This window comes from Platichthys flesus, chromosome 23, assembly GCF_949316205.1.
Source record: "Platichthys flesus chromosome 23, fPlaFle2.1, whole genome shotgun sequence".
Classification (NCBI taxonomy): Eukaryota; Metazoa; Chordata; class Actinopteri; order Pleuronectiformes; family Pleuronectidae; genus Platichthys; species Platichthys flesus.
This window is the reverse complement of record NC_084967.1, coordinates 2,969,071-3,090,056: the sequence shown is the minus strand read 5'-3', so window position 1 is coordinate 3,090,056 and position 120,986 is coordinate 2,969,071. Positions and strand designations below refer to the sequence as shown.

The 120,986-nt window shown below is 42.4% G+C and overlaps 4 protein-coding genes across 4 annotated transcripts; all 4 read left to right on the top strand.

Moving 5' to 3' along the window:
• The first annotated feature begins 2,809 nt into the window (after nt 1-2,809).
• Nucleotides 2,810-36,183, top strand: hmga2 (high mobility group AT-hook 2). The gene is made up of 5 exons (XM_062383179.1): nt 2,810-3,351; nt 4,380-4,466; nt 11,471-11,521; nt 27,062-27,094; nt 30,971-36,183. The coding sequence occupies exons 1-5, from the start codon at nt 3,244-3,246 to the stop codon at nt 31,031-31,033; spliced, it is 342 nt and encodes a 113-aa protein (XP_062239163.1). The 5' UTR covers nt 2,810-3,243; the 3' UTR covers nt 31,034-36,183.
• A 5,129-nt stretch (nt 36,184-41,312) lies between these two features.
• Nucleotides 41,313-54,433, top strand: dera (deoxyribose-phosphate aldolase (putative)). Its single transcript, XM_062382789.1, has 9 exons — nt 41,313-41,463; nt 42,570-42,667; nt 45,117-45,264; nt 45,559-45,654; nt 45,774-45,908; nt 48,825-48,953; nt 51,020-51,132; nt 53,581-53,730; nt 53,867-54,433. Exons 1-9 carry the CDS (start codon nt 41,433-41,435, stop codon nt 53,921-53,923), a joined length of 957 nt encoding a protein of 318 aa, XP_062238773.1. The 5' UTR covers nt 41,313-41,432; the 3' UTR covers nt 53,924-54,433.
• A 21,450-nt stretch (nt 54,434-75,883) lies between these two features.
• Nucleotides 75,884-78,052, top strand: LOC133948583 (microsomal glutathione S-transferase 1-like). The gene is made up of 4 exons (XM_062382419.1): nt 75,884-75,957; nt 76,241-76,370; nt 76,773-76,864; nt 77,636-78,052. Exons 2-4 carry the CDS (start codon nt 76,254-76,256, stop codon nt 77,880-77,882), a joined length of 456 nt encoding a protein of 151 aa, XP_062238403.1. The 5' UTR covers nt 75,884-75,957; nt 76,241-76,253; the 3' UTR covers nt 77,883-78,052.
• A 347-nt stretch (nt 78,053-78,399) lies between these two features.
• Nucleotides 78,400-87,665, top strand: LOC133948582 (microsomal glutathione S-transferase 1-like). Its single transcript, XM_062382418.1, has 4 exons — nt 78,400-78,492; nt 85,913-86,043; nt 86,154-86,245; nt 86,986-87,665. Exons 2-4 carry the CDS (start codon nt 85,918-85,920, stop codon nt 87,236-87,238), a joined length of 471 nt encoding a protein of 156 aa, XP_062238402.1. The 5' UTR covers nt 78,400-78,492; nt 85,913-85,917; the 3' UTR covers nt 87,239-87,665.
• Nucleotides 87,666-120,986: the final 33,321 nt, after the last annotated feature.

Here is a 120,986-nt window from a genome sequence, read left to right as displayed (position 1 = left end):
TCTCCCTCCAGCTTCTATATTTGATCTGTTCATTTCCTCTCTGGGAGTGGGGATGAGAGGCAGAGACAGCTCCTATGTAGCCTCACACATGCAGGACCTGAGCAGGTTGCAGGAGCTGAGCGGCGTCCGGGTGGAGAGAAGAGCCGTGTGTGTGTCTGCTGTGTTTAGTCGGCACCGTCGTGGTGCGATGGCCCCCCGAAAATATTTTGGAAAAAAATAAAGTAATCCGAGAGCAGATAGAAATAGACATCTCTGAACAGTCTTTAAAAGTGTTTGGCAGATGGCCTCTCGGCACCATAAATGCATCACACATGTGCCGGCGCTGCTTTGACGGAGACCAGGAGGAACATGTGTGGAGGTGATTCTAAAATTAAAGGATAAGTCTGACGTTGCCCTGATTTTAACAGACAACACACTCCGGACTTTAGCTGTCTGTGACCCTCAGCTCCACAGGTTCCTGCAGGAGACGTACATCTTCACAAAATGCTCACAAATAGGTTAGCTCTGAATATTTCAAATGAAAATTAGCAACGATGGGCGTTTTCATGAGAAGAGTTAAGAATAAAACCACATATATCATTGTATATGATGAGACGTGTGCATTCATTTCTCTTTTGGAGGATGACTGTAAGACTGAAGCCTGTGATTGCACATATATTATATCAGAAGTTGCTTTAGATTATCGTTTAACATTGAGCGGCTTTGAAAATTTTTTAGGAAATACAATGAATATGAAAGTGATATGTGACCGCATGAAGCCAAACATCTGTCTCTTCTGTGGGACACATTCTTCCTAATGTTATAATTAACCTCCTTGTTTACATTGTATAATTAGCACACAAGCTATTAATAAATGATTTACAGCAGGAATGTTAACAGTTCATTAGTGTAGTAGTATATCACATTATTGTAATCATCTAACATATGAATCTGTATTTTCTTTCTTACTTCCTACATGTTAGAGAAGCTCAGGGATAAATCAAATAGACTGGACGTCCAACAAAAATTTGTATTTAGTTTCTTACTTTTTTTACAAATTCTAATTATCATTATCTTGACCAAGAATGAACCATGAAGAATGTATGTTTACCAACAGGTACAAACCAAGTTAATAAACGCTACACTGTCCTGAAGGAAACAGAAGGAACTGTTCAAGGAGGAAAGAAAAATAGTTCCTCTCATCTCAGTCTCTAAAAGGATGAATGGCGGCACTGAGAATGCCCCCCCCCCCCCCCCCCAGCCCAGGATAAAGATTAGTTTCGATCATTATTATTCTAAATATTGGCAACAACAGCTATAAAAAAACGTTACTTGTGTGTATCTGACGTGCCTGTCGGTCCCAGAGTGGAGCTGCAGCCAAATGAGGTGAAAGGTCACAGGCTCGAGCAATAAAACCAGAAGAACCACAGTCTGTGTGTCTGTGCTGCTGAAATGAATATTCACACACACACACTCTCACAGGCAGACACACACACACAAAGCGTTCCATTTCAGTGCAATAACACATTTATTTCCTGTTTCTTTGTGCCTCCGCGGGCTCGAACAGAGCTGCGTGCCCGGCAGAGACGTGCGCACGGAACCACCCTGAGGTAATGGATCTGTGCAGCCATTGATTGTATTGGTTTGATGCTGACGCCGCTCTGTCTGAAAGGGAGGGGTCTGCACAGAAACCCCTTCTTTGGGGGTCTCGGGCCTGTGAATGGGGGCTTATGAATGAGGTGAATACCGGCGACAAATTAACCACACACCGAGTAAATTGACTGCCTCTGTGGGAGGAAGTTATGCAGGCATGAAAATAAATGTTTTGTGTCGACAATGTGCGCTATATGACGACTTTAGGCTCCACAAAGCTCAGATGTTCAGCGAGCAGTAAGCCGCCCGGCTCACCGTGTGGCAGGGGAGAGGAGCAGGCTGCAGGATCGTGGGAAAGGTCCTCCACGTAACATGCACTTTATTCTTTGTGTTTGTTGTTCTTGTGTAATTGATCTCGCTCCACGGCCACGGCGGAGATCTTCAAAGGCCTTTATTCGACAAGTCTTGTGCGTCACTTTACCAAAAGTTCAGCCTGACATGTTTTTGGGTGTATGTACATCTTTGGGCAACGCACAATAATTCCTAATAAAGCTGTGATTTGTGTTTTTTTGTGTTCCGCTGTGTGTGTTCTGCGATGAGAGGGGGGGAGCACATGTGTAGGTACTCAGCAAATAAGTTTGTGAAGGTCAAAGAAACATTAACAGACAGGAGGCAAACAGGGGAGTGGACGTTCTGCTGTTTTCAGATGTTAGCATGTTAGCAAGCCTCAATTCTATATAAATACTATATAAATAAAGTTTATGATTATTAAAGTCTGTAAACAGTTCTCAGTACTTTACCCTGAGGTCATGTCTGAAAACAGCTAAGGTCAGTGCACGTCTTGGGAGCAGCTCCACTCTTTGTTGCAGAGGTGACACCGTCTGGTGTTTGAACACATTCACTGTTTTCATTCACAACCTCCCCTCCCACCTCCACCTCCACCCCCCCTGTGAAACCCATTGGAAATGGGAGTTTAATTCATAAATCCGTGCTGCCCCGTCTGACCTGCAGCTCCAGCTCCTCTCTGTTGTTTCTGGCCCGCAGCCCCCCCCCCCCGCATTATACACCCACGGGAGGAGAGGTGATTCCTCTCTTTTTTTTTTCTTCCTCCTCCTCTTCTTTTTCTTCTTCTCCTTCTTTTCTTTTTTTTCAGACCCCCCCGCCCCCCCCTCCTCCTCCTCCTCCTCCCTGAGTGGAGTCCGGTTCTCGGGGAGTGTGGATGTGGTTGTTGTGCCCGCGCTCCTCACACGGTCTGCAGCCCCCTGAGCTGTCACGCTTCGCCGCCGCCTCCTCCTCCTTCTCCTCCGCCGCCTCCTCCTCCGCCGCCGCCGCCGCCGCTGCCGCCGCATGGTCCTGCCCGGTGCCGCGGTGCTGCTGCTGCGCTGTAGCCGAGTTCCGGCCGCTGCTGCTCGGCGTCTCCAGAGTCCGATGTCCCGGCGGTGTCCTCCTGTCTCCTGCTCGCCGAGCCAAACCCTCCAGCTGCTGCCTGCGGGCTCACTCCTCCTCCAGCGCCACAGGTCGCCAAGCCCGCGGGACTCCTCCAAGTGGACTACACACGCGTAAAAGTCCCGCTGAAATTACTGGCCCCTCGTTTCTTTTTAATTTTTTTTACTGGTGCTTAACATTTTTACAAGAAGTGTGTTCCGTTCACCTGGAGGACGGTAAGGAACCATGAGCGGTCGCGGGGACGAGGCCGGGGAGAGCTCCGGCTCCCAGGAGCCCGCTGGGGCCGCGGAGCCCCAGAAGAGGAGGCCGGGGAGACCGAGGAAGCCCCCGAAAGTAAGTGTGGAGGGTGTGTGGTGAATTAGAAAGACTTTAATCCACCCGGGGAGAGTTAGAGAGCAGAGAGCTGCACGGTGGTCAGCGTGCGGAGCCGCGTCCCACTCAGGCTGCAGAGTTAACACAAGTCCTGCAGAAGTGTGGCTCTGATTTTGGATCAGTTCGACAATATATAGTTGATATTGATTGACCTGATTTTGATATCGATCGCTGTGTTTTGACACTGTAGCAGCGATGCAGCTCTCCCCCCCCCCCAACCACCCACGACTCCTCCATGCAGGTCTCTTGTCTGCACAGGACCCGGGGAGCTCCAGTATTTCCTACAAATAAGGAGGAATGCGCCTGTCTGCAGGCCTGGCTCCGTGCCACTGGTTTTAAATGACAACATGAGTAAGAAGGAAAGTATGGGGATGAGTGGAACTCGGATTCAGAGACAACTAAGGGCTTTTTTAAAAATATATACAGGGTTGAAGTGAAGGATCACCAGAGGTTCACAGCAGAACCAGCACGTCAGGGCTGCAGTGTTAGTGAGGGTGTCTCCTCCTTAGATTGCTGATGTACAACATGTTGAAACAGTGTGAAGTTGCACCACCATGCGATAGAAATATTTGCATCAAAAAGTTGAAAGTCGGAAATGCAGAAGGGCAGAAGCGGGTTCAATAATAAATCCCCTGCATTCACAAGAAGTCCTTTATAAGTCCCTCAATGGAGAGTCAAAAAGACGTGTGACATGTTATACTAATAGATAGAATAGAAATATAGAAACCTATGAATGTAATTAAACTCTTAAACATTCCCTCTATCACGGCCACCTCCCTGGCTGGAACCCCCAACCTTCACCCAGACCATTTCCTAACCCTCAAACCAAGTCTTCCCTTAAAAAGGCGTGAGGATTGATGTTCCCCATGTTGTGGCTGTGTAAACAGATTTACAGTGCGTCCCCACAACATGCGGTGGCCCAAAGGGGGGAAGTTCAAGGCTTTGTTTCCCCTCCTTGACACCCATGTCATGTCCTCCCTCCCTTTCAGGAGCCAAGTGGAGAGCCTGTCCCCAAGAGACCAAGGGGCCGTCCAAAAGGAAGTAAGAACAAGGGCCCCTCCAAGGCAGCGCAGAAGGTGAGGAGCCTTCGGAAACGGGAAAGACACACACAGACACCACCACTCATGTCACTTTGGAGGACATTCATTACGTCCCCTACAGCCAACACATGGCGTTTAGAGTGGACACGTGTGGGGACTATTAACTGTTAAAGCAACTTTTAAAACTTTGATCGTTTGAGTAGATTCCCTGCTCTTTGGTCTTATTTTTCAGAAGAGTCTCTTCATATCTACAGTTCATTCACATTTATTCCTGCATCTGTTTTTTGAATGACAGTCATTAAAGGGCCAGTGTATAATATTTATGGGGATCTATTGGATGAATGTATATATTATTCATATTCATATTTTAAATTAAGAATTGCTGTGTTTTGTTATTAAAGAATGAGCCCCTCATATCAACATATTGAGTGGGTCCTTCTCAGCAGGGTCCGCCATGTTTCTAGCCCAGAACAGACAAAGAACCACTGGCTCTAGAAGGACCTTTTTTTTTTTTTCTTTACATTTTTGTGTTACCTGAAGTTGACCATACACACTTGGGCTATTTTTAATCTCTGGTAAAAGCAAAGGTCTGAGTTTCACCAGCCAGCCCACTAGTAAACACTTATGCGATGACGGTGTTGGTTGATTGCAGTCTGCAACCTCACCACCAGATGCCACTAAATCCCACACACTGAACCTTTAACTATTCATGCTATGACTTTCGTTTAGCGTTTCACATGAGCTGCAAACTTTACCTCTACTCCTGTCGCAGTGTCATTCCTGGAAAAGCAACATAGATAAGAGCCGTGATGCACAAAACAATCACTAAAGCATCTTTCACACTGGACGACCCCCCCCCCCCACACACACACACTAACAACCACCCACACACATCTGGCTTATGTCTTGGTTGGGAAACACTACAATCAGCATTCATTCCCAGGTCAAATGACTGTGCTGTAGTCACGGGTATTTATCGGCTCCAGCTCCGACTGGCATGGAATGTCTGGATATCTGTAGACATGTTTACTTATTCTTTGATCCGACAGTTTCGGAATTTGTTAGACCGTTTCATTTTCAGGTTTTTATAGCGCTGCTTGTGTTAAAATTTCACTTAGAATTTGGCTCGTTAGAAATAAGTCTATATCCTTAAAGGTATCTAAAAAGTTCTGGTTTATAGCAGTGCTGACAGTCGTGTATATTGTTGGCACCAATATGGAAAAAGCACAAACATTACCTGAGACCTGACCTATGTTAATGTTGATATCAATAATCTGTTCACGTTCATTACAAGTATAAAAGAAATGGCCTAGAGAATGTCTCTAATTGACCCACACAGTTTTGTGTGTGTGCAGCCAACAGAGGATCATAACTCACTCACTGTGGCTGTGAAAATGCAAAACCCATGAAAACAGGGACAGGCAGACGTATTTGTGTGCGTCTGTGGTGATACACACATGCAGCCATAACTCAGCTGCACATTCACACACTTGTGTACACATCTTCACAGCAAGAGGGAGACAGCGTGCATTAGAGATAAAGTTGATGGATGAAAAAAGGTTAAGGAAAACTGATCCAGAGAAAGCTTTGACGTTTTACAGCGATAGCCCGCCATGCAGTCGGCTTTCTGTTACCAGTACCCCCCCACCACCCAGTGTCTTCATTCACAAGACAGATAAAGCCGTGATAGGCTCACGTTGACAGCAGCCTTAGTGCTCCCTTGCCGCGGCGCACCACTGTAAACATTCTCAGCACTCCTTTGAAAAGTGAACCACTCTGCTCTCGCCATAATCCAGTCGAATCTCATCTGACACTGTTATAATAAACACTGACGATATCGGTCCGCTCGGATGAAAGGGGTCCAGGGTCAGCCCACACCTTTAACACATACTCTGTAAAGGTTCATTTCCCCTTCCCATATCAGTCACTTCGGCAATCTCTGACAGATATCGCAGCAGCTGGTAAGAAGAAAGGATCTTCCTGCGCACCTCGATGGGATATTACTGACCTTTTTACTATCAGTAAAAACAAACAAGGTGTCATTTAAAGAACAGTCTTACCCGAAGTTCTCCCTAAACTCTGCGGTTGTCCTCAGCAGACAGTCGCAGGATTGGTTGGTTGTTTAGAAATACCCCCCCCAACAAGGCAAGACAGTTGTGTCATTACTTCCATTAGTGCGGAGGTGGATGGCTTGATGAACTTCACTCGGCATAAAGCAAACAGAGTCCTACAAAGTGGGCTCTGACCGGTTCTGAATGGCCACACTCAGGAGGCAGAACAAAAAGCAAAGCAGTCCCTACCTGATGAATCGTACAAATGGAAATATAGGCTTACACTGTCCGACAGGCGGACTTTGCAGTCGTTCATGCTGTTGCACTTAATTATACATGTGAAAACCTGTTATTAACCAGCCAAGTCCAATTTTGTCCAATGAAATAAAATAAGGTTTCAATATTGAAGAAATAAAACATACAAAAGCCTAAATAATTTCAGGTGGCCGGGGTTCAGGGTTTGATTGACAGCTTTTGAAATAACCCAAATTAACGAACATTACAAATTAAGCAAAGGGATTTGAAATTCTTTTAACCATACTGGCTGGGAGGCTAAGTTATTGTAACCCTAAACCTAAAAAGGTTGGTCATTTATTTTTGAAACACACTTATTCTCTGGAGAAGTTTGGACGCCATTCATAAACATAGCTCAAAGTATTTTCAAATTTAGAAACTTATTTCCCTCACAGATTTTGACTCCTAACCTTGATGTAAGATTGTTTTTCTAACCTTAGCAAAGCTTTTTTTCTAAACTATAAACCCTCTCTTACCCTGGACAAGTTATTTTTCATCCTAAACTTGACCAAACCCGAACCACAGTGGCAGCACATCAGAAAACGGTCACAGCAGTCTTCTTGTAATAGTCACTTACAGAGTGGCTTTTAAAGGTGATCCTGCTGAGAGGGACAACTGACGAGAAAATGGTCACATGAGACATATTTACGAAAGCAGTTCCAAATGACCTTCTTGGCTTTAAAATAATCAAGCATTCAGTTGCTGTAGTTTGGTCCCTAATTAAGAAATTAGTTGAATTGGCTTTTAAAGAATATGACCTAAGAGTAGTTTGATAAAAAAAGAGAAATATTTCGTTTCAGCCGGTCAGGTTTAATGTGAAAATAGAAGGGAGTCATGGCAGGTTCCCTCTGATCCCTAAGAATCCTGGGCTCTTGCAGACAAGCGGTGTCTCCCTGCTCAGACGTATTAAACACAATGATGTTTAATTGATCAGGGTGTCGTCTTTCAGACCATTAAACCTCCACATTAAAAATGCAGGATCCCAAAAGGAGAACTGGGATTACAGTGCACTGATTGGCGAGCCAACAAGGTCATGTGTTGTGATGAAGCGCTGCTAATGGACCATCGTGACTAAACATCTTTTTGTTGTGTCCTAGGATCTTTAGCTTCTCTAAAATTGGAGGCACCTATTCATCACCTGTCCTGGCTTGACATAACTTGATGGTTTCTGTTATTTGATGACAAAAGTAGCAGGTATTTCAGATTAAAAGTTAATTTAACGTATCAGCAAGAAAAAATATGGGACATACACAATAACAACCAAGGTGCTTCGTTGACTTATACAAGGTGGGGGCTGTACTATAGAGCGAGTACAATATATCCATCTTTTAAATATCTGGCCGCACTGAACCAAACATTGGCCGCAGAGGATAACCATTTACTCTGAAGCTGGTTTTAAACTGGTTCAGTTTTCCTACTTTATGTGAAAGAGGCAGAATTGTTACCAGCAACACTGTCAACACCATGAAGACAGTACTTCAGAGATTATGAAGAGGAATGCTGGTCCTTGCTGGTAAATTATTGTTCAAAAGAAGCTTTGGACAATTTAAATAATATATAAATTGTGAAATATTATTTTACTGTGATAAATTGTCCCCCTGGTTATTAGAAGCTCTGTTTAAACCAGAGTGGACACATTGTCTGGAACAACAAGGTGATTTTACTCACTCTACAGTCTTTTGTGCTAGGAAGGATTTGCTGATCGATGACTCTGGTGGTCCAGCGGTTTGTATGGTCACCAGTTAACCATGAATTATGGCAGCCTATCCGAGTAAGAAGGGACTTACCTTCGTAAAACCCAGGATTAAAGCTGAAATCCCCTTGATATCCATAAATCCTGCTTCATAGTGGAAGCCTCAGGTCGACACCAATGCATTTCACGAGTCCTTCAATTTTAACAACCTTAAAGATTGCGTGCCCTTATAGCTTCAAATAAAACCAAGAGGATTGACCAGTGCCAGGTGCACTGGACCTTTGTCGTGAAAGTAACACTAGTAAACACGTGGACAGGGTCGATCAGTTTTGGTTAGGGGGCACACACGCTATATGGTTAGGTTTGGAGACAGCTTGTGGCATGTGGCTAATATAAGTACTTCCTTCAGGTAAGAGGACCTCTGTTGTCATGGTTCACATTGATAAATATGTGGTTATGGTGTAAATAAAAGAAATAACATTGACTATAACTAAACAAATTGTTGCTTTATACACATTGTAAGGTTGTTTAGCAATAAAATTTTACTATGGGCTGCTTACATGGCCATGGGAGGAAAGAATGTCAGAGATGCTGGGAGATGGCTCTGTGAATAAACCCATATCAGACAGTGCTGTTGAGGTATTGAGAGACTCCACCTGCGGCCATGTGACCAGGCTTTGTGCTTCAGTTTCAGTCTGACAAAGGAGCTGGTGTTGTTTACTGCAACAAAGCTACACTCGTTCCCAAACACCGACATATCACTGATACAGGCCTCCGGCTCGTCATCGTCTGCAAAATTCATTGCAGCTCATCAATTTGACTACGATTTCACCGGACTCCCAGCCAAGAACCGGGGAACCTGGAGAAATCCCATGAATTATTGACGCTCGTCTGGTCGTGTTAATGGTGGATGACTGCATGGCTTCACTTCTGGCTGTGGAGGACAGATTCAGGTCCAGCCTCTCTCGATTCCCTTAAATTGGTCCGTTATCTCAGTCAGAAAGGTAATTCAGTCGCTTCAGGCCAAACAAACAGGGACGTTCCCATTGGAGGATATCATTTTTGATCGTAAAGGAACGTGCACACTATCATTTCCATACATGCAGTTCAGAGTGAGTCCATACATAAGTACTTTGGTCACATTATATCATCCAGTGTCTCCTCAACGCTAGCACCTCAATGTCAAAGCTGATGGGACAGAATTTGTCAAGCAGATCTCATCTGAAAGCTTCATTGGTTTGGACGTTTATTACATTCTCTGGGGTTGACTTACCACGTAGGTCCACAGTCCTTTAACTAATAAACTATATTCTCTAAGAAAAGTGCCTTTTAAAATATTTTAACTTAAAAAGTCTGCAGTGCCTAGTCTGGCATGTTTACTCCTAGGGTAACTCTTGTCAGCCTCCGAATTACTAAAGCCTTTCTATAAAAAACACCCAGATTTCTATTCTATTATGTTTTAATATTCAATATGTAATGCATTTTGTCCCACACAGTATTTAGATTTTCGCCAACACATTATTATCTTTATCATTGCATGGGCTTTGTTAACATTTAAAAATACAGGATAACGTCTGATTACATTTGTAACAGAAGTCCATAGTATTGACACAATTGTATAACGGGACATAAAATCAAATAGCAAGCACAGGAAAATACAAATGCACCTTCAGCCCGAGACCAAACGTATTCCCACAAAGTCTTCATTAAATAAATCAAATAGAGAGGAGTGGTTGCCATTGTTGTAATGGTTTTGTTTGTGCTGCATTTCCATACAACCATTGTGCCACTTTGTCAAAATCGGTGGGTTTTCTAAGGAAAATACTTTTATTTACATTTTAACAAGTTTTGACAAAAGGCTCAGTGATTTTCCTGGAACAGTGGGTGCTGTACATTTAAGCAAACATAAGTCCAGCAGAAAGAACTGGCACACGTGGTACGGAACTAATTCAGCTGTAGATGAATCCAAATGAAATGCTGTTAATGCTCTATGGCTGAGAGGAATAAGGTGAACAGAATCAGGCTTACCAAACATGTAGGCACCTGCTGATGGGGTGAATATAAAAAGGTGAAACACGCATTAAAATTGTGTTGATTCTTGAGATAGAGCGGGTTGTCCATTAACCAGAGGGTCGGTGGTTTGATCCCAGTCTTCTGTATTGTGAAGCGCTTTGAGTTCATCAAGACTAGAAAAGCTCTATACAAATACAGAACCTTAACCCTTTGTTTAAAATGCTCAGTAGCTACAGGTCACTGTAATGGACAGATATATGGTCATTATAGAACACTTGGTGAAGTAAATCATATTATTTACTTAAATGTTTTATTCTCATACCCAAAGGATATAGGTCGGTCGGTCAAAATCTTGCTGGATCATGTTTTTGAGGTTTTGGACAATCTATCAGTTCAACACTGTGCCGAACCATGAGAACCCAGTGATATAATTAAAAGAGGAGTCAGACAAAGACGACACAGGAGTGCGACAATCACACTTGAAACAGAGTCCCAGGTTTGGCAGACGTATTTGCAGCAGAAGTCAAAGGTCCCCACACCTCAGTCATTAATTTGGCGAGCACACTGTTTTTCAAAGTGATGGAAACAACAGCCAAAGCCATGAAGAAAAGACCCAAGCTACTATATGTCAAGATTAACCCGAACCACAGAAAATGAAACCTTCAGAAAAAGTGCGGCCCCCGGGATATTTATAAAGTGGCCTGGGTATTTTTTTCATCCCATCATTTCACCAGAAATAGATAGTAAGCCTCAGAAAATTTAAATGTTAAAAAAGCTGTATCGTGAAATACTTTTTGTTCCATTCATGTTCTAATGTACCTAAAACAATACCTTGTTCATAAACACACATTCACTTGCATACTACTCATATGCCCCACGCATATGTGAAATGAGTACATGTGTTATTTTTCATTTATCTTGCCGAGGTGTTTCATATTAAATGTCGTGTATCTCATGGACTCATGTATCTATGATCTATGTCTTCACAGAAAGCCGAGGGAACCGGGGTGAAAAGACCCAGAGGACGACCCAGGAAATGGGTGAGTCTGAGTGTCTCTTCAGGTCCGAGCGCGTGTCTGCGTCTGGCTTGCCGGACAGTGGAGCACATGTTACACACAAAAACAAGGGTTTCTGCGTCAGTTGATCCAAATCAGTTTGTGGCGAGAGGTGAATGTGCATGTGAAGAGAAAAGAAACAAGTGATTTTATGAAGACACACTCTTTCCCTATCTTTTTTTTTTCTTTTTCACTGTCCTAACATTTCTTGGCCCGATTATGCTGCTGGTGTGTGTGTGTGCGTGTGCGTTCAAAATGTTTGCGTTATCAGTCAAAGAAAATGTTTACTCTCCACGCTGAGCGCAGGAATACTTAAACAATTCCTCTGACAGCTTGAAGGCCTCAGTGTTTATCTGCTCCAAACGTAACAGAGCTGATTGATAACGCGGGGGGAAAGCAGCTGGCATTTCAAAGTGCCACCAGGAAGGGCGAGGAGGGACGCAGGGAACACAAGCTCTCTCCTGCGTATATCATTTCTGGGTTTTTATGTGTCACAGGGGGTGGGAACAAAAATGCGAAAGCCTGCAAGAACAGAGGTGGAGGGTCATAAAGTGTATATCTAGTTTCCTGGAAGGAGTGGTGTATTCCAAGAATCAACTGTGCATATTAACTATCTCCACCATTGTTAACACTCTGCTGGTTTACTGGTACGAGCTCATGCTGAGGCTTGTTAGCTCCGTGCGGTGGCTTTAAAATCTAAAGCAAGTAAATTAGCTGCTGAGTTCACATGCAGGGCAAGTGAATCCTCCGCCTCCACGGCCTTCTTCAACAGAAGACCTACAGTTGCCAGGATGGAGGAACTTCAACTTTCATGCTTTTGGCTGACGGATGGAACCTGGTTTTCTGCTGTTGTAGCCATATGGTTTAACAAGTTGTATGTCAAACGCTTTTCTGAGTAAAAGCACTAGATTCAAGTGTTCCTAATAAAATGCTCAATATAGAACAACACCAAGTCAGTGGGTCAAATCAGCTGCAGGCCGCTGCTGAACCCTCAGACTCAAACTGAGAAAACAAGTTTAGTTTTACTGCAGCGTTTCCTTTTTAGTGCTGCCTGCACGTCCCAGGTTCCACTCACCTACACACTTAGCCACCATTGCTTTATGTCAGCCCCTCTGGAAGAACTACACACAGGCCATACTGCTAATGATTGAATGCATTGGCGTACACCCCTATGACCATCACAGGTGCTGCTTTACAGCTGCTCTCTGCTATATCTGAAGGAAATGTTTAACTAGCGCATTGATCCCTCATCAGGAGAATTAGTCTCTTTTGCTGCTTTTGCTAATGTGTAGTTTAAACACAACTATTCATTGAGGGACTGAGCAGCAATGTTACTGTAATATGAGTCTGAAATTCAATGTAAATGTCAAAGATCAATTATTTTAGTTGAGACTGACAAACTGACCTTTAACCCTCAGCTCATGACTAATTTCCCATCGACTTACTGTCTCCATAGAGGCGTTATACCTTCTGTTTGAACTAACCCTAACCAATAGGATGTTGGGAACCAGATTAAAAATTGAAGTTAACAAAGAAATTAAAACATTTACATTAGGGTTACATTTTTAAATTGTAAGTACAACTTTAACCAACCTTGACACCTGCTTTTTGACCTCACCTTGTTGTGTGCCCAGTCAAATGGATTCGAGAAATTTTAAGGGCAGGCAAACATTCTTCAATTTATGGTTACATTTAATGCTGGAATTAGATACAATAGACCTTATTAAAAGTCATGCACTGTGTCAACCCCACAACTACACTGGCAGGGACTGCTCAGACCTGGCTGATCCAGGGTCAGTGCCTCATTGGTATGGCCTCTGGCGCCTCCACTGTTTGGCTGCAGGTCCTGTCCTCTATATGTGCAGGTGCTGCGATGCCGACCAGCTGAGCAGCTTCCTCTGCTAGTAAAAGCTTGAAGGGGTAACTCTGCCCTCCAATAGATGGCATTCATCGGTTGTGCACAACAGTTCCGCTTCTCTGCTGCCAAATGGCTGCCGTCCATTGGATTTTATGTGTTGGTTCCTTAACAGGCAAGCTTGTCCCTCTTTGCCATGTAGGCAACAATGAAAACCTGTTGTTTCCACGACAAAAGAGGCTTTTATAGTGTCAAGTCTTGATGAATTAGTAGCAGGGGAAAACAACACTTGTGTTTTGTAATAATTGAGGTCAATTTGCTCTTTGACCCTTAACTGCACTGAGCCTGCTCCAATTAAAAGGTGCCCTGTTGAGTTTTCTTGTGCTTGTCTTGCGATGAACAGAGTAAAAATCTCCATTCATTTTTCTGTTGGTCAAAGTGTCACTGCCCCAATATCTGTGCCCCGTCAGTGATGGAATAACAAAGGGTGTATGTTATAGAGGTCTGTGCACAGTATAAACTCAATTAGGATTGACCGTGAATGCTAAACCTGGAACAAAATCAGGCCCAGCAAAGATCTCACTGCTGGAAATAGCGGCCTTGTCCTGCACAGGGGGACACTTCCACATTTGTGCAACCACGGGATAAGTGTTTCCTCCATTTCAATGAATCCAGCTCTCAACTTTTCCCTTCCAACTCCAGCAGTCAAAGCAATCTTTCTCTTGATCTGACAAACCTAAAAGCAAATGTTGAAAGGTCCGTTTCTCACAAATTCCTAGTGCCACCTTTGTTGTAGCTGACCGTGCCAGCTACGAGGACATAGATGTACTGGTATTGGGATACATGCACTATGTGATAAGCACATGTTGACCGGGTCGATTTATCGGTCAGGATCTAGTCCATCCTCATCACTAGGCCAAGTTTTTTTATCTATTATAATACTGTGCCATGTACATAAACTGTCAAATATGACCTAATATTTCCCCCTCTTGCTTAATATATATATTTAACATTCTTCTAAAAAGCAAAGTTCTTACTATGCAGAGAATTGGACATCACCTCCCAGACTGGAGAAAGTCCAAAGGATTAAAGTACAAAGTTCAGTAAGGATCCCAAGTAGGTGTTTTAAAATAGTGGCTGGGAGTAAATAGAACAGTAAAATGTGATATATGAAATGAAATATAGTTTTTTGTCTTTCATGGGAATTGCTATTGACATCTATGTCAATGTCCAAGAATTTATTTTTCCCAAGTTCATCCCAGTTCAGAAAGCAAATGCCAACACTACCATTTCAGGGCTTTAGGAGAAGCTAAGGACTTTCCCCTCATGGCTCAAACATTTGCATTAGTTGAAGCCCGTCTCGCAGGAAATATCATAAGAATATCACACCTTGGCCGAGTTTTCTGAGATATATTCCTCCCAGTTATTTAGGCGAATCCCTGTGCTTGATCCAGCGATGGCACATTACAATAACAGGAACTTTGGTACAAGGCGGAATCTCCACATTTGAGCTCCCTGTTTTCCAGGCATTGTTTAACAAGATCATGCCACTCATGGATGTCCCATAGCACAGTGTAAAGTTCCCTGATGCAGAACTTGAAAACCTCAACGAAGGCTTAACGCTGTTTTGAACAAGGCCATGATCAAAATTTCAAGGTGTGCAGCAGTTAGCTGTCTCTGTGGTGCTTTTTCATGAAGAACAACCTTCAGGCCACAACTACTGGGACGGACAGTCTTCTCAAGATTCCCATCGCCACACTAGGGACAAAGGCAGAATCGTGGGGAGGTGTTTCTCTACTTGAGAAGAGAGGATCAAGACTTTACCGAGGAACACCATGACACATGATCGCCTTAATGCTCTGGCTACGCTCTCCGTGGATCAGGGACTTATCAGGGACATTCCTCATTTCACTAATAGGGTTATTGAGAGCTTCGCCACCCAAAAGGGACAATTTCCTGTTCAAATAAGCAGACGGACACACACACACACACACACACACACACACACACACACACACACACACACACACGGCAGTATATTCCATAATGTCTTTTAGAAATGCATGTCTTGATACGGCATTTGCTAATATTATTGTATTCTGTAAGTTAACACAGACTCAACTGTCTAATGATTTACTTTTCATTATACATCTGTGGCAGTTGACCAGGCCACAGGGCTCTCACTACAGCAGCCAGAGTCAAACCACTCAGGATTTAACATTTTCACTGCATTTTCACTCGTATCAGCATTGCAGCTCAGCACTAAAGTGTCTCTCCTGTGCGTGTGACTCTGAGTCCTTAGTGTTCTCCTGAGGCTGCCTTTTAAACCTGAGGATCCATCAGCTGACAGCTCTCACCTGTGCTGATGGATCCTCTGTGGTGCAGGTGAAGGTGCTCTCCAATTCACCTCACCTCCACCACATGCTTTGCTCTGAATAGTACCTACTAGAAACATTAAATTGCCACAAATTATTTAACTTTATGTGTCGATAATTTCATAATTCAATCAAGATTTGTTAAGTAATAATAGTCTTTATAATAATTAACATACTTTGTGTCATAGTGCCTTTCTAGACACCCAAGTGCAACTTACAATATATCATAAATAAACACACACAACACAATAATTAAAATGTAACCAAGCATTTTAAATGCAATTAGTTAATATTAAAGCCACATTGTGATGTTATTGTCCATTGTAACTGACTGAATATGGCACATCTAGGAAAGCTCATAGGAAACAAGGATGATATATGTGCCAACAAATTCAAAACAGGAATTCCAGCGTAGAATGGGGGAGACAGGAAAGAGGAGAATATATTCTTCTCTGCATCACCCTCCTCTATTTGTGCCTTGCCCTTTCCACTGGACACTTCCTCTCCGCCAGGGTTTGGAAGCCAAACTGTTTCGCCGCCCTCGGGCCGTCCGCCCTGCCCTCCACACAGCTGCCTCTTTGTGTTGGATTCTCCGCAGTCACATCCGAGAGAAACTCACATCCAGGACACGCTATACCCATCTCCCCTTTCTGTGTCAGCGCAAACCCTGGTGTTAAATGGAGTCCACTGTGAGACTAATGCCCTCTGCATTAGACGTGCGGAAATGACTAAGTGAATGGGCATGGAAGCGCAAGTGCAGCGGCGTGAGCATGTGTTGGGGGAGTCGATGTAGTGTGAAGGGGAGAGGTTTGCTCCCATCTTCGTGTCAGAGTGAAGACAGGTGCCAAGCATTGGAATCAGAGCTCTGGGGAGAAGGCACCTTAATTCTGACTTTGTCCCGCAGCTTTAAAAGAGCAGTGAGGGGTCCTGGAAAGTCTTTTCAGAAACGGGTGGCAGGATAAATATGTGTGTGTGTAAGGCGGGCGTAATTGTGATATTGGGATCATCGTCACACATTAAAAAGCTTTTCATAGGCCTGGCATGCGTCACAAGGGAAAAAATGGAACTTCAAGCTCAAGGGTTTCTAGGTGAGTCAGGGGATGAATCAGGGCTGTGGTGCGCCACCGAGACAAGGCGGAAACTGTATTTGTTTGCACAGTCCTTATGAGTATGAAAGCTCAACCTCTAAATACGTTTGAAAAAAAATGAATCTTGTTCATGTAACAACTTTTAAAACCTGATCCATCTTGATCTTCATTGGTCATCCACTGACACCAGAGATCAATGATTTGTCCCGACACCTTGTTACGTGCAAGTTGTCCCACTAGGATATAGACCTGTGAGAAAAAGCTTGTATTCTAATACTGATAATTTAATATCCACATCATGATACATATTCAAACCTCTTCTCAACTGGGTTAATTTCTTTTCAGATGTTGTAACAGGACCTCTTACCTCCTTCCATCTACATGATTGCTTGGCATACCGCTTGAAAAGTATTCAGGATGTCCACTAGACAGGCATAGACCTTTTCTGAACACGCTCCTTATCTTGTCTCAGTCGGTGGGGCTTGTCTCACATTTTAGTGCTTCATGTTGCCTTTGGTCTGTCTGCTTGTCTGATTATTAGACGCATTACACAAAAACATCTTGATGGATTACCACAACATTTGGTGAAGGGTGCGATATGTGTCACACAAGAAACCAAAAATTGTTGGTGTAGATCCAGATCAGGAGATGGGTCCAGGAACATCTTTCTCAAGATTTAGATTTCTCTAATAATAATTTGTGGACCATGATTAAAAATAATTTGGCATGTTAATGGTACTGACATTTACGAGTGTGTGCAATTTGCTGCAGATCTAGTTAATTTAAATTGAAATCCTGGTGGAGGTATGCACTCTACCCACTGCCATTTATTGAGTTTGTTGTGTTATGGGTGTTGTGAGTCACTTTGTTACCTTGTTGTTGGTTTATAGAAGTAGAACAAGTGAAATATTATGATATTTTAAATGTATAAGTGTGTTGTTCACATAGTGGACAGACTAATGTCTCTTAGTGGCATGTTGGCATTCAAGTTGATCTGACAGTCTTTACTTCATATTTGTGCCATGTTTTACATCAAACAGACATTCATATGATCCTGAGTGAGGTAGATGATGAGTTTTTAGTATTAAGACCGTGGTTCAGTACATTGAAATGATTTGGTTTTTGTGTCTGTGTTCTACTGGACTGTTTTTACTTTTAGGCTGCTAATGCTGCTGCTGCTGCTGCTCTGTTCTCCTCCATTAAGGCTAGTTGTAAGAGAGACCACAAAGTTAGGGGCTTGCGGGGTGGGCAGCATCTTTGCCTCATTCCCTACATTCTCAACCCCCCACCTTCCTCCAGCCGAGACTGCTGCCAGGCAGGAGGGATGAATTCCTGCCACCAGAGGCCTCTGTTCAGACACGGCCTCAACAACGACAAATATCAGGAGTTCTCGGGGAAGTTAGCGGATGTCTACAGGTCACCTATGCTTCCCTCCCCCAGCCCCCACCCCCTTTTTTTCTACTGCAGCCTGTGTAATAATTTCTCTCTCAGTCCTCGTCTATAATTACATGGCAGGGAGCTGGTGGGGATGTAAAAAGTGGGAGATTCACTTGTCATATTCAGCAACACCAATTAGTAAAAAACACTTTAGCAGTTTTCTTTATAGTGATACAGTGTGAAGAAACTCCTCTAGAATCTCTAGTTTTAATTCCTAGGCAGACGATTTCCATGCACACATGGGGCTTTGTATGAGCGGCTGTGGTTCCGACACTAATCGGAAGGTTGGCGGTTTTGATCCTCCCCCAGACCACATGTCAAAGTGTCCTTGGGCAAGATAATGAAGACCAAGTGGCCCCTGATGGTTGTACTGTTGTGCGAGTGTGTATGGATGTTTGTGTGTGTAAATGGGTGAAAGGCAAGTAGTGGAACACTTTGAGTGGTCGACTAGAAAGCGCTGCGGTCGAGCGGTCCCTTCACTATTTGCATACAGTAGCCCTGGTGTTCTCAACGGAAACAAATACACAAGTACATTTGTACAAGATGTTCTTTAATTTAAACACAAAATGCGAATTAACCATGTGGAGAAAAAAAAGGAGGAACTGCAGGCCACCATCACTGTGGGTTTAACACTCATATGTAAGACACAATCATATGTGGGTGAAAAAATTATTTGTGGAACAGGAGGTGAACTGGTTTTTGGTCGAAAAATGTGTGAAGCCCAATAAAAGCAACTGACAAAACAAATTATAATATGAGTGACTGCAGGTACATTGTAGTGAAATGAGCAAACTTGCTCACAAACTCTAAAAATAAACATGACAGTGTAGTTAAAGCAGGAGAGCACTTACTTAAAGCACCCCTGGATTCACTGTTTGTTTTACACAGGAAGGTTCACGGCTGTCCTGGCAGCTTGTGTAGCTTCTGAGATTTTCCCCTCTTCCTTTCACAACGCAGTTCTTTAAAATTCCTGAAATAGATGTGGATATTTACGGCATTATAGTATTTCTGCTACCACTATTATGAGGCAGGAAGTGAGCTGTTCCAGACAGCACAGGTTAATTCATAACATCTGCGACGCTCTGTTAAAACAAGGCAGAGCTGAGTGCCATTGATAGAGTCCTTCCTGTTCCAAAGCAGCCACACATGCACACTGAGAACCAGCCACATGCATTTGGATTAAATGGTTCCAAGGCACTGAAGACTTCCGAGCTCATAACACACACTGAACGAAACAAAAGAATGTTTGGGTTTTTTGTGCTTTAACGCTGTAAATGCAAAGTTCAATAACCAAGATGCAAAGGAGGATTTGTAAAGTCTGAACAGACGTGGCCATTTTTCCCTTCAACTTTTCTTCCGCTTTTCTTTGAGATACTTGGGAACAGATTTCACATCAAACAGCAGAGACTCCCTAAATGGAGCCGATCCAATTTGTCTGCGCCTTTCTTTCTTTTCAGAGCACCCCCCCCTTCTCCCCAAAACCCTCCCAACAAAAGGCTGCTTGTCTGCTAGGAATTTTCCACATTCTTTGCAACGACAGACATTTTTCCCTTCGGCAAATTCCCCCTAATCACAGGATTTAGTTGGACCCTGATAGGTGCAATTCATAACTCCGGTGGGGCATTGGCTGGGGGTCGGAGGCGTTAGAGTCTGAGAATGGAGAGGGTTAGGGGTGTTGCACAGTGGACAACGTGGAAGAGGGGCAACTTCCATCGAGGAAAAATAGCAAAATCATTTCAGGAAGATAATGAGGCCAATGCTACTGTGGTTAGCTGCAGGGGCAAGCGACTGGGTGGCCCAGTTCTTCTTCACAGTCGTGGTGCTTAGGTGTAGTTTCCACTGCGCTGAATGTTTGCTCTTTCCTCTCGGATTGTTTCTCCCTGTGTGCTCTCTGGGGTTAAGCAGCGTGTGAGTCAACATTAATCCCCACAATTAACACATAACCTTTACATAACCTTTTGATATCACTACTAGAAACTTCAGAGGAAGACCTGAGTGCATGAACAAGTTGGGTGCCTGATCGCTAGGATCAGAGTGACCACTCACGTGCCAAAATCTCTCATGGTCGAAGTTGTTGTTGGACTCTCTGACAACATCTAAAACCCTGTCCCCTTTCAGATTCAATTCAGCTTTATCCGCATAGCGCCAAATCACTACCTCAACTTCACATAGTAAGGTTGCGAAAAATTTGCGACTGTGGCCTCTGGCTGGAACTGATGTGGTGTTCAGTGTGTAAAAGTAGGCAGATGTCGAACTTCTCTCTCAGCCTCTACATTTTCACAACCAGCTCCATCACCTTTTTGCACGTACCACCAAGCACCAACACGACCAATGCCTTTGTCTGAAGGTCTGTCCTGTTATCCCCCGTTTGTAGGAATGGATCAAGTACGTCAGCTACCGCCTCCTCCTCAGTGCTGTTTCAATCAGGCGGTAGATGAAGACCTGATGTGCCAATGAACCTCTTTGAAGAATAAGAAAGAGAAAGGGAGCAATAGAACGCATGCATATGTGAGCGAGCGAGAGAGATGGAAGGAGTGGGTGTATGTGTGAGAGAAGGAAGGAGACAACTTATGATACATATGATTGTGGTGCAAAAACTCCCATAGGTTTGGCTGGAGTCCAAGGTTCTTTCTGTGGGGAGGATACATTTGCTCAGCGAATGTCGTGGCCCTTTAGAATTTAGATATTATGTGTAAAAAAGCTGAAGTTAGAGTAGGTCTTATGGGGTCATCTGAATTCAACACACATTTCATGTGTTTAGTTTGTGTCAGTAGTGAATGTCACTCTCTAAAGTAATCTCTTTACTTTACTCATAACTTCGTTACTTTTATTCAGTTACTCTAAATTTATTAATCCTTAAAAAGTAATCACATTGTTTTTCTTTTTAGTCATTGCACAGATTTGAATTTTTTTTTCTTGTTATAATCAGTAACCAATTAATAATGATGCTATTGGCACAACGTAGCCGTCATAAAAAATTCAATCATCCTGGTTTCGCAGACTGACGGTTCACTGCAGCAGAAGCTGAATTCCCATGTGTTATTACAAACCTGCCAGATGAGTCGCGTGTTTACCCACCTAAGTGCTCTATAAGGCAAAGTTGTTACATTTTAACAATTTCAGTGTTAAAAGCATTCCAGGTTTTAACTGCCTCGTCCTCTACACAGCATTTCATCTGCAGCCAGGCGTCTCCTCCCTGCAGCCCAGTGTTTGTGGATGGGAGGTTGAACTTAGTGGGTCAAATGATCCGTTTGGCTTCAAAGGAGGTCCAAAGGTTAGCCGGCCCGCTAACGGTTAACCAGAGCAAACAGCAGCAGCGTCTATTTTATGGGCTAATTAATGCTCAGGCTGCAAGGACAGGAGAGCGGGAACACTTACATATGTTTGCTGCACATAGTCTACACAGTCGGGTACACGTGTGGATTGATCAAAAACTTTGTCTTTGTTAAACATGCAATAGAAGGTGTCGACACAGCAACGTGAGCATTTGAAAAATAGAACACAATCGAATTGAATACCCAATATGCACATTAACATTGTAATTTCTTGATCTTAGGGATATGAAGCTGCATCTCTTTAGCTGCTAATAGGATCTTCATTCAGTTGTCAGCCAAAATGTACGCTGATATCACATCACGTGTCCTGAGGCGGCTTAAATGAGCAGATAGTGCACAGATAAGCTGATGGCACAGAAAACAAGAATGGACCATAAAACCTCTATGTAGTTATGAGTGTGAAAGAGACTAAAAGTGAACTTGAAATACACCTTGTTTATGTGCTTTGAGTGTGAATTAAACATGAACCATTAGAAGGCCTCTGTAGACAGCAGGGTTGTTTAAAATAGGAATCTGTTCCTTCAAAAGAACTCAACACTTGAGACTTGGCTGAAACGCCTCCTGTGCAGACTGTCGTCCACAGCACTTAGTTCAATTGTTTGTTTGCCTTTGTTGCCTTTTAGTTTTGGTCTGGTTTTTGACTGACTTTTTACAAACAAACCACAAGAAGTCAACACAAAGTTAAACCTGTCAAGGTTATTTGACAGGTTTGGTGGAATCAACCTACATCTTGGAGAACCATCATCAGAACCCACGTGGGGAAATCAAATTCTAGTGCCAGACATCAGGTCCCTGAGACCCAAGCAGTCTTGGTCTGGCTCCTGGGTCGGCACTAGAAATTGAAGGCTTAGTCACTAGCCTTGACGAAACTAAAAGTCTTTTAGTTTTTCATTAGTAGCTGCACAGTCAAGTAGTTTCTATCACAACATATAAACCGTAGATGTGACTGATGGGATATCAGAATCATTTCATTATCTCAAGTATTATATTTGTTGCATTCAAAGTCATGATTTTAGCAGAATCTGAAGTCAAATGATGCCGTCATGATAAACCAGATGTGAATGGAGAAAAAGAAAGGAGCCAAATCAGCAGCTGCAGCAGAGGAGAAGCTTCTGGTGAGACTGCAGCTGCTGGAAGGTTAAATCTTTACTTTCCCTAACTGAAAAAGGCCAAGCAGTTGCACAACTGATTTGATGCACCACCAAATCCAACACATCCACAATATTGTGTGATCAACAGGTTCATGCATGGTCCGGCTAAATGCTAAATGCTCGTCGTTGGTTGTCATATGTTCATTCAGGAAGTTCTATCTTTGTGAATGACTGAACGACCTCTGTGTTGTTTTGGAAAACCCCACTTGTGACTGCAGAGCAGTCATTCACCTCAGGAACCTGAAACTTAAACTTTGGGGAGTGACGCGAGAGAGAGGCCGAATGGACTGGTTATATTTCACATTGAGAATGAACAAACAGATAAGTTGAACCTAGGAGCTTGAGGTGCATGAATTGAATTGAATTGTTTTAATCATTGCAATATAAGCTTGTGTTTGCAGAAAAGATGCAGGTTATTTGATTGTTTTGAGAATGCCACCATGTCAAATAATATGTTGACTTCTTTTATCTCAAAGGGGAAACCAACTCACAAAATGACTGGTTTGCCAGCATCGTGGAATACCGCCACACATTTGTGGAGGATATTAAACAGTGGTTGAGTGAACAAGAGGAATTGCTCAACAATCAGTTCAAGCTTGTGCTGCTGCAGTGAATGAAGATTTACATGCAGCAGTTAAATCTCAAGCACCGACGCAGACTGCTTCCATAGTCTTGACAGATGCCCTTGAAAGATGTTGAGAAATCAAACTAAATTTGTCAAGCGTGGAAAACATGGCAACCCATGGAAACTACTCGCTGTTGCTGATTGGTTTAGGATTTGCATTTAGGAGCAGAGGAAGTGAAGTGGTGAGGTACAGGGTCTTTTTTTTACCCGCCTGCCCATTCGAGCAGTGAAGTGGCACTTTCAGGAATCTTGGTAAAGTCCTGTGTCTTTGAATGTGCACTTGTATGAAGAGGGCCTTCACACAGTTCTTTGTGACGTGGAAGATATCAACAGCCATCCAATTACAAAAGCATCCATGGATCCTATTGACCAAGTTGTTTGCTCATCCAGTACTTTTGATCCATTACTTTTGAATTGTGGATTGTACTGGTCTATGGGAAGCTGTGATGACACCACTGCAGCATATGACCAGTTTGAGAACCCCTAAAGTAAGCCAGTCACCTGCAGCCACAGTGGAACGTGTTGTGGACAGCTACTGTGGTGATGGAGAGGGAGCAGGGCGAGGGGCCCACCTCACGTGATGGGTGGTGCTTTTGTGAATGGTGGTCTGTACAAGGTGCTCAGCAGAGCGGAGGCAATTTTCTCTCTTTAATCAGAGGAAGGCTTCTGGAAGGAGGCGGCTGTGTGGTAGCAGAGCCGAGAGCCTGCAGCGCTGCATTCTTGGAGCCACGGAGGGATTGGCTTTCAGCTGGCTTCTACCGTAGTGGTTGAAGCTGCCCACACTAGAACCAGCAACATCAAAGATCTGCCAGAAACTCTGAAAGACAACGCTTTTCCTTTTGTGTAGCAGAAGAAGAGGGGTCTGGGCTGGTGGAATGGGAGGTTTACTAGCAGGAGTGGCTTCTGTACGTAAAGAGTAGGTTTCACTTGGAAAATGATGCACTGCAACTGCAGCTGTAGATTTGATTACTTACAGACTGCGAACATTTATGACTCTTCACCCTTTGTCTTCATGGTCATTCAGTTGGACTCTTCAAAGCACATCGTACACCTATTGTTACTATGGAAGTATTGACTTAAACACTTACGTACTTACTTTGTAGCCGGCACTTACTGGGTCAGACTGCTGCCTCATTTTTGTTTTGTTATATTGCATAATGTGTCAAAAGGGGATTGCTCATTGGTGCTGGTACTTGGGTGACTTATAGTTTATTTAAATTTGGGGAGATACAACATCAGATACCAAAGATAACACAAAGGACTTCTTTTCATCGTGGGATTTGGTGTAGACAAACCTTATTCAGTGTAGGTTGAAGAGAGGGTCATCAATGTCCATTATCTTCTATTTGTATTGGTTCTAATCTCAAATTTTCGATCTGTACTATTTATTTCACAAATAGAATTCACGTACACTTTGTCCCAAATCCCACATTGCCATTATGCACTCAACAGAAACCATGATTTAAATATGCCATGCAGTATTGGCAACAAGTACGTCACTCTTGGCGCAGACGACATGTTCTCATTCCTTTGCCTCCATTTAAACAAATTTGGTGGTGACTCCCCTTCCACTATTTGGTAAGAAATGCAACTGTTATGGGGGAGAAGGGTCCATTGTTGTGCTCTGCATATTGCCACTCTTGTCAATGTGAACTCACTATTGCAATAGGGAAATATGCAAGGGATTCCACTAACTGCTTAAGCATAGTGAAGCTCATATTCATCCATAAAAATAATAGAAACGGATTTAAAGTTGGGACTGATTGAAATTAATGTTCTGTGTGTGACTGGGACATAACTGTGATCATTGATGATTGCTTTGATGTAAACTATATATGAATATGTGTATGTGTCTGTGTGTATATAGGAGTACTTAGGAATAAATACTTCAGGTATAAGTGCACAGGCATCAGATTTCCCAACATCAAATGAGGAGTGGTCACTGTGTTTTTTTCTGTGGGCGGTTTATAAGGCATGCTGTGACTGACAGTGCTCAGAGGGTCCCAATCGTCTTGTCTGTGTGCACGATTTTCCATGTCTTTCTGTCACTGCTGCTTGCATTCATAATGCATGGGCCATCCGGTGTTGACATGGACTCCATTACTGTGTTTGAGCCTTCTGACATTCCAGCCAGAGCTGGCAAAGAAAACACCAGCTGTTTGAACTGATCTGGTGGGCGTGGGGGATTAGGGACATGGAACTCTCTTCTTAAGGCCAGCAGCTGGTTGGGCTTACAAGCACCAGGGACTCCGAATTTTCCCTATTACATTCTCGGAGCTGCTGGAGTGCTCAGCTGTTCAGCTCCGGTCCAGAGCTACTTCCTGTGCGTGCTGTCAAAGGCCAAAAGGGAAATAGGACCTCAGTCAATTACAAATCCAGGTTGTATCTACATGTTGTTCTACATCGATGGCGGATCTAAGAGATTTGAACATAAAAGTATTCTGCAAATATTAGTTACATGACTTTTATAGGATTTATAAATAATATTTGTGCACCACTCAAATGAATGTACCTTTGTAGGTTTATTTGCATGGCAAGTATTGTGAGTACAAATCTTCTTTTTGCGCATTTGTGGATCTTGTGCATTTGCCTGTTAGGGTTGGGTGGGGGCAAAATCAAATGGTAACAGGACTGTTTCTATTTAGAGCTTTTCCGACCATTCTCACATGGGCTCATTTGGACATTCTGTGGAGTTTTTACCAGAGCGCTGCAGGACAAAGTCCGGAGAATGTCCGCAGCAATTGACTCAGACATTTGCGTTGTTATATACAGGCCCTCATATACAGGCAGCTTGAGTCCAACTCAATACTTTTGTGCACCAATGGGAGTCTATCACAAATTTACAGTATTTATTTTTAATGTGATATTGTAATCGTCCAGTGACCGTCACAAGATCAGGCAACATGTGACTTTATCAGTGTAACCTTATCAATTTGTCATAGCTAAATATTGAGCGTGACTTTGAAGCTTGATCGCTTAAAGTCTATGACCTACAGGAAAAGTGTTGTTTACTAAACTAAAATTCAACAAACACTACATGTACATGCCCAAATGTTTAACTCATGATAGGCGAACATGACTGACATGTGGTACCATGGACCTCACTGAAAGTACACAAAGTACACAGAGGACAAGACAATGCTATGCAGAGATGCTTTACTTTTGGCAAAATTGTGTTCTTATACCGTAATCACACACCTTTGCAAACACTTCTGCTGATGCCGCGGGTCAGTAGGTCACATGATGTCACTATATAAGCTTATTCCGTCTGAACCGGGCAAATATTCCATTGTTCACATATTACAATACATCTCATTTATTGATCACCATGAAAGATATGAAGCATTAGTACACACAAGGCCTGATAGTATTATAGTATTTTATTATTATTATTATTATACAAATAATTATACTTATTTTTTGATAGTAGACCTATAAACACTCTGCATTATTCATTGTGTGTATGAAGCTATTTTGGTGCTGGCTTTCTTTTCCACTTGAATCTTTACCTGCCAGGCCTAAATTCGAAGGATATTCTTTTTGATCCACTGTGTGACATTTTCTGTGAAATAAAACATTTGATGCTGGAACTGATTGTTGCCCATGATGACAGATATTGGAGAAACATCACTAACCTTGAGCCATCTTCTCTCTTGCAGCCACAGCAAGTCGTCCAGAAAAAGCCTGCTCAGGTAAGATACCCTATGGGTTGTGCATAGACAACTCCACACAAATGCAACACACACACACAGGATGCATTACATGTTGCTCTGTGTTATTCGTTATTTCAATATTTGGATATTTTTACTTTAAATATATGGTGTTTACTAAAGGCTATAGAGGCCATATACTGATAAAGATGTCTTAGCTTTTTGCTGTGGATGTGTTTTGTGTTACGCTGGGAACTTACGAAAAACCTCCTCCAAAATCTCACACAGGCTCTAACCCACACACACACTATAGAATCTTGTCATGTTTCACCACTAACGTCGGAATAACACTAGCATTGCCTGTCAGTGCGTTTTTCGATCCATAACAAAGGGCATTTGTAGCATTTGGACATTTGGTTCATGATCCACTACACAGATATGGTTAAGGCTTGGTTAGGTTTAGATGTGAAACCAACTTGATTTGTATTAAGGAAAATATGACGTTGGCAGACTGACAGTGGGAAACAGTAAAAAAAGACAGGCTCCTGTGTCAAAGTAAAGTTCCATGCCTTGTTGACCACCCAGCTAAGCTCTTCCCTTTTAAAAGAGGTTTCACAGCTTTGCTCCTGACACACGGGTCACAACTTACTCCATCACCACAGGTCCTTATAATACCTCTTCTTTTTTCCCTTTATAATTGGGTCTCACATTTTGGGTCTCTACTGTGTTTCTCAATTGGCCATGTTGTAGGTTTAGGCAATGCTTCTCGGAGACCTGGAACGTCCGTGTGCATGGCTGCTGAAGTAGCACCACACTTGTGCTGTCACTAGTACTCACGAAATCTTCAGGCCCCGATGAGAACTGTGGCAAAAGTCACGTCTTGTAAATACAGGGGGGGGGGTTGAAACATGATGTGAGTTATCTCCGGTGCTCTTGGTGAGAAATTCCGAGGCCGGCTCCAGTTCTTCCACTTCTGCGCGTTCACATGGAGCAGATAATTAGATGTCGTTTTGTGTCACTGGTGCCAGCGCGCACATCAGAGGAAAGCAGATTGGTAATAAGTGAGTGAAACATGACACAGGGACCTCCAACCCCTCCCCACCACCCAGCATTCTCTCACACTCAAGGAATCCGCCAGCCCCCCTCCTTTCACTGGTGCGGGCCACCTCTTGGTGTGAATGCATAACTCGCCGCTGATTTGTGGCCGAGTGGGAACGTTGCTGATGTAGTTGGGAGGTGCCGTGAGGCCCTGGGAGCTGCAAGCCATAAAAATGTAATTTAGCTCTCTCCGGCTTTGATAGGCTGCTTTATATCGGCCCAGGCAGCAGCAGCACCACCACCACTACGCACTAAACCTCAAACCCCTCTTATTCCAGTGCACAGTGTTGGGTGGGCTTAATGCATGACCCCGCTGGAAACTACAAACCTTGCACATGCACAGTCTCCTGATGAAGTTACAACTACTGCTGTAGCTACCAGGGCCTTGTTCTTTTCAGCTTCATAATACTGTTCTAATGAACAAAGTGATTGGCAGAAGGGGGCGTTAAGAACCTGGAATGTTCACCGCATTTAAAAAAAGCACAATGGGGTCCAAAAAGTCACCTTTCCACAAATGTTTGCCATGGCACCAAAATAAGAAGTCAATGCACTAAGAAGGCTGTACTGTCAGAACATCTTACCCCAGTCTTCAAGGAGTCAGCGCTCAGCACTCGCTCAAGCCGTTCAACACTTCAAGATGATGGGGCTGTAAGATAGGGTTCTGATTCTGATAGCTAAATGGCATGCGACAGCTGTGGGGAATACTATAGCTGTGTCTCAATTCAGGAGTTGCATTCTTTGGAGGCTGCATTTGAAGACAGTGGGACACTGCAACAAGGCTTCCCCATTACAATAGATCCCACAAATGTGGAGGACAAATGCTTCCTTCGATCCCAGAGAAACAAAGTCTATACAATGGACGGATCCTTCTTCGACCACCCTACCCCATGATTCATTGCGCCTGGTTTCAAAGATGTAATGGCCGGCAAGACGAGTTGTCCGATGCAGGCATCAACTCAACCGAACGGTACATATGTAAAAAAAAAACAAGGGGCAGCACAACGTTCTAGTCGTGTCCATACAGCTCTGTTGCTAAGCGATATTACTTAGGTAGGGACAAGCTGTTGACTCCAATCATGGAAATCCTCCATAGATCATTTCATTTCAGCCTTTGCGGTCTAAGCAGCCCACAAAGACCACTTCCTCCATGGACCATGTAGACCACGGCCCCGATTTGGGACACAGCTTATATCAGTCATCTGGAAAGGGGTCAAAGTCGTCGACCAGAAATCAGTGAATTGCTAGAGAATGACGAAGGAGGCCATTTGTATTCAACGCCTAAGTAAAGGTTACAGCCCTGAGTGGGTACAGAGGGAATGGAAAAATGCAAATAGAGGCAAAGTGATGCCAATTGGCTCCAGGCAACAGGGGTCGAGTCTATGTGAGTCTACTTAATGAGATCAGAGAGAAAGGAGAGTCAACAGAGAGATACAGGAGTCAAAACCTTGTTTGGAGGAGGTCGGCCTGGATTGGTCAAGAACGTGTGAATGTGTGATATACCAAGTGGTTTAAGACAGGCTGTTCCTATTCTTAGTAGTTGTGGTAGTCGTATAAGTTGTGTGCACCTCTTGCCTTTTAAACCTTCTCACCCTCTAGTGTCACCTGCAACAAGTATCAACACTTTGGTCTATGACCTTGTGTAAACTCTGACTCCGACTTTAAAGAAGAGCTCCAGAGAGGATTGAGTCGGAAACATCTCCATGAGGATTTGACGGATCCTTCTGGTAGTAGACACCCTCAATATAGGTTGAATAAATTAGTATTTTATCCACGGGCATCTCCCACCCCCAACCACCGCCACCTTTCCCCCCTCCCTGCTCTCATTTACCCTCGTCACACATGGTAGCTTTTAGCGGAGCACTCTGGGCTGCAGTGTGTGAGCACTAATGAACAGAGTCGGAGCTGCAGGATCGGACTTGCTTCGGCAGCCGGCGTCTGGGGTGGGTGCACCACTACTGTCTGGGAGAGGAAGTGGGTTGTAAATTGTATCAGTTAGCCTCCACATCATAAAATGAATCCATGTGGAAAATGAAATCCATTTCATCAGTGGAGGGAGGAGGAACATCCCTGCTTGTTGTCACAGTGGTCACCATGCACTTTAAAAAAAGATCAAGCAACGTTGTCTCTGGGGAAATTTAGGGATCCATTAACACTTGTGAGTTTATTCACAAACCCATTACCATAATGGTTCTTTAGAAGTAAAAAAAAAAAAGAATACGTCAGATTCATGACGCGTTCTTCACCTGCAGTATTGATTGCATCTGTGTTCATATAGTGATGAATGCATTTTCAGCATCAATTGACTGAAATGCAACTTTGCATTATGATCTGTGAATGGCTGCCCCGTCAGTCTGGTGGTTCTCCATCAGGGACGGCTCTGCCTTGTCATGCACACAACCGTTTCCTCTCAGGGGTTAACCATTGACTCGGTGACCATGGAGCAATTAGCTGCTCGATTAACCCTGTGAACAAGTCACTGAGCAGATGCGGTTATGGTCGTGCCTAGGGATGTCACGAGAACCGATACTTACGATAACTTTCGATACTAAAATAACAAAATAACAAAACACAGACTTTTTTTTTAAGCACCGTAAGAACGGTGAGCGCCGATGCCAGCTGTTTGCATCTGTGCTGCGCCTCTACTGGAGCTGCGGCGCTGATCTCTGAGAATCGTGTTATTTTACTGGTATTGGCACCGACTAATGAATTTTTGGTATCGTGACACCCCTAGTCGTGCCTCATCTTTAGGTGAGAGGTTGAGCAACTAAAAAAAAAAAGAAGAGTTTAAAGTGACATAGATCATTTTGTGTTCATCCACAGAAAGACGAAACAGAAGAAGAAACAGAAGAAGAAGAAGAGGAGGAGGCTGAAGAGAAGGACTAAGCTTCCACACCGTCAAACCTCTACCTCAAATCAGCTGTCAGGTCTTTCAAAGGAGAAAGACTGCCTTGACCACTTATTTTTGCCTTTTCCCAACATTATTCTACTTCAATTAGAGAATTTCCATTGTTAATCTTTCAGTTTTCAGCCTTTGCGTGCGTCCACACTGAACAGGCGGAGATGTTCAGTATCTGTCTGCGTCTCTAAAATCCCTTTGATGCGTTTCTTTCACACAGGTCATTCAGAGCTCAGCAGCATCAGAAGCTCGTCTCCAGACATTCCGCCTGTCCAAACAGTCAGGCAGGCAGAGACACACACATCATCAGCAGATACAACAAACCTACACTCCTCAGTCAGAATCATCAAAAAACAAACAGAAACCTCCATAATGAGTAAGTTTGGCCCACACCCCGACAGTGGGGGTTTGCGGTCCCTCAGACACATCATCATCTTCAAATGACAATGAGCATTAGCAGACCCCACCACATCCCCCATCATCGTTGACTGGTTCTCCAGACGTCAGCAGAAAAGTAACTGGGGCAGTCTGGTTTTGTCATACATGGGATGAAAGAACAAATGTCTGCTGTTCCCATATTTCAGTGTTGGCTCTAAAACAAAAGGAGCGACCTCGACCTTCCCTCTCAACACCCAAACCAAACTGGTGTTAAGCCACCGAGGACAGGGAGACACAGAGATAGGTCCTCAGGGCAGTGGCTTATCCCTCCGGTTGGGTTAAGGCCATTTTGACAAAAGTTTGCTCATGTTGTTAGCATTAACTCAGATTTAGCTTGACATCCCCATAGGATCCCCAAATATCATCTTTAAAGCTTAAAAATACACCATCTTCCTGTATGTTTCCTGCAGCACCCACTACAAAATTCATCATAGGACGAAATGCTCTGGTCTATTGAAAAACCCAACCATGCCCGCAATCAATTACTATCAGACTGGTTGTATCAATCTGTTACTGAAATTAAACCAGTTTTTATTACCGGATTGATTTAAGAAAAAAGAACAAATTCTTAATCCTGTCTAGGTGAATTCTACTAATGTATTTGCTCGAAAACACAATCAATGTGTCCACGCTGGAAAGTTTAAGATCTTAAACGTCAATTTAGCAGTGAAAATAGCTATTAATAATAACTATTGATATCATCATGAGGAAAGAGTCAGTTTTCAGTTGAGCCTGGTAGACCAGTACATCAGAGCACTACAAGAGCCCCTGCTTTGTTTTCCCTGTTCTTGGTGGACTTAACACATCTTTTGTTCGTCTAGAAAAAAACAGAATGACTCTTCACATCCTGTCAATACCTTGAACCAAGCTCAGACTACTGTTTTTTTTTTTTTTCCAGAGTTACATTAACACACATATGTACATAGCATCACTCAGTTTGTTGTTTGCGCAACTTAGCTTTAAAATCTTGATTCCATCGTTGATGTCACACTGCAAAGAAAAGCCCCAGGCTTGGAGAAAAAATAAAAAACCTCAAGAAAAACCACAAGAACAAACCACACATTACCTCTCGACACACTTGATACCTGGATTCAGCGGCAGTGTGACACTGAACGTCTCATCTCACACTGTAACCCCAGGGAGCCTCCGGTTTGAGGAAACCCGATGGCGTGCCAGCGCTCTCTGGTCACTGATATGCAATATCTTCTCATGACTTCCAACTACCTCTGACTCAGCACAACCAGCTCATGAACGCTGTTGCTCAGTACAAACAAAAACCGACGCCGGTGGGCGGCAGGGGGCGTTCCCGATATTTGATAACGTGTTGTGACATTATACTGTACATTGAAGCGAGGTCATGCCAGTGGTGCTTGTCACGAGGGGAAACGGCAATTTGTCCTCAACTGTTTTTGTTCGACTCAGTCAGGTAAACACTACATAATCCACAAAGAGGCAAACGTCATATACAACAGAGTCATGTGGGTCAACATTTAAAAGAACACTCTGTTTTTTCTTCGGCCTGACAAGTGTTTTCACACAAAGTGAGCAGAAAGTCAGAAAATTCTGATAATATGACGTAACAATATGACTGACATGTAACTTTCTGGCGTTATGGTCAAAAGTGTGACAATAATTTACGTTGAAAAAAATAATTTTCTTTTAATTGTTGACAGACTCAAAAGCCGGCTCTCCAACATTTGAAGTTTCAATCATGCTTCAAATGTGAGTCACACTTGTTATCATAGTTTTAGCTTCAGCTTTGGTTGTTTAATACAAACATTCTGAATGAATATGAAATCTATTGTTGAATTTATTATAAATGTAATGTTTACCTATGAGTTCAATTAACCTTCAACGGTGACTTCAAGATGCAGTCTTTAGAGTTTGTCTCATCCACACTCGTACCTGACGTTTCCTTCTGCCTATAGATAAAAATATATTTTTAAAAACTGAATACACAAACGCAGCTAACCGAATATATAAATACTGTTTTATTTTTCTCTCTCACCTCATTGTTAATTTGTGTCTAAACATTTTAATGAAACAAAACTTTGCAAACTGGGACCTCTGTTCATCAAAGTGTTAACTTGAATTTATTTTGTACCGATTTACACAGTGGTTTAATACGGAGTATGTATGACAATACATGATATAGCTTCAGATGTTTGTTTTTTTTCTTTGGTTTGAATAGTTGTCTCTCCTGAGATATGTGTACTACCTATATATGTACAGTACCTCAAATAGACCGATAAAAATGGACTCATCAGTTGACAAATACCTACCTCCAGTCTTGAAAAGGAACGATTTTGCCGGTTTACTTTCAGTGTGAGTTACCTTGACGTGTGATATGATCTATATCAGGATTACAGAAGCTCCTTACTTAACAAGTGGTGTATCGGATCTTTCAAGTTTCCAATCTCAGTACATGTGGATCCTCAACCTTAAAGTGACCTTCAGGTTTATAACAGATATGTTTGGATTCTGTATATTTCATTCATGAATATGTTTTTCTTGTTTTTAATTAGTAGATATCAATATACTTGATTAGCGGTTTTGTGTACTTCACACAAATGTGATTTTCTTGTCTTGTTATGTGGTTAAACCAGATGTATATGGAATTGCTTTTCACTTAGTGATAGATTATATTCTCACCTGTCGTCATGGCAACCTTTTTGAAACGTTAACATGGTATTTTTGAATGTGGCCAGAGGTAGAACCTCAGAGGAGCTGCGTCCTGTGGGGAACTCTCTCTAAACCAACCACCTGCACTGTGTTGTGGACTGTAAAGAAGCCCTCAGTCAAATTTCCTTTCACTCTGATCCCTGTGTGTACTTAATCAACACAAACAGTCAATATAGCAACCTTACTGACACTCTGTAAGTACAGTGTGTGTCTGTGATAGTGCGACAGTACAGCGTCTGGCCTCATTCCGCTTCTTTCATGTTTTGCCTCGAATAATTGTCATGGCCATGGTCGGAGGCTGATTGGCTGAGGCCCGGGCCACACCGCTTACCTCACTCATGCGTGTTGGCTGCGGGACCTCTTGATTTTCTTATTACCACCCATGTAAACAAGCTAGAGCGGCCACACAGCTGGTGTGTAACAGGCATGGTGTCCCCCCTATTTTTCATAGTGAAGAAGTGGACAGTAAGAAGCCGCCTCTTTGAGACCCGAGATAAAAATTACATTTATAATAAAATCATAATAAATGTATAATTGATGGCCATTATCCAAGAAGTACAAAGATAGAGCTGGCTAGTCTAAATAAGGCTTGAAAAAACTGAACTTGAGTAAATTAGGAGGGACTATACATGCATCAATAATGACAAAACCAAGAAAGATTTGTGTTGCCTTCAATAACTAACTTACAGAATCCAAACACTGTGCCGGTGACGCTGTTTCCAACGACGCAAACAGTCTAAATTGAGAGAATCCTGTTGAGGCAGGTTTATCAGTAGCTTTTAACAAAAGGCTTTGACACAGACAGGCTTCATCATATTAACATTTCATCATTAAATAGCATATGGTATCATTATGTGATCAGTAGGTATCTGGGTGAGTACAAAGCATTTCCAAGCTTTTTAAAGGGAAACAACAGAAAGTGATAAGAATTCTTGGATCCACTCGCGCAGAAATGTATCGTGTTCTTTCTTGGTCCATGTCTCATACAAGTTTTGTGGAAATCCATTGAGAGGACTTTGCAAAAAATCCTACTGACAAACATTCTGACCCTTTGAGAGCAAACCCGGGCTCTGGTGCCACCGTTTGTACTCTTGTTCCTCAGAGTCTTACATCACTAAGTCACGTCATGGTCAGGAAGCGGCCAGAGAATTCAGCTGAACTGAATTTTCATATTGAGCAACCTAATCTGACATCTTATGCCATCGAGGATTTGTGTGATAGTGTGTGCAGCTCAAAAAATTCAACTTAGGGTGTAGTTTCTCTTCTGCACTCACAATGCAGGGTATCCAGATACAGATCACGTGGTAATACCAGATGTAAATGGCATCTACGGAGCTCAACCAGCTCCAGGTTTTGAGCTCTTCATTTCCCCTCAGAGATGTGGACTTGATTTCAGTGGAGTATAAAACACCGGCTCATGTTCTCTGGCAGGATGACTGTAGAAGCCTCCGTTGTTGAGCCCTCAGCTCCGGGAGTCTTAATGAAGTCGATCTTTTTCGCTTCATGATATCATGTTCTAGTACAATCAAATACACATTACTACCTCCAGAAAGGCCTGTTTTTACCTCGTTTTCAACCTTAAATACTGTTTAAAAAATCCAGGTGTTTGAGAGCGTATGGAGAACATCTTAACATTTTATATCTATATATATATATATACATATATATAGTTTATTTTTTGTGGGGGATGCATTTTGTAAGACTGCTTTTTTCTCTGCCTCTCAGTCACCGTTAGGTAAGACTGGACATTTACACTTTGAAAAGGAATTTTCTTACTTTATACAATGTTATGTAGTTAGCCTGTGAGGTGGGCGGAGAGATGTCCCAGCTCCCCGTCTGCCACGCTCCTTTTGTATCGTTTCAAGCGTCTTCTTCAGTGTCTAACTTTTATCGCTTCCTCTATCCACCTAATATTACTGTCTTGACTTCACTACAGATTTTACTTGCTTCCTAAGCAAAGTCTTTATAGATATTCACTGTGTTTTATTCAGCACAATAAAATGTATGGCATCCATAACAGATGTGTTAGTGGTTTTTATTTCCATTACCATACAGATGAATCTTGAACTTTGTTGTTGTGTATAAGCTTAGCTATGGTTTAAGGTGTCAGGCTCCGTTCTGAGTATTTTTTCCACAATGAAACATCATCAAGGTCATGTAAGTTTCCTGAGCCCATTTCAGACATATATTGTAAACCAGCTAGGAGCAATGCGTCAGTGTATAAATCATATTTAGTAAACTTAACATATATGTTGTCAGTGACCTTCACTGTAGTAATGTGCGTATTCAACATGATATTTCTCCATTATGAGTCTAAATGCTACATCTCTCATGTGCTGCCACTGTACCCAGCAGGGAGAACTACACTCTAGGTAGAGGTAGGGTGATGGAGGTAGACAGCACTTTTACTGACAAACTAAAAAGAAGATTAAAATAATTGTTAATATAACAAGAAAAATATTATCAGTTATAAATGTCAATTATAAATCTTTGTGATTATAAAATGTTTTACAAAGAGATTCAAAAGACTCTATAAGGAAGTTACCTGTTTGATCTCTTTGGGTAAATTGTTCCACAGACCGGCCTCTATCCGCACAGTGAAGGTCAACCCTATGATGGGATGTGGTAATGACCAGCAGAGCTCCATTCACAGGTCTGAGTGAACACCAAGGCACATGAGGGTTAATAAGTCCTTAAAGTAGTTAGAAGTGAGGCCATTTATTAAGTGATGAGTGGCATTTCTAAATCAATGCGGAATGTTAAAGGCAACAGGTGCAAGTTTGCAAGTTCAGGATAATTCTGTTAGTATTGATGCCTGGCGGGGGACTGCAACTGAGAAAGAATTACACACAGACACACACACACACAAGTGAGTTACAATAATTATGATGAGAGAAAATCAATGTATACATGATATTCAGTGGGAGACATGAAAGATCTGATTTTAGAGGTTTATTGAGTTGAGAGAAGAAGTCTCACTTGAGCATCAACGCAACGATTTAAATCAATGATAACATTTCTTGCAGAGTGCAATAGATTTATCATGAAGTGGGCGATTACAAATGAAACTCCCAGATCAGCAGTTTTCAGAAACACTCAAATCAGTCACCTTCTAAAAGATCAGATACTTTTTCCTCAGTCTGTTTGATTTGAACATCAACTGAAGTTTCCGATGCGATAATGTCATACTGAATTATAGATTATTATTTATCATTAAAGATGAGTAGCTTCAACCTCTGTCCAACAGTAGCTTCTGTTACCCAGGAACTGTTTTACTTAGTATACGATTGTTCCTTGCATACAGGAGTGCAAGACTGGGCAGCCCCACTAAAAAATCTGTGTGTATGTGAAGTAGCAAAAGATATCTTCTGTAGCTTCTCTCAGATATGCAATGAAGTCCTGAGACACCGACGAAGATGTCAAGAGAGTTTGAGGTGATAAGAGCTTACACAGGTTTCAATGTGCTGTAAACAAAAACATGTGATCTGTGCAGTGGAATGCTATACATTACATCCTGGCTCTGCCGGCTGCACCACCTCAACACTTCCAAGATTTCTGTCTGAAATGAGAATATCTCGCTGTGTTGTCCGCGTGTGAAAGACAAACTCCAGAGAAAGTTCAGACCCAATCCCCTGCACATCCTATGAAGATCATGTCTGACAGTGGTTCTAGATTCTCTCCCTGCCCAGTAAAACCCTTCTGACATTATCGTTAAAGTGTGTGTTGTGTGTGTATGTGTGTGTGTGTGTGGTGGAAGCAGATCTCTGGTGTGGATGGGCATGAGACATGTTTCTCCTCATCCAGCCTCAGATCGTTTCCGTCTATGTGACCAGGAGCCCACTGACTCACTTCCACTCATCCCTCACTGACTCAGTCCTCTGTCACTCTCACCACAGCCCAAGAACGCCCCCCCCCCCCCCCCCCCCCCCCACACATCCTCCTCTACTCTCTCCCCAGTCCTGTGATTCATTTGGGCCTCACGTTGCCCCCTGCTTCACTTCTTACAGTCGGCCTCCTCCTCCTCCTCCCTTGCCCTCGCCTTTGAGCATGACCTCAGTTTAATGAAGCACAGACTCGGAAGGTCGACCGAACCACAACAGCGAAGAGACCCCCCCCCCCCCCCCCCCACACACACACACACTAACACACTCTGCCTCCCCTTCCTCTTGCCACTCAGAACCACTCCTAAGTGGCCCCGCCATTCACAATTCTCTGAGAATCAAAGCTATGCAGATTCGGCATCTGCAAATCCTCAGGCAGCTGCAGTTCAAATAAGACAAAAAGAAAAAAAACTCATTCTCTCTGGATTCTTAGAAAATGCGTTTGGTTTGCACCAAGATCTTCAGCGATGGTAGACAAAGATTTCTGTTGGCAAGAAAAAAAAAACTTCAGTGGTAACCTGAAGCTGCTTTCGGGGGAATTCCACCTCGGCAGTGTCACGACTAAACTCACTGGACACCAGGAAGTGTTCACTGTTTTTCACCGGGGAAGCTCTTTATCTACACCGCAAAACTGTTCCTCTGGAAGGCAGAACTCATAAATCAATCCCAGTCTTATGCTTATAGATCTTTTTTTTTTTTGTGGGGGGGGGATTTGTAATAAAAATGCATTTAAGTTTATTGAGATTTACCCACCTTATCAGTTAAAACAAGCATGTTTGTAAGGCTGGAAATGTTATTGTTCTTTATTTTGGGACAAATTTCCCCTAAATTCAACCTGACACACTGGATTTATTTCAAGGTGTTTAGAGCACAGTTTGGTTGCATGGTCAAATATCTGTCCACAAAACAGTTAATCAGGAAAAACGTCTGGTTCTTGAGTCTCATTTCTCAAATCATCCAGAACAACTAACACTAAAAACCTTAAACGTTGCAGTGCTATTTGACAAAATCCAGCTCTGCACTGACATCTAGTGGAGAGTCAGGAACCTCATCATTGGTACGACAGTAAACAATGCAAACACAATTACAAATCAGTTCTTTGGAATCAAGGGTCCTTTTATTGTGCAGAATACATGTGTTGATAAAACGTCACATGTGCCTCTGTGAATCATTTCTGTCAAGCAGGGAACTTATTTTTATCTTATACTTAAAAAACAGATAATGTAGCTAATTGTATAAATAAAACTGTTTTTAAATAAAATACATTTTTAATGTTTGACAAGTTTGGTTGAATTTATTATAAGACTGCACATGTGTGAATAACTACACTTACATTAAATGCTGTTTTCTTACAGCCTGTTAAATGTCGACTACACAGTTAAACATAAGCTTTCCTCTTTGATTGTTTCACCTCTTCTCCTCTTCACAGTCACCACCAGGCAAATCTGAAAATAAATACTGTGGCTGCTTGTTTTCAGTTTTTTTTCTACAAGGACTACACAACAATGCACGGCCTCCCTCACATATGTCTCCATAATATTATGCAGCAGCTCCATGGTAACGGGGCAGGATTCAGCTCTGGCCGGGCCTCTCCCTGCCGCAGATCCGATATGTGCCTGTGCATAAGTCTGGTATGTAACAATTACTCAAACATGTGAACGTACACTGTGGTCCAGTCCTGCAGGCAGGAAGCCTGTCAGTACATCATGGCCCTTTAACTTGAACATTAGACCTCTCCCTCTTCCCATTTTAGTCCCCTCCCATCTTCTTCTTCTATATCTAATTATTATTTTATTCTTATCATTAATATTATTATGACTATTATTATCATTACATCTTTATAACTTCTACACGTCACCATTGGCCAACACTGTACTTTTACATGCCTCCATCTACAAACCTGACGAGTGTTCGACACCAATCGCATGATCGGTCGTTGAAGGACAGACAGAGAACAGACGATGTCTGAGTTTTACATTAGTTTTACTCATTTGAGGACTTGACACTTGCCTGAGTTAGATGGTCTGCAAACACATATATCAACACTTATTGTAAGGGACATTAATGCTTAACAGAATACCATTTCCCCGCCACTTTGAATGCACAACTGCATTAGATCAAAATGATGCAACCTGGTCTTGGCTGAAAGCAGATGTGGGGTCTAGAGACGGGTTCGGATATCGTCTCTATTTTGGATCCTGCATTCAAAATATTTAGATTTGTTAAGCCGCGAAACCATTGAATCTTTTATCAAGCTTTTTATCTCTCTCCACTCTGTTTTAGGAACAGTGGAAAAACATGGGCCTCTGCTTCTCAGCCAGCAGTCGCTCTCACCAATTCAAATAGGCAGACATCAGCAGATTCGATCACATGTTGCTGGTTCACGTTGATTTCTGTACTTTTTTTATATTATCTGTTAAGTTATTTGTGCTCGGTTCAAAGGCACAAAACGGACTGCAATTTAACTGTTAAGCAAAGCTGAATATTATTGATTGAATAAAATCAGTCAATCATTTCTTACAATGCATAGTTCCCATCATTTCATGGTAAATGGTCTATTGAGCTTTTCTAGACTTCCTGACCACTCACTGCACTTAACAGTACAGATAATTGCTATTCACCCATTCACACACACAATTATTCAGAAATACATAGGTTAAGAAGAAAATACCAGAAGATACGTAACGTCACTATTATTTTCTCATTGTTAACAGTGTACCACTATGATAGTTATTAACAAGTTATCTTTGTCAGTATATTTGTAAAAATTAACAAATGAATATATCACTATAGCAATATATAACTTCTGCCACTCTCTCCACATTGGATAAAACAAACAAACCTTTTTTTGGATGATCCTTTTAACAGTTTCTACAGCTAACCCATGTGGAAATATTGGGTATGCGCCGCTGTATTTACAAGTCTCTTGTCAAAAGTAATCTTTCCTAACAAAAGCAGGAATATACAGATATTAATAAATTGGTGAATATTTGTTTTACTCCCAACACAATTATGGAAATGTATTTGATATGTTATGATATGTTAACAAAGTTATAAGGTTGAGGGTAAAAAAGATTTCCATTAAGAAGATGAGAATAATATAATATTATAACCAAGTAATACAATTTAGGGTAAAAAAAAACTTCCACTAACATGTATATATATATTTGTTAGAGTATCAATTTATATCATTTCATATAATATGAACAAACTGATCGAATTGAAGGTTAAAACAAATAGGCTTTTACTGCAGAGAGATCCCACTTCCGCCCGCGGCCCACGTTTCCGTCTTGTAGTCAGGAAGTGCCGTGTTGACAGGTCCGGTGCGTCCTCTGCTGCTGCTGCTCTGTTAGTTTGTGCTCAGCATCAAACTCTGCTCTTCAACATGTCTGCCAGGAACCCCGGCATGAAGCTCGGTGAGTCACAATGTGTCACATGTGTGCGCCTCCGTGTATCTGTATGTGCAGCTCAGCTCGTTATCAACAACACGTGTAGAGTCGAATACGTTTTTAACATCAACTTTTCGTTTTCACATCACGTGACTCATAGAATAACTGCAGTTAGTGTTTCGCCACATGTGTCCTTACGCCGGTGAATCAGTAAACTAGATCCAGGGGAGACGGTGGAGTCTGAACTCAGTTTAATCAGTAACGTGTTGGAGGTAACTGACCTGCTGAGCACTGTCACTTTATCATCAGCTCAAATAGACATGACAAACTGGCTCTGCTGCGTTAAAGACACAACCTGTGTAAAAACATTATATTCTCTCATTAACTACTGCACAATAGATAGTGTTATATGTGATGCTGTGTACAGTCAGAGACTCCTCGTCAGTTTAATTGAGAACTCATGACAGTCCATCCCTCTCTGCTCAGCTGACCTGGTAAACATGGTTCTACCACGATGCAGTGTTGATTAACTTCAGTAGTGTAACTAACTCACATCAGTGTCTTTCAATATCATCATAATAATAATAATATTAAGGGTACCTTTATTTTGTGGAGTACAACAGAATGAAACAAAAGTGCATAAATGGTAATAATAGAGATAAAAGTTCAAAATAGCCATGAGTAGCAGACGTCAATAACTTCTCAAAGCATTGAACTACAGCCACGTTATATATTAAGGTCCAACAAAAAAGCAACACTGAAGTAGCTAAAAGGTACAACAACAGAAAGACAAAAATATCCCTGTGAGATGCATAAAACAAACAAAAATGAAATCATACAAGAGAAAGAAAAAGAGCACAATATTAGACAAATCTGCAGCCTCACCGCAAGCTGCCAACTCCTCCTCCTTCTATATAATTAACAATCTCTATATTGTATATTTATGCTACACGCCAGTGTTGCCAGCTGTCAAGGTGCGTCTCTATTGGATGTAGCGAGACAGAAAGTTTAAAGGTGTCACAAATGTTTAAGTCTAAATTTTCACACCACGAGAGCAAGCTAAGAAAACTTCAAAAAATATTTAAAAATAAACACAATGATGGATGTTTTTTTTTTTTGCTAACGGGCTGCAGACCTGGAGTGGATATCCAAGGTGAGGGTGAACACGCAGGCAGTCCTGAAGAGAGCGCAGCAGATCCAAGGACATAAACTGCTCAAGAAACAGTGGCAGGTACAGCTTTCCTTCACCCACTATGATTGCAAATGATTACCTTTAATGATTTATACTTGTCTACCTGTATTTATTAATGCTGTCTGTTTAGTTGTATCTCTCTCTGCAACTGGGAACACCAAAACAAAAAGCATTCTCTGAAAACATGGCCAAAAGACAATCTTCCAAATTTTTTATTTCAAAGTTTGTGGTTCTTTCTTTAGAAGGGACAGTTTATAACACAATCTTCTCTAGGATAATGTGCTACTTTGTTATTTTTTAAACCAATGCTAAAGTATATCTTAACAGGATGCAGGTGATAGGCTGATCTGATATTGCTTCTCTAAAATATCACAGCCTAAAATGATGACTGTATTATCAAAAAAACAAATGTATTCTGTTAAATGTATGAGCTTATTCTTGTACAACATCTTGATATATTTTGACTTTATTCTTGAAATATGCTCTCAGTTATAACCCCAGCCCTGCGGCCTTAATACTCTTGACAGATTTATCTGTCTGATCCAGCACATAAACTTGAAACATCACCCACACTTTTCTCTCTCAGATAATGCTATCTTGGAGAATGATACCACAAGAGTTAAGAACTTGTCAACAGTTGCACAGATATTAATAAAGATTTTAAACTAATGTCCACACTGTCTGTTTGACAAAGCTTCAGTAATGTGAACCAACTATTTGCACATATGTTTGCTTCCAAAATGCAATTATTACAATATAAGGGAAGGGGAAAAAAACTATGAAATAGACAAATATCAAATGAATTAACAAATGAATTGTTCCTCAACAAAGAGCTACAGTTGCAATCAGAAATACTCAACCCCCTCACCTCAATAGACATTATAGTGATGTGGATGACAGATAATGACAATAAATGACAAAAAAACCTCATCAAACAACAAAAGATAATTATTGATGCGTATTTTAGTTATTTTGACAACAGAAGTTGACTTAACTTTGGAGTTCAAATGAAAAATGTAACTCTTTCAACACATGTGCATGTGCAGTATTATTCAACCCCCCAGCTTCAGTACTTTGTGGCGCATCCTCTAGCTTTTATAACTTCTAAAAAATGTTTTCGGTAAGTGCGGACAAGCTTCTTACACCTCTCGATTGGAATCTTTGCCCATTTTCAAGTGCAAAAGCCTCTTGATCAGTGATGTTTGATGGCTTCCATGCTGCAACTGCCTTTAAATCCCACCAAAGATTTTCAATCAAATTTGAATCTGGTGACTGTGAATGCAACTCCAGGACGTTCCAGGATCTTTTTCTCAACCAAGCTTTGGTGGACTTGGAGATTTTGCTTTGGATCATTGTCTTGCTGGAAAGTCCAATGATCACCAAGGTTCAATTTGTCAACAGAAGGAATCACATTCCTCTTTAAAATGGCCTGGTATTTCTGTGAATCCATGATGCCATGTACACAATAAAGATTGCTAGTTCCTGCCGCAGAAAAACAGCCCAACATCATCTTTGACCAACCTCCATGCTGGACTATGGGGATGGTATTCTTCTGGTCATAAGCCTGTCCTTTCACACGCCAGACATACCACTGGTCCATACGTCCAAACAGTTCCAGTTTGGTTTCATCAGTCCATAGAACTGTCACCCAAAACTCTGTAGGCTTATCCAAATTCCTCCTGGCATATTCTAGTCGACTTTTGATGTTGCTTGTGGTCAAGAGCTGAGTGCGTCTTGGAGCCGGCCATTAAGTCCTTTATTATTCAGTGCACGTCTTATAGTTGCCACTGCAGCACTTGTACCAGCCTTCATCAGGTCATCCTGTAGGTGTCTTGCAGTCACACAGGGATTTATCTGAGTTGTTTTGACTAAGCTGCTGAGGGTCCTTGATGAAATGCTGGGCTTTCTTCCATGGCCAGGCATGTTTGAAGCTGCTCCATCAGTTGTAAACTTCCTTATAATGTTCCCAATTGTGTCTCTTGGAATATCATTTTTGGGGGAATTCTTCTTCTACCCAAGGCCTTTCAGGTGTGATGAAATAATCTCCTCTCTCAGGTTTTGTGTAAGCTCCTTTGTCTTTCCCATGATTGCAACTCACCTTGAATACCTTCATGGGTGGGGTTTATATATGCATCACAGCTGAAGCAAATGAAGGATCTGTATAGAGTTCTCAAAGGCTTAATAATGTTTCAACTCAACTTTAGGACAAAAAAAACTGTCAGACAGCTTTAAAAACAACAATATTATATAGGAGTTGAATAATTGTGACATGGCTATCTTAACAAAATATACTGCTACCCACAAATACTACATCATGCATTTTCCGTGTTGATTTTCTTTATCACTCAACTCAAAGAACAAGATTCTGTCTACTTTAATTGATAAATCCTTAAAATCTTTGGGGGGTTGAATATTTCTGATTGCAACTGTACAAGTGTTTTCCCTGTACACTTAAATGTGCCATTGTTGTTCTTTGTGTGTCGTTCAGGCCGCCTGGCTGCTGAAGGCTGTGACATGTATTGACCTGACGACTCTGGCCGGAGACGACACACCATCCAACGTCCACCGGCTGTGTCTGAAAGCCATCCAGCCAATCAGATATGACCTGCTGCGGAAGATGGATATGCACGATAAAGGTCTGATCCAGCTACTGCCACAAGCACCACATACAGACCAGAGTTCAGTCACTGCAACTGTTCACATACTGTGATCTTTTACTTCCATTAAGAATGGTTTCAAAACAAAAAAATCACTTTGATTAATGGTCATCATTAATGGTGAAAGTGAACAGTGAACTTTCCTCTTCAGCAGCTCTGGAGCCCATTGAGACATTTGTTCAGACCAGAATTCAACCAGCAGAGGGCGACACAGACCAGTTTATGATGGTTTCTTCTTCCCTGCTCTGTTGTCTGTGTTGTGTTGTGTGTCAGGAGTGACCACAGCAGCGGTGTGTGTGTACCCGTCCCGTGTGGCTGACGCTGTCGCATCACTGAAGGCAGCCAACTCAAGCCTCCCTGTTGCTTCAGGTAAGTCTCCTGAAAATGACTTTTTACTGCAGGAAAGAAATGAATGGCTGAGTTGATCAGGTGTGTGACTGTGTGCGTGCTGTGTACCTTCTGATGATGTGTTCTTCCTCCTCTTCCAGTGGCCACTGGTTTCCCTGCTGGCCAAACTCCACTGGAGACCCGGCTGCAGGAAGTCCGTATGGCAGTTGCTGACGGTGCCGCCGAGATCGACATTGTCATCAACAGGGCGCTCGCCCTTACAGGACAGTGGGAAGGTACGGTGAGATCACATGACGTGAAAGACACAGAAAGTAAAGCACAAGAAAAAGCATCTGCTTCATGATAATAATTGTATTTAAAAAAACTAAATTTTATGTGACTGGGTCTTCATTACTGACAAAACCATTCCTGCCTCTCCTGGGGGGCTTTTGTTTCAAATTTAGCATTACAAATTAAAACAATTGGCTACTTATCAAAAAGCTAAATCAAATGTGATAAACTAGCACTGTGATGAATTTGATTAATTAGCAAAAAATATATGTTGTGCTCACAGTGTAATTCCAGTCTGCAATAGAGAACAAATACTAATGTGATCATTTGATGTTTTGTGCAACTGAGAGATATGACATGGTGAGTTGGTGCTATACAAATGTTTGACCAATCACGAGTCACTCTCAGCTGTCAATCATGATGTTTTAACCAGTTTTTTGGCATTAAATTACTAATTAAACCAAAACAATCAGAATCATTAACATTTGGACATAAGATGTATGATAAGATGCATCTCTGTTATCCTTTTGATTTGGTCTATGTCCCAAGACACGGAGGTGGTGTTAATCACCTGTACAGCTGCCAGCCACCAGGGGGAGATCCAGATGTTTTGGCTATACTTTTGTGGGAGCTGTCATGTTAACTGTCTTTATAAACAGTCTATCAAACAGGCACGCTAACAGACCAGAAGCTCCTACAAACATGTCTGACAGCCTGCATGCATACATATTAACCTCTCTATGAAAATGTGTGTTTGTGACGTGCCTTGAGCTGACAGTGTCTCGCTCACTCAACACAGGCTGAGTTAAAGACAACCCAGACATGTCACCCAGGTAGGGATGGATTAAAAGAGACAGGGAAGTCTGTGATGCTGCTGCACAGATGAAACGAGCTGTGGAGGAGGACAAGGCTCTCGTAGAGTGAGCATGACTGCCATGTCGGTGGTCCTTTCTCTGCACAACCAAAGAAAGCTGCTGTTTTGTCAGAGGCTTCCCTTGGGAATGCTCCCTGTAATGCTCAGACTGCTGTGGGGTCTGCCTGAAGGCTGCTGTGCGTGTCACATAATGACACATTTCATACAAGCTGCACAAGATTCAACTTTTAACAAAGAACGTGAAAAGAAGCCTGGTGAACATTGGCAGAACTTCTTGTGGTTGGATGAAACTAAATAATCAGATGCAGGCCAGAGTGTTTGGCGTGGACCTGGTCAGGACACCAAGCTATGATTGGGCTGATATGGGATATCATGAGTGAGAAAAAAATTCATAATATTGATAGAAATCATGCCCCCCCCCCCCCCCCAAGTCTCAAAAAGGCATGACAGAAAAGGAACTTTTCTAAGTTGACTACTTTTTAATTTTGTAAAAAGAATAAAAATGTGAAAATTATGGTTCGGCAAAGAATTTGATGTACTTGAATCCAATAGAACACAGTTGAAATACTTTGAATGGAACGTAACAAACACCCCTCCAGCAAAGAGGAGCTGAAAATAATCATCTGTGAAGAATGAACGTCTCGCCACAGGTTGGTGTAAAACTGGTATCAGCCATGCCCAGGAGGATCGAATCTGTGATCAAAAATAAGGATGGGCATTCAAACTGTTGAAACCAAAAGAAAGAATGGCAGTTTTGTTGTATACTGTAATTCACCTACTTCTTTAGCTGAGTTTTGGGGCAGAGAGAAGCAGCTTTTTTTAATGAAAGAAACTTGAGTGATTTGCTTTTTGGGCTCCAAAGTCCCTGGAGGGGGGAGAACCAGGAGTAATTCCCACTCTGCATGACAGGTTACTGTTTTCTTACTTGTACTTACTGTTTTAAATGTTTAAATCGTGGATGCTCAGAGACATTTCTTTGTCCAAAACCTTCATGCTGGATGAGATGGCGTGAGCTAAGGTTTACATCATGGACGGAGCCAGATAACGGCTGGAGCAGAGTCAGTTCCTGAGATAAAGGCATGGATCCCATATCACCCCCCACAATAGTAGTGCTGAGAAGCAGGCCATTTTGCTGCGTAAGGGGTTTTCATTTTGCTGCAGGTGTCAAACCTATGCCCTCCCAAGTGTTCCTGTTCGGGGGCCTGGCGCCGGCCTTCAGTGTAGAAATGCTGGATCAAATTATTGTAGGTGGGGAACGACTTTGCATCATGGGGGTTGCCAAACTCGCCCAACAATAACAATGTACCCTGTTTTGATGGAGCACAGATTTGCGTGATCCCACAGCAATAGTCTCCTGACCGTTTCCAGTAGACACATACCATAGCACCTCTAGTTGTGTAAGTCACACCTTAACAGCACCAGTAGATACTGGTATGTGTGAAGTAGCTCTTCCATAGGGAACCCCATCGACAGGATAAGTGGGGTTTTCCCACTTGACGGAGAAGCCAAATCACCTCTGGAGATTTGTCATGAGAAGAAGACCCAGAGGAACCATGAGAGTGGCTGACCCATCACCTGTGTGTGAGGGGACATGTGCCTCCAGTCTCACGGGGGACGGTTTTGCTCTCATTTATCAACTTAGAATGACAGCGGCGGGCTGTTTCTCTGGAGGAGGCCATCAGAATCAGGATGTCCAGATGAAATAAAACTCTGATGTCCTTCCTGGGTAATGGCTCCAGAGCCATTTCCTCACATTTGGAGAATGTCCACAGGGCAACTGACGGCAAACCATTTTACTGATACTGAACTCTTGTGCTGGGGGGGAGAGGGGGTAGAGCTACAGCTCATAAAACAAGAAGTGTCTGTGAAATAGAAGTTAGATTTAATTTTTTTTTTCTCAAATGATCACAACTGAACTCTTTTAAATGTCTGTATTCCTTTAATTGTTTTAGAAACTGTCCTCACCTTACCGCCCTGTGTGTTGTGCTTTGGTGGTTGAATACTTTTGGTTTTTGAACATCAACACGTTTCCTGTCTCCCTCCACAGCCATGTATGATGAGATCCGTCAGTTTCGAGAGGCCTGTGGCGACGCCCACATGAAATCCATTCTGGCTATTGGCGAGCTTGGCACCTTCACCAACGTCTACAAGGCCAGCATGGTCGCCATGATGGCTGGTCAGTGCCCTCACACCCTGTTCCTCACATGTTTCAGACTAACAGTCAAACTTTATGAAGAAAGTGTTTATTTGTTGGCAAATAACATTTCAACATTTTACTGAATAAGTTGATTATGTTTCTTTCTGATGAGAAATATGTTAACATGCGAAACTTTCAACACGAGAAAGATTTAAGTCGCTCTCTAGTTGTTTATTACAGGCCCTCAAACTCTTCTTTGTCGCTCAGATTTACATATTCAAAACATAAATTTCCCTCATGCCTTTAAAATAGCTTGAATGCAACCTTCCTTCCTCATTTTGTGACCGTGATTATATGGGACCCGCCCCTGCCCCCGTCTCACCTCCCTCACTGAGCTCCACCCACAATTTGACAACATCGGTTCATTCGATTTTTGACATCACATCGGCCATTTGAGTCCCTTGTTTTCAGACTGGTATTTGTTGACTACAGTTTTAAGGTGGCAATACTCAGCCAATGCTGGTGGTGTTTGTTTCACTCAAAATATGCCTTTTTATCAAACACTGATTTCACATTTAGGCTTTGAGGCACACAGAATTTGAACAACTGAGATACCCACAGCTTGTCTTCACAAGAAGCATTTAAGCCATTTTTTTTTAAGCTGGCCGTGTGACAGAACAGTTTCTATCTCAATCAGTCAAGATCTCTAACGCCCTATGTTTTAATCATGCTATTTGTAGACACTTTCAATGCACAATTTATAGATTTGTCTGCACATGTACAAATTTCAATACACGTCAAATCTGATCACACACACAGATTCTGAATACATATTTGGCTTCCTCTATGCAGCCGCAAATCTCTGCTCTCTTTTGCAGATTCTTTTACAAATTTACAAATATGGTTACACACAGACACATAGATTGAGACACAGCTACACAACAAACGGCCGCTCTGTCAACATGTACCTGTTTCATGTCATGCAGCAGTAAAGAGGATTTCAAAGTCTGAGGTCTATAGTCCAGAGAATTTGGATGCATGAGTGTAATTCCTGCTGTCCTCCAGTTTGTGACGCTGCTGCTCAGCTTTTTCTTTTACCTCTTACAAAGGGCGAACTTGATGAGTACTGCTCTCCCCCTCTTATGCAGACACATGTGCACACACACACACACACACACAGGGTATGCTTAACTAGCCATCACATAATAAGCCGATTACAGAACCAAATTGTCAGGGGCTCTGATAGAGATCATTATTAAAATGCATTGCTTTTGTCGCCACACTCGCTCCTTAATCTCCTCTTGTTCCTATGAATTGCGTATGAGATTCCTGAAATTGAATGATAATTTCACCTATTAATCTCTGATGCAGGCTATTTTACTCTGCTGTTCCCCGCCAGTATCCCCCTGCCCATGCAAATGAATAGAGCTTCATTACCGCCACCCACATTTAATAACCGTTATCCATTATCTGGTAATTAAGACTCCCCATAACGAATCTTAAGGATTATGCCAGTTTGAGGAGAGGAGAGCGGCTGAAAAAAAGACCTGACTGGGAGAATACATAGAACATGTCTTTAATGAAATGGAAAATGTTCATCTTGTTCTGTTCAGTAATGGACAGTCATTATACACCATGGTGGCATAAGGGGTGATTTTTTTTCCTCTCTCTCTCTCTCTCTCTCTCTCTCCTGCAGCCTGTGGTTTGTGGATAATCTATTAAAAAGCATCATTTCATCTTCTATTTTTATCAGGAAAGCAGATAAAACATAATTGGCTGTGAAGGAGAGGAAGGGAAAATTAAGGGATTTTATTGATGAGCATGCAGCTGCCCTCTGGTAGCCATCAGCAGCAGCATATGTTCCTGTCTGGCCAGGCCCAGACTATCAGAGTTATGCCCAGTCCATCCTCTGTCTGCGCCCTCACACCGACACTGTGCTGCTGACTCCGCTCGCCCACTTTAGCAGCTTGTCACATGTTCAACCCTCCTTCACAGGTTTGACTGTGAGGCAGCGTAATAGAAAAAACATGCTGACGGATGAATGATGAGTGAATATTTGCAGGAGTGTATCACAAGATGACATGTCACCTGTTTGAATCCGACAGGCTCGGACTTCATCAAGACATCCACGGGAAAGGAGTCTGTCAACGCTACTTACCCAGTTGCCATAGTGATGGTGAGAGCCATCCGTGACTACTTCTTGTGTACAGGCCACAAGGTACAGTACTTAACTCCTGCCATTCTGTGGCTCGTGAATATTTCCTGGTTAATGAGGTGAAGAGAGAAGTGGCTCCGCACATTGTAGATCAGCTGCATGAACGTTGGCTCCTCTACCAGTAGCATTGTCTAATTTATTACTTCCATTAACCTAGGATTCTATAACATAGGAGCAGGAACTTGTAAATCATTTTCAGTAAATGGAGACGCCAACATCGGAAGAGACCAAGACCAAAACTCTACTCAGACCTTTACACAAGGACATTTAATGTTGTGCTATAACACATTATAAAAGCCTTGCTCTTGCTGTGCAAGTGTCTCCTACACATTCCACCATTAGCGACTAGTGTTGTCACGATACCAAAATTATGACTTTGATACTATACCTGCCAAAATATCACGATACCCGATACTTTCGATACGATACCACAAATGCGATACTAAACCACAAATATGATATGATACTGGTTTATCTGATAGTAATAAATAAAACATCTGTAAGGTTCCCTTTTTTACCAGCTTGTTCATGCCCAGCTTTTTGGACACTTAACAAATGGCATTCATATTAGCATTAGCCTACAGGCCCACATAAGTGAAACTATAGGTAATTTTGCATGTATAGCGTTTTCTTAATTTTTTTCTTAATTGAGTCTAATTTTGACAATGAACTGAGCTACGTTCTTGCAGCCAAATTGAAAGCTAGATCAACGTCTTAAACGATAATACGTGCAATAGGGCAAGAACACATTCAAGTGACTGGGGTGCAATTTTTCGAAAAAACACACGCGTAACGTGAGGGAACGTCACGTTAATTTGTCAAATCAGCATCGTATCAGGCCAGCATGATAAAACCAGGAGCCGTGACAAATTAACGTGACGTTCCCTCACGTTACATATGAACACTGTACAGGCAGCCGCTGCAGAGGGGCTGAAGAGCCGCTTGTTGCGGCCCCTGGCTCCGGAGAAAGAATGACTTTTTAAACTGCTCCGCCATTAAAGAGATGCGGACGTCAAAGCATTAGTCGCGCCGCACATTCACCCTCCCGTTCAAGCGCCCCACTTGTTATGTCTCCGTCCGGTCGCGCCAGATAATTTCCAGATTTCACTCCGCGCATCTTTCTTTTGAATAAGCCCATGACGGTCGGCAAGAGCCATGTCTCCCCTGAGATCACTCGCTGTGGGTGAGGGCCGCCTGCATGTGTGAGAGCTGGAAGCCCCGCCCCTCGCAGTCTGCATGCAGAGTGACTGGGAGCGGAGCAGCGAGTGCGCTCTGATTGCTGCTATTTCAATGAAGTACCGGTACTAAAAATATGCCTAACCGTATCGTTTTTAACGTAAGGGTACCGCGGTACATTTCTAGTACCGGTACACCGTGCAACACTATTTGCGACTTGATGTGAGGTATGGATGGGACAAAAAACCTAACCATATACAGCTTGATATTTACACACACAGATGTATTCTACTTGTTAACACAATAGGAACTCCACTTTACTCCCAGTCAGACAGCGGCTTGTGTGTTGTTGGCAGACGCAGAAAGTTTTCCTTCATCAAACAGGACAACGTGTTGATACCTCATTTCAGCAGTGAACATAAATCAGGGTGACTTCCACCACACAATACACAGTGATCCCCTTAATTAGCCAGTGTTTTCTTAAATAACATCTCAGAACCAGGCATCATCATGTTCCTATTGTTCTGCTGTCGGCTGAAAGCAATGCGCCCTCCTACGGTACATATCAAATCAATATAGCCGCATATTTGCGCTGGCCAACCAAAACCGATTTCAATATGTGTCTGAGCAAGTTGAAAATGTGTTGACTTGAATAAGACATTGCTGTGTGTTGTGTGTATTTATGTTTACATAAAACAATATTCTCTTCACGTTCTATTTGTTTGTATTCTGTTTCAAGCCTTAATTGTGTCCTAAGGGTTTGATTAATGACAACTTGGGAATTATTGCCAATTCATTTGTTATTATATTTCCTTCATTCTTAGAAATGATATACAATTTTTCCTCAGAAAACAGTCTCTTGGGCTTTACCCGAGAAATGTATGCATAAACTTGCTCCGCATTTGGTCTGAGCAAACCGTTCCAGTCGGTAGAGAACACAGTGTGACGGCTCCTCCTGCTGCAGTTTAAGTGTTGCATTGGAGATTGTTTGTCAGGGAATCTTTTTTTCTGTCAGGTTATAGAGGTTGTTGTCCTTGTTTTTGTTCTCTGGCAAACTACACAGAACAGTTTGTGTGCATAATTGTGTCCTTTGGCCTGTTTTCTTCCCATAGCTCAAAAAAAACTTTACACACATACTTGAGCAATAATTGTAATAATCATTTTAGAGGTTTGACTCGTTTCTATAGAGCAGTTAAACTATTAAAGCCACTAAACCCTTTAGGTTTAGAGTGTAATCGAGCTTTAAGTGAAGTGTGTGTCCTTGTGTTCTCTCAGGTGGGCTTTAAGCCGGCAGGGGGGATCCGGACGGCTCAGGAGTCTCTAGTGTGGTTCAGTCTGATTAAAGAGGAGCTCGGCAACGATTGGCTGTGTCCTCACCTGTTCCGCCTGGGAGCCAGTAGCCTGTTGGCTGATATTGAGAGACAGGTGAGGACGTACACACACTACACATCACATCTTATTTTTCCTCAAAACATGACGGTGGAATTATAAGTTACGATTTTACATGTTAGATAAAACCTGGGGAAACTTTGTTTTGCTACATTTGTTCTTGTTTGTGCAGATCTATCATCACGTGTCTGGACAGTATGCAGCCTATCATGAGCTGCCTATGGCCTGAAGCTGTAGTCTTCCTTCTTCAATGACCAATCAAAACCTCAGACCTGCCACACAAGCCTGTTGGTGGTTGCCCAGGCAACACACTGACTCATCAATAAAAAAATTTACACCATAGACTGTAAATAAAAAAATGGAACCGTCTCCACTTCCTTCAATCACTGAGAAACAGAGTCTGAGTGTAGTGATCATGGGATGGAGGTGATCTACTGTCTCAAGGTCTCCCTGATACACACGCTCCACCAATCAGGGGTCAACCTTAGCGTGAAACCTAAAATGACAAAAAAACATATTTTTAGAAAAATGTATTTGACATGTTTTTTGACTTTTCCGTTTGCTCCATGTCCCATCTGCTTACAAGGAGGAGTCATTGTTGTCACATCATCCATCTTGATATACAGTCGACGTTTAAAACAAGTTCAAAGAAGGTTTATCAATTGGATTTTATCTTTTATTTCCTTAAAGTTTTAAAGTATAAACTATTGCCCTGGAAATAAAAGATAATATATGTGGACATTTGTCTCCCACGCCTTTGTTCTTCCAAATACAAAAACTAATTGACACATTGGATTGCTTAGAGATTGCACAGAGTGTTTCCCTCGCTCCATGTATATCAACCCTGGAAGGACGCCAGCAGAGCTTCGATCCCATCCGCGAAACCTCTGGTCCACGCCGCCTGTCTGATTTTTGCATACACTTGTCAAGTCTCCGACCTATCACCGGCAATGTGCGCTGAATCTGTTATCGAGGCTTCCTTTGCTCTTAATTTCATGAGCAGGAAGCTCGTCCAACTGAGGAGCGCTGGGGATTAATCAGGGGTTAAGTGAGTTTAAAAGATCTGATTGAACAGCTCACAAATTTTCAGGCTCCATTTGAAGACGGAAAACTTTCTTCTCGCTTTCCTTCTTTAATTAAGAAATCACAGGCCCTGACCTTGACTGGAACAGAGGATAAATGAGTAAATTAATTGTGGAAGGAAGGAGATGTGAGCTCTCAGCTTGGGGGAAAAACGTGGGATTAGATGGAAAAACTCCTGGGAGAAGGTTGGCTGCGGGGTGCCGGTGGAAGGGCTGGGAATGGGGCCATGCTCGCTTACGAACTGTAGGTGGTGGTTTGACAAAGTCGAATACAGAACTTTGAACGGTATTCTGCACTATACATGCAGTACAAGAATATGACCTGGTGCTTTGGACCTATTTGACACCACATTTACAATGGATATTTATAAAAGCTAGATGTCAAGTATCTCAAATTGGATGGATACCTGTGACATTTGCTGTGGATGTTCAGTGTCCCCAGCATCGGCACCAGGAACCAATCACCTGTAAAAGACCATAGACTATAATTAAAGATGGACGACTCATCTCCACCTCTTCCCACAAAAAGGAGTCCACGGCACCTTGAATGGGGGCACTTTAAATTTCTCTTGAAGCCATAGTCTAAGCTTTAGTGATCGTGGAGGCTGATGGCAGGCTGTGTCACATGGCGTTTCACTCCTTTTATAGCATCATATGACAAATTAAAGGTAACGCTGGTGAGTTGTTTAAACACTGTGTCTAATTTGTGGACATTCGGACAGAATTACAGAGTTTACCTAAAATAACAGAGACCTTTTGGTTGAAAAATGTTGCTTTTACTTTGAAGGGGTTTGGCATTACTTTTGTGAAGCAGCCACGTCGTCCATTTTTATATCTGGGCCTTGTACAAGACAGAATTGACCAGTGTGGAGGCAAAAATAGGAACTTTTGTGTTAAGGATCCACGTTGTGTTGCAGAATCCACCTGTAACTAGACTTACACCAATGCTCACCTTGTTGTCTTGCTACTCAAAGTTTTAATGTTTGAGGTCTACGAGCTTCTGTAGTCTGCTCTTGATGGATTAGTCCCACTTACGTAAAGGCATGTAGATCATCTCAAATCTGGACCATCGGTCAGCACTCTGCCACTTGATAAGACAGAGGCACGGAGGCTGGAACTTGATTCTTCCTGATTGATTCTCCGGGGCCATCCATAAAGATCCACAGACACAGCACAGAAGTAGACTCGCTGTGGGATTAAAAGTTTAGCAGGTGTGTCATCTGACGAGATCCGCAGGTTTTGGCGCTCAGATGCTTACTATGATTACATTTGACTGAGACTTTTTTTATCACAAGTGCAAATTTGTTGGGGAAACCAATTCCATATGTTGTCGGTATTCTACAAGCGTATTAGCTGTATGTTCTCCTGAGGGTTTGTTAGGGAAGGCAGGATGACAACCCCCCTGGCTGCTTCTCACTGCGTCAATCACTTCCTTCCAAATGTAGTCTTTATAGTCTTTTTAAAAATGTTACGGGGCCATTTATGCCTTTGTTGATCAGAGAGTGACTGTGAAATGGGGAAAGAGAGGGAAAGAAATGCTTTATAGTCCTGACGCCATGAATATTACAAATCGAAGCAGTTCTTCAGATGGTCCCTGGGACATTTAAGCCATTTCTCTGCATACATAACTACTCACGCAGCTACACACATGTGGCCAGTACCACACAATCCAAGCACTTTGTTTGAAGCATCCTGACAAATGTTGCAGTTCACTTTTGCCTTGGACCTTTTCAGGAAACATTTACATCAGCTGATATCAGACATGCACTGAACTCTGGAGATTCTAGAAGAGCTGAGGCTGGTGTCGATGTACTGTAAACAAACTCACGTGATCTCCACCTCAGAATGAATGCGTCACATCCTCCCTCCGCCCACTGCACCACCCCTCACCTGAATCCTTTGGAGAACTTGTGGCTTTTGTCAACGCTTGTGAGCAGGGAACCTCCCTCCATGTTGTAAATGTGTGCAAAGCAAACCGTGGAGAAAGCCTGCTCTCAATTATCTGCAGTTCCTCCGCCGGACATGAAAACGGCTATACAGCATTGGATTCCTAATTGTTTAATCGATAAAAAGCTAAAAATGTGTTCAAAGTTAAACATACATTTTTTCCAGTCCGTAGATATTCATCCATCTTTTTTAAAATACTTAAGTAGTTCTAGAGTATAAGAAGATAGCATAATTTATTTAATAATTCCGGTGACAGCTGGCCAGAGGCATTTTGATCCTGGGTTATCCATCAGTACTTCTGTCCATCCCACTCTCATGAATGCCAAGAGTGAAATTCTTCAAATTTGTCTCAAATGTTTAGTGTCACTGAGGGATGAGCTGATAGAATTCGGTGATTAAAAATCCAAAGGTCAATGTAACTGTAACCTCATAAAACACCTTTTGGGCATAATAACTATCTCAGGAATACATTGAGGGATTTATTTGGAATGTGGCGGAAACATTTAGATGGCCTCAAGATGATCTGATTATAATTTGTTGTCTTATCACCCAAAAACACAAATATATAAGGTCATAGGTCAACTTCAGTGGGACTTCAAAAGGTTATCTGGCCATTATTCAACATCCTGGGGGGAGATTTGGACCACATTTACTGCAAATCCACTGCTGAACAAAGTAGTAATTCCATTTTTGTTTTACTTGGTGTCAACAGAAAAAACCCAGTCCCCATTGTGAAGAATTAATTGATTCTACAAACTAGTATTGTCTGGGCAGCCAAACTCTGAAAACCTTTGTGCGGTTGTCTTAATCTATGAAAACACATACCGTTACATTCAGCAAACAGTACTTCCTCTCATGAATCAGCTCATTCTTTTGAAATATTAACCAGTTTTGTCCTCACACCCTTGACCGCCAAATTAAAATGGATCTTGAAATAAAACTGAGAATATTGTAAAATAGCAGAATTTTATTTATAAAAGAGGCATTGAAATAAATTTTAAAAAGAATGAAACAATAAACATGCTACATATATAGATGTATATTTTTCCGACACCCTACAAAAAGCCTTATTCCCACAGTGGGCCGCATGTTCTTACAATCTGCCACACTGCTTGAGTCAGTAAAGAAAATTGACTTGATTTTCAAATAAAATTCGGACCCGACTTTCCTGACCTCAGCACGGCCACACAGGATTGGAGCTGCTGGGCAGCATGAGGCGACTGTTTGATGGGGATTGGACAGTGTGTTGTTTGACAGTGTGCAGAGTGCCCGTAGCACTTTCACTCTCTCAGCGGCTCTCAGTGGTTTGGACCACCAGCACCCAGCAGCAGCCGGGGCAGAATTTGTCACAGGCGCTCGTCCAGTCGCTCATATCTGACAGATCGGCTCGCTCAGATTGATTGGTTTCCTGTTGTTTAATTCATCAGTGTTCCTTTAGCCCGAAGCAGGTGTGAGAAAAAGAACACTTTCCAAGCCACCAACACCTCTCACGGAGTTTATGATGGAGAAAAAATTGCCGGGCGGGAGACAGTGTCAGTAATGGTCTCACTATCCATTATCAGCCACACCTCTGATTTGTCATCCTGTTAGTGGCTGCAGAAGACACACCATCTACATGCTTTTATTAATATCCCAACAAGCAGTTCAGCTATTGGTCTTCATAGCTGATTTGTTAAAGATGGGTTTGACATATTTGTTTTTTTTCTCCCCCCGACAGCTTCAACACCAGGGGATATGTAAATTAATTTCCCATTCATGTCTATCCACTTTAAAATATTCCTGTGATGTGAAGTGTTTGAATGAGCCACCAAAGATAAATCATCCCCGCACAAGTAGTAAAAGTTTGAACAAAAAGCTGTGATCAATTTTTCCTTTGGGCTGAATGAATTCATTAGGCGCCTCCAGGACGGCAGTCTGTGGTGTCATGCAGGCGAATGGGGTAGCAAGAGAAATTAAAAGACATGGCAACTAATGCTGGAGCTTGTGTGTCCAGCAGTCTGGTGCAATGTGGAGGGAAGGAAGGAAACTGTTAGAAGATCCAGAAAAATGATTCACCAACAGGGAACCCTTTTGGCACAAGTTGCCGAAGCCATCACTCAGGAACCTATTAACATAATCTTTCCTTCAGCTTTAAGTAGTAGCTTCTAAAAATCAATTTATCAGACGTTTCACTTTTGTGACTTGCTAAATTGTACGTCCATCTCTCCCAAGCACCTCACACCAGACTTTATATGCCCATAAAGACATTTTTATGATTAACGTGCCTATGCTTTAAATTATTTATATTCTTATCACCTTTTCTTTGCTCTTGATTAATATGCAAATGCTGGAAAGAGATGTATACTCTTTGTTGAACCGTGAAAACCATTTAATGCAACACATTTTGATTAGAGAGTCTGCCCCCCCCCCCCCCCCCAATCTGACTTGAATAGTAATAATAATGTACCATTATATATCTAAACAAGGTTACAACGTGCTTCACACAAAAAACTCCACGGCAAAATGAGGAATGAATTATAATAAAAGGTATTTAGTTCAGTTCAGAGCCAAATCATGGTCAAGACCTTAAATTTAGTTGTGAGGAAACGCAAACATGGACGGCTAACAATTTTTCAAGCAGGTGGTTACCAATGTAGGAAAATAGCAGAGAATTGAAATTTAGGGAAAACATCGTATACGTTCACAACTACTGTGTTGGGTAAGGGATAGTCTACAACGAATGAAGGCCCCCCCCTCATCAGTTGCACAGGGATGTATTAGTATTTTCTAGTATTTTGATGTATTTTGAGCATAATAAATCTGCGAGAACTGAGATTATGTCACATCTCCGAATTCAAACCCACAAACCCTAATGTGTGTCTATGTGTTCGAAGACGCTGTGACATTTTTTTAAAAATAAGAACGAGTATTTTGCAATTCAGATCCTGTGTGTTTAATGACCTGTACTAATGCAAATGAGTGGTAGTGGTGGAGGGATACGCAGAGATTTAAGTAATTAGCCAGTTACCTAATTGTTTGCTCAGCTACAAGCACCCCCGCTGAAATCCCAACTTTCACGTACTTTCACTCAACCTCTTCCCTTAAGTAAGGAGCGCACTGAGCGGGTTGGTCATGCTGGTCACACCCATTTGTGTATTCGTCTGGACTTTGTGTGCACTTGTGTGCAGACACAGTTCAGCACCTGCATGTTGTAGGCTTTGTTAAACTGCACTGTTTCCTTATTAGAAGCCATTTGAGGCATGTTGCATTGTTGTGTGTTGAACTTGGCTGCGTCTGCAGGCCAGTTTCCAGTATCCACACAGCTTTGATCACAGATGGCTGGAAAGCTCGCCTGTCGGTTGCACAGCCAGTCGGAGCTCACACGTCGGAGCAGAGCCTGATTCAAGGTTGAGACAGGTGAAACTCAAAAGGGAGAATAATTGGCCCTCGGTTTGCAATGATATTAATGATACAATTAGAGCAGGCCTTTGGTTTCCTCTGTGGCAGAAACAGGTAGTGATAGGTGATGCCGGGGGACTTCACTAGTGTCAGTCTGATCCCTCTGATGCCGCGCTGATCCCACAGAAGTGGGAGGCTGGCACACAACTTGCTCGGGCTCATTTCCCATGGTGCACCCTGCCTTTGAGCACTGACCTTGGTTGGAGGCTCCCTTGTGGCGGGAGAAGAGATGGAATACATGTTTGAAAGATCAAAACGGTCCGGGCTCACCTGTCTCCACAAATACTGGCACAGGGTTTTCAAAGCCAGCGCACGTTCCAAGAGAGGATCAGCATCGATTGAGCCCGGCTCCGAGACACAGCTGCGGAAAAAAATGACACCATTTACGAGCAGTGATATCTGCAGCCCTGTACGCTGACTCCCATTCAGTCCAGAATGTAGATATCACATGTGGAAGAGAGGGAAAAGACAAAATCATCTTAGACCTCTGATGAGAGAAAAGCAACAGATGCAGCTGTAACTAGCAGTGCTGTGTCTTCTCCTCTGTTATTGTTGGAGGGATTCCTCTTAAAGCATCATTGTCTCATTAAATGTGTTTTATTGTACTATTAGCTAATCCCTTTATAAAAGCTGGTTCAGTTCAGTATCAAATAAAACACTGTTTAAATAATGGACATCTACCTTTATGGGGGGGGGGGGGGGGCTGTGGCTCAGAGGTTTTAGAGGAAGGTTGGCAGTTCGATTCCCTGGTTCCTCCGATCCACGTGCCGAGATGTCCTTGGGCAATATACTTGACCCCGAATGGCCCCTGACGTCTGAGCCGGTGTGAGTGATGTGTGAGTGATCATCAAGCCTAGAAAAGCTCCACATTAATACAAAGAATGTACCATTTAAGAAAATGGTTAAAGCACAAATTAAAGTTACTAAATGTGATAATGAAAAAAAGCAACATCAGGGTTAAGTGGGGGGTGAAATATCCCAGATCAAGTAGGAGTAAAAAGTCACTGCACAGATTAAAGCCCAATTTAAACCCTAATTGTTGTCGTCCTTCACTAGGTTTGGAATCAGGCTGATAGTAATTAGAGACACAAACAGACACACTAGGAACACAGCTCCTCATCTGCATCGTGCAGACGCCTGCAGCTCTGTACTTGTTCTTCTTATTCCTCTTTCTTTAAGATAGACTTAAAAGTTACAAAGAACAAAACATAGAATAAACCATAAACTGCTCTTGAGGTGCTCCTTCACACCCTGCACGTGCTTCACCTGATAAATTGACACAGTCTGGGTGAAAAGTGAGACCTCACATGGGAAAACAACAACTTCCCAGTAAAGGTCTCATGTAAAACATGATTTGAGTTATTTATTTATTGCACTGATCTGTCGCCTCTGTTTGTGTCTGTAACTCTTGTGGTTGACACATAAAAAAGCTCAATTCCTGGTGTTCTATTTCTATAAAGGATGACAGCTAATTGCTCTTGATGAAGTGTTTTAAAGTTTACTCCTGAAAATCTATTTGAAAGAGAAGCCTGTCTGCGTGTATCAGTGCATTAAATCTTGTAATAACATCACATCTTAGTACAACTTTTCAGGTTTCATTTCCTCTCTTCCATGGGAGCTGCTGGTTTGGCTTCATTTCGCAGATTACGTCCCCTTTACAACCGCATGATGAAGATGATGCTTTTTTTTTTACTACAATAAAAGCAGAGGTGATGGATTCCTGAACTCAGCCCAGTTTCAGGTCTGTGCAACTCAATCTTCGTCACGCATTAAAAAAGGTACGAAACCCGGTGGCTGAGAGCTAGTAAAACACAAGTGTGATATTTCAAATAGCGCATCGTCCTCTGACAAACGCTCGGCAGTAAAAACAGGGGGAACATTAGGATGCATTTGATTGTACAAGGAATCTTTGCTTCACTAATACAGAAACAAACAGCAGTAAAAAAAGTCTGTTGGATTTATAGACCTGGCCAAAAAGATGCAATGCAGTAGATCTCAGGTGAGCCTGGTTTGGTCTCAAACTTCGCCCGAGAGTCCTCCAGCAATCATCTGCAATTCACACTCAAGAAAAGTTGATGCGTTTTATTTATTCAGCTGTGTTTACTCAAATTCATTTTCCCCTCCAGGACGTCGGTGCAGCATGTGTGTGCCTCCTCGACAGGGGCGGCCACCTGAGGGAGTTGCTCTGTGTTGCAGCCGAAGCTTCTTTTTAAAGCTTCGGCCCTTGTTCTCCTCGGTAGCTGGTGTGGGGCCTTTGCTGGGCCCACTGCTGGGAAGACTTCACAATGCCTTCCTGTGGCAACAGAGAGGCTTTCTTATCTGTTTTGGATGATGCAGTCGCACGCTGTGAAAGAGCCGCTCAGCCCAGGTGGATGTGTCAGGTGTGCAGGCCAGAGGGGGTTTCAGGGTTCCAGGGAAAGAGGAGAAAGTCACTCACACAGCGGGGTTATGAATTTTCGACTCCCCCAAAAAAGTGGGTGTGAGGACGCCTGGCGAAGATGAAGAATCTCCCACATCCCAACTCCTACTTCTCCCTAAACCCTCACTCCGGATCTCCCTCCTGACCGAGCCGATTTGAATTAAACCAGTTCCTGGATCCCTCTATAGAGAATAATCTACATTCAGCTCAAGCGCCGGGTCAATAGCATAACCACTGTGAAGCAGGAGGCACCGCTGAGACAGAGGGGAAATTTGATTCATGGCCCGGTAATATAAATCTAGGGAAATCTCTGTCAAAGAACCGCGGTCAGAATAATTGTTTGCAATGGGAAATCTCAATGGAGTCCTCAGAGCTCATTCGGAGGCGTTTGAAGTGCGCGCTGACATTGGAGAGAACTCAAGGGCGGGGAGGGAATGAGGGGGCCTCTCAAACGAAGAAAGAGGCGTGTTCACCTCGGAAATTATAAGCAGGGGCTTTCAAGACGCCGTCAAGTTTGCGAGAGTAAACCGAGGTGTGGGTGGAGAGGAGGGGAGAGTGAGTGAGAGAGAGAGAGGTGCGCTGGGTTCCTTGTATCGACTGAAAGGCCCTGAATATCCGCACTTGAGCAGATCATTAAAAATGAAACGGGTTGTGTTTGCGAGGCGGGAGAGCGAGGTGGTCTGAGCCGCTCGGGTTCAGCCGAGGACCGCGTTGCACCCTTTCCATGTAGCAGCAACACAAAACAGAGCTGGAAGTTGAAGAGAGAAACATTCAGAGAGAGAGAGAGAGAGAGAGAGAGAGAGATGAATTCTGGAAAAAACATTAACAACCCTGAATTTATTATGTCCTGATGGCCAAGGTCCACACCCCCACCACCACCGCAGCGTGCAACACGTAATGTGTGATGCTGATCGCCCGGTTGTGGTCAGCAGCGTTGCTCCGGATCCCCGCGCATGCTGAGAGAAACAGTCGGGAGGCTGATTAGGACTGGATTGGCCTTGAGCACAACAAACACCGGAGCTGTTCTTTCCGCTTTCTCCCTTCAACTAGTTCCACTATGGAGCCGTGACGCAGTGACCAACCCCTCTCCCATTCAGGCTAGAGCGCAGCTGGCCAAAACATTTGGTCCGATTTTTACCGGATGCAGAATTATGTGCGGAGATCTCCTCCTGCGTAATTTGATGTTTAAGTTCTGAAATCTGTGTTGTCTGGTGCACTCAGCTTGTTTCATTGATAACTTAAGATTCAGACGTCTGAGACCCAAATCATCAATGTCAATGAAGTCTATTGTTAAATGTGACTTAAAACTGGATAGAAAGTTGACACATGCACAAAGGGGGTGGGATCGCTGACAGATTTCTCCAGATTTGAAAATGACAGGAAATATTTGTGACCAAACAACATATGTGAACGATATATTTGTGTGTGTAGACATTTTAATGTGGAAAAGTTTCACATTTTTTCGTTTAATTTGGATTCTGAACAAGCATCGGGTTCTCCAATCATGTTCAAAGAAACTCTCGATTCTTTTGGGAAATTCACTTTGTTTCTTTTTGAGAGTGAGAACCTGGGAATCAGTCTCACAGCTGGAGTCACGACGTGGTTGGGTTAACTCTGTCTGAGGCTTTTCTCATAGTTACCATTTCTTAATGTGAGATGTTTTCAAATGCAAAGAATGTTCAGCTCGAATTTTTTCTTTAAGCAACAACCGTAATGTCTGAGTCTCCACACTTAATGTATGTATTATGTATCAGTGAACACCACATTCACAGTATGTGAGGATTAAACTGCACAAGCTGTTCGCACATGGATATCAGTCCCCTAAATATGCCGGATGTTTTTCATCTAGATCCATGAATTATTCTCTCGGTAAGTGGTGAGAATGAAAATCTTAAATCACAATGTTAAAATAAACTTCTGGATCCTCCCACAGATCTGGATCTATACAGACATTTAATGAGTTTTCCCCATTTCGTACTCCATCATCCCACCAAGTTTCATGTGCTACGAACAGTAGTTGTTGTGCGACGATTATTTTAATGAATATTGTTTCTGTAGCTGAACGGTGAGCACAAAATAACAAGTCCTACAAAAGAGACAAAGCCAAGTAGAGAAAACACAAGTCCCACAATTTCCAAACACAAAAAGGCACAATTGAGGATCAAACAAATCCACACAGCCAATTGAATCCATTGGGGAATATAAGGGAAACTTTTTCTCATCAGTCACAGCTATGACAGATTGTCCCAGTCTGTTTGAAGTGTACGTCGGGCGTCAGCGAGGGACCCTGCTCGAGTAAATAAAACATGCTGCTTCACTGTGCCGTTGCCGGTTCATTGGGCGGCCCCGCTGATCAAAAGGAAATTGGCTTTGATTAATCAATCAATATCCCGGTGGCCTCTGTCCCGTCCATTGATCTGCCGACTGTATGGAGGTCAGCGTCGGGCCCGGCAGCATGTGACACGTGCTGCTGTGTCTTTAACAGTGACCTGCTCGCATAAAAACCCCACCCTCATTGATTTCTCTTTCATTCCCCCTCCTCTAAAATGTTCCTCTGTGGAAAGGTCATCCGTGCCGAGGAACGCTCCGCGGGTCAACCGCAGCTGTGTGATGTGCCGGACCCGGCAGCGTGTGAGAAAACCAGGGTGGACGCACTGTCTGGTTCTTCTTAAGTGCTCCGCCATGTTCTGTGGGTCATTTTGAAACCAGGTGTGTGGGTGAACTTGTTCCTTCACAAAAACAGAAAGGAAACGAATGAACAGTATCAGAAAAAGTCGAAAATACTGGATGGGGCCAAAAGGTTCACTGATTATACACGTAGGGTATGGAAAGGTTAATATAAGAGTATAGTATAGTATTTAATCAAATTCTCTACAATGTTTGGACTATGCATAAGGAGGCTGTCTGTGTTTTGTGCAGTGAGCGTTGAATTATTAAAAGAGTCCATACAGACTGCAGCAGGAGATGGATGTGTTGACTTTTTCTCTACTTAAAAAACGTATCACTTTCGTGCCATACACACAGGGAGCATGAATCCATGAGTCTGTGTTGACAAGTCATGTGCTTTATTCACCTGCTACAAACCCCAGCCACCACCCTCCTACAGGTGTTAGAGCAATTTCATAGTTTCCGTGTCTGTCAGTCTGCTCGTGTCTAGATGTCCTCCTCCAGTCTGCTACGGTACACCCCCTCTTGGCTGCGGCAGTGCATTTAGGCTCAATATTCGGGCAACATCACAGACAAGAAACCGCCCCTCTGCTCCTTTCTAAACCGCACTCACACGTAGAACTGTTCTCAATAATATAATCATACCGAATTAACATTTATGTGTTGTTGTGCAATAGTGCTTAAAAAGTGTTACCATAGAATGGTGTGCCTTTAGGCACTCAATAAATTTGGTTATCAAAATAAAATATAAAACATTAATATTTAAAATATTAATATTAAATCATAACTTTAACTGTAAGTTCTCGCGGGGCACCACTCTTCACAGAAGGGAAAAGATAGCCAATTTATTGATTAAGATCAGTCTCATTTAGATCTAGTTCAATTAGAAATCTCAATATTTTACCATTAAAGATTATATAATGAACAATGAAGGTTATGGAGTTCTTAACAGTGTAACGGTTGGCAAGATTCACTTATGCAATATTAATGACAGAACATTTGTGAAAGAAGAACATTTATTATTAACATAATAAAGTATAAAAACACAAGTTACTAAACAATCAAACTAACTAACTAGGAGGTGTGTGAGTGTGTGTGTGAATGTAAATTAGCATGCTTTAAAGAATGCTCCCTAAGATAAGAGCCCCCCCCCCCTTCTTCTGAGGTTGCCTCACGGCACAGGGGGAAGGTTTAACTAGGTGAGATGCTATGCGTGTTTGTGTGGATGTTAATCAGATAATGATAGTCAGGGACAAAGCCTGTGGCGAGCCTAACTATTAACCTTCCTTTAACTTGTGCCTACAACATCAGAGCATATATCAAACTTATAAACACACACCGATCAAATAAACAGTCTTGCTTAGCGTAGTATAATTATTAAGCCCAGATTATGTTACCAGTCCGAGGGAAAGAGGAAAAGAAGTTGCTGTTCAGTTTGCAGTTCTGTGACGTCTCCTGGCTTTGTGGTCGTAGATTTCTGCATTCGCGATTCTGTCGAGCCGTGTGCTCAGATGCTGGTTGAAGTTTTCCTGCAGGACATCGCGTCGCTACGAGGAGTTTGGTAGAGCTTGAAGGGCGAGGAGATTTCCTTGAAGAGTGTGGGCAGGGGAGCTGCACCTCTGACCTCCAGTTGTGGGTTGGATAGAGAAGGAAGCTGGATCAGCCAGGCCCCCCCCCCCCCCCCCCCCTTGGCGATGTAGGAGAAGAGAGGCTGGACAGCCTGCTGGCCTTCGAAGGATTGTAGAAAGAGAAAGATCTTGGGGAGACCTCTCCTTATATTGGCCCCGGTGACCTCACAGGTCTTGGACCAGAGTGACCAATAGGAGTTGACCCTGGTGGCTCTTGACACCTTGAGTGATATTGCCCTGACCCCAGGACATGCAGCATCCTGTTACATCCTCTGGGAGACTGAGTTCCTTGACTTTCAAAGATCACTGGAACCTGTTGCATCTTGGGGGATTGAGTCCACTCCAGCACATGCAGCATGTTTGTAACAAGTTTGACTGAAAGGAGGCCTGTGGTTTGCACAAAAACCATGTCCCAACAGTGTTCATGAATAAACGGTGCATCCCCTCTTCTGCAACAATGAAGTTGCATCCTAATCTGTATCTGGATCCTTCCAGTCATTTTAACTCTGATGTCCTGAATGTGCGCGTCACGTTATGTGTTTATATACGTGACTCACTAATACAGATTATCAAATTCAGACAGAATGATTATGTCCAAAATCTTTTTTTGAGTTGTTGGTTGTATTCTGTGCTCAAGAGAGCTTTTCTTGTTATGTCTGTGATGTTGCTCTGAGGTTGATATGTGCAGGTTGATCAGGATGAGTGACAACCGGTTTACCCAGATCAGGCCTCTGAGAGAGGAGGGGCTGGGCAGACTCAAGGTGACAGAGAATGGGTGAAGTGCATTGCATTAGATTACATTTTAGTCAACCTATTGCATTTATTTGCTGTATTTGTGCAGATAGATTGCATTTTGAGGTCAGCATTAACCCAAGGTCCAAAGTTGCTCTTGCCTGGGTGTGGTTTCTATTTGTCTTTACCTCACCTTGTACTTACCAGCACAGGTGGTAGGTTCAAGGCAGATGAGGTTATAGAAGGTCAAAAGTGAAGGTTTTATTATCTTCTCTAGAGTAATTAAGTTTTGTTTCATTTCCCAGAGGTCATTTAGTCTCTCAGTTGTCGTACCTTTTGTTAATAAAACGCAAATGTTTGACATCCTCCATTCCTATCTTGGGTTCACGCTGCTACAGGGACAAAGAACACTAAATGCTGTGTCACATCCTCACTCTCTGAATTCTTTCTTCTGGTAAGAACACACCTTAAAGATTACAGAAAGGTACGATCTGCTGAGTAATGAGCAAAACAGATATCGCAGAAGAATATGTCACATAGGTCGAAATTGCAAAAGCATTACCCAGATTACCCAAATTCCAACCTAATGACAGTATTAGGAGTTTTAATTATTAAAATAGTCTATGGTCGATCTACTGTTGTGTATGAACAAAAGTAGCTTATTGTGTTGTGTTGGTGTGTGATAACCAATATTTTTCTTTTTTTTACATGAAAAAAATCAATTATGAGTGAAGTCTCTTCAGTAAATCATAATTGGCACATTGGTTGAGGTTGTAGGTGACACAGGCACATTTCAGAGGTGGAGCTTGAACCGTGTTGATTTGGACACATCCAAGCCGACTCCTGCATCCAGGCTAAGCTATCTTAACCACATGATATCCATCCTCTCATCTCACCCTCAGAATCAATACTTCCCAAAGTGGTAACGGGTCATCAAGTACTTCACACTGACTGGTGGAGGAGGTGGATGGAGAGAACACCTTCCTCTGGTGACGACTCCGCCGCTCATGTTGGTGGAAGCAGAACTCCGGAAGCCATCTGGAGAAGTTTCTCCATCTCCCGAATCGCAGATTCTTTAAAACCCTGCAGGGGTGATCACCAGACAGTTTATCTCATTGAAGTGCTCCGAGGTTCCATTTCAAAGGCGCGTCACGGCGTCGCTCTGTGGTGGCATCGTTGTTTTTCATGTGGTCCCACTCTTCCGGAGAAATGCAAATGAGCGTAATTTCAAATGACAACGAAAGTAAACTTCTTCTCTGAGTTGTGTGTGCCAGGTTCCCAGTGGGGGACAGGGAGCCGAGAAAAACCCTGCTCTAATTCTGTCATTGTCAAACTTTGACATAAGCGATTGTTCAGTTGCCTTTGTTGAGTGATACAGTGGGTAACAGGGTCCCAATTCCTCCATGTTAATTTTTTAAAGGAAAGCACAAGACATGTATTCCTTGAAGAAATGTTTGCCGCTGCTTATGCTAAATATTATAACATTCAGGCAGTGATGTCTTTTGTTTTTGCCTTTTTATCTCCTCTTATCCACAGGAGGCCTTTACCTTTGCCACCGAGCCTCATAACAGCATCTCAGAAATAATTTAAGTGGCCTCCTTTTTTTTTTTTAAATAAAAAAAACACAAAGACAAGTCAAAAGAATTCTTATTCGAGATCAAAGTGTGCTGTTTCTCTGCAGCTAGAGCGAAGGCTGACTTCCTCCAGCTTCCTCTCTGCGACAGTACATGATGATCAAGTGTGCTGTTTTGTTAAAAGGATCCTGTCCTGGATTCCCAAGATCTACCCTCAGCACATGTGTCTGCATATTTACAAGCATGTGTGTGAAAGAGCAAATTAAGTATCACGTTGAATGATGACAGGAGCCACACAGAGAGCACATTATGTTCCGCAGCGCATACAGCAGCCTTGTCACCGTGCAAATGTAAATACAACATTAGCCATGGCCACTTACTTAACTGTAACGCCTTTGTTTTAAATTCATGCCAGCTTGACCCCTGGCTTGGGGCAGAGTGAGGAATGTAGACATCCTTCACACCGCGTGGATTTATGGAGTCAGGCTATTATAGACAAAAAAGTTTCTCACACTTTCAGTTTCTCGTTTTCCGCTCTTTTTTCTTCCTCTCCTTCTGCTCCCTTCCCCTGTCACATAAATCTGCAGGAGAAATTTCACAGAGAAGAAGTTCTTTAATTTCATCAGCACTCCTGACTGACAAGCATCATTATGGATAAAATTATCTCGGTAATTATCCTGCCCAAAAGGAGATTTATGTCCCTTTGTGAGGGCTGAGAGGGGAATGCATGGGATGTGGAGCCGTGGTTACATGCCCCCTCTGCAGCGTGCAGACAAAAAGGGGCTTTGTTAAACTAGCGCCCTAATGAGGTGCAGCAGCTCCTGCCGCTGCGCAGGAGCCTGGCCCGGCCTGACCACCCGGTGTGCATTGCTTTTGTTTAATTATCTCCATTTGTGAAGGAAACCTGGCGACACCGATACCCACATTACTGTAAGCTCACCTTCTAATAGCAAGAATGTGACGTTAATGGTGAAAATATAATTTGAGGTCACTGGAAATATTCTGTTGCGATTTTTCCGAACTCCAAACACGATACTTAAACGAATAAATGCCCTTCGAGAACGTGCTCATGTGTTGTTTATGTTAAGAAGCCTGTGAAAACACATACGTTAGTGCAGGGGTAATAATTTGTCATAATTTGTGGGTTCCTCATGTGTTTCACCCTGAAAATCACACATTAATTTGCCTTCCAATAAAGCGTGGGAGCTAATTTGCACTGAAAAATATATTGTATTGTATTGCACTGCAAATATATCTATGATTAAAAAGCTATTTTTTCCCATCTTCATCCTTTCAACACTTTCTTTAATAAAGCGAGATCCCTCCATTTAGTCCCTCTTTGTTCTATGGATTGGAGTTTTCTCAGAGAGTAGGAGCCAGTATATTTTAAATAAGTACTGCTTCTGTTGTTATTCACTGTTTCCAATAGACATGAGTGAAATAATCAATAGAGTTATAAGGTAATATATATTTGAATTCTAACATATTACAATATTATTACATATTATGTTATGGTGGCTAAAGTTTAAGTATAAGGGATTTTTTGTCTGATGCGTCAAAAGAAAGGAAATATAAATGTAGTATTGTTTGTATTAAATGGGCAGGTAATATAAAGAATTGTAGAAGTTCATTTTTTGTTTTTTAAAATAGTTTTGAGATTACACAGATATGAAAGAACTAAACTAAACTTAACTAAACATTTAACTTAATAAATCAACGTCATACACAGATTCTGTGGAGCCACAGGAAGCAGCAGGGCAGCTGAAGGACCAATGGGAAGTAGGAGGAGGTCTTAAATAAAACCAGTCCCACAACATGAAGACAAAAATAATAATGAAATATCATAACACATGGGACAGTGCTAAAAGATGTAGCAGCATCAAATCCAACTGAAAAAGTTGGATTTGATTTAATCACAGCAGCTCGGAGGGTACATGAGGAGGCTGTGAGTATTAAGGTCATCAGTATATGGTGCTATAAAAAAGAAGAAGGAAGTCTCTGGATGAAAGGATCACTCGGTGTGAATGCTGTCTGACACTATTAGCATCAGCCTGCCGCAGAGCACGCTGACCACAGTGACAGTGTGCTAATCAGCTCTGAAACAAGATCACTTGGGGAATTCATCCACAGGCCTGTCCTGCCCGCTCACAAGGCAGACACATTCTCCCAGCATGCAGCAGAGCTATTAATGCTAAGTAAGATCTTATTATTCACCGAGGGCCCAAAGTGAACCAGAGATAAGGAGGGCTTGATGACACATCCAGAATCACTTAGAACCTCAAGCAGGGATGATTTAGATTCATCAGCCAGCTTTAAAGGCAACGCCCGTGAGAACAGGACACTTTCTCCTATGTTCTCCACAATGTGCAGACTGTCGACAGTTTAGAGGAAGAAACCTGAACAAATGGCTGGAGAAAGACAATGAATGCAGATGTGTCCACACATGTGCAGTGCATGGTATAATGAAGCCGTCAACATCCCATCATGCAAAATGCTTAGCTGGCTCAGTTAAATCTGAATTTGTACCAACGTTACAAGAGGAAGATATCTTCAGGTTGGGAGCAAGTTGCTGTGTAAGTTAGAAGAGTTTAGCTCATCTCAGAGTCTTGATATTGAGTGAGGGTGAAGTGGACCATGACGTTGCAACATTAGAAATCATGCAGGCGTTGCACTTGAAGGTTGCTGTGAGGATGGAGCTGGGCAGTGACTGAAGACGTTAGGATGGATCATCTACTCAGCATCAGAGAGGGGTGCATTGAGGAGGTTTAAGAATCTGATCAAGTTGTGTCTAGGGTGCCTCCCATTGGAGATTTTAATGGCAGATCCAACTGGTAATAGGCCTGGCTGTAAACCCAGAACAACTGGAGAGACTACACATCTCATCTGGCCTGGGAAGCCCTTGGGTTCCCCCAGGAGGCAGTGGAATGCGTTGCTGGGGAGAAGGATATCTGGACCACCGACTACCACCACAGACCATAGCACAAAACTTGGGAGGTTTGAAATTAGGAGGTCAAACCGAAAGTGAGGGCATTTTACATGAAAATTAAAGGAGACCCCCTCATTGACAGCAGTGTATTCCAGTAAAACAAATTAGAAGCATATATGCTGCACATACATTTTGTAGATGGTTTTGTTTTTCCAATCCATCACTTCATGTGTCATGGGTTGTAGAGAACAGTGGAGCTTGACCTGTTTGACCTTCACTCTATGTTTAAACACGTTTGATCCGTTAACAGCCAGTGACAAGACTTCCAAGTGCCGGCATATGTACCAACCTGCTTGATCATCCGGCTCCAGAGTGTAACTTGCTAAAAAGGTGGATGTAAAAGGTGCAGAGCTGCTCTCAGTGGTGGGTGAGAAGACAAAGCCTAACGGCCTGAGCCTAATGAGCAGCTGTGTGACCATCATTATGAGCGCAGCGCTACCGCTGATCCTTAATGAGCTTCTTCATTAAGAGCCATTTGGAGGGGAAACGTCTGCAGACAACCAGGCTCAGCACCTGGAGCACCGGGGCAGGCTACCCCACCCTCAGGGAAAACCATTACAAATACACTAAGTCACTGAATGACATGTTGGGTGAGGGGCCGCAGTCTGTGCACGTCGGATCCAACCGAGTGGGTCCAGCGATTGCTTCTCTCAACCAGTAGTTTCAAATATTAGACACCAGCTTTTCGAACCGTATACTAAATATGGTCAATAGAGCTGATTACCTAAAGTGAATGTTTTTCAGTGGCGTTTTAATTTAGTCTGAAGGAAACACATATGAAATACTGAGACATTGAGGTTTAAACGCACAAACAAATAGTTCCAGCATGCAAAATCAATATCCTGCACAGATTAATAATAAACAGACATTTGATAAGATTAATTATTAACTGTGTTGAACAGTTGGTCAGACTGAAAACTCCCAGGTTAGATAAGATAAAAAAATCTAACTTTTAAAGTCTCACTGCAGCAGCTTATTACACCTACGAAAACTCTTCCTTGTTCCTTAAAACACACACACACACACACAAACACGCACAACACACACACACACACACACACACACACACACACACACACACACACACACACACATAGACACGCACACCTCTTCCTTCCTTTATCTCTCCTTCAAGAAACTTGGTACCCAAAGCCATCCTAAGCGTTTTATTCATTAAACAATCAAACCGATCATTAAGACAATTACCATTTCACGCACACACTTCAATATCCCGTGGGGCTGGTCTGACTCTCTGGGGGGCAGGAACAGGCCATTAAAAAGCTATTTCCAGTCTTATTTAGTTTCCAGTGCTGTAATATAAAAAAAAAAAAAAACTGTTGGTCATAAAAGAGCCCCCTTACTTCGAAATCTGTTCAGAACTTGGGTATTATAGCTGTTTAGGGGGGTTGCATGCATCAGTGAGGGAGTCATGTGTTACATAAGGATCATTTTACCTAGATGTGTTTGTGTTCATCATGAAATCACAAACCACTCCTCCTGTGCCCGCTCAGAAATCCAAACCATCACCCCCTTTAGAGCCCATGAAAATTGGTTGCTTCTTACTCTATCATCAAGTTCCACTTCAGCAAGAATCAACCAATTACCCGTATTATGGCTTTAACCATTAAATTGCTGTTTGTCCATCCAGTTGATATGATTCCTGTATTTTGGGGGTTTGGCCTGAACAAATTGCTGCAAACCCATCATCAACACAGCCTTATCGAAGCAGCTTCTCCTGCCCGGGGTGCTGGTCTGATTTCTTATTTTCTCGCCACCCTTGGGCCACAGAGACGTGAATAGGGTCAGCTGAAACCCTATTACACAAGTTAATCACACAGTATCAACAGTTTATCCCACAGGTTGCAGCAGAAACGCTCACACTTATCAATTCTCTGAGTCGCGGGGTCACCTTCCAAACCCTGATTACATGCTGCTAAATTTATTGCACCCCACTGTGCCTATGCAATTCCACGTGCTCAGCATTCTGCTGTCATTGATTGGATGCATGTGACAGTGCTGCAAGTAATGTGGACACCACCTTTGATCAATAAAAAAATGTATGTGTCTCGAACCTAGGAGGCATTCTGTAATGAAATCAATAGCTGTGCTTGGCTTCTGGCATTAAGATCATTGGCCGGGCTGTTATTTAGTCATTGTTGTCCTACACCAGCAGCACAACCTGGCTACCATAAGAAATCAATGGCAGCATATCGCAGCCAGCATCCCAATTACTGGCAGGGCTGGTGAGAAATCAATGCAGCTTTTTTGCCATTACTATTCCTTAAGGGAAATCACACAACATTATTTTACTTGGGGAATCTGCTGCACTAAGATGATACCCCGGCTGCTGATGTGTAAGATCCATCCCAGGCGCTTGGCTTCCATTTCATGACACGCGATTATAACGTATCGATCATCGGCAGCTCAAAAAGTCAACTAGTAAACTGGTTAGTACAGAGAAATTAAATGTTACTGCCCAATAGCTTAATATGTCTTCAACTGACTGACACACTGCCGGGCTTTAAAATAGAAATGTTGGAGATATTCACACTATAGATACACACCTACATATTCCTGCTCCACATAAGGTTTATATGAATGTGTATAAAGTTGTTGTTTTATTAAATTGATTTGATCAATAATAATAATCATAATGATTTTTTATTTTCCTTTTTCCTTTTAGGTTCTTTCCCTTGGATGACTATCCTGTCCAGAAATAAAATAATTTAAAGTAATTTAAACATCAGAATTCACATTGTTCACAAACAAAGGGCTAGAAATTGCAAGAGATCTGAGGCCTGTAAAAAGAGGTAGGGTATTGTATCAAGCTAACTGTTTAACTCTCAGTTTTGCAAGATCAAATTCTGTCACGGATCAGATCAGTGGAAAACCACCAGTCATCGATCTACAGGAACCTGACAGGGACAAAATACTTTAGTCTACAGTAAAACGAGAAATAATGAATGTCAGAAGATTATTGATGAGAGGAATCGTTTTTTTCTGCTCCGGATTTTGTATTTGTCCACTCTTGAGCTTCTGACAAATGGAGGGAGAGTTTATCACAAGATATATACATAAATACATCACATCTATTATAGCTTCCCTTTCACTCAACAAAGATTAGTGTCTTTTACTCGTATTCTATCAGGACAGCTCAGAAACACATGATAAATCAAAACTAAAGGCTCTGATTTCTGATATAAGAAATATGATGCACACACTGTTCAATATTTCCATTATTATAAATGAACATTACAGACGAACTTTTCTTTTCTCCGGCTTGGTCACCAAGGTTACGGCTGCTAAACGCTCCTGTCAAATGTACTGCACAGAAATATAAAGCCTGCACCCTTGCAAACAGCCATGCTGAAATTCTATGATTAGAAATTCTTTAATAAAAAAGATAAAAATGGATTATTCCTTATTATTATTCAAAATCATTATTCATATAGTAATATTTTCTAACTGGTAACGATCAAAGACCAAGAGGAGCTTCCCAATGGAGGAAAGAAAAAAAGAGTGAACCTAGGCTAAATATCTAATTAATAATTTTTCAAAACATTCCTCGCATTTTTTAAAATATATTTATTATATTTTCTTACTTCGTCTTCTGCATGGTGAGGGATTTTAGTTTCAAGATTTCCATTAATGCAAGTTGCAAAAAATGCAGAGGGAGTGTGACGGTGTCATTTTTCCTGCCCCACCCCTCTGAGTTTCTGGGCCACAGTTCAGTTTGTTTTTTACGCAACAGCCCCGGACTCGCTTCACTCCTGCAGAGTCAAGGCAGAACGTAAGTTGAGCTCTTAAACAATAAATGACGTTTCATGTTTTTGACAATAGATCATTCATGTATCTTTTTAGTTTCCTAAGAATGCTGCATACACACATTGAACAACAGCTAATGGATAGACTTTTTGCAGAGTTGTGTTGGAGTTTTATTGACTTCTTTATCCAGTTTATGTGCTGTTGAATTGTTTTATTTAGCTTACAGACATCTGTAGATTATACAGATGTAACTCAAAGTCAAACAGAATTACGTGAAGTAACTCCTGCTTCTTTCTTTTATTGTCCAGCTGTTAAGCAGAGATGGCTGATCTAATGGAAAATGAGGTATTTAGGGCTTTCACCACCTATGCTGCCGTTGTCATTGTGAAGATGATGCTGATGGGTCCCTTGACTGGATACTTCCGCTTCTCCAGAGGGGTAGGTAACACGAGTGGTTCTTTTTCTGGTTAGAATTTTCATGAATTTATACTGAACACATCCAGGATCAGTCCCTGGATGTGTTCAGCCTGGATAAGCCTCCCTAAACCGTCTAAATTAGAAGATAGACGGTTTAAGTCAACAAGACTTGTTGGTTTTCCTCCTGGTAAACAGAAGGAAAGATGATGCAAGAAATATAGAACTCCACCCCCCGACAAATCTCCCACGCTGCAGCTCCACAAAAGTCACGTGCACACTTTAACTGAGGAACAACCCAGGTTGTAAAAGAGAATGACCAGGCTAAAAAAAAGGGTTAGGCTTAGGGTTCTGAAGGGGCAACAACAATCATATGTATGCAGAGGAATACTTTGAGTCAATGCATGTACTATCTCTGCGATATAGGCTTTCTCTAATGAGGAAGATGTTGGCAGAAAGTCTGCAGAGGAGAAGAAGAAGATGCTGAGAACCCATCCAGACGTGGAGCGTGTTCGAAGGTGAGGCCAGATGACAAAAGGCTGACATTACCCTACATATAACAATAACATACATTGAACAGTGTGATATATTTGAAATCATGTTCTTTCAATAATTCAGATTTATCAGATTAACAGACTGTCCTCTCTGAAAAACAACAACCCATATGTCACATTTATTATACCCCCATATACCCAAGACATTTAATATGAGGACAACATATTTTCAAACCACCACAGTTTGACCCTGAAATGTTCTGCATGTACCAGTGGCGGATGTAGAAAGTTTGTAAATCTGGGGCCATAAAGGTGCCACAATTTACACAGAGGGTAATTTACTCGTCCGTACACAAATCCTGATTCAGTTAAGTGCACATTTAAGTCATTCTTTGTTCCCTGTTTGCTCTATAGCTTTAAAATAATAGCATATAAGATGCACATTTTTTTTTGTACATGTATTTGCACTTAAACGGCCACTCAGATTTCAACTGGGGCCCCTTGCCCCTTCTCTAGCTTCGCCCCTGGCATGTGAACATATATGCACACGTAAGCCTATAGCTCCAAGGCTAGATACAGGCCTGACAATTGCACATTCACCGCACAAGCGTCGACTCGTCCCCATACCTGCTTAAAGAAAAACCTGACAAGCAGGTTAAGGATGGATGGGTGGATGGGTGGATAGTTGGAATGTGATATGTTGTAAGATACCAAATGTATGGACTCCTTACGAACAAACTGTAGTATGTAACAATAGTCATCCCACATTATATTCTGTGTGCTGTTGGTGTCCAGGTGTCACATGAACGACCTGGAGAACATTATTCCCTTCGTGGTGATCGGCCTCCTCTACGCCCTGACCTCACCTGAGCTTTCAACTGCTCTGCTTCACTTCCGCATCTTTGCCGGAGCGCGGATCTTCCACACTGTCGCCTACGTCGGCGTTCTGCCTCAGCCCAGCAGGGGTCTGTCCTGGATCCTGGGCATGCTGGTCACCTTCTCCATGGCTTACAGGGTGCTCAGCACAGTTCTCCTCCTGTAGACATGACACTGGACCAGTGGACCTGAACCTGTTCTCTTCCATTTGTCACTTCTGCTACATGTTTCTACGAGCTTCATTATTATCGATACTTACCATTTATTCATTGCATTCCCTTTGACTTGCCAAAATTATGAATTGGAAATGTATTTTTAATAAACTTTACTATCAAATTTGTGTCATGGTATGAATTTCTCAGTTTAACTGATTCGATAGTGAAGCTCACATGCTCCTATGAATGACTGAATTGCTGAAAGTGTGAAGTGTGACTATGTAAGAAAAGGAGGTCATTCATGTGAATTTAGTAAAATCCCTCTGGTTCCTTAAACATAACAACTTACATGGAACTATAGCCAATTCATAGAGGAATGATAACCACTTACAATGACCATATCCAATTGAAATGGGTGTAAAGTGCAAGGATCAGTGTAAAATACATCTGAGGCAAAGTTATTTCATCCGTCTTTGGCAGTAATAGTAAAACCAAGCAGTGTTATTCCAGGTCAGGGCTCCTCCCACAGATTACACAACCCCCAGGATAAATTCCAGCCATTTGTGTCCCACTGATCTTTGGAACTGTCTTTGCTGTTCACTGTGACTTAACAAGAACTAGGTAAGACCTCAGCTGCACACCACACTATGTCCTCAGGATTCGTAGGAGTTTATAATTTATTAATACATTGTGTGAAATAGTTATTCTTTACATTACTTTTCAATTGTTTTGCAAGTGCATTGGTAGATGCAGCTGCATGTACCAGAGTGGTCAAGTTGGATTCAAGATTCAAGTGAGACTATATCCAGTCTGATTAAATCTAAATGTGTTTTATTCTATTGAGTTATTGAATAAAAGCAACCTGTCTGACATATCCGTTGTTTTTAGTGAACTGTTGCAGACCTGCAACTTTCAGAAAGTCAGTAAACTCTGAGATTGCATAGATCTGTGTGAGAGAGAGTGTGTGTGTTTGTGTGTGAGCGATAGAAGGAGGGGGGGGGGGGGTATTGCTCAGTGGACCAAACCACTGTGAGGCAAGGAAAGGGTGGGAGGGGGCAATCTGTCAACGTTTAAGAATGCTTTACATTACATTTATAATTAGCGAACATGCGTTCAGTGAATGTTGTATCACTATTTAACGTTCTTATTGTTGATGTTTGCAATGATATTGAGGGGGACAACTCTCTGGATGGGGGGAGTTCAGACCCTCCTGTCCCCCCAGGGAAATCCGCCCCTGCACAGAGGGATAGCTTTATCTAGTTTGTTATGCTGGTTTCTGTTCCCCTTGAATAGAACAGGGCAGAATGCATGGTGCAGGTACCAATAGTATTTTTTAAAGAAGACATGTTATGTTCATATTCTGGTTCATCCATCTTAATATTCCAGACATCTCTCTCTCTCTTTCTATCTCAGTATGTGGGACACTTATCTCTAGAAATGTTCATTTGACGGTTTCACACTTGTCACGGTTAAAGCCCCAAGGTTTTGCAGTGTTTGATTTCTTTGTGTTGTGGACACATGATAAATTCCATGTCGATAAACTGTGAATGAACAGGATAACCGTCACTTTGTAGCAGCGACTGCTAGGAAATAGACAAGAGCAACGACAAATGATTCTCCAGTTCGTGGTTCTGTGATGTGAGTCGAGCCCAGCTGAACGGACACAGGTGTAGAGCTACTTTACATGCTCTAATGTCCAGAAGAAACACATCACTTTCCTCAGACTTTCCATTGCTGCAGCTCCTCTTTTCAGCCTCTCTCTGAAACAATTGGTTTGCGCTCCTGTCCCTTTAAGGCCTGCCTCCTGATAAAGCCCAGTCTGCTCTTATTGGGTAGCTGGCCCACTTTGTTGTGATTGCTCAATCACTTCCTGCATGTGTATAAAATGTTGTTCTCTGCTCTGACTTGACATGGCTTTGTTAGGGGGGCGTGCCAGCCCAACCACTTAGTGTGCATTATGCAAATATGGGGCACACACTCCCCAGAAATATTGCTCTTACTACTGATGAAGAGTTTCCTTTGGGGAAGTGGAGCTCCCTTTCAACTCTTTAACCATTTACACACACAAAAGACTTATGTAACGCCTGGGCACAAACTGTATCGTGGTCGTGTGTTGTTCACGCAGAAAGCTTGTCTGCAATCTGAAGTTTCCAAATGCCAGGACTCTACGACATAAAGCCATGCATTTTACAGTCCTGCGATAATGATCAAAACCTGGTTATAACAAATGAATGGACCAGAGTGCTTTTACTCTGACACAAGTACAGGAAGTGTTGCAGATATTCATGTTGTGACGTATTTGACGGATAGACATTAAAACTGAGGCGAAAGATTATTGTCACTGTCTATTCTGCCATGAACCCACAAGTGGTACACAGAGTAAAAAGATGACAGCTCAAATCTCTATAGAGCAGCGCAGCTCACTCGCAGTGTGGACGCTCTAACCACGGGCACTGAAATAAACATGTACTGCTCATGCAGCCAGTGTTGCCCGCAGTAACACACTAGAGGAAAGAGGATAAATATGTGTCCTTACAAAAAACTACAACAAATAATACAAAGGATGGAGCCTGAAGGACCCTCTTCCCAAGTGGTCTTTCAGCCTTTTGTCACAACAGGTCTATATCAACCCATTTGCTGCATTTTGATGAGCTTCAGTGACCTTTCTCCAATCGTGTGAAACAAGGGCAGAGAGTAAATGTATTTACTTATTACTTGTTTTGAGAAATCATGAGCATGTACAATCTGCTGTGGGTTAATGTTGATCAACTGGTCAAAGGTCAGTTTTTCTTGCATTGCTGTCAGCTCTGTAACTGAAATATTTACAACATGTTGTTAATGTCCTCACAAGTGTGTAATCATCTCATTTGTAAGAATTGTTTTCTTTACCATAGAATGGGCCCTTTATATTTAGCACTACGGCTAAAATCACCGGTCTGTAGTTAAACACTCGCACATACCAACCCTTATTCTATCGTGCTTAGTGATTCTGTGTTCTGTCTGAGCTCACCTTCGTAGCTATATAGCAGCGATGTCTTCTCTCTCTCCCTGTTGCTCTACTGCTCTCTCTTGCTCCGAGTGTCTAATGTTTACCTACTCCTCTGCCTCCCTTAACAGTAGTGGTACATGTAATAAATGTAGTGTGTTGATAGCGATGGAGGCTCGGCTTAGCGACTTAGAAGCTCGGCTCAGCAGCTTAGAAACTCCGTTAGCTGTAGTTAGCCGGCTCCCGCTAGCCGCGGAGCCACCTAGCTTAGCACGTAGCTTAGCCTTAACGAGCAGTCCCCAGACTAGTCCCGTGCAGCCGGGAGCCCAGGGCAGCTGGGTGACAACCCGGAGGGGGCATAGTGCTAGACTTAGAAAGCCCACGATTAAAGAGCCACCAGCTCACGTTTCAAATAGATTCTCTCCACTCAGCGAGGCACCCGCTGATAAACAAACTCTGATTATTGGCGACTCGGTTCTGAGAAACGTCAGGTTAGCGACACCAGCGACCATAGTTAATTGTATCCCAGGGGCCAGAGCCGGCGACATCGAATCTAAACTTAAGTTAATGGCTAAATCTAAAAAAGGTAAATACAATAAAATCGTAATTCACGTCGGCAGCAACGACTCCCGGCTTCGTATGTCGGAGGTCACTAAATTGAATGTTGAGTCGGTGTGTGCTTTTGCTAAAACGATGTCGGACACAGTAGTTTTCTCTGGCCCGCTCCCTAACACAACAGGTGATGACATGTTTAGCCGCATGTTGTCTTTTAACCGCTGGCTGTCGAGGTGGTGTCCTGTAAACGGCGTGGGCTTTATAGATAATTGGCTAACTTTTTTGAGAAAACCTGGTCTTGTTAGGAGAGACGGCGTCCATCCCACTTGGGATGGAGCAGCTCTCTTATCTAGGAATATTACTAAGTCTATAACATGACAACCCATAGTTGGGACCAGGAAGCAGAGCTGCAGTGCTAAACACTTCTCTGCGCTCCCTCTGGATCAGTCACAAAACCCCATAGAGATTGTGTCTGTTCACCGTCCGATTAAATTATTGAAATTAAACAATAATAGAGCGAGAACTCCACACAAAAATTTAATACAAATTAAAACAACCTCTGAAACAATACAGGAAACCCAGACTTTTAAATGTGGTCTTTTAAACATTAGATCACTGGAAAAAAAGGCTCTTTTAGTTAATGAAATAGTCTCTGATTACAACATCGATTTATTGTCCCTCACTGAGACGTTCCTGCATCCTGATGATTATGTCAGTCTAAATGAATCTACTCCCCCCAGTCATATCAATTCACAGGTTCCTAGAGAAATTGGGCGAGGAGGTGGAGTTGCTGCTATTTTTAACTCCAGTCTATCAATTAATCCTAAACCTAAACTCAGCTACAAGTCATTTGAATGTCTGGTTCTTAGTCTTCCACGCCAATCCAGGAACCACCAACAGCCAATCATATTTGCCGTAGTTTACCGTGCTCCCAGGGCTTATACTGAATTTTTAAAGGAATTCCCTGAGTTTTTATCAAACTTAGTCCTAAAGACCGATAAAATTATTATTGTTGGTGACTTTAATATTCATGTTGATAATAATAAAGATTGCCTTAGCGTAGCATTTATTTCAATACTAGACTCTATTGGTTTCAGTCAGTGTGTGCACAAACCTACTCATTGTGGTAACCACACACTTGACCTTGTATTATCGTACGGTGTCGCAATTGAAAATTTAACAGTACTTCCGCGCAATCCAGTTCTATCAGACCATAATTTAATAACCTTTGATTTTTCAATAACTGAATATATGCCACTAATAAAAAATTCATTTTCTAGATGTCTACCTGATAGTGCTGTAGCTAAATTTAAGGAAATAATCCCAATTACATTTAAACCCGTATTAGCAGTAGATATAAACAACAAATTCTTTAAAACCCTGAGCTCCATTGAGATCGACCACCTCGTCGATAGCTCTGCAGACTCATTACGATTAACATTAGACTCAATAGCGCCTCTAAAAAAGAAAAATGTCAAACATAGTAAATTAGCTCCGTGGTATAATTCCCAGACAAATGAGTTAAAACAATTATCAAGAAAACTAGAAAGGAAGTGGCGCTCCAGCAACAATGTTGAAAACCTCATAGACTGGAAGAATAGTGTTAAAGAATATAAAAAGGCTCTCCACAAAGTAAGAGCCGCCTACTATTCAAAACTAATAGAAGAGAATAAAAATAACCCCAGGTTTCTCTTCTGCACTGTAGCCAGGCTGACAGAGAGTCACACCTCCACCGAACCCAGTATTCCTCCATCCCTAAATAGCAATATCTTTATGACCTTTTTTAATGATAAAATTCAAACTATTAGAAATAAAATCAACCATCTCCTGCCCTCAATTGGCACTAATACCCTCCCAACAACAGAGATCTCAGAAACAGCTGAGAATCCTACCCATTACTTAGACAGCTTCTCTCTGATCACCCGTGATCAGTTTACCAAATTAATCTCAGGTTCTAAACCAACAACCTGTATCTTAGATCCCATTCCTACCAAATTTCTTAAAGACATTCTGCCCCTAATTGATAGTTCGTTAGTTAACATTATCAATCTGTCATTATCATCAGGTTATGTACCACAGTCTTTTAAAATAGCTGTCATCAAACCCCTACTCAAAAAACCCACCCTAGACCCAGAGGTTTTAGCCAATTACAGACCAATATCTAACCTCTCCTTCATTTCTAAAATCTTAGAAAAAGTGGTAGCCAATCAGCTGTGTGAGTTTCTCCAGGAAAATAATATATATGAAGACTTTCAATCGGGGTTTAGAGCCAATCACAGTACAGAGACAGCCTTGGCAAAAGTCACTAATGACCTTTTAATAGCCTCAGATCAGGGACTTGTGTCTGTCCTCGTTCTGTTAGATCTCAGTGCAGCATTCGACACAATTGACCATCAAATTTTATTACAAAGACTAAAACAGTTAATTAACATTAATGGAACCGCCCTTAACTGGTTTAAATCGTATTTTTCTGATCGCTCCCAATTTGTGCAAATTAATGATGAGTCATCTGTGCGCACCAAAGTTAATCATGGTGTTCCACAGGGCTCTGTGCTCGGCCCAATTTTATTCTCATTATATATGCTTCCACTAGGAAACATTATCAGGACACACTCTGTAAATTTCCACTGCTATGCGGATGACACCCAGTTATATTTGTCAATAAAACCTGAACAAAGTAATCAATTAACTAAACTTCGAACATGTCTCAAGGACATAAAAACCTGGATGACCCGCAATTTTCTCTTATTAAACTCAGACAAAACAGAGGTTATAATACTTGGCCCCAAACACCTTAGAGATGCATTATCTAATGATATAGCTGCGCTAGACGACATTGCCCTTGCTTCCAATGAAACAGTCAGGAACTTGGGAGTGATCTTCGATCCTGATTTATCCTTTAATAGTCACTTAAAACAAATTTCTAGGACCGCTTTTTTCCACTTGCGTAATATTTCAAAAATTAGACATGTCCTTTCACAAAAAGATGCAGAAAAACTAGTCCACGCCTTTGTTACATCGAGACTGGACTATTGTAATTCATTATTATCAGGCTCCAGCAGGAAGTCGTTAAAGACTCTACAGCTTGTCCAAAATGCTGCAGCACGTGTCCTGACGAGAACAAAGAGAAGAGAGCACATTTCTCCAATATTAGCATCGCTACACTGGCTTCCAGTTAAATCTAGAATAGAATTTAAAATTCTCCTCCTCACCTTCAAGGCCCTTAATAATATAGCGCCTTTATACCTTAAAGAGCTGTTAATACCTTATAAACCCACTAGAGCACTCCGCTCCCAGAATTCAAGCCTACTTGTCGTCCCTAAATTCTCTAAAAGTAGAGTAGGAGCCAGAGCTTTTAGCCATCAAGCCCCTCGGCTGTGGAATAATCTACCACTTTCAGTTCGGGAGGCAGTCACCATCTGTTCGTTTAAAAGTAGGCTCAAAACCTTCCTTTTTGATAAAGCTTATAGTTAGAGCTAATTAGTGCGCCAGAACGTTACTTGTTCTATTTTATGACACATGACACACGGAGCTTGTCTTTCCAGCTTCTCCTTCCTCTTCTCCATCCCTATCCCCCTTCCCCGGAATCCCTTTGCTTTATCACCCGCAGATCCAGGGCCTCTGTGGCCGCACCATGGATTACGGTTTGTGGATCGCGCACCGGGGGTCGCGGTGTTGGATCCAGTGTGGCGGATTCTGAGTCATGTGGGCTGATCGTGGTGCTGGTGGCGGACCCTGTGTCGCGTTGGCATTGGGCACGGGCGGTGGACCAGGACCGCAGTGGTGGCTTGTGATGGGTCCTCCTGGTGGGCGGCGGTGGACGGTGACTGAGGACTGAAGTGGTGTCTGGTCTGGATGGTGGACCGTGGTCTAGATGGTTGCTGAGCATGGACTGTGCTTCATCAATGCTGCTAGAGACTTTGATTATTGATGATTTTCTCCTGCACGTGGCATCTATTGCACTTCTGTCCGTCCTGGGAGAGGGATCCCTCACATGTGGCTCTCTCTGAGGTTTCTACATATTTTTACCCTGTTAAAAGGGTTTTTTGTAGTTTTTCCTTACTCTTGCTGAGGGTTAAGGACAGAGGATGTCACACCCTGTTAAAGCCCTATGAGATGAATTGTAATTTGTGAATATGGGCTATACAAATAAATTTGATTGAAATTTGATTGATTATATTTAAATACTGTATATCAAATGTGGTAGCGGGTCCTCTCTAGGTAGGAAAACTAAACACAATTTAGATTTTGAATACAAATGAAGGCTATCACAGGTTCTCCTTCATGTTTGGAAGGGGCATTCCAGGTGGGGGGTATTCAGCTGCAACATGTAACTTCACCACTAGAGGTCACTAAACTCTACACACTGAACCTTTAAGTCCTGATAATGTGGATGTGACATAAGATGAGGTATTTGAAGTATAACTTTACAAGATGCTCCACATTCCTCATTTTGCTCTAAATGGCAAAGGCATAAATATGTATTTCTGTTTCTCACAGGGGCAATGTCGTCACTAAGCAGTGTGATGGACAACCCAGTCCTCCGATCATATTTCACATACGCCACTATTGTCATCCTGAAGATGATGCTAATGTCACCTCTCACATCTTACTTCCGTCTGACAAGAAAGGTGCGTTTTTTTTTTCATCCATAAAAGCCACAGAACAGAGTGTGGCTTCATACAATAACTCATACAGTATGAGACAGTATGAGACACTGACCTGATTTCTGTCCCCTCAGGTGTTCGCAAACCTGGAGGACACAAAATTTGCTTCCCCGGCAATAGACAAGAAACTGGTCGGCACAGATCCTGATGTGGAACGGGTCCGCAGGTAAAATAACACATGTTACTATGAAGAGCAGAGACATGAAGCAAGAACTACTCTGAAATTGACAAACACAAATTCTGTCTGTGTACTGGGATTGTTTAATGTAAGATTTACACCATAAATTTCATAAATCTTTTCTCCTCTCTTCTGATCATTGGAATTTGATCAGCCTTATTTCAATTAACAGAAGAGACCCTGAATTAATTAAAGCTAGGGTTGGCGATCCTGGAAAAACACATGAACGTGCACAGCCACTGACTATTAATACAAGCAAACTTTTCTGTGACTCACTTGCTAACTTCTGTCTAGCGTCTCTCATTCAGCGATGTATGTCTCTCCAGTTGCAGACTCTGGTCCTGTGCAGTGAGAGCACAGGCAGGTCGGTCAGTGTTTCGGAAACAAATGCATTCCAACCAATCCTACTTTTATATATTCAACCCATAATCCCCTCCAAACCAGGACCAGACAAATAGTAACGCCTATGTTATCAGGTAAAGGTTCATCAGAAGAAATGAAGATGACGGAATACTAAACATTTTCATTGACTTGAAATCAAGTGATGATCCATCTTTTTAAATATTAAAAGAAATAAAAGTTCGGAATCATTTAAAAACAAAGGACAAAGTTACACAGACACTTGTTTTCTGGCTCCTAGAAGTGGTGCAGCCGACATCTCCTGTCAAGAGCATTTATAACTTGAGGGCACTAACACTTTGCTCCATATGTGTGCTGTTGGTGTCCAGGTGTCACCTGAACGACCTGGAGAACATCGTTCCCTTCGTGGTGGTCGGCCTCCTCTACGCCATGACAGCACCTGAGCTTTCAGCTGCTCTGCTTCACTTCCGAATCTTTGCAGCAGCGCGGATCTTCCACACCGTGGCCTACGTCTGCGCTCTGCCTCAGCCCAGCCGGGCCCTGGGCTTTATAGTGGGCCTGACAGTCACCTTCTCTATGGCTTACAGGGTACTCAGAACAGTTCTCCTCCTGTCGACATGATATAACTCCCACCATGCATACATCTATTTGTGGGAATTCTACCTTGACAGATTTGCTTAAAGATTAGTGAAATACTCTCTGTAGGTGGACTGGTCAGTGTAATGGATATTTAAATCTCAAAATAAAATATGGGGATGGACCCCCATGCCCGCCAGTCTAATTTAACCCCCGCTTTTTATGGCCCGTTACTAATAATGGAAATATGAAACACAGCATCATAAGGACATAAGATGTGATGTCCCTTTAAATACATAAGCCCTGCTGTAATAATAATTTGGGATTTAGGATTAATAAATAGCTTATTATTGTTGGACTGATCAACGTCAGAAATAATAACTTTGATTCTTTTTTTAATTATTTGTCTGATATCCTAATGTGACGCTCCTGTAATATTTCTACAGGTGAATAAAGAAAAACAATCCATCAACTTGATTATTTACTGTTATTCAGTGAAAAACTAAATATTCATTCACACCTCACGTTTCAGTGATCAACATTCACATGTTCACTTGTTTTTATTTGTTCATCCTCAATTATTTGTCAAAACATTTCGGGGAATTTCCACTAAATATTCAGAAATTGATATTCTACTGTATCAGTATCTGCACCTCAGAGAGGGTGATGTCCTGTGACAGTGGAAACTGTTAAAATTGCTATGACACATTAATTATAAATACATTTCCCTTTATTTGATTGTGGCAGTCGAGACAGACATAAATTCATAAATTTACCATATCGTTTTAACATAAATCGAACCTTCTTCTTGTCTTGTCCACTTCTCTGTATGATTTCTCTAATATGATAAAAAAACAGAAATTCATGTCTTTTCTTATGATAATAGCTTTGTGTATTGATTCCAAGTTATTCTCCATTTTAATTTGGACTTCATTATTATGGCAGAAAATTAACTAAAAACCAATATGTGAGTCTTATTTTATCTCCAGTTTGTATGATATTATAATACACATTCGGTTCATTAGTCATTTCCTTTATAGACTGAAACAGAGATTTAAATGAACCGTATTTTGATCACCTCAGCAGCTCATGTCGGAATGAATGATGTAACGTGTAATAATGTTCTGCCAAAGGATGAAACAAACACAAAGAACGAGTCTGTGTGAGCTTGGGAGATATTAAATAGCTCGTTCTTTATATCCCGTGATATACACGTGTTAATTACTGCACATAATTCCACTGTTTTATTCACTCCTACATTCAGATGTGTGGGAGGATTCCAGATGAATTCACTTCTTGCTGGGTTTGTTCGAGACGGGATCATTCTGGAGCTGTGTGTGTGTCTTCCACTAGAGGGAGGCATTTTAAAAGTCAACAGAGTTGCTCCTCATTAGGAGTCATTTATGGACCAGGTGCCGCTCATAAAAGCGCTTCAGCTCAAGCTATTAACTTCATTAGCTTTGCCCAAAACATTCCCCTGCATATCCCACCGTGCAGCTTTTAAACAGCCAGGTGCGGCATATTTACGCCGAGACTCTGAATGCACAAAGCCGCAGACAGCTTTAGGATCATTTAACCCAATTTGCTAATATTTTCACTCAGAGTAATTGTCATCAGCGGATTGTGTTGGCTGCTCGGGAGCCAGAGTGCGGCGACATGTTCGGAGGTGTCAGCCCGCTGATATGATGAATGCCCTTTGCACCCGCACATGAAGGTGACTGGCTCCGGCGCAGCGCACTGAGACCTATGGGTGGGCACTGTAAATAGTGGGGGGAAATTACCATGAAGGCTGCTTTTGGCGGCTGCTCGTCTGCATGGTGTCCTGTCCCCGTGTAAGGGGGGAGAGTTTTATAGGAGCTCATTTGTTCGGGACCCTTGGCCCCTCCAGGGTCTGTCATTGCTCAGACAAGCCAGGCATTTCACAGCTTGGTTGCGCGCGGGGGGGGGGGGGGGGGGGGGGGGGGGGGGGGGGGACAGGGAGCAGGAACACCCTCGACCCTTCCATAACTAACAGCATCAGACACACCCAGGTGCCTGGACCAACCTAAACGGCTGAAATGATTTACATTATTATATTATATCTGAGTTTAAATAAGAAAATACTCGTCCTTTCATTTCCCCCCACAGTGAGGGCAACTTTGCGCATATGATGCTTGCATTCTTCAAATGCATGCTGATTGGTCAGTAAGAGATTAACTTGCAAGACTGTAATAAACATAACTAATCATCAAATTGATTGGTCAGCCTATCTGTCTGTCAATAACCAACCTGCCTGCCTGCGTACACCCCACCCATGCTCTCGCTGAGGAGGGTCCGAGTTTTCACAAGCTGCAGAGAAGTTTACCATTGATACCCTGAAGTTAGTGAAAAAATCCACGGACAACTGCTAACTTTTCCAGGATTACCAACCCTTGCTTTAACTTGTTATTAACCAGTGTATTTCATGATCAAACAAAACCAGTGTTTTGTGGTGCATGATGTCATAAGAACTTAAAAAAAACACATACAAATTGAAAAGGTTCAAGCCTAATCTAATGGTGATATATATTTTTTTCCTACCCTTTACATTCAAAATAGAGGGCTTTTTTAAATTTACCTCATATAGAAAATCTAATATCAGACTTTGTTTTAAAATATAAGGATTTGTATCGTACAAAGTGTTTGTGATTGAGTTTATCTGCAAAATGCTCAATTCATCAAGTATTTGGTGGATGTGGCTCAGGAGGTAGAGATGGTTGTCCACTAAACAGAAGGTGAGCGGTACAATCTCAGTCTCCCCCATCTCCCATGCCGAAGTGTCCTTGAGCAAGACACTGCACCTCAAATTGCCCCTGAAGGCTGCGCCAGCGGTGCATGAGTGATGTTTGATTGAGAAAGTGCTGCACATTAAAGATGCACTATATGAGTGTGTGTGAATGGGTGAAGGTGTTTAGCACTTTGAGTGGCTGTCAAGACTAGAAAAGCTCAGTATAAATATGATAATTCACAGACCATTTATTTCTATCGTGTTCCTACAGTACACATTCTTGGCAAAAAAGGTATGAGTAAGGATTTTACTGTACAGGCAAACATTTAGAAAATGGGTTGGGGTTAGGGTTAGCCCTAACTTAACCCTAACCCCTCTTTTTGATTTGATGAGTTCAAGCAGAAGATATGAAGTCCTGTCTCTACATGTCACCACTGACAAACCATTGACCTATCAGGGTTTTTTAGGCCAGTACCAGCGGATGTAAGGAGTTACTTAGCTATCATCCGTTAAAAGTAACAGAAAAAGGCCTCAAGTGTGAATAAGACTGTTAGCGAGGAGTGGCACCGATTAGCGTTTCAGTTTGATTACCAGTGAGGCTCTGATTGTGCTTTTAACAAGATAATGAGACATTTTCATTGAGCGTGTCTGCAGGCACAAGATTGGAGACAACTTTTCTAATTGTTCCCTTGTTCTTAGTGATTTTGATGCGCTGTGATTTGAACGCCATTGTCCTCAACCGCAGCCTTCCCCTGTGACATTCTTCAGGCAAATTCCATCAAAACATGGACGACAGGGCAAATTAACAGCAAGTGACATATTGTAGCGTTAGTATGGATGCATATACAGAGTCACTGGTTGTCTAATGTACGGCAGAAACTCATGGATAAGAAGCTGACGAGATACAGTGGTGACTCCGGTTGAAGACATTCCCTCTGAGCATCTGCTCGCTTCGCTTTGCGTCTGCGTTTCATTAGCTGTCATCCACGTACCTGAGATCTGCCCTGTGCCTCATTGTTCATCTGGTTAACTGTACAGCCGCTTAATTAGGCACAACTTCAAAGTCACGCTCCACGTCGGCGCTGAGGTGAGCCAGATATTTATATCGCGCAACGTCGTCCAAGGTCCTGAAAAATTAATGGTTAGGAGGAATCAGTGCTCAATGCTGGCAAAGACAATTATGAATCAATCGGGTAGCACCAGGTGGACATTTTGAGGCCACGTCTTCCTTCCTCTGCTTCTCCTCACCGCGTCGAGACACCGCTGCAGGAGATGCAGCGCGCTATCCTCCTGAGCATTTCCAGCAATAAAGACCTCAGCTTGCTTTCATCCTACTTTCTGCCAGCTGTCTCATCTGTGGCAAAGCCGGGAGAACAACATGGGCGAAACAGGAGCAATAGACTGCTACTCCACTCGACGCTCTACATGGATTTACACCACACAAACATTTCCCATAACATGTAGGGAGTACGAACCTGACCTCTACAACAGCACCGGGGAGGATCCATCTGACAATTTGTGACTTTCTGAATCCAACAACATTTGTAACTTTTACGCAGTGGCTGGTCAGGTTTCCAGTTGATGAGTGCAGGGTTCGAGCTTCTCTTTTTGTTCTATTTTTCCATTTGTCAAACAACTGCTTCTGTCACTTTTTGTATAAAAATCCAGCAGAAAACTACCTGAGTTTATTTTACGATAGGTAGAAAAAAACTGCTGTTTTTGTTCGTTGCTGCAGGAAAACCAACCTTAGCTTTAGGTCATTAGGCAGTTTCAGGCAGCTAAACCAGTTGCTTCAATTTAGGCAACGAAAGGTCTTGATTAACAAAAGATGATGGTTTGGGTTGACGTTGACCTCGTCTTGGAAAGCCTGTCTACCACAACTTCTTCTATGTGACTCAATAATGTGGTCAAGGAGAAATGAGAACCCTGGTGTAAAGAGCAATATAGGCCGTTCACACAGGGCGCAAATGCAATCAAAATAAAAGTAACGATTGTTAGCTGTCACAATTCTGGATATCACATAACAAAACAAAATATGCAGACTTGTAAGATACAGCATTTCTTCCCATACATTAAGACACTTAACACTAACATGTGTACTTTTCAGCTCTTTATTTTTCACCAAAAACAAATCTTATTACAAATTCAAAAATACATATGCCTTGAATTTAAAGGTGCTGTTATTGACTACCACGCTTAATTTATGTTAGCATTATGTTTGACTTGATCATTGCCATTGATTGTTTCGCATTTTGTTCAAGGAACACTTGATGAGGAGCGTGCTGACAGATAAGGTTAAATTCATTGGGGGAGGATCATTGTCTATAGACTCAAAACACAGTAATGATTACCGTTCAATACAGTATGCGGGTGGAACACAAGGACAGAGATTCAGTGGAAGTAGAAAAACAACACATCTCAGCTGCCCTGACGTCTAATGCTGACCTAAGGCTGCTCGCTCTTGCTGGCTTCCTCCTTTGTTTTTCCTACGGAGAGAAAATCCATCCATCCATCCACCCATCCAATATCTATACCGCTTATTCTTTGAGGGTCGTGGGATGAACTGAAGTCAATCCTTGCTGACATTGGGCAAGAGCAGGGGTACACCCTGGACAGGTCCCCAGCGTATCACAGGGCCAGCATACAGAGACAACAATTCACGCTCACATTCACTCCTGTGGTCAATGTACAGTCTCCAATTAACCTACACCCAAGCCGGAGCACCTGGAGAAAACCCATAGACACACAGGGAGAACATGCAAACTCAAGACTCTAGGATTTGACTCGGGAACCTTCCTGCTGGGAGGCGACAGTACTAACCACCACACCTACTCAGGAAAGGTTTCATCAAACCAGTACTTTCATTTTGAGACATCTTACTCATTTACAAATTATCTTGAGTCCAGGCTGGTGGATGTGTGCGTGTATACACACACCAACACACACATACACACTCGCATTGGAGTGTGACCCCTCCAGTCAGCTGACTCCTCATCATATGTTGTAATCTGTGGCTGAGCACGGCTGGGGTCAGCAGATTGCTTATGCTGATCCCAGTGATTGGAGTGCAGGTGATTACCATAAGCAATTTAAATGTTATTGATTTAACCTCCCACATGCTGTAATTGAACACTGTGGCCAAGCACCCAAAGGTAACCCCCACTCACCCATATCCCACTTCCTAATTCTCTTCTTCACTCCGGCTGTTTCTTGCCCTCTTTCCAGCATTTTTCAGCTCCCTCTTTTATTGTTCCAGCTCCCTCTCAACTGCTTCAGGTCTCTCTCTCTCCCCCCCCCCCCCCCCCCATTAGTCTCCATGCTAAACATGCATTCCTCTCTGTCAGCCTGTATCCTCAGGCAAGGGAAGATGTGGAAGCACCGATCGCCAATCAATAGGCAGTCTGTCATTGTAACAATGGAAATGTTCAATTGACATCCGGCAGTTGATAATTTACAGTCTCACCATCACTACTAGTTGGTTGTGTGTGTGTGTGTGTGTGTGTGTGTGTGTGTGTGTATATATGTGTGTGTGTTAAACAGGGCTGTGGTGAGTAGCAGCAGAACATAAAACTTTTTTTGTATTAATGAGAATCGTTTTCTGATAATTCCTCTCTTCAATAGACCATCATTACTAATCACCAACTTTAACACAAAAGCCCCCTTTTTTTTACTTAATTACAATTTTGCTGTTTTTAGATAACAAGGACGGCGTGATTGTAAATTACAGAGTGGAACTGACAAAAAAATGATACTGGCAATTCTTTCATTAAAATATTCCCAAACCCTTTTCATATCTTCTTCATTATACCGAGCCATAATGGAGGACCTGATTCAGCACTCGATCAATTAATAAATGGAGAAAACTCCACCTGGGAGACACACTCGTGCATTCTCCATTTTTCATTAAGCGCTGCCATTCCTCATGAGGGATCACAATTTCTTGTTTTAATATTTTAGTGTTCTAACTTAAGCTTCAGAATTCTCTCCAGGTAGCACACTAGATCATCTTGACATTTCAAAGTACTGAAACCTTTGGAATAAAGTGTTTTTTATTAAATTCTATTAACATAATTTATGCTTGTCAGGTGCCCCACCTCAGTGGCAGCCGGGGTTGGGGCTGTGGAGAGACTCAAGTGCCATATTTCATCCCCAGGTCCCCTCAGATGGAAGACTTTGCTGCTAAAACACATGTGAAACGCTGGTGATGATTAGTGCAGGAGACAAACTGCCCAGTATCAGTGTCATTTTTCACTTCCTGCTTCAGCGTGGCATAAACCACTGGGGGTTTTGAAGAGTAGCTTTTGGGTCAGAGACCATTTTCACATATGTGTGTGTGTGTGTGTGTGTGTGTGTGTGTGTGTGTGTGTGTGTGTTAGTGTATTTATTTCCGAGGGACATGACTTAAATGTCATAGTGGTTGCTTCCTTTCATTGAGAGAAAGGTGTCAAAGATTCCAAAATCATTTCAAGGCAACTTTCTCCCTTTGCTGTGATGAAGTCTCCTGATTTCCATCCACGTGAAATAATTCAACCTACCACAAACTCTGTGATTGATAATATTTGGAAACTTCTGCAAACGCTGGCATATTGTGCAGAACGGCGAAGCAAAATCGCAACCAACGCCACTTAGACGGCCTGTTTGGTGTTAATGAGTTCTGCAGGAGGAAAAATCAATAACCTGGAGGGAGGCTAATTAACTGCTAATCATTCAGCCCCATTTTGGCAAGACATAAATGTTGCCCAGTATGAGAAGCCAAGTTGATGGCAGACACATCTAATTATCTTTAATAAGGAAGTAAAAGCTGTTAGGTCAGATGTTGCTGCAGGAAATAAGTGTTTAGCCTCCCAACTGAGGTCATAACAGTCCAGGCTTGCATCTTTATAATGTATAAGCTACACCAGAAAGTAGCAAACTGTTGTCCTCAACTCCATGTCTAGCCCAACATACCTCAACAATCAGGGCCGGCCCTAGCACATTTGGCGCTCTAGGCAAGCTTCACTCCTGGCGCCCTTTCAAGTACAAGCATTTCTTTGAGTGTAACTGCATTTTAAAGTGCATAAAACATACATTCAATTATTGTGGTGTCTCTTTCCTCCAAACATCTTAATATACATTATCACTCAAAGAAATATAAACATTTAAAATAAAGACCTATTGAACATAAGCTTATAACTGATCTTTATAAGTCACAATAACAATTCATGAATTACAGAGTCTGTTGTGTGTCGGAGCTGAACTACACACTGTAAAGTAAACCATATACTATCGCGACCCGCCTGCAAGACGACGTGTAGGTAAAATAAACACCTATACAGGCGAATGTAGCGCCGCCCACCTAGTGCGCGAGTGTCTCCCGCCTCACTGCCCAGCGGAGTTTCTAAGTTTTACCAGTCTAACTCTAAGTAGATAATCAAAACAACATCAACACGTCTCAATGACACCCGTGGTGATCAAGCGAAGCTTTAGGAGCTAACGTAGCTGACTCTCACCCACTACTAACCTGTAGAATACAGGATGGATGCAGCAGCAGTAACGACACGGAGCATTCAGTTCCTCTTCCAGACTGCACCTGGGAAGTGATAGAGGGGGGCGCAAAAAAATCTGCCTAGCAAAAAAATAAAATATATATATTTTATATTTTTTATTTGTTTTTGCTCGGCGCAGTTTTTGGCACCCCCTCTGAGTGGCGCCCTAGACAACCGCCTATGTCGCCTGTAGGAAAGACCGGCCCTGTCAACAATTTCATATTGAGGAGGACTCCGGGTATCAATTTGTGACCACCTTATATATTTATTCATGCATTTCTCTCTCTTTAGTGTCGATATAGAAGTAATCTACTCAAAAGGTGCCAGTTTATTGTTTTTGTCATTCATAATTAGCCGCTAAATAAGCAGCTAGCCACGTGCCATAGCGGTCTAACCTGGCCGACTGGCTTGGCTTTTGTGAATCAAAACGCTAATGATGATTGTCTGGAAGGGTTCCTTTCACAAGGCAGTGGCAAATGGTCTGGGTGTTCTGTCCCCCATATTAAGGGACACTGATCCCTCATCACACATCACTGGTTGAACGCATGTACGCGTAAACAAAATGCTCAGTCAGTGTGTGGTCGAGCAGTGCCAAGAAAAATAATGGACACCGCTCGAGAAAGAAACAGTGGGGCTGAGGGGGGAGCTCATTAAAACAAGAAAAGCCCTGGAGGGATGCTAAATGCAGCAAAATTACAGATGTGTTCACAAGTCAGGGACATGGTTTGTATTTAAAAATATATACATATTACATGCTAGCAGGGCCACCCTTATTACTAAAAAAATACAACACTTAATCATACTACTGTAGGAAAGCAGGGGACACATTATTATATTTAAAATAAAGGCCTAGACACTCCTTTATGTCAGGTGCAAATGCATCCAGTTATGTTGTTAAGTTATGCAGAACTCTAATGTAAAGCCAGATGTAGATCTTACACTGCTACATTGCACAAATTCTGTACACAATATTCATATTCCTTCATGTATCAAATAACAGAAGTACATCTGACACTCAATCTTGAAACTTAAGACAGTTTTAGGTGTTTTGGATGTATTTGAATCAGTTATTCTGTGTGCCTACTAACTGCTGTGAATGTGTGGAGGCTGGCCGGCACTGACATGAGATTCCCAGCCTGAGTTATTACCCGAGTCCGGCCCTCGAGGCGACTTTGAGTCACTATGAAAGTGCAGATTTTCTTCAACTGAGTGGTATTGTTTTCATCTGGTGGTGTGAATACACAGTCCTGCAGTAGATTTGTTAAGAGGGGGACATACAGTAAATCTGGCACCGCACGAGTTGCAGAATATTACTGCAGCTTAGCAAAAATTGTTTGTTCTTTGCTGCCCTCATCTCCTTTGTCCATTTGCAACTATCGATGCAAATTTGGAGAAAACATCAGTTTGCCTTTTACTTATTTTTGGACAACTCACAACTGCATCTGGAGATCCGCTCAACCAGGTCTCTACTGTCTACACCGGGACCAACTGTGCCACATGGATACTCAGTTTCAAGAGACCGGAGATCCGTGTGGAAATAACAAGAAGGCAGAGGGGAAGCAAAGTCAGAGAGAGTCCAGGCTACGTCTCGAAAGCACCATGCACTTCACAGAGACTTGGCTGAATCGTCTTACCTCGGTTTTCGACAGATAGATGGTGCAGCCCTGGCCACATCACTGTTAAAGAACCTTGCTGCACAAGGGGCTTTGAAGATTTGCTGGATGTTGGAAATCAGCCCTGTTACCTACAGAGAGAGTTCCCGCATGTCATTGCAATACCGATGCTGCTGCAGCCTGTGAGCTCATACTTACTGTAGTATCACAGCTGCAGACCTCACATCTGTATCCTCTCTTCCTCATCCCTAGAGACTTAGCTATGCCTCCCTGTCTTCAAAAAAGCAAACCCAAAATTAGGGAAATATACAGTCTAGAAGCGTGTTCCCTTCCTTCCTCTTCAAAGACAACAGACCGGCAATTTTGTTCATACTTGATTTTTGGGGGAAAAGAGGTCTCATGGTCTCTTCTGATGTGGTGGTTTGACCCCGACTCCAGGGGTCCCACAGGGTTCAGTTCTCTCTCCTCCTCCATTCACTCTAAATACTTTAGACTTCAGATATGACACAAGGAAACTGTCACCTTCAGAAGTTCTCATGAGCCAGGCAGCCATCGTTGGATGCAAATCAGAATCGAAGGATGAGGAACAGATGAAAGGTTGTCAAGGGCTTTGTTGACTCGTATGCGCTCAACCAACCTCAAAGACACCAGCATGGTAAAGGAAATGGTGATAGACCTCTGCAGGACTAACCCAGTAAACGTCCACAGACTGGTTATTGAGGTGATGGGGTCATAAACATTCCTGGGTGTTGACCTTAACAGTAAACTGGACAAGTCCAATACAAAAAGCACCAAAGACGTCTCTGCAGAGGAGACTGACATCCATTGTTGTGTGTTGATTACTCTTTTATTTAATACAATATTGCTACATTTTGTGTATTATTAACAGCCTATAACAAGTGGATTTCTCCAGTGGGGATTGATAAAGTTTTATCTCATCTGTCATCCCCCCGGTTGACTAGAATCATGGAATACAGGGTGGAGATAGGGTTGAGACGTACCGCAGCAATATCAGAGCGCATCTCATTCCGCCGGCGCCTCCATTTGTTATGGAGAGGAATGCAACGAGTGGAGCAAGGAGTGGTCGTCCGAGTGGTCGGGTTTTTTTTTTTATCCCTGTGTCCTGTCAATCCATCTTCAGTGCATTAATTCCCTTCTGTTTCCACCTTTAGTTGCCAGAATGTTGCGTTTGCTGCCATGTGGTTTAATTCTGTGTTCTTGGTTGTGTTTTGCTTGATGGACTGTTCTCACGTCAGTTTGGACTTTTGGACTGATCCCTCGGGCTCTGGATATCTGCTGGCTCCCCTTGTTGATCTGCTTGCCTGCTCAGACCTTTTTTTTACTTTAGTTTTCCTCACCACTCACTGAGCTGCATCCCTTTCTGTTTTATTGAACTAATAAAACTCTATACTCTGCCTGGTCATCTGAATTTGGGTACTTCCCTCACATCTGTTGCTGTGGTTGTTGCAGTACAGGCAAGCATCACGCCATGAGCAAAATAAAAGCTTATTCAAACAAGATGCAAAAACAGGTATAGATGCAAGGTTTCAGGTATGGACATGACTTTATATCAAAAGTAAAATAATGGCGTCACTGAAGCTTGTGGTGTGAAGGCTGTATGCCTGAAAACCTGTACACTATATTTATTTCAACATTTAAAGAGATGGAAACTAGCAAAGAAGAATACTTTTTAAAAAGACCCTAAAATGACACATGTGGAAGTATCTAACTGGAGTCGATGTGTACAGCTAGATAGACCATCTGCAGCAAATGGTACATGCGCCATTGATCGATATAACAACAGCTCGAGTGATGAAGGGAAATGAGGAGGGATTCGCACAAAGCCTGAACCTTTTCTATTCTTTTAGGATGTGCCAATAACCCGCAACAATAAAACCATCTAAGACACAACATTATTGTTTTTTTGAAATGCAGATTTTTGTACAAGGACAATGCAGGATGTCTGCTGGACATGTCGTACTAAGACTTTACTGATGTGTCTTCTCTCCCCTCTCTTCCACCCACCTCTCCTCTCTCCCCCATATACCCAGCCGGTCGAGGCAGGTGGCCGCCCACACTGATGGTTCTGGAAGATTCTTTGTGTTTATAAGGGAGTTTTGTCTCTACACAGTCACCAAAGTCTTTGCTTATTGTGGGAACTGTTTGGTTTCTCTATAAATGTGTAAGGTCTTGAGGTAATTTACGTCGTGATTTGACGCGATACAAATAAAACTGAATTGAATAGTTAATAGTTATTGTTGTATTTCCCCAGTAAATCAGTCCATCCAAACATTATGTTGGTATATGTTGTATGTATTAGTGAAACATTGAGTGTATTTATTTTGCACCTTTCTAGTGTTATCAACAACTCAAATAGCTACAGAGCAATTTCACATTCACACACATTCATGCAGTGCCAACCATACTATGCACAGTGCTTTTCCCACCAAACACCATTCACAAACCGCCGGCACAACTGTCAGGGAAAAATACTCCAAAGACACCTCGGCATCCAGACTGAATGAGTTGGGGGGATTGAGCTACCAACCCTCCGGCTAATGGAACTTTGAGTTGTGTCGGGTTGTCGCACACACGCATGCATGGGTCTTGTGGCTTGCGTGCGTCCGCCAATTTTTCTAATAATACGTCAAAGCAACACGAGCCTCACGCAGCCCGTAAGTCTTGTGATTGGTCTGCTTACTACATCCCGTCTGGAGTCTAGTTTCCGGTTTCATGCCCCCATAATATGCGGAAATCACTGAAGATTTAGAAGAACGAATATGGACCATATAGATGAGCACTTGGCAGAAGAGATCCGAAAGAATGACCACTTGTATAACCCGTCACTGACTGGCCGATTTGTCCGCCAGAAATAGGCTATGAGGAGCCGGAGTGGCGATGTAAATAAACAGTCGACGAAGAAGAAGACGGCTCTTCTTTGTGTGTTTTGTCTCGTCGACAAAAAGCGTTACTCCGCTTAGTGTTCTGGCGGTGAGTTGCGTTGCAACACACGCAACACGTTAGAGAAGCATAAACCAAAACGAGTCCGTCGATGCAACTGCGTGGCCTTCCGCGGTTGCAGTCATATCACTATAATTCGGCCTCAGGACTTATTATGTTGATAGGGCCCTGATTTATTCCTGAGTGTTTGTGTGGTACCCGTCAAATATCTGGACATGATATGCTAATGATGAGTTATCTATTGATAACTTTTTCATCAAAATTAATGGTATATAAACATAAAAGCATTTGAGCTGCTGCCAAAATCTGTTTCTATAAAAAGCAACCGTTAATAGCTTCAGTAGCTCGTTAAATACTTGGCATGTCCAGATGTTTGATGGGTACCATATGTTGAATCACGTTTTCAGCATAAATCAGTATGAATACGTGCTGCAGCGCTGCAAAACTTGTCACTTGGTAACCTGGTAATATGGGTCAGTGAAGAACCCGTTAAATATTGGTACGGAGCTGGATAAGGGGGTGGATCCAGGTTTTATTTGTTCATCGTGGTCAATTTCAACGTCTTCAGTGTTTGGCCATATTTCATAGCACTTGAAACAGGTACATTCAAGAAACTGATATGTGTTGAATTTGGTGCAGCTTGATTGAATTCAAGGGGAATGTTAGGCCTTGGCAGAGGCATGAGCTTTGCTGAGTGCCATTTTAGAAGGAGGATATGTTTTTTTCTCTGTTTGTTTTTTTTAATTTACATATACTGTACGTTTGTATATTTGCAAACACGATTATGCAAAAACTACTGAATGGAAAACTATGAAACTTGACAGAGATCCCCTTAAATTGTGTGATTGTTTATTGTGTATCGACGATTCTGCAATTGTTGAGTTTCTACAGTCATATATTCTGGGTGGGGCGGGTTAACCCTAACCCTAACCCTGTAACAACATCTATCGCGGTTTCGTCATTTTACACTCAGAACTGTAACGCAATGATGCCATCTCTCTAAACTAAAATTATGAAAAAATCCTGTTACTTTACTAGAAAACACACTTGCACTTCCCAGAGCGTGGGACAAAAAGTTACAGAAGGAGAGCTCTGCCACCCGGCCTGTCCTGTCCCCAAATTCACGTATTAAGGTTACTGAGCTAAGCCAAAGTCCTATAAGGTACCGGCTTAGCTCAGTAACCTTCATGCATGGGTTTGCAATCATTACAAAAGTTAAGCAATATATATTTTACTGCAATATTATGAGAAAACACAAATAAAACACCTTCAAAAATCACTGGTTAAGCGTACACAGCTAATTCTCTGAGAGTCGACCGACAACTCTGTCACACTCTTGGCTCTGTGGGCGGGGCAATAATGTGTGTGTGTGTGTGTGTGTGGGGGGGGGGGCAAGACACAAGAGGCATCAATAGAATGGCGGTCTGCAGAGTGATGCAATTTAGACATATTTACACAGTCTAGCAATCTTTAGCTCCTAATATTTTTAACAACACTACCACTATATTCAGAAACCTTTGACAATCAGTTTGGGCTCCTTGGTGTTTAAAGACCAAATAAAATACACAATCAGAAATGGAAGCCACGGCTGCAGGTTGTTCAGTCTGTGCTAAATTGATAGAGCTACCATTTCAGCAATCTGCTCTTGGTAGGCAAAGACGTCAGAGCCGGGTCGGACTGATCTGGTGCTGCTGGCGGTTTGAGCCTGCCGGCAAATCTGGGATCTGGACAAGGCAGCATGAGGGAAAGACATATGGAGACAAAGCCTAAAAAAAAGGTGCAAACAGATTTATTTGGACTGTACGCGGTGTGCTTTGGCTTTCACCCTGTGGCACTTGTAAATCAATAATTGAACGAAAGCGAGGATAATAGCTACTACACACACCGCACACTCTCCGCATGGTGAAGAAAACTCATTTGGAGGCAAAATAAATTGCTGCTCATGGTCCAGAGTTGCTCACCTGTCTCCTCTCAGTAGGATGGATGGAGAGTGCAGTTGTTGTGCACACATTAGCTTGTATACTGGGATTCCGTCCATGCTTAACATGTCCTCCAACATATATACAGCACATCTGCTCCCCACCCCCACTGACTGTCACAGTAAGTCTTAAATGTGAGACATTATCCCCCCTCCATCTAACAGATCAAAACACCCACCAAGCCCTGGTGACATCCCTGTGGTGAGGTCTGCTTTACTGCGGTTATTCCATAATTACTTTGTGAAATACGGACACAGGTAGATTCATGAGCAGTGTTTGTCAGAAAAATAATTCTGAAATGTTCAGAGATGAGAGAATAGAGCTGCTGCTCTCAGAGATTTGAATGCCAGAGTAACTTCAAGTGATTTTGTTGCACACTGATGCTGATGTGTCACGTGGATATATTTCTGGATAAATATTTGTCCAAAAATCTTACTTTAAAGTCAAAGAGCAATGTAGACAAATCTTGAAACCATGTATCTTAAGAATCACATTCACAATGAATCATAATACCAGTGGCGGCTGGTTAACACGATTCCACGTGTTGCTAACGTTCCGCTTAGATTCTGCTCCATGTTGACATGAATCACATCATCTCCACAGATTTATAAATCTCCTGTTCTACAACATCCCAATGCTGTTCCACGGGATTCAAATGTGATGTCTGGGGAGGTCACTGAACTCACTGGTCATTTCCGTTAAACCAGTTTGAGACGACTTTTGCGTTGTGACATGGAACATTATCCTAAGGGATAGTAGAAGATGGTGTAACATAAAGGTTTGAACGTGGGCGATACTAAAAAAACATTCCCCACTCCATCACACCACCACCAGCTTCACTGCAGCCACATATTTATGTTCTTGGCTGACAGCAGTGGAACCTGATAAGGTCTCAGCTGTTGTAGAACTTCCACCTCAAAATGGAACAAGTTGTTTATTCTGAAAAACCAGTCTAATCCTTCTCCTCTGACCTGACTCCTCCGCTGCTCACTGGAGTTTTGTGTTCTGATTTGTTTTAGAGACATTTGTATGGACATGAATGTATTACTGCGCAAACAAGGACATAATCAACTTGAAGTAACTTTTTTGAAGGGAAGTTATATAGCTCAATAGTTGGCTAAAGCATCTGAATTAAGGGAAGTAGATATTTACTTTATTTCAATATACATGCATGTAGGTTAATCAAAGAATCATAGTTCCGATGCTGGGGTTGATAATGGCCCAAGCAGAAGTTGGGTCTCATCATTGTTAATGCCATGTGTTCAGAGTTTTGAGTTTGGTGCAGCATGAGTCAGATGATCCTAATTTGCTGAGTATATTCGTGGGGTATTCAAGTCCTCAGCACAGTGTAACCTAGTGATATACTTTTAGTAGTTATTAGATAACAATGAGCTCTTTCAGGGTCTGGATGCACACCGAATTTGCAGAAGCAGGATACATTTAATTTCATCATCATCCTATTCCCTCTAATCCCTTATACACACCTTGGTTATATGGTGTGTACACACCTCGTCGTGACTGGATTTAATTAAATGTACTTTTTATGAAAATTCTCAAACTGCATCCAGATAGGAATTAAAAGTGATTTTTGCAGCACGGAGGAGGACTGGTGTCTTTTTAGCGTCCACCAGCCTTGCCAGGAGGAGCGGAGGAGCAGACTCATTTTTTGACAATGGAATCGATAAAAAGATTTTCCAGTCCCCCGACTTTTCCTGTCCTCCTGACACAGACATATCTAATTTATTGTTTACCTTGCACTTATTGAGCTTTGAGCATTGTTAAATCATACCTTTCAGCTGCTTAATTTCACCTTGCGCTAGACCTTCAGTCCCCCTGAGCATTGTCTTTATACATGCTATCTGCACCGAGTACAGAGGAGGGATGCAGAGAATGGGGAGAGAGGCAGACAGGGAGGGAGGGATGGAGAGAGAATAGAAAGAGAGGGTGCTAATGAAGCTTTCCTCTCCATTATTTTGGTCTCTCCCCTCTCCTATGGCTTAGGTGCTTCTGCATAAAATGCTGATGTGGTTCCCCTCCTCCCTCCCCCAGGTCTTTCTTCTCCATCTCTTCCCTGTGGCAATAGATCAGATTTCCTCCAGGGAAATCATTACTTGGCATCATTACCATTCCCAACACTTTTATGTACTACCCCTTGTTTCCTCACTCCATTGCTTGATTAAGTTTAGGGAGGGGAGCATGAGTGGGGGTGAAAAAAAGAAAGAATACCTTTAAAACCAGCCCCAATAAATAGGTCTGGGAGGAGCTGCTTTGATTGGGGTACTTTGAGGGTACCCCTGTGAGTGCCGTCTTACGGGACGACTCCAAATTTAAAACAAAAATCTCCAGAGTTTCCCGTGAGAGGAGAAAACTACCACGATCAGTGGAGACCGACTGCGGCAGATGTTCCGGCTCAACCTTTATTAGCAATGGTAATGAATTTAGCAGGTTGCTGACTGCGCAGAAGATGTTTGCACCGGCTGAAAATAGCTGGAATGTTTTGATCAGAGGGGACTAAGGAGAAAGTAACAGTGGGTACTGTTCTCAGTGTGTTTTTTAAATCCAGAGTGCTGACTCCCTAACTTATTCTGAGACACACTCCGGTTTACTGCAGAACTAAGGTTGCACCAGATAGTAATAAAATTCAGATTTATCTTTATTAATGATTATTCGACCATTAAGCAATTCCTTTTTCAACACCTCTAAAAAGGATGAGGTCGGTTTACAAAAAAGAAAATCATTTTATAGTCCTACAAATGAACCAGACAATAATCATCACATTAATCAGTAATTAAAACTAGCCTTGGTTACAGCCCTAATTAACTGCATGTCTCTCCAGTGTGGAGGAGTTTCTTCTCTCACGATGTTCCCGAGGTTCTGCTCGAGCTGTTCTTTTTTTCCTTTCTTATTTTAAAAGTTGTCATAATTGTGTGTCCTACATACCTTCACCAGCTACTCAAAGGGATAATTAACTGCAGAGAAAAGAGAATCCGTGTTATGACGTCTGAACTGTGATGATGACTTTTGAGACTTGATTTGTGTTTAACTTCAGATCTGTCTTGGACTTGCATTTGACTTTATCTTACACACAAAGATCAGTTTAGTTGATATTTAGTAGTTTCTATACAGGCAGTGAAAATAGTTGCATAATGTTTTCTGTGGCCTTGCTGTGTGTTGGAGTGATGTCACCGGGGTTATGTCTGGTTGAACCATACACAGTTGAGATGTGGAGTTTGAAAGACATGAACAATTACCGGGGACGGATAATCTAAGGAAATATATTTATATGTATGTTTAACCGTATAAGCATCAATTTTCTGCAACAACAAGATAATAATATTTAATGATTCTTTGTTGAAGCTTGACTGGCTCCATGGATTATATACCGGTAGAAGCAGAAGAAACAGGACATGGAGTCCTAGTTGAATTATGACAAATAGAGAGCATGTATTTTCTCTGAAAACTGGATAGAGCTGTGCTGATTTTATTTTTAAATCCTTCCTGTAGCATGTTGATTACAGCTTTAACTCGCTCCCTGCATTGCTGTATTTCCAAGACATGTGCTGCATATCGATAATTCATACTCTGTAGTTTTGGTGTCTTTGTTGTCCCTGCAGGCAGTCCCAGGGTTGTCCCGGTGCCTCAGTAGTGCTGTATTGGGCTGAGAGGCCCCGGGGTAGAGCCCGGGGCGATGGCTTTGGCTCAGCCGCTCTCCAGAGACTGTCCTGCTCAACCGGTTTGCTCCGTCTTTAGAGACAAATACGAGCACTCCAGTCCCCGTCAGCAGCAGCAACTCTGTCTCCCTCTTCTTCTTTTTCTTCCTCTCATGTTCTGTTTCTCTACCGCTCTGCCCACGTATTCAACCCAAAGTTATTTACACCCGATGAGTGCTGCACGTGGGCGGGCTCTTTCAAAATGTGCAAGTAGGGTCAGGGGTTCAGCCGTGGAGGCGGCCAAAAGATGTCTTTCATGATTTCGCCGATGCAAACACATCACGCCAAACAGAGGAGGGACAGGATGAGAGTCACGTTGATAGCAGCTGTTCAAAAGTAGGAAAGTGTTGGAATCTAAAACACATTTAGTATTTAACAGTAGCACAGCCTGCTCCTCTTGCCTGTGAGACTGTACCTGAGCAGCAAACAATCTCAAACTGTCACAACGGTCCTGATGACATTTGAATCTGATGATAGTGTAGCTAACTGCGCAGTTTCTGTTGCTGGGGTGATTTCCGTGGCAGCCCCGCTCTCCAGCTGACTTTTGGTCTGTTCCTGCTTTTGGGCGGATTAGAAATGAAGCTCCGTCAGCCCCTGCAGGCCTCTGAGGGGCCTCCTTGGCCTTTCAGGCTGGGGCTTCCCGACGTGTTAGAGGTGTCAGGTTCTATGACGGGACGGTGAACAGTAATTACAGCGAGGGCCGTGACCCCCGTCAAGTCCCCCCCGCCCCGGTGTCAGGGGGACAGCGCTGTATTGGCAGGAGGGAGACCCAGCCCCGGGAGTCTCCAGAGGACCCATTAGGACGGAGGCCCAGTGTCCTGATCAAGCCAACCCCTGTGCACCCCCACAGCACAATTACGGTTAGGCCCACTCATTTGAGGAGCTCAACGCTGTTGTTAGCGTCTGCTCAGTCCACAGCCTCCTTAATAACGCACTCAGAAGCGAGACTTAGCCGACCGGCAGTCAGCCAGGTGGGACGTGCACCGGGAGTTAATGAAGGGGGTTAGGGCTTCTGTGTGATGTTACATAAGATTTGATTGGAAGAGAGAGATCCTGACCTTGCGGTGCACTGGACCTATTACTGAAAAACAACAAGTCCGCGGGCTCTGTAATAAGGATAGTTTGTGTTAATATTCAATTCAGGGCACGTTCCGCACGTCTTACCTCTGAAAATGAAGACATAACAGGTTATTCAGGGTTAGTGGTGTTATATTCTTATTTTTTTATCACACACTTTCATTCCAATGATGTCTAAAAGTGAATGACGTGGCTGTACTCGCATGATAAATGCATGTAGATGCGTGTGTTGTGTCGTGGAATAGTTGAAATCGCTGAATCACAGTCAAAATGTATTTTCCAATAACTCACAAGGGTCGCTGTGACCTTTGACAGGAGGCTGTCCGGTCGTGAAGATTGTAGTGTCACTGTTTGTGACATATGTTTATTGAAAAACATGTTCTTAAGGGAATTTGTTATACTGAGAGAAGACAATGACCTTGTCCTTATTGCAGTTTTCGTACCAGGGGGCTGGCGGGGAGGGGGGATGGAATGATGAAGCATGATACCACGCAGCTCCTCATGTGTGGAGTCTGCTTCCTGGGCCCCACAATAAAAACAGCAACAACAGAATTACAACGACCTGAGGGTGTGGACATGATTCGAATACAGCAGGACCCAGATCTAGATCAAAGAGAGACATTTTTTATTATTTTAATCACCTACTAACACAGTGAATAGTTAAGATACTTAACTGTTTTTGAGGAGCTGCTGGAAGGATGGACACTCCACCTCTGGTACATTAATGATGAGTCTCCAATTGAATTTAATGTAGTGTTTGTTTTGTGGTGTTTCGTGTTAGTCTAATAAGTTGACAGGGACCTGGGAGCACGTCCACTGCATCTGTTACATGTATTATTTTCCATTGCAGCAGATCTGGAAACACTATATTCATCATCATGAGCTCTAAGAATCACCAAGTGTGCGTGTGTGTGTGATTTGGTCACGATGCAACCGTATCTCCTGGCTTTATGGCACATGTAACAATATGTTGACGGTTTAAGAACTGATCATAAGTGAGGTTTTCCTGCATGTGTGAAACAGTCCGACCAATGATTAGAAGTATCATGTTGTGTGTTGACTTTGTGGTGATGTTTGGTGATGCTTGCAGGATGGAAGTTACTTTAGTGATGACTCTGAATGAAGTTGTTTGGTTTACAGCTGATGGTTTCAGCGCACCGTCTTTAAAAGTGATTTGAAAGTTTACTTTGAAATCACAGGCCACAGTTTAAGAGATTTTGTTTCTGGGTCAGGATTCTTTGACTTGAGCTTATACAGTTGCACTTACATTGGTTTGAGAGTAATGTCTGTATTTTTTTTTCATTAGGTCGGAGGGAAGATATTTTATTGCATATCAATTAATCGTTTTGAAGACAATTCTGTGTCCTAGTTAAGGATCTGAAGGAAATTGAGCTGAAAAGCTTCCTAAATGATTCCTGTACAGTTTTGCATATTAAGGGAATGGAGACACGTATCAAGATTAGAAAAATAAATCCATTTTATTCCAATTGATTTATAAGATATCATCCATCCCTAATATGTGTTGGTTCTACTAATGACAGGATATTAGATTGTCTGCCTAGCATGTTTTTAAGGTTACTGCAATTGGGTGGGAAAAAACTCCGGAAAGCCCAAAACATGGTACACCAAAGTCACACAGTAAGCCACCCTCGCTCACTGTGCATCTTCACAGGTGAGAGACTGAACCGAGGAAGATCATCTTAAAAGATCAAATAAGTGCAAATAGCAGTGATGAAACTATTGCGAATGCCTTTTAGATTAGAAATTCTGAAGCAGAGCTGATGAAGACGATCTTTTCAATTCAAATTGGAGGTGCAGCCTTTCTTAAGCAGGAAAAATAAAATGACACAAGAGTTAAGTTGTGAAGAATAAAAGTGGGAGTAAAACTCAAATGAAGAATAAATAAAGAGGGAAGCATTTATTTTTTTTACCTGAGTAAAGAATATAAATAATATATAAAGATATTTCACGACAAATACTATGACTCAATGGAGAAACATGTACCTGAGGTATTATTTTTTGTATTACATGGTTTCTATTTGTTATTGAGTACATGTACTTAGAGTAGCAGGCCTACTACTACTACTATAATCTCACTACAAACTTTAATTAATGACCCACACTCTCAAATAGCAGCAATTTAAAACAAAGACCGTTTCACACACACACAAACACACACACAAACACACTGCCTCGAGCTACCCCACTGGGTTGTTTATGTTCGTTATCTCTGAACCGACTCGCTTCAAACTTCGCTTCGCTTGAACAACATTCACCGTTTTTTTTGCTTCCCCTTGAGTTGTCGAAAGTCCCAAAGCGCTAAAGTCGCACTCTGGCTCAGTGACCTTGATTCCTCCGCAGAGTGACCACGTGCAGTGACGACTCAAATGAAACAGTATCAGTTGTCACAAAGAAGCAGTTAAAGGCATCAGGCCCGTCATTGAGAATCTCCTCAAACAAGGTGTTCAACCTTCTGTAGCTACCAGGCAAGACAAGTTTACATGTGTTTCACCAAAACGTAGAAGGCACAAAGAAAGGATGCACAAGACAATGTAAGACACATTTAAATGGGATTTAAAATGGTAAAATAAAGCAGAAGATAAAAATAAGCTAAAATAGAATAAAAATTACAGTGCAGTGTAAGATATGCCTAAACAGTCTTATCTTGCAAGTCCACTGGCGAACAGAAAAGACCTTAAGCCTGAATGTTTTACCAAACCCTGAGGTCAACTGAGCTGGGGAATGTGGCTTTGTGCATCATCTTAAATTAATACCCAATTCAAAATATGTATTCAGTGGTGAATTTTTTGTGTTGAGCTTTTTGTTCGGATGCCATTGCATCATGATCACCAGAATGTCTTTGCTTTCACCTTTTTGAGGGTCAGAAATGGGTGGCCGTGAGTTTCTGGGAGTTCCTTTCCGATATGTATGCCACAGTGGTAGGGAGGGACCTTGTCGACCTCATGCCCCCTAATGGAGGTGCATTGCTTCAATATGCCAATGATCTCCTAATGGCTTCCCCTTGAGAGGACCCCTGCAAAATTGTCTCCATTCTCCTCTTGTAGCGTGGGGCCAGAGTAGGTCGCAGAGCATCGCTTGCCAAGCTGTGTCTCTGTCAGCCCTGGGTTACTCACTTGGTGCACATTTAGGGAAATGGACGACCTCTTGTGTCTTCAGATAGAGTATAACTGCCGTCTGCATCGCCTCCTCCACTAAAGGGGCAGAAAGCTACTTTGTTAGGCGTGAAGAATAACTGCCGTCACTGGATTTGCAAACCAAGCTGGAATGCACCCTTTCCAATTCCTGCTCCCTAACTGACCCCTTTCAATTAGCTGAACCTATGACGGCTACATGCAGGGACTTGAAAGCTGTACTTACATCAACACCAGCCAGGGACTTGCCAGACTATAAGTTTCCCTTTCACCTGTATGTGTTCGAGAGGATGGCTCCACCTCAGGCATTCTGGTTCAGAAACATGGATCCCATTACTGTCCTGTGGCATTATATTCTAAGCTGCCTCCTGTAGTGCAGCGACTGCCAGCTGTTGCTGCCACAGCTTTCTTAAATGAAAGTCCCCCCCCCCCAAAACACTTTTTTATAAGATATCTGATGGGTTCCACATGTTCTGCTTTTGTTCTTTTGTTATGAGCACCTGTGACTCCGGCACATGACAGCTGCTTGTAAATCAGGCTAGAAGGTGACCATTAGGTGCTTTCCACTTGAACCTGGTCTCACTGTTTAAGACTTTTTACTTCTCGTAGCATCAGTGAGACGGGAACAAGGCCGATCTAGGATCTACAAAATAAGGCAGACATAAAATAACATAATAGAAACAAAGAGAAACCAACAGATATGCACTGCTAGTGAATATACTGTATATTAAGTCAATATTATACATTCACACAATCATGTATGTATATTTTATTATAGTATTAATCTTTTAACACTTTACATTTCTATATATTCGGAGCAGAAAATGCATCTTAATTCTTAATAATAACAACATATGACACATCATGCATGTCACTGAAGCCTTTAGCCAATCAAAAGGGTTGTGACGTCACGGAGGCGGCCCCAAGGTGCTGCAGCTGGAGGAGAGCAACGGCACGGTCTGACTGCAGCCGGCCCGCTCCCACAATGTTTCAAGGTCACGTGACCCGCTGACGCTTTGAAGCGACTCGCTCCCATTGGTTGAATCAGATCATTCTTTGTTATGCACAATTGCAAGGCATTGGTCAATGCAGGCATATCATCTGGGCAGCAGCTTTGCAGACTCCATATTTTAATTCTATTCAGATTTGGATCAGCATTATTCCACCAGATACACTACATGTTTCAGGTTATGCTGCTAACACAGAAACGGCCTGTTCTCTGCTTGTTCTGCAAGATTTGATCCATTAGTTGTTACATTACAAGTCTGCCATCAATTACACAGATTTTGATGCACTGTGGAAACTTAACATTTGGTGCAACTTTAATGCAATAGTGGACACTGCTGCATGACAAACAGTACCTACTTGTGTCACTATGGCACTACAATGTGCATTAGGCACCTTATTCCCTCAACATCTGCTCCCCGGGTGCAGTCCATGGCTGCCCACTGCTCTGTGTGTTCATGGATGCGTCAAAAGCAGAGGACAATTTCCCCCATTTGCATGAATTATGTGTGTGGGACCAATAAAGGAATCTTAATCTTAAAATGAATGGTGAATAGATATCTCAATGTCTCTTCCAGAGAAGAACCTGGACCAACTCCCTGTCTTCCAACATACTGCAGGACCACGACCCCAGCAGAGTGGGCGGGTCAGAGCCAAGGAGCCTTTCCCTCTCTGTTGTTTATTGCAAATTGAATAAAGGATTATCTTATCCTAAACTGCAAAGCTGATTGTAAACGTGTATCGTTTGTCATCTGTCATCACGACAATAAATGGATTTTTAATCTGAAATTATGTAGGGATTAGGTTAGCCATGCTGCTATTTCATCAGCAAGAGAGGAATAGCAGAAGCAGATCAAGCGTTTCTTGGCTCCTCACAAGTCCGGGTCCTGGCTTTCAAATGATAGACGGGTGCAGGTCCAGTTCTGACAGAGCATTTCTGGGTCGGACAGATTTCGTATAGTCTATCTGCATCATTGCAAGTTTCCTTTTCTTTAGCTGTCGCGAATATTTTCAATTCTTCACTGAGTTAGCAAACAATAAAAAAAGCAGGAGGTCACCCTTATGGTGAAATTGTCCCTCAAACTGATGGAAGCCCATTACTGTTTCAAATGTCACTGTATACTGAAGCATTAACATTTCCCTAGAAGAGCAGTTGCACAAAATGTCCACATACTTTTGGTCACATATTGTGTCACAGCACCTTTTGATTCCCATTGTCTGCTCACACATTTAACTTGAAAGTTTGTGAATGTGTGTGTATGTCTGAGGCCTATTGCTTTCTGTATTTTCTAAAACTGCACCTCCGTTTATCGCTGATACACACATTTCTCCTCAGATCCCCCATCTGCCCTGTTTGATTACACTCATCCTCTGGAGAGAGGGGAGGAGAGAGAGACGGAGCAGTGCCTTTGAGTCTCCTCCGCCATTTCGCACAACAAAATAAGACGTTTCATCACACAATGCTTCTCTGCCAAATGAGCTGGGCGAAAATTGCCTTTTGAATAATCCGCTTCTTGATTTTTTTCTCTTCTTTTTTCCTCCTGAAAGGTTTTCTGAAGGTTATTGTTGAGAATAATGCAGCTCCTGCCCCCCCGCAGATGACAATCATCTTTCCAATTTGTTTGAGATTAGGTCATATGGAAACAGCGCATCGTAAACACACAGTGTCTGTGTGCCGGCGATGGAGAATGGAGTGGGTGGCACCGTTTCCCCCCCTGTTCTGGGTGCATCCAGCTTTGATTGCCATGACACTGGCAGTGGGAGAAACCAGGGCAACAAACAAACAGAAATCCACAGATCTCTGTTACTAACTGGGGGAAAAGGAGAAGCCGAACCCCCGCCCTCCTCCTGAAGCAGCATGACCAGATTGGATGTTTGATTTGTGGCTGGATCAGTAAACAGACTACAGCTTCAGCTGCTTCTTTTGATTCAACATAAATCATATCTGAACAAACAAACAAGTTCTCAGTGTTTGAGATACGACAGTATTGACATCAGCGATGTCATCTGAAAAGAACATTAATATTTCTCTTAGCACTACTAGAGACTGACTTTTATCACGAAGATACTTAAAATAGCATTGCAGTGCATGGCCTCTGTTGGTCAGCTGGAGTGTGTGCGTGTGTGGGAGGTAGATTGCAGTAATTTTTTTCGCATGGTTGAGATGGTAGGCCGAGGCCTGAGAGGGCATCTGCTAGAGGTTAACCTGCTACATCAAAAGAAAGATTTCTGAGACCTGGGAAGCTGAATGGCTGCAGAGTCCTGACAGCATCGGGGCTAATGGCAGGCCGATTACTCAGTGGCGATAACTCGCCTAATGCGTTCTCTGAATAGTAGATCAGTGGACTGGGTCAGATTAATGCTCAAACATGTGTTTGAGATACAACTACACAATCAATGGGGTGCTAATTGTTTGTCGCAGACACATTGGCATCTTTTGCTATCTAGGATGTCAGATAGCAGTTTTCCTGCAGAGACAACATGGTACCATAAAGATCAATAAATAAGATTAGCCTGATAACTGGACAAAAAGTACCACAACCTGTGCAAAAATGTGCAGTTTTGAGACATTAGCGAGTTTATGATGCATGGTGTCTACCACAGGTAGGCAATTTGAACAACATAAAAATTCTATGGCCCCTCTGGCAACCCTGGAAGGCTGCGTTCACTGTTCATTACACCCTACTAGACACGTTTGAGACAGTGAACAATATTCAGATTTTGCTATTCGAGGAGCCAAGTCATGCCTCATGCTTTTGAAGAGTACAACAATGGAGAATTTGCGTCATTGAGCAATTGCAGTCAGAGGAGGAGTAGTGAAGGGTCCAGGATGGAGGAAGACATCATATTAACTATATTTCTAGCATGCAATTTTATATAGTGATACCCTGACATAGTGGGCAGTGCAAATACGTGAATTTTCCTTCAAGTCAGGGCAAGACCATGCAAATTAAACCTTGGAAAGTGACAGAGCAATAACAGCCACGTTTGATAGTGGGAGTGTAAAGCCTAATGTATTGCTCCTTTCAGACATGCACTGAACCCAAGATCATTTCCTGAAATTATCTGGCACAGTGGTGTGTGAGAACGCAAATGGCCGCGCCAGTTGCTGCGGACATGCTCTAAAGTTTCTCCTGCTAGCCCCCTAACCAAAACTAGGATAATGTTGAAGTGAGCCCAGAATCTCCCGCTGCATACTTCATTTGTTAAAAGGCAAACTACAGAGGAAGCCTGGAATCCGATTGTTTAGACATTTTCCAGATTTATGTTTCAAAGGATTTTTTTCTCTCTATGCAGAGATGGCATTCATGCATCACTTGCGAGACCCACAGTATTCTTTCCAGCCTTCCTCGTCATGATAACCTCTACTGTGTCATACTGCAGTTGAATTGACAATAAGTCTGTTCCCTTTTGCAATTTGGATTTTCTTTTTCAAGGTGACAGACATTTGAGTAAATTAGAAATGCATAAACAGACATAAGGCATTACAAACTGATTGCTTAAGTGCTTCTGCTTTTTTTAACAAGAGGTCTGGACAGGAAAATGACTAATGCATCGGAGTGAAACCAGTAAAGATATCTGGGCGTTATATAGGACCCAACGGGTTAAAAGCTTTCACTTTATTGTCAACATGGACGTACTTAACTATGATGGCAATAATTGTCCAGTTGATTTATAAGACATACATTGTGCAATATGTGTGCACTATTTTGTACCTAATGGAATAGGGTATGTCTTTGGTTAAGTGCTATTTATATTGCCGTATTAAAAATCACAAAAAAGCTTGTACTTCTTCATATATTTCATCATTGGGGACACTGTATATCCTCAGAAAATATCACAATAATTCGTTATGAGGATTCTTTGTCAAATGGTGGTGGAACAAGGATTAATAGAGCTTCAGGTTTAGTGAGGACCACAAATGTCCATGTCAAAATTGGAATGAAATCTCCGGACTTCATTCAGGGATTTCAAAGAAGCTGTGTTGACTTTGACAGGTGATGGACGGGAGTTGTTTTGACAGCCATGTCTGAGGCGTATCCGGAGCTGCATTCACAATACCATATCTGTTATCGTTGAGCATCCCTCGTGATGTTGAAGAACATTGTTTGGAGTTTACTTTCTGCTCCTTGCTCCCTGACCCCCTTCCTTTATTGTGACTTGGGCCCCCAAATGACTATGACTGGCCCTGAATGGAGCCAAAGTGGACCCGGGTTTTAATGAACTGTGCAGATTACCAGCACAGATGGAACATCGACATAAGTAGCAATGAGATAGTTCTTTAAACAGAATCTTCAGTGAGCCATATCTTTGGTACAAGCAAGCATTGTCCAGACAACAATATATTCATTTGATGTCTCGCTCTTCTCGCATGTTGTGGTTGTTTTGACTGGTGAATCCGTGATGGTGACCTGAGCGTTGGATATTGTTACTGAGGGCTGGCTAATCTTTGGGAGGTTTGCACGCAGTTGCACACTCAAATCAGACCAAAAATAGAGGGGTCCATTATCCTTGCAATAAAGAGTTAATGGCCCAACAGCGGGGAATATATTTGCCAGGGCGCCCATCTCCTTGAAAGGGCCAAAGGATAAGGAGTCATTAAAGCAGTGTTATCTGGTCCAGATAGCATTGGCATGTCTGTGAAGATCATTATTTTTGCCCCTGGAGCCGTTTGGCAAAGGAGAGCAAGCCTAACTGCACACCCGACGCTTACTCCAGGGTCAGCTGTGACACAGGGATGAAGACGCTAACGATACACAGCCTGGCAGTTAATGCTTTTTCTAAATGGTCTTAATGACTGTGGACCCTAATGAAGGAGAACTCAGGCTCTCTGCTTTTCTTTGTGCCTTGTCAGCTCCCTGTAGCTGCCGGGGACACAGCCGAGTTGTTGCTTTTTCATATTCTTTACTTTTTTGTGGGGATTCTTTGACTTTGATGTATTCTCTCTTTTCTTCTGGAGGGAGGGGAGTACACATCTCACGGCCCCACGACTCATGGCCCCACTGAGCTGTGAGTGGTCTATATTGTTATAAAGACACAGTTTAGCAGTGTTGTTTCTCCCAGTTCAGCCTTCCCGTTGGTTAAGCTGAGTTTTTATATGAGTGAACACCCCAAGGGATCAAAAAGGAGCTGACTTTAGCCTAGACAGAAGTAACTTGTAGAGAGGAAATGTTACAATTTGGTTCATGCTGGATCTACTGAAATGGTGATATGATAATGTACAGCAAAAGAAAATCAAGTTAGTGTACAAAGGAAGTCATGTACTATACGGATTTGACATTTGTACATTGTAAGGAAAGCGTGGTTATTATCACTCTCATTTTTATATACCTCGAGTTGTATCAAGGTTGGAAAATACTCAAAGTTAAAAGGTTACATTAAACACTTTCAACCCTTTTCTCACATTTTTTTAGTGTAGCTCCATGAAGAATGTGAAGTCCACATTCCATATCAGATTCACATTTTGTAGAGAAGGATGATTCCTTATCCTTATACTCCTCCAGATGATTCCATATGAACTCGCTCCTGCATATACATGCCGAACAGATTTGAGGCATGACTTTAAGGTTCCTCAGATCACTGCTTTACCACTGGAAGTTGAAAGAGGAGATCGTGTCACTCATTTAACCAGAAGAAGAAGCTTAACAAGGACTTTCATTTCACTTGTTGTAAAGGCAGAGTCAGTCACTGGAACAAGGTTCAGGAAGGCAAACTTGACATCAGCTTCAGCACTCGATGCAGATAGTTCAAACTTCTCCCACGGCTGTTTATTCTGTGAGAGCACATGTCATAGATCAGGAGTGTAATGCGAAAAAGGAAAACTAAAATAAGAAATGGGAAGGTGTTTTGTATGCCTGGCGATGGCATGTTGCCAAATTCTGTAGAAGTGTTTCATGCCGTGCGAGAATGTGGAAGGAGACAACATCCCACGATGTGCGTAAAAAGGTGAACTGAACTCCCAAATAGTGATCAGAGACAAACTGATGCCAAAGTGAGTTCTGCCGTGATGCAGGTTCCTGGAGAACAAATGCAGCAGCAGCCAGAGAAAGCGAGTTGCCTTCAGCAGATGTTTCATGTGGCAGTGATGAAGACCTGGAGCTGTCAGTAGTGATCGGTGCTTACCTCTGTCGGACAGTATTGTTTGGCAAAGTAGAGAAACTGTCAGAATCTCTGCACGGGGCGCAATTGAAAACATTCTGCAGTGCGGTTTCCATGAAAAAAACATCACTGAAACTTCATGTGTGAAGACCGGGATTGGGGAAAGCAGCTAGATTCTAAACCAGTTATGAGTCAGAAAAAGAATACTTGAGAACAAATTTTAACCCGGATGTAAAGATGGAGTACATGAACTGAGGACCCAAGAGCACAACTCTTGAAACAATGTCCAGTTTTCAAAAACATTTGTTATTCAAGTCAGGGTTCGGTACACAGAGGGCAAAAGACAAGGCAGAGGAATCCAGAAGACGTGAGGCTAAGGCTAGGTCTCTAAATACAAAAACGTGGTCAAAAACACAAGACAAGACAAAACATGGCTATATCGCTGGAGCTCTACATACAAGACCAGACGAACTGGCGCAGGACAGGGGGAGACGCAGACCTTATATACTAAACAGAAATCTTAACTACACACAGGTGAAACACATAAGGGAGGGGCGAGTAATCTGTGAGAAACACAAGGGCAGGAGTGAAATTACCTAAAGAGAACAGAGGCAAATGTGGGTTTTGAAGTAAAACAGGAAGTGACATAAAACACGAAACAGGAAATACTGAGTGTGTGTGTGTGCATATGTGTGCTTGTGTGTGTGTGTGTGTGTGACCAGAGGTCCTAATCGTCTACTGTGTATCAGGCTGTTTCTAGATGCATTCATGGCAGACAGAATCAGATCACAGAGGCTTTCCTACACATATCTATTGCCGATAAACACAGATTCACCTTGAGGTTCTTGAGGTTCTTAGGATCTCTGATAACAAGGATAGCAAGTTCCGTACAGTTTGAGTTGGTATCCAAGTGTGGTGTTTGCACTATTACCTCCGGAGCAACAGAAAATTCTTCCAAGAGTTGAACCCAAAAGGGTATATTTTTATATATAGATATAAAAGATATGTATCTACAAACCAGCGGTGCAAAGCAGATCTCGTCCACTGCTGACATGAGCCCCTGCAAATTCCTCTCCAGTGAGAGTGTCTGCAAGGGAATTTAGAATTTTTGTGTTTGGTACTAGTTCGTCAAGTTTTGTGTCCAGTGAGACTGACAACTTTGTCTTCAGCCTGCAATATCTAATGGACATTTTTTTCAGAGATAAACTGAAAACAAAGAGGCCATTAGATAAAAGCTTAGTTATCCAAGGTTTTATTAGTACCAGTAAGACTGATATGTCTCGTCCGGATGGGAAGTTGCTCTGAAAAAAATGACACCGATGGTGTACAGGACTCTTTCAGCGGCATCAGAGAGTCATCCTCACACGTTCAGTATTGTAAGTAAGAAAGCCTGAGAGAGCAGCAGCATACATCAAGGGACAGATAGCTCAGGAAAAGCTATGATCAGACTAGTCATGCCATGTGTTTAAGCTAGAATGGGGAAACAAATTGAAAGGTAATGGCCATTCAGTCAACCCCAGATCCACACTTTGTCTGATTCCATGATAATCATCAAGAGGATTTGCAATGAAAGGAAAGTTGGAAACAGTTTGGTTGTCACAACCGGGTCAAATCGTAGTGGAAGGCTTTACCCATCTGATCTCATCACAAGTTGTCTGACAGTCTTGAAAACAGAGAGAGGAATGGTTCTGGTGGTCAGAGGAGCCCTCATGCCTGAGTTCAACAGTGCAGCCGGAGTCATCTGATGAATAGCTCTGTGAAGAGGAGATAAAGGCTGAGCTCGGGCTAAGCCATGTCACAATCAAGCCGTCAAACACAGAAGAGACATCAAGCTGAAGAAAGTGAAAGCTTTATTCAGAGTCACAGCCCGGATCAAACAAGTCATCCACAACTCTCGCTCAAAGGGAATCTGACAGCTGAGGAGCCCACTGGATTGTGGAAACACAAACTCAAGGTATCCAACGTAAAATAAGACATAACAGAAGAGGTTTCATCATGAAAAATGGTTTTATCTATTAAGGAGGAAAGCGCTATCAGTGAGTTTCAGGGAGTAGCATCAGCGGATTCTGCTTGACTCTCATAGAATATCCAAAATGCTGTTCAAACACAATCACATTTAATTGTAAGACTTCACAGTGGAAAAGGGGTACAGAGCATTGTTCCATTGTATTGTATCTGTATTGTTTCCACCTGGAATTTGGGTTCTGTCTCTGTCAAAAGTAGGTTTCATCATAAAGGAGAGTCACATTTTAGAAAAAGGCCTTAATTTAGCCACTTCCGTAACCTACAGTGAAGCTGATCAAGACCTCGAAGCGCTCTGGAAAGCTAAACACGGAGCATGACCTATATCAAGTTATTTTCTCAGTGAGGCGTGACATGGAAGTACAGTGCAGAGTGAGCAGCCTGGTGGGGAGCACTTGGGAAGAGACTGGTGTGATCGGGGAGGAAGTTAAAAAAATATATTTATACATAATTATATATTAAAAAAATATATTTATACATAATTATATATTATTTTATTGTTACCTTGACCAGTCAAGCTTCCCATTCCAGCTGAAAGTAGCTGACCCACAGACAGTAATATTGTCGATGCCTTTGACTTCTGGACTCAGAGGAAATTGTGAGTGAATAAATTGGTTAGAGTGACTAAAAGTTACTTGCAATAAATGTGCTGTCTAACACTACTTAACTTCCATTTGTTATTTTGAGTATACCAGTGTGTCCATACTGAATATTGCAGAGCACTATAATTATCTGGACAGTGCACTCATACTGTTCAAGAAGTTGAGTGTGTGCACTTCTCTCGCTCGAATTTGACTGTCTTGGTTACATAGCAGAGGGAGAGGGGTCATCGTTATTTTTAAACTTGTGAAAATAGCATCAGAGGAATGAGGACACATTGTTAGAGCCAATGTTGGCATCATTTACATTTCCATGGGGCAAACCTAAGAGAGCAAATGTCAAGTGAGAAAAACAGCTAGTATCAAATGTTGTGACCATCATTTTTACTGAGGGCACAATGGATGTGTTTGATTTGAGAGACGCTCTCTCGAAAAACATGCACTACTTCAGTAAGTACGTTGTGTACACTGGGTACTAAATATAAGTACACCAAAAGAAGAATCCAATCCAGTGGACAATTCAGGAAGTACAGAAAGTGACATGGGAGGTCAAACAATGCAATGCCATGCAATCTTTTGTAATGATTTAATAAAGATATGAATCCCTTTGCTTTATCACCCACAGATCCAGGGCCTCTGTGGCCGCACCATGGATTACGGTTTGTGGATCGCGCACCGGGGGTCGCGGTGTTGGATCCTGTGTGGCGGATTCTGAGTCATGTGGGCTGATCGTGGTGCTGGTGGCGGACCCTGTGTCGCGTTGGCATTGGGCACGGGTGGTGGACCAGGACCGCAGTGGTGGCTTGTGATGGGTCCTCCTGGTGGGCGGCGGTGGACGGTGACTGAGGACTGAAGTGGCGTCTGGTCTGGATGGTGGATCGTGGTCTAGATGGTTGCTGAGCATGGACTGTGCTTCATCAATGCTGCTAGAGACTTTGATTATTGATGATGTTCTCCTGCACGTGGCATCTATTGCACTTCTGTCCGTCCTGGGAGAGGGATCCCTCACATGTGGCTCTCTCTGAGGTTTCTACATATTTTTACCCTGTTAAAAGGGTTTTTTGTAGTTTTTCCTTACTCTTGCTGAGGGTTAAGGACAGAGGATGTCACACCCTGTTAAAGCCCTATGAGATGAATTGTAATTTGTGAATATGGGCTATACAAATAAAATTTGATTGATTGATTGATTGAATTATTTTAGTAGTAAAGTTTACTTTTCTAATCACTCACACGTGGAACAAATCTTTATAACATGCTGAATTCATATTTATGTGTTCATGGATAAATGGGGCGTCGCTTCTTCTG

Excerpts from the sequence above, each read along its gene's own strand:
- hmga2 (XM_062383179.1), top strand. The coding sequence starts at position 3,244 with ATGAGCGGTCGCGGGGACGAGGCCGGGGAGAGCTCCGGCTCCCAGGAG. Across the intron at positions 11,522-27,061 it reads GAGGACGACCCAGGAAATGG|CCACAGCAAGTCGTCCAGAA; the intron begins GTGAGTCTGAGT and ends TCTCTCTTGCAG. Across the intron at positions 27,095-30,970 it reads TCCAGAAAAAGCCTGCTCAG|AAAGACGAAACAGAAGAAGA; the intron begins GTAAGATACCCT and ends GTTCATCCACAG.
- dera (XM_062382789.1), top strand. The coding sequence starts at position 41,433 with ATGTCTGCCAGGAACCCCGGCATGAAGCTCG. Across the intron at positions 45,265-45,558 it reads GATGGATATGCACGATAAAG|GAGTGACCACAGCAGCGGTG; the intron begins GTCTGATCCAGC and ends GTTGTGTGTCAG. Across the intron at positions 48,954-51,019 it reads CATGGTCGCCATGATGGCTG|GCTCGGACTTCATCAAGACA; the intron begins GTCAGTGCCCTC and ends TGAATCCGACAG.
- LOC133948583 (XM_062382419.1), top strand. The coding sequence starts at position 76,254 with ATGGCTGATCTAATGGAAAATGAGGTATTTAGGGCTTTCACCACCTAT. Across the intron at positions 76,371-76,772 it reads ACTTCCGCTTCTCCAGAGGG|GCTTTCTCTAATGAGGAAGA; the intron begins GTAGGTAACACG and ends TCTGCGATATAG. Across the intron at positions 76,865-77,635 it reads GACGTGGAGCGTGTTCGAAG|GTGTCACATGAACGACCTGG; the intron begins GTGAGGCCAGAT and ends GTTGGTGTCCAG.
- LOC133948582 (XM_062382418.1), top strand. The coding sequence starts at position 85,918 with ATGTCGTCACTAAGCAGTGTGATGGACAACCCAGTCCTCCGATCATAT. Across the intron at positions 86,044-86,153 it reads ACTTCCGTCTGACAAGAAAG|GTGTTCGCAAACCTGGAGGA; the intron begins GTGCGTTTTTTT and ends CTGTCCCCTCAG. Across the intron at positions 86,246-86,985 it reads GATGTGGAACGGGTCCGCAG|GTGTCACCTGAACGACCTGG; the intron begins GTAAAATAACAC and ends GTTGGTGTCCAG.